At 43.5% G+C, this 119,447-nt stretch overlaps 3 protein-coding genes across 11 annotated transcripts; 1 reads left to right on the top strand and 2 right to left on the bottom strand.

Annotated features, from left to right (window-relative positions):
• Positions 1–3,492: 3,492 nt before the first annotated feature.
• Positions 3,493–75,499, top strand: pcsk5b (proprotein convertase subtilisin/kexin type 5b). Of its 6 annotated transcripts, XM_055919000.1 has the most exons (37): positions 3,493–4,036; positions 11,271–11,375; positions 23,743–23,889; positions 31,306–31,449; positions 31,586–31,662; positions 34,127–34,215; positions 34,319–34,491; positions 35,770–35,982; positions 40,148–40,248; positions 41,791–41,894; positions 42,854–42,971; positions 44,121–44,309; positions 44,649–44,785; positions 44,998–45,123; positions 50,697–50,799; positions 51,821–52,014; positions 52,305–52,389; positions 55,920–56,023; positions 56,141–56,279; positions 56,651–56,766; positions 61,758–61,860; positions 62,968–63,104; positions 65,665–65,865; positions 66,419–66,487; positions 69,378–69,420; positions 69,513–69,658; positions 69,769–69,972; positions 70,123–70,206; positions 70,479–70,674; positions 70,911–71,125; positions 71,345–71,587; positions 72,311–72,544; positions 72,742–72,919; positions 73,114–73,325; positions 73,727–73,833; positions 73,952–74,147; positions 74,424–75,499. In XM_055919000.1, the coding sequence occupies exons 1-37, from the start codon at positions 3,857–3,859 to the stop codon at positions 74,843–74,845; spliced, it is 5,634 nt and encodes a 1,877-aa protein (XP_055774975.1). In that variant the 5' UTR covers positions 3,493–3,856; the 3' UTR covers positions 74,846–75,499. The 6 variants fall into 6 exon arrangements, with proteins under 6 accessions (XP_055774975.1, XP_055774976.1, XP_055774981.1 ...); XM_055919001.1 differs by lacking the exon at positions 70,123–70,206 and having other exon boundaries at positions 3,494–4,036; XM_055919002.1 differs by lacking the exons at positions 3,493–4,036; positions 11,271–11,375; positions 23,743–23,889 and having other exon boundaries at positions 31,381–31,459.
• A 2,178-nt stretch (positions 75,500–77,677) lies between these two features.
• On the bottom strand, positions 77,678–89,080 carry rfk (riboflavin kinase). Of its 2 annotated transcripts, XR_008759103.1 has the most exons (5): positions 88,605–89,080; positions 83,353–83,504; positions 82,341–82,443; positions 80,310–80,657; positions 77,678–80,205 (listed from the first exon to the last, which is right to left on the bottom strand). XR_008759103.1 is itself a non-coding variant. In XM_055919007.1 (4 exons), the coding sequence occupies exons 1-4, from the start codon at positions 88,684–88,686 to the stop codon at positions 80,506–80,508; spliced, it is 489 nt and encodes a 162-aa protein (XP_055774982.1). In that variant the 5' UTR covers positions 88,687–89,080; the 3' UTR covers positions 77,678–80,505. The 2 variants fall into 2 exon arrangements, 1 of the variants encoding a protein (XP_055774982.1); XM_055919007.1 differs by having other exon boundaries at positions 77,678–80,657.
• A 21,787-nt stretch (positions 89,081–110,867) lies between these two features.
• LOC129853214 (protein prune homolog 2-like) lies at positions 110,868–116,126 on the bottom strand. Of its 3 annotated transcripts, XM_055918999.1 has the most exons (6): positions 113,960–116,126; positions 113,357–113,552; positions 113,029–113,160; positions 112,117–112,269; positions 111,603–111,696; positions 110,868–111,078 (listed from the first exon to the last, which is right to left on the bottom strand). In XM_055918999.1, the coding sequence occupies exons 2-5, from the start codon at positions 113,370–113,372 to the stop codon at positions 111,611–111,613; spliced, it is 387 nt and encodes a 128-aa protein (XP_055774974.1). In that variant the 5' UTR covers positions 113,373–113,552; positions 113,960–116,126; the 3' UTR covers positions 110,868–111,078; positions 111,603–111,610. The 3 variants fall into 3 exon arrangements, with proteins under 3 accessions (XP_055774974.1, XP_055774972.1, XP_055774973.1); XM_055918997.1 differs by having other exon boundaries at positions 113,357–116,126; XM_055918998.1 differs by having other exon boundaries at positions 110,868–111,064; positions 113,357–116,126.
• Between the last annotated feature and the right edge of the window lie 3,321 nt (positions 116,127–119,447).

Here is a 119,447-nt window from a genome sequence, read left to right as displayed (position 1 = left end):
TGTGGCAAAGAAATTAACTTTGTCTTGAATACAAAGTGTTATGTTTGGGGAAAATCCAACACAACACATCACTGAGTACCACTCTTCATATTTTCAAGCATTGTGGTGGCACCATCATGTTATGTGTGTGCTTGTCATTGGCAATGAGTAGGGAGTTTTTTTAAGATGACAAGAAATGGCTATGCACAGGCAAAATCCTAGAGGAAAACCTTGTTTAGTCTGCTTTCCAACAGACAAATTCACCTTTCAGCAGGACAATAACCTTATGTAATCAATATATTTTGGTTTATTTATTATTATGAATCTTTTTTTGTTCTTGCAAATGTTAGATTTTTTCTTCCAATGACATTACAGAGTATTTTGTGCAGATCGTTGACAAAAAAAATGACAATTAACTCCCAACTTGCATTGGAGAACCTCCCTGGTCTTTGTGGTTGAATCTATGTCTGAAATTCACTGCTCGACGCAGGGACCTTACAGATAATTCTATGTGTGGGGTACGAAGATGAGGTAGTTATAAAAAAAAACCCATGTTAGACACAATTATTCAGCGGCAGGTGGCCTAGTGGTTAGAGCGTTGGGCCAGTAACCAAAAGGTTGCTGGATCGAATCCCAGAGCTGACAAGGTAAAAATCTGTCGTTCTGCCCCTGAACAAGGCAGTTAACGTCTGTTCCTCAGTAGGCCGTCATTGTAAATAAGAATTTGTTCTTAACTGACTTGCCTGGTGAAATAAAATGTTATTTTTAATAATTGTATACAGAGTCCATGCAACTTACTATGTGACTTGTTAAGCACATTTTTACTCCTGAACTTATTTAGGTTTGCCTGACTCAAGACATTTCACCTTTTCATTATTTATTAATTTGTAGAAATGTCTAAAAACCTAATTCCACTTGGACATTTTGGGGTATTGTGTATAGACCAGTGACACAAAATCTGAATTTAATCCATTTTAAATTCGGGCTGTAAAACATGTGGAAAAAGTTAAGGGGTGTGAATACTTTCTGAAGGCACTGTGACTTGTATTTTTCGATTCGGTACATGGGAATTTAACTGCAAAAGTTTTCATGTGCACTGTGTCATCACGCACAGCCTTTTATCTGCAACAAGCCAATTTGATAGAAACACATCTCTGGTGTGAAAATCTGCATATTGTTTTTATAAAGATTTTAGAATATTCACATGAAAATCTGTTGCCAATTATATGGAAACCTAGCTACTGTTGCAATAATAATGGAAATAATTTGTAAGAAATGTAAATAAGCCTAGTTAGGCCTGTAAAGTAACAAAGTCTGTAACGTTGTTCCAAATCACACTAACCTCGTCTGACACTATTGTGTTATAAACACAATCTTAATAGATAACAATATAGTAGGCTTATTCAAACGGGCTAACACTATCTCTGTGAGAGATACAGTGCATTCGGAAACAATTCAGACCCTTGACTTTTTCCACATTTTGTTACGTTACAGCCTTATTAAAAAATTTATTAAATCGTTTTTTCCACTCATCAATCTAAACACAATACCCTATAATGACAAAACAATAACAGGTTTTAGAAATGTGTACACATTAAAATAAAATGCTTAAATATTAAATTTACATAAGTATTCAGACCCTTTACTCAGTACTTTGTTGAAGCACCTTTGGCAGCAATTACAGCCTCGAGTCTTAGGTATGACGCTACAAGCTTGGCACACCTGTATTTGAGGAGTTTCTCCCATTCTTCTCTGCCGATCCTATCAAGCTCTGTCAGGTTGGATGGGGAGCGTCGTTGCTATTTTTAGGTCTCTCCAGAGATGTTAGATCGGGTTCAAGTCCGGGCTCTGGCTGGGCTACTCAAGGACATTGAGACTTGTCCATAATTCACTCCTGCGCTGTCTTGGCTGTGTGCTTAGGGTCATTGTTGTGTTGGAAAGTGAACCTTCACCCCAGTCTGATGTCCTGAGTAGGTTTTCATCAAGGATCTCTCTGTACTTTGCTCCGTTCATCTTTCCCTCGATCCTGACTAGTCTCCCAGTCCCTGCTGCTGAAAAACATCCCCACAGCATTATGCTGCCACCCCCATCCTTCACCGTAGGGATGGTGTCAGGTTGTGTCCAGACGTGACGCTTGGCATTCAGGCCAAAGAGGTCAATCTTGGTTTCATCAGACCAGAGAATCTTGTTTCTCATGGTCTGAGAGTGCAAAAACCTACCTACTTGGAGTTAGCCTTTTGGCAAACTCCAAGCGGCTGTCTGTTTTACTGAGGAGTGTCTTCCGTCTGGCCACTCGACCATAAAGGCCTGATTGGTGGAGTGCTGCAGAGATGGTTGTCCTGGAAGATTCTCCCATCTCCACAGAGGAACTCTGGACCTCTGTCAGCGTGACCATCGGGTTCTTGGTCACCTCCCTGATCAAGGCCCTTCTCCCCCGATTTCTCAGTTTGGCCGGGCGGCCAGCTCTCGGAAGAGTCTTGGTGGTTCCAAACTTCTTCCATTTAAGAATGATGAGGCCACTGTGTTCTTGGGGTCCTTCAATGCTGCAGAAATGAAATCCTGTCTCGGAGCTCTACGGACAATTCCTTCAACCTCATGACTTGGTTTTTGCTCTGACATGCACTGTCAACTGTGGGACCTTATATAGACAGGTGTGTGCCTTTCCAAATCATGTCCAATCAATTTAATTTGGACTCTAATAAAGTTACAGAAACATCTCAAGGATGATCAATGGAAACAGGATGCACCTGAGCTCAATTTCGAGTTGCATACAAAGTGTCTGAACACTTATGAATACTTATGTAAATTAGGTATTATTATGATTTTTTTGTATGAATTTGCAGAAAATTCTAAAAACCTGTTTTCGCTTTGTCATTAGTGTGGGTAGATTGATGAGAAGAAAAAAACAGATTTTTAAAAATAAGGCTGTAACAAAATGTGTGAAAAGTCAAGGGCTCTGAATAGTTTCTGAATGCACTGTATTGGAGAGACCAGTTTGAGATCTTTCACGGTGTGGCTTTAAGACCCAGCGGAGTGCAGGCAGCCCAGCCGGGCGGATTATGCTGCATTGATAACCAACTGGGAAGGTGGTAATTATCATATACGACTGTGCACAATCTGTTTGAACGCCTATCCAGCTCGTAATTACTAGTGGGAAACTCGTCTATCATCCATGAGCTCCCACTTTTCCCACAGTCAGACCTCTGACGTCACCTGCAAAGGAAATTACCTCGATAACAGCATTTTCGGCAGTTAAATGTAGCAACAAAACTTTATTTATATAGATCTATTAACATGGTTTTTGAACACTATAGTTTGTTTAAACGCATGATAACGGCACTTTTAGTTCATGGTTGACGTATTTTGTTGGCCATTAGCCAATCGGCGTTTCTCAATGAGTTCTAAGCACGTTAATGCATCCAACTGGTATTTACAACTTCAAAACCGGTATTTACCACCTTCCCACTTGGTTATAAACGCACATCAGTTGTTTCTACTCCAAATTGTCGCTAGTTATTTGGTGGGAGGCGCTGTAGCCATTTCGCCACTTTAAAGAGAGAAGGGGAACCAACATCCGAGTTCTGGGGAAAATAAATTATCCCAAAGCACTGCATTCAGACAAACTACCCCCACCGCTGCGAAGGAGCACGACTGAACGCAAACTTCGAACTCTCCATGCAGAGCACGCGGAGGGCAGACCAGGACCATCTAACGGGCTTTTGAGATTTTTTTCGGTTTCCGTTTTTTCCTTTATTTGCGGTGGATGTTGATCGAACAGTTTATGAGAATCTTGCTTGCTCTGCGGTGAGAAGAGAAGTTTGGCTGTTTTCCTAAGTCGGAGGGAGACGCGGGAGGTTCGGGGAAAAAGTGGGGGAAGATGGTTTGGAACGCCGCTTTGAGAAGAGGCTTGTTGTGCGTTCTGGCGCTCTGGCTCGGTTTTACGTCTGCCCCGTGCAAAGCTCGGATTTACACTAACCATTGGGCTGTACGGATAAACGGGGGACCTGTGTTCGCTGATCGGATAGCAGACAAATATGGCTATAAGAATATGGGACAGGTATGTTTTAAATTGTTCCTCTCAGTTATCTTTTCGTTCCTTTTACATTTTTATTCGAAAGAGTTTCAAAGTCAAATCCTGCACAGCGTTGGTGTTTTTTCTTTGATATATTAAAACTTATTTTCCTTTTGAACGGTGGTGTTTTGTTGTCAGTCCGATTGAAGTTCACACGTCATAGTCACCGGGCCCACACTGGATAGTCCACATCCCGGGCCAGCCTGAACACGCTACCTCCACTCTAAATAATGTGCCTTGAACCCTGGCGTGTGTGTGGCGGGGATCAGCCTGGCACACACGGGACTGACTATGACATGAACAAAGCGAGAGGGGCAGGGGTGCAGTGATTAGGCTCCACACCGGTGGGACAACAGGTGCCCCACAGTTCCGCAGAACAGTTTTATTGGGCTGTTAGGCGTGGAGAATTTTACCAACAGTTTAATGTCTCGTATTTCATGGCTCAGACCAATATGGGCCTCTTAAACCTAGAATCCTTAGTTGCTGCATACATTTAAACCTAGAATCCTTAGTTGCTGCATACATTTAAACCTAGAATCCTTAGTTGCTGCATACATTTGGGGATTTATAAATTATTTACAGTACCAGTCAAGTTTGGACACCTACTCATTCAAGGGTTTTTATTTTCTACATTGTACAATAATAGTGAAGACAAACTATGAAATAACACATGGAATCATGTAGTAACCAAAAAAGAGTTAAACAAATTAAAAAATATATTAGAGCCTCTTTTTGCCTTGACAGCTTTGCACACTCTTGGCATTCTCCCAACCAGCTTCAACTGGAATGCTTTTCCAACAGTTTTGAAGGAGTTCCTACATATGTTGAGCATTTGTTGGTTGCTTTTCCTTCACTCTGCGGTCCAACTCATCCCAAACCATGTCAATTGGGTTGAGGTCGGGTGATTGTGGAGGCCAGGTCATCTGATGCAGCACTCCATCACTCTCCTTCTTGGTCAAATAGCCCATATACAGCCTGGAGGTGTGTTGGGTCATTGTCCTGTTGAAAAATAAATGATAGTCCCGCTAAGAGCAAACCAGATGGGATGATGTATCACTGCAGAATGCTGTGGTAGCCATGCTGGTTAAGTGTGCCTTGAATTCAAATAAATCACTGACAGTGTGACCAGCAAAGCACCCACACACCATCACACCTCCATGCTTCACTTTGGGAACCACACACGCGAAGATCATCCATTCACCTACTCTGCGTCTCAAAGACACAGCAGTTGGAACCAAAAATCTTGTCACAACACAACTGATTGGCTCGAACACATTAAGAAGGAAAGAAATTCCACAAATTAACTTTTTTTTGTTTTTTATTTCACCTTTATTTAACCAGGTAGGCTAGTTGAGAACAAGTTCCCATTTACAACTGCGACCTGGCCAAGATAAAGCAAAGCAGTGCGACAAAAACAACACAGTTACACATAAACAAACAGTCAATAACACAAAATAAAAATTGATAAATCTATGTACAGTGTGTGCAAATGTAGAGAGGTAGGCAATAAATAGGCCCTAGAGGCGAACATAATTACAATTTAGCATTATTACTGGAGTGATAGATGTGCAAGTAGAGATACTGGGGTGCAAGAGGGTAAGTAATATGTCGGGTGTACTATTTACAGATTGGCTGTGTACAGTGAAGTAAGCTGCTCTGACCACTGATGCTTAAAGTTAGAGGGAGTTATAAGGCTTCAGAGATTTTTGCAATTCGTTCCCGTCATTGGCAGCAGAGAACTGGAAGGAAAGGCGGCCAAAGGAAGTGTTTGCTTTGGGGATGACCAGTGCAGTATACCTGCTGGAGCGTGTGCTACGGGTGGGCATTGCTATGGTGACCAGTGAGCTGAGATAAGGTGGTGCTTTACCTAGCAAAGACTTCTAGATGACCTGGAGCCAGTGGGTTTGGTGACGGATATGCAGTGAGGGCCAGCCAACGAGAGCATACAGGTCGCAGTGGTGGGTAGTATATGGGGCTTTGGTGATAAAACGGATGACACTATGATAGACTGCATCCAGTTTGCCGAGTAGAGTGTTGGGGGGCTATTTTGTAAAGGACATCGCTGAAGTCAAGGATCGGTAGGAGGGTCAGTTTTACGAGGGTATGTTTGGCAGCATGAGTGAAGGATGCTTTGTTGCGATATAGGAAGCCGATTCTAGATTACATTTTGGATTGGAGATGTTTAATGTGAGTCTGGAAGGAGAGTTTACAGTCTAACCAGACACCTAGGTATTTTCAGTTGTCCACATATTCTAAGTCAGAACCGTCCAGAGTAGTGATGCTAGTCGGGCGGGAGGGTGCGGGCAGCAATCGGTTGAGGAGCATGCATTTAGTTTTCCTAGCATTTAAAAGCAGTTGGAGGCCACGAAGGAGTGTTGTCGTTGAAGCTCGTTTGGAGGTTTGTTAGCACAGTGTCCAAGGGCTAGATGTATACAGAATGGTGTCGTTTGCGTAGAGGTGGATCAGAGAATTACCAGCAGCAAGAGCGACATCATTTGATATATACAGAGAAAAGAGTCAGCCTGAGAATTGAACCCTGTGGTACCCCCATAGACTGCCTGAGGTCCAGACAACAGGCCCTCCGATTTAACACACTGAACTCTATCAGAAGTAGATGGTAAATCAGGCGAGGCAGTCATTTGAGAAGCCAAGGCTATTGAGTCTTTTAACAAAGCACACCTGTTAATTTAAATATATTCCAGGTGACTACCTCGTGAAGCTGGTTGAGAATACCAAGAGTGTGCAAGCTGTCATGGCAAAGGATGGCTACTTTGAAGAATCTTAAATATGAAACATATTTTGATTTAACGCTTCTTTGGTTACTACATGATTCCATATGTTTTACTTCATAGTTTTGATGTCTTCACTATTATTCTACAATGTAGAAAATACCCTTGAATGAGTAGGTGTTTCCAAACTTTTGACTGGTACATATAACACCTCATTCAAGGGTATTTTCTACATTGTAGAATAATAGTGAAGACATCAAAACTATGAAGTAAAACACATATTTTTATATATGCCTCATGAGTTTAGTTAAACTGTCGTACCACATCGGAACCCAACATATACATTGTTTTCCTCAAATGTTTGTAAACAACAAATGTAAACACATGGTGTAGCTTCAAAATATGGTTAAAACTATACATTTGATATCATGGATGGTCAGTCCTTGCATCCATAGCTCTGTCTGTGCATTTGAGTGGTTACATTTCTTCAGCCCAATCCTTAGCCTTTTAGCAAAACAGGGGCGGGGATAGCACTTTGTTTCAATTAAGGATTCTAGCTTTAATGCATACTTTAACCAAATAAGCTGCAAGATTAATATTTTAATAACCTTATAAAATTACAAGCGCCTGAGATTATAAGTGGCCACAGTAAAGGAAGGATGGAAAGCATGCATTGACGTTGCCAAGGGTTTGATGATGTGAATTGCTCTGAAAGTATCAATCCATTCTGCATATCTGTTATGGTGTGTGCCTGTTGATGTCATTCCTAAGGAACGTCTACTGTCACCACCAACCCTCCCCACTCCAATCCATAACTGCTGTCAGGTACAACACTGGAAACAAAATGCTTTAGCCAAGAGGAGATATGGGCACACTTGCTGGATTTAATTGTGATGTCATTTTGTTCAACAATTCTCCTTGTAATCAGAGAGGCCCATGCAAGTTCAGAGTAGGCAACATTTGGTTGCTTAGCGACACACACATTTAAGAGGGTGGTCTATATGGGAGAAATATCTAGCAACGACAAAACCAGGCAATCCAAAGCGCTCTCTCTCCACAGAGAAGGCAATACTACATATTCTGACAGGTGGAAAATTGCTGTTGTGGACTAAGATAATCACAGGGACATCCTGCCCTCACACCTCCCGCCCCTCTTTCTCCATAATTATATGGTGCCCATATACCAGCCACCCCTCCTTTATGGAACTGAGAGTCTTGTACCCCCCCCGCCCCCCCATTCCCTTTTAAAGCTTAAGCTTCCCAGTCGAAAGAGTTAGTGCATATTTTGTGACGTTTTTGTTAGTTTTAGGTGTTAGTCAGCGTTTGGTTGGAGTTTTTCGGCTGTTCGAGCGCACAACATTTTGTCTTGAGGCAAGAAGTTCGCCCTTTGACCAGTGATTGGTCACCAGTAGAGATTATTCAAGGAAGTGTTTGTGATTCAACAGCAGACATTGTTTTCATGCACATTTTTTTTCCACTTGAAATACTGCACCGAACATCTTAGATGTAATATTAAATGGTTCTTGATTAATTCAGACTCCTGGCTACGGTGTCTCAAGGTGGACAAACGGTACTATTGCAGCTATTTTGTTGTTTTTCAAGCGAAGGTCTTTTAAGTGCCAGCCGACCCGAAGTATGTTGATGCCTTAAAGCTCTGAAAGACACTCCCAGGCGGCAATATTGCACCAGTTTCCTAACCTGAACTTTGACACTAATGTCTTAAGTGCACTGTCACATACAGGCACACACTCTCTCGCTCTCTCACTCATGGGGACACCACACATTCAGATCTTGAGAACATTGAGGTACTACTGGCTCTGAATATTAAGATTACAAAAAAGGCATACATGTGTGGGTGTATGAAATAAAGTTATTGACACTCAATAAGTTCCCATGATTATAAATCTTTTCAGGATGAAAGTAGGTTGTTTTATTTAGGGACATTCATGCGATAATGAAGTTGAGGAAGACCTTTATTTACCCGGGTAAGACCCATTGAGGTTAAAAACCTATTTTCCGAGGGCGACTTGGCAAAACAGGGAAATGTACATAAATACTGTTGTGGACACATGCAAAGAGATTGTCAGAGAAAAACAAAACGGTAGGGGAGAGGGGGACGTGAACAGAGTGGGTGACTGAGAAGGACAGTGTCATTCAGTTGACAGGGATAGAGAGATGAGAACATACAATGATACAGAAACACACAGATGGATGGATAATTTCACTTGCAACGCTAGGTTTGTGGGTTTGATTCCCATGGAGTGTCTGCTTAATGACTCCAATGTAAAGGAATAGTTGGCTATTGGGAGAGCACCTCTATCAGGCATTCTGTATGGAACCAACCTATAATCCTCTTACTTATGGAGCCCCCTGTGCATTTCCCAGACTCCGGGCCAAGCACTGATCTGAGAGCAGTTTTAAAGACACAGGGCTATGGTTTGTACATGAAGTGTATTGCAAGAGAATGGTCCTTTAACGTCTGGTTTTGTCCATTGATCTAGATTCAGTTGAAGTCGGAACAACTCTTAAACCAATTATATTTTAGCTAGATGGTTAAAGCTAGCTAATAAGTGTGTTAGGGTTATTTCCATGTTAAAGGACCCATGAGCACCTACGTGAAGTTTGTAGGAGCACATCAAATTGGGTGTCAAATGACAGCCAAGAGTCTCTTTTTGGGAAATGAAGGCATAGATACATTTTTCAACCATTTTCCATCTTCAAAATTAGGCATAAGTAATGGATTTAATTTCTGGTCAAACAGATGGAAAGGGGAGTTTTGAAAACTTCTACCAGAAAGTCTTTAAAGGATATTAGAAATACACAATGTTGACTTAAAGACCCCTGCTAACGAATATCAATGCTTAAATTTCGTTTTGGGGAAATTATTTGCCTATTGTATGTTTAAGGAACATTGCCTTGTAAATCCGTTACCAAAAACCCACGTTTTCTAATGGAGGATAATTTTAAGTTCATGGAAGTAACAAGTAAAGGTAGACCTACCAATTAGTTCATGTTTTTACTGATATACATTTTTGTTTAAGAATTACTAAGTGATTTAAAACTCATTAACGGACTTACGACTCAGTACCGGACTTACTGCATTGGCTACAATACAAAATAATAGTAGTCACTAACCACAGTTGCTTCACCTGCTACTGTCCTCCCTTCCACTGGCATACAGTTATGTTCAACTCATAACTGTTTTCCGTTCTTTCTGTCTGGTGGTCAAAGCGAGTGTGAACTGTCTGGACAACCCCTCCCTCTCCTCTCCAGACAATGTTACCTCTCCCGGTACTTTCTGACACCTACCCATGAGCCCCCTCTTTCCACTTGCTGTAACCAGCATCTCCACTGACCGGACGTCAATGGACGTTGAAATTGGGTCAACTGGTTGTAGCTGAATCTCAAACCAGGCCCTCATCCCTACCAACTCACTCAGAGGCCCCTCCATTGTCAGACTTGTTGACGTAACTCAGAGGGTGACATGAAGCACGGCGAGGGGATCATCCCCGATCAACTTCGGGACATGCTTATGACTTGAGTGATCCAATTCATGTTAAAAAATGTAACGATAAAACGAGCATGAAATCCAAATGGAGATATTCCCTGTTTTATTTTAGAAGATAACCTATTAACAGTAAAACATCAATCGATGTGTCACGCCTCAATCAGACACAAAGGCACATGCCATATCATTAAGCACGGCTTTCGATTCTGTTTTATGAAATTGTGCAAACTCCTAAACATATTGCGGTGCATGTTGGGATACCAAACCATTGCAATGGGTTAAGCAAGGATCATAGAATTCCATCCAAGTTGGCAGGAAGTGTATTTATTTCCGACTTAGGAACTTGTACCTCCAATGTTCAGACGGCTTCTGAACGCACCATTTTATATCCTGCTGTGTGGGGGTTGAGACTAAAGATGTCAAATGTCTTGATTTGGAAATTTAACATGACAATTTTGGGATTCATGTCTTTGTAGTCCTGACGCTATTGAGTGTGATTATACCTGCTGTTGCCTTGTGGCTTTCACGTTCTGACAGTGACGTGATGAAAGCATGCCCCCTGGGTCTATAAAACTGAAAGAAATACCTGGACCTACCTGTCTGATAAGAAACTCTGTTTTCCTTTTCTGTTGTTTTGCTACAGTGTACCCTAATGAATACAACCCTGGTTTGGAGTGAAACATTGTTGTGAGTTGCCTGAAAGGATATAGGGGCTTGATATAGTCCCTTGGGTAGCTCCTCTAAAGCCCTGGGTCAATGGAAAGGGTATATGACACCTGGCAGCCATTGCGGTTTGATAATCTGCCTCTGAATTATTAAAGTTAATCACACTTCGCCTGCCTCATGTCTGTCTGTCTTTCTTATTTTGGAGGTTTGTGGTTCACTGGTTACGCTGTTTAATTCCTCTGTCTGACTTGGTTGACATTTGAATGCAACCAGTGTTTTTACTGTAGACTGATCGTGGTGTGTTTTTATTTGGTAGATTGGCGACCTGAAGGACCACTATCACTTCTTTCACAGCAGGACCATCAAAAGGTCAACTCTCTCCAGTCGCGGTGGCCACAGCTTCATCTCGATGGAGTCCAAGGTAAGCCTCGCCTCACCGTGCTGGCGGGCCACCCCACCAGGTCATCGACACACGCCTGCATTATTGATGAGTCACAGAACACCACCCTTGGTCTCGCCCTGATGATGCGTACATTACAGGGCACAACTGTAGTTCAGTACACCGATGGAAAGTCTACCAGCCATAGCACTGCTGAGCATAGTTGTCATTCAATGAGAGATCTTTGATGAATTATGTATTATATACTGTTGCTGGATATGTTGGCCCTTTTCAACTTTGACTCTGTTTATGACACAAGACTCCCCTTGGGGCAGGAGGCAGTTTTGCCATTGATATACCAGTGTTCTCCCCTTTCCTCTCTCTCCCTTTCTCCCTTCTTCCCCTCAAGTTTCTCTCCTGTGTGAAGGGTTGACAGGGAGGAGATGTTTAAATGTCAGCTGGATCTGCAGTCTGAGCTGGAAGTCTTTCTGCTTCCATCACTACTGTTCAGGGATCAGTGTCATATCATTACCATTCTGATGCCAGTATCGTTTCACTGCTGTTTTCGGGCTGCTCTCTTTCATGGATGCACTGGGGTCAGTCCATGTAGCCGGTTATAGAAATAATCACGTTGTTATGCTTAGTTGTCTAATGACAGTCATCTGTGTGTGTGTGAGTCAGATGGGTGTAGCGGACACACCTTGTGCGCTGTGCGATCTACCTGTTGGCACGCAGGTCTCCATGGTGACAAGGCAGTGATAATGGCTTTATGGCTTGCTGATGCGCCGCCTGGCGCATGTGGGACACAGTCAAAGGTCATGGCTGTCAGTAAGTTACCAGCTCAAGGTCGTCGGCTTGGAGAGTGGGTGTGTGACTGACCTCACCCGAGTGAAATTTGGCTCCATTTTCAAACACTCAAAGTACACTGAACAGAAATGTAAAAAAAAAATTTTTTCATGAGCTGAAATAAAACATCCCAGCAATTTGATTAAACTGACTAAACAGTATGATCATTACAAAGATGCACCTTGTGCAGGGGACAATAAAAAGCCACTCTCAAATGGGCAGTTTTGTCACACAACACAATGCCACACATGTCTCAAGTTTTTAGAGCATGCAATTGGCATGCTGACTGCTGGAATGTCCACCAGAGCTGTTGCCAGGTAATTTTATGTTAAATTCTTTACCATATGCTGCCTCCAACGTTTTAGACAATTTGGCACCATGTCCAAATGGCCTCACAACTGCAGACCACGTGTAACCACACCATCCCACGACCTCCACATCTGGCTTCTTCACCTGCGGAATTGTCTGAGACCAACCACCTGGACAGCTGATGAAACTGTGGGTTTGCACAACTGAATGATTTCTGCTCAAACTGTCAGAAACCGTCTCAGGGAAGCTTATCTGCATGCTCGTTGTCCTCACCAGAGTTTTGACCTGACTACAGTTAGGCGTCGTAACTGACTTCAGTGGGCAAATGCTCATCTTCGATGGCCACTGGCACATTGGAGAATTGTTTTTCATGGATGAATCCCAGTTTCAACTAGAGGTCGACCGTCTAATCGGCATGGCCAATTAATCAGGGCCGGTTTCAAGTTTTCATAACAATCGGTAATCTGCCTTTTTGGATGCCGATTATGGCCGATTACATTGCAATCCATGAGGAAACTACGTGGCAGGCTGACCACTTGTTACGCAAGTGCAGGGTCAAAAGGACCTTGTGGCTGCAATGAGTAAGTTGCTAGCTAGCATTAAACTGTTTTTTATAAAGATAAATCTTCACATAATCACTAGTTAACTACACATGGTTGATGATATTCCTAGGTTAACTAGCTTGTCCTGCGTTGCATATAATCAATGCGGTGCCTGTTAATTTATCATCGAATCACAGTCTAATTCAACTTCGCAAAACAGGTGATGATTTAACAAAAGTGCATTTGCAAAAAAAAAGCACATTCGTTGCACAAATGTACCTAACCATAAACATCAATGCCTTTCTTAAAATCAGTACACAGAAGTATGTATTTTTTTTTTTTACACCTGCATATTTAGTTAACCTGTCTAGGACTGGGGAGCAGCTAGCGGCACCCCCCCCCCCCCCCCCCCCCCCACCCCCACTGAAAAGGCAGAGCTGCAAAATTCCCCCAAATTTTTTTTTTAAATATTTAACTTTCACACATTAAAGTCCAATACAGCTAATGAAAGACACAGATCTTGTGAATCCAGCCAACATGTCCGATTTTTAAAATGTTTTACAGGGAAGACACAATATGTAAAGATGTAAATCTATTAGCTAAACACATTAGCATAATCCACCATCTTTTCTTTGTCCACCAACACCAGTAGCTATCACCAATTCGGCTAAACTAAGATATTGATAGCCACTAACCAAGAAAAAACCTCATCAGATGACAGTCTGATAACATATTTATGGTATAGGATAGGTTTTGTTAGAAAAATGTGCATATTTCAGGTAGATGTCATAGTTTACAATTGCACCCACCGTCACAAATGGACTAGAATAATTACATAGAGCAACGTGTTTACCTAATTACTAATCATCAAACATTTCGTAAAAATACACAGCATACACTAATCGAAATACACAGATCCTGTGAATACAGACAATATTTCAGATTTTCTAAGTGTCTTACAGCGAAAACACAATAAATCGTTATATTAGCATAGCACATATGCAAACGTTACCAGAGCATTGATTCTAGCCAAAGAGAGCGATAACGTAAACATCGCCAAAATATATAAATTTTTTCACTAACCTTCTCAGAATTCTTCCGATGACACTCCTGTAACATCATATTACACAATCCATATACAGTTTGTTCGAAAATGTGCATATTTAGCCACCAAAATCATGGTTAGACAATGACAAAAGTAGCTCAGCTGGTCAGAAAATGTCCTGCACCATATTAGACAGTGATCTAGTCTTATACATAAATACTCATAAACTTGACTAAAAAATACAGGGTGGACAGCGATTGATAGACAATTTAATTCTTAATACAATCGCGGAATTACATTTTTTAAATTATCCTTACTTTTCAATACAGTTTGCGCCAAGCGAAGCTACGTCAAACAAGATGGCGTCCTAAGCCATTAACATTTTTCGACAGAAACACGATTTATCATAATAAATTGTTCCTACTTTGAGCTGTTCTTCCATCAGAATCTTGGTCAAAGAATCCTTTCTTGGGTCTAATCGTCTTTTGCTCGAAAGCTGTCCTCTTGCCATGTGGAAATGCCCACTGCGTTCGGCATGAACTGGAAACCTGCCCGGCGCTTCAAAGTGTCTCAGAAATAAATGTCCCAAAATCGCACTAAACGGGTATAAATTGCTATAAAACGCTTTAAATTTACTACCTTTATGATGTTTTTAACTCCTATAACGAGTAGAAACATGACCGGAGAAATATTACTCCCTACACTAATGCTTGGAACAAGTGCGGGTCGGTGGCCACCGCGCGCCTGACGCAGCTGGAAAAGAGTTCCTACCTACAGGTTTTTTTGATTTATAGTGGCTGTGATTGGGCAATCGACACCATTCAAATCGTCATCACGTAAAGGCATCCAGGGGAAGACGTAAGCAGTGTCTGTATGCTCATAGCTTTAACAGTGGCTTTTAAACTGACTCCATATCAGGGGCCAAAATGTGTGAAATCTGACTCCATGTCAGGGAAATTGCTGTAGAATGAGTTCTGTTCCACTCAGAGACAAAATTCCAACGCCTATAGAAACTATAGACTGTTTTCTATCCAATAATAGTAATAATATGCATATTGTACGATCAAGAATTTAGTAGGAAGCCGTTTAAAAAAATGACACGATTTACATAAATAGTGACAACAGCACCCCCTAGCCTCAACAGGTTAAAAGAAATTCATGTTGGCAGGCAATATAACTAGGGAAATTGTTACTACTTTTGCGCTCAGTGCAAGCAGAGTCAGGGTATATGGAACAGTTTGGGCCGCCTGGCTCGCTGCGAACTGTGTTTCTTCCTAACAAAGACCGTCATTTATTTGACAGAATTTTACATAATTATGACATAACATTGAAGGTTGTGCAATGTAACAGCAATATTTAGACTGAGGGTTGCCACCCGTTCGACAAAATACGGAATGGTTCCGTATTTCACTGAAAGAATAATCGTTTTGTTTTCGAAATGATAGTTTCCGGATTTGACCATATTAATGACCCAAGGCTCGTATTTCTGTGTGTTTATTATATGATAAGTCTATGATTTGATACAGCAGTCTGACTGAGCGGTGGTAGGCAGCAGCAGGCTCGTAAGCATTTATTTAAACGGCACTACTGTGTTTCCGAGCAGCTCTTAGCAATGCTTGATGCACAGCACTGTTTGACTTCAAGCCTATCAACTCCCGAGATTAGGCTGGCAATACTAAAGTGCCTATAAGAACATCCAATAGTCAAAGGTTTATGAAATACAAATTATTTTTTTATTTCACCTTTATTTAAAACCAGGTAGGCAAGTTGAGAAGAAGTTCTCATTTACAACTGCGACCTGGCCAAGATAAAGCAAAGCAGTTAGATGTGTCAAACAACACAGAGTTACACATGGAGTAAAACAAACATACAGTCAATAGTACAGTAGAAAAATAAGTCTATATACAATGTGAACAAATGAGGTGAGATAAGGGAGGTAAAGGCAATAAATAGGCCATGGTGGCGAAGTATATACAATATAGCAATTAAAACACTGGAATGGTAGATTTGACAGTAGATGAGTGTGCAAAGTAGAAATACTGGGGAGCAAAATAAATAAATACAGTAGGGGGAGAGGTAGTTGTTTGGGCTAAATTATAGATGGGCTATGTACAGGTGCAGTGATCTGTGAGCTGCTCTGACAGCTGGTGCTTAAAGCTAGTGAGAGAGATGAGTGTTTCCAGTTTCAGAGATTTTTGTAGTTCGTTCCAGTCATTGGCAGCAGAGAACTGGAAGGAGAGGCGGCCAAGGGAGGAATTGGCTTTGGGGGTGACCAGTGAGATATACCTGCTGGAACGTGGGCTACGGGTGGGTGCTGCTATGGTGACCAGCGAGCTGAGATAAGGGGGGACTTTACCTAGCAGGGTCTTGTAGATGACCTGGAGCCAGTGGGTTTAGCGACGAGTATGAAGTGAGGGCCAGCCAACGAGAGCGTACAGGTCGCAGTGGTGGGTAGTAAATGGGGATTTGGTGACAAAACGGATGGCACTGTGATAGACTGCATCCAATTTGTTGAGTAGGGTGTTGGAGGCTATTTTGTAAATGACATCGTCGAGGATCGGTAAGATGGTCAGTTTTACGAGGGTATGTTTGGCAGCATGGGTGAAGAATGCTTTGTTGCGAAATAGGAAGCCGATTCTAGATTTAATTTTGGATTGGAGATGTTTAATGTGAGTCTGGAAGGAGAGTTTACAGTCTAACCAGACACCTAGGTATTTGTAGTTGTCCACATATTTTAAGTCAGAACCGTCCAGAGTAGTGATGCTGGACGGGCGGGCAGGTGCAGGCAGCGATCGGTTGAAGAGCATGCATTTAGTTTTACTTGTATTTAAGAGCAGTTGGAGGCCGCGGAAGGAGAGTTGTATGGCATTGAAGCTCGTCTGGAGGGTTGTTAACACAGTGTCCAAAGAAGGGCCAGATGTATACAGAATGGTGTCGTCTGCGTAGAGGTGGATCAGAGAGTCGCCAGCAGCAAGAGCGACATCATTGATTGTATACAGAGAAGAGAGTCGGTCCAAGAATTGAACCCTGTGGCACCCCCATAGCGACTGCCAGAGGCCCGGACAACAGGCCCTCAGATTTGACACACTGAACTCTATCAGAGAAGTAGTTGGTGAACCAGGCGAGGCAGTCATTTGAGAAACCAAGACTGTTGAGTCTGCCAATAAGAATGTGGTGATTGACAGAGTCGAAAGCCTTGGCCAGGTCAATGAATACGGCTGCACAGTATTGTTTCTTATCGATGGCGGTTAAGATTAGAGGTCGACCGATTTAATCGGAATGGCCGATTTAATTAGGGCCGATTTTCAAGTTTTCATAACAATCGGAAATCTGTATTTTTGGACACCGATTTGGCCAAATTATTATTATTTAAAATAAAATAAAAGTTTTACACCTTTATTTAATCTTTATTTATCTAGGCAAGTCAGTTAAGAACACATTCTTATTTTCAATGACGGCCTAGGACCGGTGGGTTAACTGCCTTGTTCAGGGGCAGAACGCCAGATTTTTACCATGTCAGCTTATAACCAGGTTAAATTGTGTCACTTCTCTTGCATTCATTGCACGCAGAGTCAGGGTATATGCAACAGTTTGGGGTGCCTAATTTGCCAGAATTTTTCGTAATTATGACATAACATTGAAGGTTGTGCAATGTAACAGGAATATGTAGACTTATGGATGCCACCCGTTAGATAAAATACTGAACGGTTCCGTATTTCACTGACAGAATAAACGTTTTGTTTTTGAGATGATAGTTTCCGGATTCGACCATAGTAATGACCTACGGCTCGTATTTCTGTGTGTTATTATGTTATAATTAAGTCTATGATTTGATAGAGCAGTCTGACTGAGCGATGGTAGGCACCAGCATGCTCGTAAGCATTCATTCAAACAGCACTTTCGTGCGTTTTGCCAGCAGCTCTTTGCTGTGCTTCAAGCATTGCGCTGTTTATGACTTCAAGCCCATCAACTCCCGAGATTAGGCTCGTGTAACCGATGTGAAATGGCTAGCTAGTTAGCGGGGTGCGCGCTAATAGCGTTTCAAACATCACTCGCTCTGAGACTTGGAGTAGTTATTCCCCTTGCTCTGCATGGGTAACGCTGCTTCGAGGGTGGCTGTTGTCGATGTGTTCCTGGTTCGATCCCAGTTAGGGGTGAGGAGAGGGAAAGAAGCTATACTGTTACACTGGCAATACTAAAGTGCCTATAAGAACATCCAATAGTCAAAAGTATATGAAATACAAATCGTATAGAGAGAAATAGTCCTGTAATCCCTATAATAACTACAACCTAAAACTTCTTACCTGGGAATATTGAAGACTCATGTTAAAAGGAACCACCAGCTTTAATATGTTCTGAGCAAGGAACTTAAACGTTAGCTTTCTTACATGGCACATATTGCACTTTTACTTTCTTCTCCAACACTTTGTTTTTGCATTATTTAAACCAAATTGAACATGTTTCATTATTTATTTGAGGCTAAATTGATTTTATTGATGTATTATTTTAAGTTAAAATAAGTGTTCATTCAGTATTGTTGTAATTGTCATTATTACAAATTCATTTGAAAAAAAACGTCCGATTAATCGGTATCGGCTTTTTTTGGTCCTCCAATAATCGGTATCGGCGTTGAAAAATCATAATCGGTCAACCTCTAAGATATCGTTTAGGACCTTGAGCGTGGCTGAGGTGCACCCATAACCAGCTCTGAAACCAGATTGCATAGCGGAGAAGGTACGGTGGGATTCGAAATGGTCGGTGATCTGTTTGTTAACTTTGCTTTCGAAGACCTTAGAAAGGCAGGGTAGGATAGATATAGGTCTGGAGCAGTTTGGGTCAAGAGTGTCCCCCCCTTTTGAAGAGGGGGATGATCGCAGCTGCTTTCCAATCTTTGGGAATCTCAGACGACACGAAAGAGAGGTTGAAAAGGCTAGTAATAGGGGTGGCAACAATTTCAGCAGATAGTTTTAGAAAGTGAGGGCCAGATTGTCTCGCCCGGCTGATTTGTGGGGGTCCAGATTTTGCAGCTTTTTCAGAAAGCATGAAAGCATTTTTGCAGCTTTTGCAAAGCATGACCAGCCGTAGAAAAATGTGTATTGAAATTCTCAACTATAGTGGATTTATCGGTGGTGACAGTGTTTCCTATCCTCAGTGCATTGGGCAGCTGGGAGGAGGTGCTCTTATTCTCCATGGACTTTACAATGTCCCAGAACTTTTTTGAGTTTGTTGCAGGAAGCAAATTTCTGCTTGAAAAAGCTAGCCTTGGCTTTTCTAACTGTCTGTGTATATTGGTTTCTAACTTCCCTGAAAAGTTGCATTTCACGGGGGTTGTTCGATGCTACTGCAGAACGCCACAGGATGTTTTTGTGTTGGTTAAGGGCAGTCAGGTCTGGAGAGAACCAAGGGCTGTATCTGTTCCTGGTTCTAAATTTCTTGAATGGTGCATGCTTATTTAAGATGGTGAGGAAGGCATTTTTTAACCAGGCATACTCTACTGACAGGATGAGGTCAGTATCCTTCCAGGATACCTGGGCCAGGTTGATTAGGAAGGCCTGCTCGCTGAAGTGTTTCAGGGAGCGTTTGATAGTGATTAGTGGAGGTCGTTTGACCGCTGACCCATTACGGATGCAGGCAATGAGGCAGTGATTGCTGAGATCTTGGTTGAAAACAGCAGAGGTGTATTTGGAGGGCAAGTTGGTTAGGATGATATCTATGAGGGTGCCCATGTTTATGGCTTTGGGGTTGTACCTGGTACATTCATTGATAATTTGTGTGAGATTGAGGGCATCAAGCTTAGATTGTAGGATGGTCGGGGTGTTATGCTTGTCACAGTTTAGGTCACCTAGCAGCACGAGCTCTGAAGATAGATGGGGGGGGAATCAGTTCACATATGGTATCCAGAGCACAGCTGGGGGCAGAGGGTGGTCTATAGCAGGCGGCAACGGTGAGAGACTTGTTTATAGAGAGGTGGATTTTTAAAAGTAGAAGTTCAAATTGTTTGGATACAGACCTGGATAGTAGGACAGAACTCTGCAGGCTATCTCTGCAGTAGATTGCAACACCACCCCCTTTGGCCTGTCTATCTTGTCTGAAAATATTGTAGTTAGGGATGGAGATTTCAGAGTTATTGGTGGTCTTCCTAAGCCAGGATTCAGACACGGCTAAGACATCCGGGTTGGCACATTGCGCTAAAGCAGTGAATGAAACAAACTTAGGGAGGAGGCTTCTAATGTTAATATGCATGAAACCAAGGCAATTACGGTTACAGAAGTCATCAAAAGAGAGTGCCTGGGGAATAGGAGTGGAGCTAGGCACTGCAGGGCCTGGATTCACCTCTACATCACCAGAGGAACAGAGGAGGAGTAGGATAAGGGTACGGCTAAAAGCTATGAGAATTGGACATCTAGGACGTCCGGAACAGAGTTAAAGGAGCACTTTTCTGGGGGCGATAAAATAGATTCAAGGTATAGTGTACAGACAAAGGTATGGTAGGATGTGAATACAGTGGCGGTAAACCTAGGCATTGAGTGATGATGAAAGAGATATTGTCTCTACAAACATCATTGAAACCAGGTGATGTCATCGCATGTGTGGGTGGTGGTACTGAAGGGTTGGATAAGGTATAATGAGCAGGGCTAGAGGCTCTACAGTGAAATAAGCCAATAAACACTAGCCAGAACAGCAATGGACAAGGCATATTGACATTACGGAGAGGCATGCTTAGCCAAGTGATCATAAGGGTCCAGTGAGTAGTGAAGGTTGGTTGGGGTCACGGCGATTCAGACAGCTAGCCGAGCCATGGGTAACAAGCTAGCAGAAGATGGAGGTCTGTTTTTAGCCACCCCGTGTGTTTCCGTCGGTAGATTAGTGGGGTTCCGTGTGGTAGAGGGGACCAATTCAATTGTCAAAATAGTTATTGTGTCCCAAGAAGATAGCAGCTGATATGCTCAAGACAGCTAACGATTAGCGGGCCGCAGTTAGCAGATGGGCGTTCAGGTTACGTCGCGATGGAGGGGCCAGTTGAATAACTCCCTCGGGCAGATAACGTCGGTATTCCAGTCGTGAAGGCCCGGTGGGGCTCCGCATCGGCAGTTAAACGGGTCCGGATAGGTGATTGTAGCCCAGGAGTGGCTGATGGAACTCTTCAGCTGGCTAGCTCCGGGATAATTGGTGTTTGCTCCGGAATTGACGTTAGCCTATAGTCACTCGGATAGCAGCTAGTTAGCTGCAAGATCCAGGTGTAAATGTCATAATTCCTATAATAACTACAACCTAAACTTCTTAACTGAGAATATGAACCACCAGCTTTCATATGTTCTGAGCAAGGAACTTAAACGTTAGCTTTTTACATGGCACATATTGCACTTGTACTTTCTTCTCCAACACTGTTTTTGCATTATTTAAACCAAATTTAACACGTTTCATTATTTACTTGAGACTAAATAGATTTTATTTATGTATTATATTAAGTTAAAATTAAAGGGGTCATTCGGTATTGTTGTAATTGTCAATATTACAAATATTGGTATCGGCTTTTTTTGGTCATCCAATAATCGGTATATCGGCGTTGAAAAAAATCATAATTGGTCGACCTCTAGTTTCAACTGTATCGGGCAGATGACAGAGTGATGTCAACGTTGTGAACAGACTGCCCCATGGTGGGGTTATGGTATGGGCAGGCATAAACTACAGACAATGAACACAATTGCTTTTTATCGATTGAAATTTGAATGCACAGAGATACCGTGACGATCCATTGTCGTGCCATTCAACCGTCGCCAGCATGTTTCAGCATGATAATGCACGGCCCCATGTTGCAAAGATCTGTACTCAATTCCTTCAAGCTGATAATGTTCCAGTTCTACCATGGCCGGCATACTCACCAGACATGTCACCCATTGAACATGTTCGGGATGCTATGGATCAACGTGTATGACAACGCGTTCCAGTTGCCGCCAATATCCAGCAACTTCGCACAGCCGTTGAAGAGGAGTGGGACAGCATTCCACAGGCCAAAATCAACAGCCTGATCAACTCTATGTGAAGTAGATGTATTGTGCTGCATGAGGCAAATGGTGGTCACACCAGATACTGACTGGTTTGATGAACCACACCCCTACCTTTTTGTTTGTTTTTAAAGGTATCTGTGACCAACAGATGCATGTCTGTATTTCCAGTCATGTGAAATCCATAGATTAGGGCCTAATTAGTTTATTTCAATTGACTAATTTCCTTATATGAATTAACTTAGTAAAATCTTTGAAATTGTTGCGTCTATTTTTGTTCAGTGTAATCACTGATTATAACAGATTTGGATAGGTATAGGCAAGGACCCCCATCACTTTGCTTCTATCTATACTTTCATGTCAGATCAGTGATCCCACCAAGGAAGGAAGCATTTCTAAAGTGCCATTTCAGCCGACGCTTCTACAGTATAGATGGATTTTTTTGGGATCCTGGTTGCCCTTGGTTACAGACCAAGTCAGCGGGAGATACTGCAAGAGAGAGCCACCTCCAAATCCTTAAGAAGGGGGAATGCAGAAGCAGTTGTATTTCAGGAGTCCAATTCACCATCTGGAGAGGGAGGATCCGTCTGTGGACTCTCAGGTCAGTGGTGGAACTAATGGAGGACTGGCTGCCGGCTGTCGGACTTCCTGTCTAGGTGACGGTCTGAGGACCGCCGCATTAGGCTTACCGCTTATCATCTGTTACACAAACACACATGGACATTGGGTGGGCAGACAGACAGGGAGCTCTAGACAGACACACACACACACACACACATATAATGATGTCTCTGCTGTTCTGAGCTTAATGAGGTGTGTAAATGGTTGCTTTGAAACTGATGACAGACTTGTTGAAATGAGCAGAGACTTGTGCCTGCTCTGTCTTCACATGATCATCGCCATCCATCACTGTTACAAATATTTTTTATTTTTTGACTTAGATTTCATAATCCAGAATGTTCCCCCCCCCTTTCTGCCTGTGTTTTTCTCATTCTATCCCCCCTTTTCTAACACCCTTTCCTCTCCTCTCTCTCAATCACACTCACTCTCTCTTTCTGCCAGTGTTTTTCTGTGTCCATCCCTCTTTTCCCTCCTCTGCTCTCTGTAGAAACTGACAGATTGTTTTAGTAGGTCATACTTCACTCCGATAGGATTCTTTCTTCCACTCCCACTTTCTTTTTAGCTTTGTATGAATGTTAAAGTCGATCACCTCCGTCTCTGGTTTGTTATTGTTTTACCTGAACGATTAGGCTACCTAGGGTAAAAGTGAAAGGCAGCAGTCGTTATAAAAATAATCCTACCCAACGCTTCCAAATTTCTGAGATGAGCTTGCCAAGGAATTCCTTGAAACGAACCCATTAGGTTTGAGAGCTTGATTGTGACCTGAGAAATTTGTATGCGTGTTCACATTTTTTTGTCAGCCAGTATTTTATTTTGTGTACTTATCCACAAACATCCCTCCATCTTCCATTGTCAAGTTAGTTTTGCATGACCTGGTGCCCCGGGTGGGTGGAGATTCCACCACCTATTTAAAACTAACTCGCCCATTGTCCACTCTGAACATGCTTGCCCAACAACCATGCGTATTCATGTTCAACCATTGGCTATGTTTTGATGCTTTTTTTCTTCTTCACTGTGCAATGGTGTGGCCTCTGCTATAGGTGGAGTGGATTCAGCAGCAGGTGGTAAAGAGGCGGATCAAGAGGGATTACAAGGCGGCCCCTCCCCCCCTCACCAGCCCCGCCCAGACCAGCTCCGCCCAGTCCATATTCTTCAATGACGCCAAGTGGAGCAGTATGTGGTACATAGTGAGTATGCGGACCACACCCTAGCTCTCAGGGTCAAGGGTCACCAGATCTACTTAATGGAGGTCTCCATAAGGGGGAGGGGGGAGTGTGTGCATGCACCTTGGTTGTAGTGTGCCTAAGAGTGTCGTGCCTCAAAGGCAAATGTCTAGATGACTTTTCAAACATTTTCCTGAGATTTCAAATGACATTCATAGGAATGTATATCGCAAAATGTATAGCGCATAGAATTTAAAAAGAAACCTGTCTAGGATCAGCGTGGCGCTAGCGGCACACCCCTCCCCCCCCCCACTGAAAAACCAGTGCCGCGAAATTCAAAAAAAATATATTTTTAAAATATTTAACTTTCACACATTAAAGTCCAATACAGCTAATGAAAGACACAGATCTTGTGAATCCAGTCAACTTGTCCGATTTTTAAAATGTTTTACAGGGAAGACACAATATGTAAAGATGTACATCTATTACCTAAAAACACATTAGCATAATCCACCATCTTTTATTTGTCCACCAACACCAGTAGCCATCACCAATTCGGCTAAACTAAGATATTTATAGCCCCTAACCAACAAAAAAACTCATCAGATGACTGTCTGATAACATATTTATGGTATGGGATAGGTTTTGTTAGAAAAAAGTGCATATTTCAGGTAGATGGCATAGGTTACAATTGCACCCACCGTCACAAATGGAATAGAAAAACTACTTAGAGCAACGTGTTTACCTACTTACTAATCATCAAACATTTCGTAAAAATACACAGCATACACGAATCGAAAGACACAGATCCTGTGAATACAGACAATATTTCAGATTTTCTAAGTGTCTTACAGCGAAAACACAATAAATCGTTATATTAGCATAGCACATAGCACATAGCAGCCCAGCATTGATTCTAGCCAAAGTGAGCGATAAAAGTCAACATCGCCAAAAGATATTAATTTTTTCACTAACCTCAGAATTCTTCCGATGACACTCCTGTAACATCATATTACACAATCCATATAGAGTTTGATCGCAAATGTTTATATTTAGCCACCAAAATCATGGTTAGACAATGTGAAATGTAGACAAGCTGGTCAGAAAAAGTCCTTGCGCCACTTAGACAGTGATCTACTCTTATACATAAATACTCATAAACGTGACTAAAAAATATAGGGTGGACAGGGATTGATAGACAATTTAATTCTTAATACAATTGCGGAATAACATTTTTTAATTTATTCTTACTTTTCAATACAGTTTGCGCCAAGCGAAGCTACGTCAAAAAACATGGCGTCCTAAGCCACTAAAATGTTTCGACAGAAACACGATTTATCATAATAAAAATGTCCTACCTTAAGCTGTTCTTCCATCAGTATCTTGGGCAAAGGATCCTTTCTTGGGAGCAATCGTCTTTTGGTGGAAAGCTGTCCTCTTGCCATGTGGAAATGCCAACTGCGTTCGGGATGAACTGAAAAGCGTGCCCAACTATTCACATCGTTGCAAAAATAAATGTCCCAAAATCGCACTAAACGGATATAAATTGCTATAAAACGCTTTAAATTAACTACCTTATGATGTTTTTAACTCCCATAACGAGTAGAAACATGACCCGAGTAATATTACCCCCTTCACTAATGCTTGGAACAGGTGCGGGCCGGTGTCCTCTAGGCGCATGACGCAGCTCCAAAAGAATGACTAGCCTCAGGGTTTTTTCATTTGTAGGGCCTGTGAACGCGCAATCGACCCCATTGGAATCGTCATCACGTAAAGGCATCCAGGGGAAGACGTAAGAAGTGTCCGTATAGTCATAGCAATATCAGTGCCCTTTTAACTGACTTCAGAACAGTGGCCAACATTTCTGAAATCTGAATCCATGTCAGGGAAATTGCTGTAGAATGGGCTCTGTTCCACTTAGAGACAAAATTTCAACTCCTATAGAAACTATAGACTGTTTTCTATCCAATAATAATAATAATATGCATATTGTACGATCAAGGATTTTGTGGGAAGCCGTTTCAAAAATTACCCAATTAGCATAAATAGTCTAAACAGCGCCCCCATCCCCAACAGGTTAAAAAGATATTGCTGGATATTATTCATTCTAATCAGAAAGCTTTTTTACATGGACGATACATTGGCGATAATATAAGACAAGTACTGGAAACAATAGAACACTATGAAAAATCTGGGAAACCAGGCCTGCTATTCATTGTTGGCTTTCAATGGGCTTTTGATAAAGTACGACTGAAGTTTTTATATATAAATGCCTGGAACATTTCAATTTTGGAGAATATCTTATAAAACAGGTTAAAGTTGTGTATAGTAACCCTAAGTGTAAAATAGTATATAATGGCTACTTCTCAAAGTATTAAACTGTCAAGAGGAGTAAAACAAGGTTGTCCACTATTGGCATATCTATTTATTATGGCGATCGAAATGTTAGCTATTCAAATCAGATCCAGCAATAATATCAACGGGTTAGAAATCCAGGGCTTAAAAACAAAGGTATTGTACGCTGATGATTACTGTTTTCTTTTTAAATCCACAATTTGGATCCCTCCACAGCCTCAGAGGATCTAGATACTTTTACTAACCTCTCTGGATTACAACCAAATTATGATAAGTGTATAATATTGGATCACTAAAAAATAAAACTTTTACATTACCATGTAGTTTACCATTAAAATGGTGTGATGTGGATATACTCGATATACATATCCAGAAATAAATAAATGCTCTCCAATAATGTTAATAAAATTACCAAAAATGGACAAGATTGTGTTACCATGGAAAGGAAAATACCTGTCTATTTGTGGAAAAAATCGCCCTGAATTAACTCTTTAGTCATATCCCAGTTTACCTATTTGCTTATGGACTTGCCTACAGTCTTGGCCAAAAGTTTTGAGTGACGCAAATATTAATTTCCACAAAGTTTGCTGCTTCAGTGTTTTTAGATATTTTTGTCAGATGTTACTATGGAATACTGAAGTATAATTACAAGCATTTCATAAGTGTCAAAGGCTTTTATTGACAATTACATGAAGTGGATGCAAAGAGTCAATATTTGCAGTGTTGATCCTTCTTTTTCAAGATCTCTGCAATCCGCCCTGGCATGCTGTCAATTAACTTCTGGGCCACATCCTGACTGATGGCAGCCCATTCTTGCATAATCAATGCTTGGAGTTTGAGTTTCTGTTTGTCTACCCACCTCTTGAGGATTGACCACAAGTTCCCAATGGGATTAAGGTCTGGGGAGTTTCCTGGCCATGGACTCAAAATATCAATGTTTTGTTCCCCGAGCCACTTAGTTATCACTTTTGTCTTATGGCAAGGTGCTCCATCATGCTGTAAAAGGCATTGTTCGTCACCAAACTCTTCCTGGATGGTTGGGGGCAGTTGCTCTCGGAGAACGTGTTGGTGCCATTCTTTATTCATGGCTGTGTTCTTAGGCAAAATTGTGAGTGAGCCCACTCCCTTGGCTGAGAAGCAACCCCACCACACGAATGGTCTCAGGATGCTTTACTGTTGGCATGACACAGGACTGATGGTAGCACTCACCTTGTCTTTTCCGGACAAGCTTTTTTCCGGATGCCCCAAATAATCCGAAAGGGGATTCAACTTTAGGAGGCGTTCCTGGCGCTTGCTGGACCTTCTTGGGTGCCCTGAAGCCTTCTTCACAACAATTGAACTGCTCTCCTTGAAGTTCTTGATGATCAGATAAATGGTTGATTTAGGTGCAATCTTACTGGCAGCAATATCCTTGCCTGTGAAGCCCTTTTTGTGCAAAGCAATGATGACGGCACGTGTTTCCTTGCAGGTAACCATGGTTGACAGAGGAAGAACAACGATTCCAAGTACCACCTCCCTTTTGAAGCTTCCAGTCTGTCATTCGAACTCAATCAGCATGACAGAGTGATCTCCAGCCTTGTCCTCGCCAACACTCACACCTGTGTTAACGAGAGAATCACTGACTGGTCCTTTTGTGGCAGGGCTGAATTGCAGTGGAAATGTTTTTTGGGGATTCAGTTCATTTGCATGACAAAGAGGGACTTCCCAATTAATTGCAATTCATCTGATCACTCTTCATAACATTCTGGAGTATATGCAAATTGCCATCATACAAACTGAGGCAGTAGACTTAGTGAAAATTAATATTTGTCATTCTCTCAACTTTTGGCCACGACTGTACACCTAGCTAACAGTTATTTAAATTTGAGAAGGAAAAACAAATCTATTTTATTTGGAACGGCAAGCCAGACAATATTTATATAATGAATTTGGAGGGCAGAAATTACTAAAGCATTAGACCGCTCACTAAAGGGCTCAGTCATACAAAAGTTATACTAAAATCTGAATTGGTTCTCTAGCAAATTAATAAGAATATCTCACCACATATTCAAGAATGGCCTTTTTCCCTTTATTCAGACTAAACCTCGCACTTTCAGTAATTTGAAAAGGAAATCATCTACCAAATATTGTTATTTTTAAACGAAGCATAGGAAGTTGGTTGCAATTTCGATAAAAAAAAATGAACAAATAATACAACAAATATTGTGGCTAATCTCAAATATACTAATAGTTAAAAAATATATATATTTAAAAAAAAAAAAAGGTATAATCTTTAAAGATGTCATAAATAGGACTGGAGTTGTCACACATGCAACTAACAAAAATATATGGTAATGTCTGCTCAACCCAAAATTACAAACAACTAATTGCAGCATTACCACAAAAAAAATTAAGAGGAAGGGGGGAAAAGGGAACTTGTCTGTTGGCCCTGCATTAAAAGACCATAATTGATTAAATATAAAAGTATACCAGTTTAGTTTAAGGACCAAAAAATTGACAGCTGTGCCATATAGATTGCAAAATAGTTGGTAAGAGATTTTCGACGTACCGATTCCATGGCACATGGTTCATGAACTGATACGCAAAATGACACTGGGTTAAAACTTTAAATTACTATACAAAGTTCTTGCAACCAATAGAATGTTTATACTACCGTTCAAAAGTTTGGAGTCACTTAGAAATTCTTGTTTTTGAAAGAAAAGCACTTTTTTTTTGTCCATTTTAAATTAACATAAAATGTATCATAAATATAGTGTAGATGTTGTAAATGACTATTGTAGCTGGAAACAGCAGATTAAAAAAAAAGTATAATAATGGAATATCTACATAGGTGTACAGAGGCCCATTATCAGCAACCATCACGCCTGTGTTCCAATGGCATGTTGTTAGCTAATCCAAGTTTATCATTTTAAAAGGCTAATTGATCATTAGAAATCCCTTTTTTGCGATTATGTTAGCACAGCTGAAAACTGTCCTGATTTTAAAGAAGCAATAAAACTGGCCTTCTTTAGACTAGTTGAGTATCTGGAGCATCAGCATTTGTGGGTTCGATTACAGGCTCAAAATGGCTAGAAATAAATAACTTTCTTCTGAAACTCGTCAGTCTATTCTTGTTCTGACAAATGAAGGCTGTACCATGTGAGAAATTGCCAAGAAACTGAAGAGCTCGTACAACGCTGTGTACTACTCCCTTCACAGACCAGCGCAAACTGTCTCTAACCAGAATATAAAGAGGAGTGGGAGGCCTGGTGCACAACTGAGCAAGAGGACAAGTACATTAGTGTCTAGTTTGAGAAACAGACGCCTCAAGTCCTCAACTGGCAGCTTCGCACGTAAAACACCAGTCTGAACATCAACACTGAAGAGGCGACTCCGGGATGCTGGCCTTCTAGGCAGAGTTGCAAAGAAAAAGCCATATCTCAGACTAGCCAATAAAATATTAAGATGGGCAAAAGAATACAGACACTGGACAGAGGAACTCTGCCTAGAAGGCCAGCATCCAGGAGTCGCCTCTTCACTGATGACGTTGAGACTGGAATTTTGCAGAGACTATTTAATGAAGCTGCCAGTTGAGGACTTGTAGGGTGTCTGTTTCTCAAACTAGACACTCTAATTTACTTGTCCTGTTGCTCAGTTGTGCGCCGGGGCCTCCCACTCCTCTTTCTATTCTGGTTAGTTTGCACAGTTCTGCAAAGGGAGTGGTACACAGGGTTGTATGAGATCTTCAGTTTTACTGGACAAAAATGTGCTTTTATTTCAAAAACAAGAATTTCTGGCCTCCCGGGTGGCGCAGTGGTCTAGGGCACTGCATCACAGCGCTAGCTGTGCCACCAGAGTCTCTGGGTTCGCGCCCAGGCTCTGTCGCAGCCGGCCGCGACCGGGAGGTCCGTGGGGCGACGCACAATTGGCCTAGCGTCGTCCGGGTTAGGGAGGGTTTGGCCGGTAGGGATATCCTTGTCTCATCGCGCTCCAGCGACTCCTGCGGCGGACCGGGCGCAGTGCGCGCTAACCAAGGGGGCCAGGTGCACGGTGTTTCCTCCGACACATTGGTGCGGCTGGCTTCCGGGTTGGAGGCGCGCTGTGTTAAGCAGTGCGGCTTGGTTGGGTTGTGCTTCGGAGGACGCATGGCTTTCAACCTTCGTCTCTCCCGAGCCCGTACGGGAGTTGTAGCGATGAGACAAGATAGTAATTACTAGCGATTGGATACCACGAAAATCGGGGAGAAAAGGGGGTTCGAAATTCCTTTTTTTTCTCTTTTTTTTAAGTGACCCCAAACTTTTGAACTGTAGTGTATATATGCAAAAAAAGAGTATCTGTAATATTAAAGCTGATCTGACGTTGAGAGGATTTTAAATGCCCACAGCAGTGTCAAATGACTCCGTTCAGACTGCACAAGATATGTAACTCTACACAGAAGGAATACTTCACTCGCTTGTGGCCGCTAGTCACATCCACGTACAAATCATTACTTCCCTTCCATTTTGTGTGTGAGTGCGCTATTTGTAAGCTCTCTGGTCTTTTGCTCTTCTTCTGGGTTCTGTCAATGGTTAACTTGGCAAAGATAACACCAATACTTTGACCTTAGTTCTTATCAGTCCAGTGTTTTTGGACAGAGGCTAGAGCTTGGACTTTGTCATAAATAATCAATCATGAGTGTTTACTGTTTGATTTTAGGCAGTACTTGTTTAGTACTCTTTGTCCATGTTCATGTCCATTGGCATTTAACCTGGGCATTAGCCTACAACTGACTTTCTCCTGCCATCTCTGGACCTGCTTGACAGCTGTTCAAATGCTTTGTTTCTTTTCTCATTGGACTATTCACTGATGATCTAGAATGATTTGATAGGTTAAAGCAAGAACCCCACTTCATATCTTTCACCAACCCAGACATGTCAGATCAGTGATTAATTCAAGGAACGGAGTGTGGAAATCTGCATTTCAAAAGTATTCAAGCAGGGCCTATATCTATGCGTTCACACTTTTGCCACAACACAGATGTCTCACTGTTCCAGAACTGTAATGACCACTTAAGTGGGTTGCTAGTTTTATTTCAGCACTATTCCTGTGTATGTGTGTGTGTGCCAGCACTGTAACGATGACATCCATAACTGCCAGTCGGACATGAACATAGTGGGGGCGTGGAAGAGGGGCTACACAGGGAAGGACGTGGTGATCACCATCCTAGACGACGGCATCGAGAGGAACCACCCCGATCTCATTCAGAACTACGTGAGTGTGGGTGCGTTTTGGAATGGGGTATGTGTGTTGTAGTAGGAGTGTGTGTGGTGTGTTCAGCCATTGGAGGATTTATGCTGCTCGGCCATAAGAAGACCATGATGGTGAAGGCTTTTCCCTCTGTTTCCAGGACAACCAGGCCAGTTATGATGTCAACGGGAACGACATGGACCCCATGCCCCGTTATGATGCCAGCAACGAGAATAAGTAAGATACCAGGTCACAGCATCACTCGTGTGTGTGTGTGTGTGTGTGTGTGTGTGTGTGGCTCTTCTCTGCCTGGGAGCCCTGTATCCTGTGCCAGTTTGGCTGTCAGTGGTTTTGGACGCTCTCGCCCAAATGCCTTGGCAAATGTTCAGCACTCTGTGGTAGTTTGTTTTCTTAAAGAGACAGGAGGTTAACTAGCCCACTGCTTTAGATGGATCATGGTGTGCTCTTTCCCTCGCTCGCTCACTTTGCCCTTCCCTCTCTTTTTCTCTCTCTCTCTTTCCACCTCTCCCTCTGAGTGGGGCTCGTTGACAAGTCTGTCACAATAATGGGTCTGTTCCAATGTCCATACTAGTATACTGCTTAGAATGCATGGCCCAACTCATTACTTTATTGTAGGTAGTATGCTGCTAGCGAGGCTATTGGAACATAGCCATTAGTGTGTTTTTGCTAGCTACCTAAAGCTTACACACTACACGCATTTTCAGACAGACTTGTGTCTTTCCATCGTCCCAACTTGTCTTGGAGAACGTATTCTAAGTGATCATATAAACATTGAGGGAACACCATTTATGAGCGGTTCTATGAAAGCTGCCCCACACTGTTCATACACTTGCTATGTCCCTATTCAATACGTTTGGTTAGAGACACGAGTGTGGTGGTGGTAGGGGATCCAATTTCTCTGCTCTAGCTTTATGACATGGTACTGATTTTAAGCGGGAGGACTTGCCACTTCTGATCCAGACCAAACAAAGACACCAGAATGGTTTGGTTACACTCCCCTCTACCGACTCAGTCCCTTTCTATAACCAGCAGTTTCTCAGATGTTCAAAGTAAACAGACAATAACCTTGCATCCACTGTGTTTTTGTTACCTATTCTGAGTGCGTGTGTTTCTAGAGGAGAACAAGCTGTTCTTTCTGCTTATGAGGAACACATCTGCTGGTGAATTTGGCCATTTCCATGTGGTAGAATCTCTGCTATAATGTAAAACTCCACTTCCGTGAGCTAAACAAAGGATTGACCTCCAGGATTGATCCAGACAGTGTGTTATTCACCTCGCCCTTTATTCATCGCACAGATGGTCTGGTTCAGACTGACTTGGAGCAGGCATGGCATGGAGATGGGCTGAGAGCAGACGACACAACACACACATATGTAGAGGAGACTCAGGAAGACTATGGCGCTGTGTGAAGCCAAACAGGACTGAAGGATTTTAATGTTGGCTCAACAAACTGTCCATACGGCTGCCATAAGTGTAGAGGTTCCAGCCAGGTGATGGAATACACTACAGTAGAACCTTTAGGCTAGCGAGGGCGTGTGTGTGTTTGAGCATGGGGTTGTGTGTGCGCACCCTGCCTGCCAATGGGTAGATGCTGGGTTGCCATGACAGCGGCCAGTGGTGACTCTTGGCCACTTGTTCCAGATGTTCTCGGCAGGAGGGCTGGTCGTGCAGAGCGAGAGTGTCTTTGCCTCTTCCTCCTCTCCTAAAACCCACTCTTGTTTGTTTGCGCTCGTCACTGAACCTGTCCGCTTGTTGACGCGGCTACAGTCTGGCAGAATGTTACCCTTGCTTGTTGAGTGCTCGGGAACATACAAATCATTGTCTCTTTCACATTGTGAAAATATTTGAGGGCTGTATGTATCCCAGTGCAGCTGCTGCTGCCTCTGAATCCAGGGTCACGTCATTGGGCACCAAAGGGAAGAAGACGTTTTAAATTGCGTGGCCTTATGAACAAGACCCAGCCCCTGCTACTGGCCATGTGGCGACCTGTTCCTTCAGCCCATAGCTTGAACTAAGTCTAACTCTACTCGCTTCTCCCCACTTCTTTTTCTCCATACGTCTCAAATATGCATGTTGTCAGATAGTATACTGACTGTTTGTGCATTCTTCAGTTTTTATTATTTGTTTTTATATGATTTTTTTTTTTACCCCTTTTTCCCCCCAATTTCATGGTATCCAATTGGTAGTTACAGTCTTGTCTCATCGCTGCAACTCCCGTACGGACTCGGGAGAGGCGAAGGTCGAGAGCCGTGCATCCTCAAACACAACCCAACCATGCCGCACTGCTTCCTGACACAACTCCCGCTTAACCCGGAAGCCAGCCGCATCAATGTGTTGGAGGAAACACTGTGCACCTGGCGACCGTGTCAGCGTGCACTGTGCCCGGTCTGCAACAGGAGTCTTTAGAGCGCGATGGGACAAAGGACATTCCTGCTGGCCAAACCCTCTCCTAACCCGGACAATGCTGGGCCAATTGTGTGCCGCCCCATGGGTTTCTTGGTCACGGCCGGCTGCAACACAGGATCTCTAGTGGCACAGCTAGTACTGCAATGCATGCGCACACACAATGTGCCTTTGACCACTGCGCCACTTGAGAGGTCCCAGTATATCTGTTTACATGTTTGTTAATGTGCGCGTGTGAGATTTTTAAATGTGTGTCTGTGTGTCCATCCCTCTTTAGGCATGGAACTCGCTGTGCTGGGGAAGTAGCTGCATCTGCTAACAACTCCCATTGCACTGTGGGAATCGCCTACAACGCACGGATAGGGGGTGAGTATGTGTGTTTCACGTTTCAAGGTTATTTTAAATCTCATTCAACAGTGGTGAGTATGTGAGGGCTTGGGTGTGTGTTCACTCTGTGTGTGTGTCTCAGGGGTGCGGATGCTGGACGGCGACGTGACGGACATGGTTGAGGCCAAGTCTCTGAGTCTGCAGCCGCAGCATATTGACATCTACAGTGCCAGCTGGGGTCCCGACGATGACGGAAAGACGGTGGACGGCCCCGCCTCTCTGGCCAGGCAAGCCTTCGAGAACGGCATCCGCATGGTGCGTCTCGCGCGCACACACTGTACGTTGTGTACACACACACTCACACCAGCGGCCAGTGTTATCAATGCTTCCTTCAAGGCATTTGGATTAAAGAGCTGTGTCTGATTAGCATATTCATGCATGGTATCCATATTCATAAGTATGTTGTGGAGATGGCTCAAAGAAGGAGCTTAGCCTAGGGTTAGGTGGAGGGGAGTGGCATTCACAAAGTCCACTTGCGGTGATGTCAGAGCACCCTCTCTCCTTGCTGAGTCAGAAATGCTGCTGACATTTTGATTGCGGAGAAAGTAAAACAATGGTTAGAGTTTGGTGGTGGGTTACGTACATCTCTGTTTGGCATCGAAGCTGCAGAGGTCTATTGGGCTATTATGAAGCGTGTGTGTGGACATATTTTCCTATACTTGTGAGTACCAGAAGTCCTCACAAGAATAGTAAGCCAAATAAAATTCAGAGAAGTAAGGACATTTTTGCCAGTCCTCACTTGTGAAAAGGCTATTTTAGGCTTAGAATTAGGGTTAGGCTTAGAATTAGGGTTAGGGAAAATATACTTGAATGGGAATCACTTGTTGGTCCCCAAAAAGTCCTCAAGTATAGTAAGACATAGCTGTGTGTGTGACTTGCTTTCTTGGGCAAATGTTCTATGTTTTTTTTTTGTCTATCTTTTCTGCCTCCCTCTTTCTTTAAGAAGTCACCTTCTCTCTTCCTGCGCTCTCTCCCTCGCCTCCCTTCATAGCTGGTCCAAGTTGTCCGTCAGCGTTTTCTCCCGTCTGATCCACTCTTCACTCAGAGGGGCTTCTCTCTCTTATCACTGGCTGACAGAGGCCTTTTGAAGTGCTACCCTCCACCTTTTATCCTCTCTGTGTGTGTGTTTGACTGATAGTCAGAGCTCAGAGCGATAGGCTTCCTCCCGTGTCCCTACCAATCACACAGAGATTTTGGCTTTTTTTTAGGATCCCCATTAGCTGTGGCGACAGCTTGTCTTACTTGGGTCCGACACGTAACGGGAAAGACGTTACAGACAAAATACGTTTTACATTGATTAACGTGTGTTCATTTATCAGTTACGCATACATGTCAATACATAGACACAACAAGTAGGTTACATAAGAGAAGCACTCACAGAAATAGAACAAAGCATTTTAGAATTCCCCCTCCACTGCTGCGTTCACTTGCTATTACCATTTCAGCATTCAGGTGGCGGGAGAACTTTCTTTGTTGCCGGGCGCAGGAAGTCCCGCCTATGATCTAATTTATATTGATTTGATTTCCTGCCAGGGAAGGAAGGGGCGCGGCTCCATCTTTGTGTGGGCGTCAGGGAACGGCGGGCGGAGCCGGGACCACTGCTCCTGTGATGGCTACACCAACAGCATCTACACCATCTCCATCTCCAGCACCGCTGAGAGCGGACGCAAGCCCTGGTACCTGGAGGAGTGCTCTTCCACCCTCACCACCACCTACAGCAGCGGAGAAAACTATGACCGGAAGATAGTAAGTCTGTCTCTGAGGGGGAGGGATAAAGGGTATGTGGATGTTCCTCCACTCTTACCACAACATGCAACAGCAGAGAGAGGACAGAACTAGTGTGTGTGTGAGCGAGAAAGTGTGCTAATACCGCTATGTGGTGTTATTTAGGCCGACTAGATGGCATACTAACATGTAACTAATTCCTGTGCGGGCAAAGCCAGACAAACAGGCTTTAGTTGTAAAGCCTGTGACCTTTGAACCCAAGGCTGGGTGAAAGAGGTCATCGTGTTGGGGTCAAGCTGTGTCCTGGGCTGACCCCCTGGCCCAGGGTGCATTGGGACAGACAGTCGGACAGACACAGTGACAGTTGGCCCTTTTGTCCTAGCTTGTCTGGCAGTATCTTGTCACATTCCCCATAGAGGGTCGGAAGACTAAGCAGGGGGAGACTAAGATCCAGCCAGGCCTACGCTGCCATATAGACTCACACAGAACCATGACCAGTACTCAGCACGTACAGTCACACGCATGCGCGCACACAACCAAAAACCACCAATTCAATCCAACCATACCAGGAGGCACCTCATGTCCCAGACCCACTCCAGGGCCAGTATTCATTAAGCATCTCAGAGTAGGAGTGCTGATCTAGGATCCGCTCCCCCCTGTGCATATACAGTGCCTTCATTATGTATCTATACCCCTTGACTTATTCCACTTTTTGGTTATGGTACAGCCTGAATTCAACATTGATTTAAATTGGTTATTACACACAATACTCCGTAATGATTTTTTGCTAATTTATTGAAAATGAAATACAGAAATATCTCATTTACAGTGGGGAGAACACGTATTTGATACTGCCAATTTTGCAGGTTTTCCTACTTACAAAGCATGTAGAGGTCTGTAATTTTTATCATAGGTACACTTCAACTGTGAGAGACGGAATCTAAAACGAAAATCACATTGTATGATTTTTAAGTAATTAATTTGCATTTTATTGCATGGCATAAGTATCTGATACATCAGAAAAGCAGAACTTAATATTTGGTACAGAAACCTTTGTTTGCAATTACAGAGATCATACGTTTCCTGTAGTTCTTGACCAGGTTTGCACACACTGCAGCAGGGATTTTGGCCCACTCCTCCATACAGACCTTCTCCAGATCCTTCAGGTTTCGGGGCTGTCGCTGGGCAATACGGACTTTCAGCTCCCTCCAAAGATTTTCTATTGGGTTCAGGTCTGGAGACTGGCTAGGCCACTCCAGGACCTTGAGATGCTTCTTACGGAGCCACTCCTTAGTTGCCCTGGCTGTGTGTTTCGGGTCGTTGTCATGCTGGAAGACCCAGCCACGACCCATCTTCAATGCTCTTACTGAGGGAAGGAGGTTGTTGGCCAAGATCTCGCGATACATGGGCCCCATCCATCCTCCCTTCAATACGGTGCAGTCCTCCTGTCCCCTTTGCAGAAAAGCATCCCCAAAGAATGATGTTTCCACCTCCATGCTTCACGGTTGGGATGGTATTCTTGGGGGTTGTACTCATCCTTCTTCTTCCTCCAAACACGGCGAGTGGAGTTTAGACCAAAAAGCTCTATTTTTGTCTCATCAGACCACATGACCTTCTCCCATTCCTCCTCTGGATCATCCAGATGGTCATTGGCAAACTTCAGACGGGCCTGGACATGCGCTGGCTTGAGCAGGGGACCTTGCGTGCGCTGCAGGATTTTAATCCATGACGGCGTAGTGTGTTACTAATGGTTTTCTTTGAGACTGTGGTCCCAGCTCTCTTCAGGTTATTGACCAGGTCCTGCCGTGTAGTTCTGGGCTGATCCCTCACCTTCCGCATGATCATTGATGCCCCACGAGGTGAGATCTTGCATGGAGCCCCAGACCGAGGGTGATTGACCCTCATCTTGAACTTCTTCCATTTTCTAATAATTGCGCCAACAGTTGTTGCCTTCTCACCAAGCTGCTTGCCTATTGTCCTGTAGCCCATCCCAGCCTTGTGCAGGTCTATAATTTTATCCCTGCTGTCCTTACACAGTTCCCTGGTCTTGGCCATTGTAGAGAGGTTGGAGTCTGTTTGATTGTGTGGACAGGTGTCTTTTATACAGGTAACGAGTTCAAACAGGTGCAGTTAATACAGGTAATGAGTGGAGAACAGGAGGGCTTCTTAAAGAAAAACTAACAGGTCTGTGAGAGCCGGAATTCTTACTGGTTGGTAGGTGATCAAATACTTATGTCATGCAATAAAATGCTAATTAATCATACAATGTGATTTTCTGGATTTTTGTTTTAGATTCCGTCTCTCACAGTTGAAGTGTACCTATGATATAAATTACAGACCTCTACATGCTTTGTAAGTAGGAAAATCGGCAGTGTATCAAATACTTGTTCTCCCCACTGTACATACAGTAAGTATTCACATCCCCGAGTCAATACTTTGTAGAAGCACCTTTGACAGCGACTACAGCTGTGAATCTTTCTGGATAACTCTAAGAGCTTTCCACACCTGGATTGTGCAACATTTACCCATTATTCTTTTCAAAATTAATCAAGCCCTGTCAAATTATTTGTTGATCATTGCTAGACAGCCATTTTCAGGTTTTGCCATATATTTTCAAGTAGATTTAAGTCAAAACTATAACTCGGCCACTTGGGAACATTCAATGTTTTCTTGGTAAGCAACTTCACTGTAGATTTGGCCTTGTGTTTTAGGATATTGACCTGCTGAAAGGGGAATTAATCTCCCAGTGTTTGGTGGAAAGCAGACTGAACCAGGTTTTCCTCTAGGGTTTTGCCTGAGCTCAGCGCCATTCCATAAAAATAAAACATTATCCTGAAAAGCTCTCCAGTCCTTAACGATTACAAGCATACCCATAACATGATGCAGCCACCACTATGCTTGAAAATATGGGGAGTCGCGTTGGCTTTGCCCCAAACATAACACTTTGTATTTAGAACATAAATTATCTTTATTTTGCCACATTTTAGAGTATTTGTATTCTGTACAGGCTTCCTCCTTTTCACTCTTGTCAATTAGGTTAGTATTGTGGAGTAACTACAATCTCAGTTTTCTATCATAGAGTTTAATGACTGTTAGTCACCGTTGGCCTCATGTTGAAATCCCTGAGTGGTTTCCTTCCTCTCCGGCAACTGAGTTAGGAAGGATGCCTGTGTCTTTAATGATTGGGTGTATTGATACACCATCCCAAGTTTAACTTCACCATAGTCAAAGGGATATTCAATATCTTATGTTTTATTTTTTTACCCATCTACCTGTAGGTTACATTTGCGAGGTCTTGGAAAACCTCCCCGCTCTTTGGTTGAATCTTTGTTTGAAATTCACTGCTCGACCTTAGATAATTGTATGTGTGGGGTACCGAGATGATGTAGTCATTCAAATATCATGTTAAAAACATTAAGTCCATGCAAATCATTATGACTTGATAAGCAGATGTTCACTCCTGAACTTATTTAGGCTTTCCATAACAAAGGGGTTGAATACTTATTGACTGAAAACATTTCAGCTTCTCATTTTTTACAGTTTTGAAAAACATAATTCCACTTTGACATTATGGGGTATTGTGTGTACTAGGCCAGTGACCAAAAAAATCTAAATGTAATCCATTTTGAATTCAGGCTGTAACACAACACAAAGTCGAGGGGTGTAAATACTTCCTGAAGACACTGTATACAACTAACTGCCAAAATAAAGGAAACACTTTATACGATACAACGTATATTGAAAGCAGGTGCTTCTACACCGGTGTTGTTCCTGAGTTAATTAAGCAATTATTATGTATAAAAATGCCCAGTTGCCCGCAATTGTGTCCTATCCAGCTCCACAGTGACCTTTCAGTCAGCCAGGGATCCCTTTTGGATGATGGCTTTTATTTTGACTGACTGGATTTGGCACACAACACCAAGCTTTTCTCTCCTGTCATTGAGGGACTGACTGAAGTCCTGCAATGGGAATATATATATATATATATCCTTCTTCCCAATCCCTTTGGTCCTCTTGGCTAGGAAATAATTTCCTGGGTACCTTTGGGAACAGCAGGTTTGTGTGTGCGTGTCATCTCTAGCAGGTTAGAGTATCAAAGCTGGAATGTATGCAGTCTCAGGTGTGCCTCCAACTCACCCTGATCCACAGGATTTAACCCCCCTCCTTTCCATCCCTCCCTCTGTAGATCACTACAGACCTGCGTCAGCGCTGCACCGACAGCCACACAGGGACCTCGGCCTCTGCTCCTATGGCAGCTGGGATCATCGCGCTGGCCCTGGAGGCTAAGTAAGCTCCTTAACCTTAATGCAGGGATTCACACGATTGCACTGCAGTCGGTTTACTCAGCCAGTCAATCACATCGCTTTCCTGCATTATCACAGTCACACTGTTCTCTCTCTCTCTCCTGACTGTTTGCCTTTCTTCACTTTCTCTTTCTGTCCTCTGCTGCACCCCCCCCCCCCCTGCCTTTTTACTTACACACACACACACAAACTTCTCTTTGAGCGCTGCTGATGGTATCAGTGGTTATCTGGTGAATGAAAGAGTGGAGTCGACTTTGATAAACATACCCGAGAGGAGCTGGAGCTGGGGCTGCCAGCAGGCCTGCTCTGTCATTTGAAATCCAGCTTATCTTTCCTCCCTCCGCCTCAGATTCCGCCTGTATGTTTTTACCATAATTACACTTCAGTCAGAACACCAGAGGAGACGCTCTGCTCACTGAGGAATTCAGCTGGGTTTGATGTCGGGTCTGTTGGGACCGAACGAGCTGTTGAAACAGTTTGTGTGCGTACTCTGGCAGCGTTCAAATGATGTTAGGAGGCCTGTGCCATGGCCTAGTTAGTGCACCATGGCAATGATGATGAAACATTTATAGAACTTGAATTATGGATGGAGTTGTGGAGTTAAACTATTGATTGGTTTTGTTTGTCAATTAATCTTTTTTTATGGATAGGTATTGGAGTTGGGACTCCCCTGTTTTCCCCCTCCAGAAGACCTCTCTCTGTACTTTGTAACTGGTGTGAAATGGCTAGCTAGTTAGTGGTGCACGCTGGTAGCGTTTCAATTGGTGATGTTACTCGCTCTGAGTAGTTGTATCCCTTGCTCTGCAAGGGCCAGGGCTTTTGTGGATCAATGGGGGATGAAGCTTCGAGGGTGACTGTTGACTATGTGTTTAGAGGGTCCCTGGTTGAAGCCCAGGTTGGGGCAAAGAGTGGGAAGGAAGCAACACTGTTACACCATTACTGGCGCCCAGGCTAACAACTTCTGGTTTTCACTTGAATTCGTAAAAAAAAAAAAAACTTTGAACAGAGTGAGAGTTGGACAGCGAGGGTAAGGGCAGACATCCAGACAGATGACTCCTGGGAAGGGAAACGCATCCACATACTGTCCCACTAGTGTTCAAGAGTTTGTTGGCATTGGGTAGCTGTGAAGGTTTTCCCCATTCCACAAAATATATATCCATGCGGAGTAGTACTTTTCTAGAATGTTCCCGGAATGCTGTGCCCAGAGGATGAAGGAGAGATGAGAGAAAAAAAAATTAAGCATCTGGTCGGCATATGAGGGGATTCCCGGGAAACTTGGTGACCCACACATTACATTTTTTTACAGTGTTTTTGCATCAAAGGACACATGGCTACCATCTTGTAATGGTTTTACGTGAGATCAGACAGGGGAGGGAGATGGATGGACATATCTGCTATATCTCGCGTTCTTTTTCTCACACACACATCCATTCACCTTTAAATGTGTGTACACACACACACTGTTAAGTCTGTGTATATTTGGTCACCAATGTGTGTCTGTGATGTTTTGTGATTTATCCCCCAGTCCTCTGTTGTCGTGGAGGGATGTTCAGCACATCATCGTCAAGACATCTCGAGCCGGCCACCTCAATGCCCCTGACTGGAAGACCAATGCCGCTGGATACAATGGTGCTTAACACTTGCCTCCTCTCCTCCCTTCACCTCAGCTACCCCCCCCCCCCCCCTCTTTCTTTCATACCCCTGACTGTCCCAGTCGCTCACCATAAAACATCCCACCGCCTGCCAACTACCTGTCAGGCATTCCATGTGGTGTACTTTGTTTCATACGTGTGTTTGTAGTGTGTGTGTATTCGAGAGAGAGAGAGAGTGTGTGTGTGTGTGTGTACACACATGCTTGAGAGAGTGTGTGCTTGAGGTTTGTGTGTGTTTGTAGTATGTGAATTGAGGGTCAGCCAGGCTGCAGTCCCAGTCTGTCTGGAGTTTTTCCAAGCGGCTGTTTCAAAGAGCAATGGGAAATTGAGAGTGAGAGAGAGAAGTGGGGGGGGGCATGTCACCCAGAAGGAAATGGAGAGGAGGTTGAGAGAAAGGGTGACAGCGTAATGAAAGAGCGGGTGAGGAAACAATATTTGATTGGCTGTGTTGATTGGGTTGACATTGATATGTAACTGTGATACTATTTTAATTGGTTGTTCAATGACATCAATAACTATAGACTCAGAGCCATGTACAGGGACCATAGAACCCATTCCCCTGCACAATTTTCACTTTTACATTTTTTCTTACGTTTCAAATGAGTTTAAAAAAAGTAAAAGTATCCACTCCTGTGTCAACTAGTATCCTGTACTCTTTATCCATTCCTCTGGTTGAAATTACTCAAGATCTGTCATAGGAAAGTCGGTGGATACATTTCAGGCTGTACATGTTAAAACTGTCTAGATTTTTTGGGGGTGGGATATGTTGTTTACATCTGAATTCAATAACAACCCAAGTTGTAAGGCAACACATTTGTGGTAATTGTGGTGGATCCTTCCTACAGACACTGTATAGATATGTGTATGGGTCGGTGTATGTATTGACTTGATGTTTTGAACGGTTCGGATTGCCTGATGAGTGGGCGTGTCTTGCAGTCAGCCACCTGTATGGCTTTGGTCTGATGGACGCGGAGGCTATGGTAAAGGAGGCGGAGCGATGGAAGCAGGTCCCCGCCCAGCACATCTGTGTGGAGAGTGCCGACCGCCAGATCAGGTACTACACAACCAACGCCTCCCTAGTTTTCCTGTCCTTACCCAATCAACCAACCAATCAAATTTGATCTGTTCAAAGCTATTGCCAAATACATTACAACACTATATTAAACAACAACCAAGGGTAGTGTTCATCAGGGCAAAAAGTTGTTTCACTCTGTTTTGGAGAATATTTTCCCATTTCGTGCCTACTGACTCTCTCCCGGGGGGTGTGTTTTTGTCCAGAGGTTTTCATGCACCTACATGTATGGGATTGTGCAAGCTCCTGCACTGAGGGGAGCCAGCCAAGCATTCGTTCTGGAGGGTCTAACGCGCACGCACATGCACACACACACACACACACACACGCACACACATGCACACACATCCCAGATGACTTACAGGCCCTTTCAATTTGATCTGCTTGTTTTTTTTCTTCTGCGCAGCTGGATGCTTAATGGGGCCCTTGTTGAACACATCGACGAGCCAATCACAGTTTAGTTTACTGGCTTTGAATGGAAACAATTAGCCTCATGCTAGTTCCCTAGTCGATCTCCCTATCTATCAGCTCCATGATGGCTGGACGATAGGAATCTTATGGGAAGCATATCATGTTTGTGTGTTTTGAGGGACTGTTTGTAGTATGTGAAGTGAGGCAGCACCGGGTGTGTTTTGGCAACACTGTGTTTTTGCTCTGGAGCTGTCCTCCGGGCGTCATCTTCCAGCCGCTGGGCTCTGCACTGAGACACCCCTTGGCTGGCCTCTCCATTGCATTTGGTAACGTCTGGGCCTTCTCATCCTTGGAGTATTGGAGAGAACCATGAGATCTGTAGACTGCCAGGGAAGTCGTAGTCTGGGTTTGTCTCGTCCTCCCGTCCCCCCCCCCGTCCCAAGCACACCTAAATGCAGATCTACACCTCAAACCACACACTTGCTAGCGTGGATTCTGGCATAGTGTTTGGGAGCCAAGCTGCGATATCACTCATCCTGTCCCCTCTGCTCTCAAAAAAACACGGTTCAGATTCATCAATAATCCATGATAGCTGGGTAGCACATGGCTCGCCTACTCTGTGTCTGTGGGTTTTAATTCCTCTCACACGTCAGATTTAGATTGTGATTGGGTGACTGCTCTGACACTGACACCTGATTGGTTGCTTCCCTCTGCCTGCAGGACGATCCGCCCGGAGCATGTGGTGCGCTCTGTGTACAAGGCCACCGGCTGCATTGACAACTCCAACCACCATGTCATCTACCTGGAGCATGTGGTCGTACGCATCACCATCACACACCCGCGCCGCGGTGACCTGTCAATCAACCTCACGTCCCCCTCGGGAACCAAGTCCCAGCTGCTTGGCAACAGGTGAACTTCCCCTTCAATTCTACTGTACTACTCTCGCTCTTACACTACGCACCAGGGTTTCTTCACTCCTGGCAGGAAGGCTTGTGTTCCATCCCAGCATTAACACACTTGTTTTGACGAATCATTAAGCCGTTAAATAGTTTAACCAGATGTGTTGGTACTGGACCGGAATAAGAAGAACCTGCACATCCCTGTGGCTCCCCAGGACCAGGATTGAAGAGCACTGGTCAACATGTTTCTACTACTGAGTCTCTCCAGTTTGTGGTCTGAATGTGGTTGAACCGTGTGGTTTCTCCCTTGTAGGAAATAGAAGTGTGGTTGACTTGTGGTCTCCTCTAGGTTGTTTGACCACTCCATGGAGGGCTTTAAGAACTGGGAGTTCATGACCACACACTGCTGGGGGGAGAAAGCGGCCGGGGACTGGATCCTGGAGATCCATGACTCTCCCTCGCAGCTCCGCAGTCAGAAAGTCCCAGGTACAGTAGACTCGAGAAGCCCTGTCTAAAGAAGCGACTGCACCAGTGGAAAATATGCTGAAAAAAGTGACCTATCCCCTTAAGGATACTCAACAACCAAAGTTATATTGTGTAGCAGTAAACCAATGATGTGTCCTTTACCAATGATGTGTAATTTTTCACCTTTTCTCTTGTCTGTCTTTGCTGATGCTATGCTGGGCGGCATAACCCAGGTAAGCTGAAGGAGTGGTCCCTGGTGCTATATGGCAGCTCCGTGCACCCGTACTCCTCCCTGCGCAGTGACAAGCCCCGTTCGGCCGAGCCCCCTGCAGACGAAGAATTCACTGAGGAGTACAGTGGTGAGTGGGGAATATGACGGAGGGACTAAAGAAAGAGGTGGAGGACAGAATACAGGAGTTCTCTCTCCCTACCACTTTCTGTTCCTTACCTATCTCTGTTTGCTACCTTGTTACATTGCATTTGGAAAGTATTCAGACGCCTTGACTTTATCCACATTTTGTTAATTTACAGCCTTGTTCTAAAATTGATTAAAGTTTTTTTTTCCTCATCAATCTACACACAATACCCCATAATGACAAGCAAAAACATGTTTTTAGGAATGTTTATAAAAAATGTAAACTATCACATTTACATAAGTATTAACCTGTCTAGGATCAGCGTGGCGCTAGCGGCACCCCCCCCCCCCCCCCCCCCACTGAAAAACCAGTGCCGCGAAATTCAAAAAAAATATTTTTTTAAAATATTTAACTTTCACACATTAAAGTCCAATACAGCTAATGAAAGACACAGATCTTATGAATCCAGTCAACATTTCCGATTTTTAAAATGTTTTACAGGGAAGACACAATATGTAAAGATGTACATCTATTACCTAAAAACACATTAGCATAATCCACCATCTTTTATTTGTCCACCAACACCAGTAGCCATCACCAATTCGGCTAAACTAAGATATTTATAGCCCCTAACCAACAAAAAAACTCATTAGATGACAGTCTGATAACATATTTATGGTATGGGATAGGTTTTGTTAGAAAAAAGTGCATATTTCAGGTATATGGCATAGTTTACAATTGCACCCACCATCACAAATGGACTAGAATAATTACAATGAGCAACGTGTTTACCTAACTACTAATCATCAAACATTTCGTAAAAATACACAGCATACACGAATCGAAAGACACAGATCCTGTGAATACAGACAATATTTCAGATTTTCTAAGTGTCTTACAGCGAAAACACAATAAATCGTTATATTAGCTTAGCACATAGCAATTAGCAGCCCAGCATTGATTCTAGCCAAAGTGAGCGATAAAAGTCAACATCGCCAAAAGATATTAATTTTTTCACTAACCTTCTCAGAATTCTTCCGATGACACTCCTGTAACATCACATTACAACATGCATATACAGTTTGATCGAAAATGTTTATATTTAGCCACCAAAATCATGGTTAGACAATGTGAAATGTAACTCAGCTGGTCAGAATTTGTCCTTGCGCCACTTAGACAGTGATCTACTCTTATACATAAATACTCATAAACGTGACTAAAAAATATAGGGTGGACAGGGATTGATAGACAATTTAATTCTTAATACAATTGCGTTATTACATTTTTTAATTTATCCTTACTTTTCAATACAGTTTGCGCCAAGCGAAGCTACGTCAAAAAACATGGCGTCCTAAGCCACTAAAATGTTTCGACAGAAACACGATTTATCATAATAAAAATGTCCTACCTTGAGCTGTTCTTCCATCAGTATCTTGGGCAAAGGATCCTTTCTTGGGAGAAATCGTCTTTTGGTGGAAAGCTGTCCTCTTGCCATGTGGAAATGTCAACTACGTTCGGGATGAAATGAAAAGCGTGCCCAACTTTTCACATCGTTGCAAAAATAAATGTCCCATAATCGCACTAAACGGATATAAATTGCTATAAAACGCTTTAAATTAAGTACTTTGTGATGTTTGTAACTCCAATTAAGAGTGAAAAGATGACCGGAGAAATATAACAGGCTAAACTAACGCTTGGAACAGGAGAGGGTCGGTGTCTTCCACGCGCGTTACGCAGCTCCCAAAGAATGACTAGCTTCAGAGTTTTTTCATTTGTAGGGCCTGTGAACGCGCAATCGAGCCCGTTGGAATCGTCATCACGTAAAGGTAAAGGCATCCAGGGGAAGACGTAAGAAGTGTCCGTATAGTCATAGCAACGACAGTGCCCTTTTAACTGACTTCAGAAAAGTGGCCAACATTTCTCAAATCTGACTCCATGTCAGGGAAATTGCTGTAGAATGGGCTCTGTTCCACTTAGAGACAAAATTTCAACTCCTATAGAAACTATAGACTGTTTTCCATCCAATAATAATAATAATATGCATATTGTACGATCAAGGATTTTGTGGGAAGCCGTTTAAAAAATTAGCCACATTAGCATAAATAGTCTAAACAGCGCCCCCATCCCCAACAGGTTAATACCCTTTACTCAGTACTTTGTTGAAGCACCTTTGGCAGCAATTACAGACTCAAGTTGTCTTGGGTATGGTGCTACAATCTTGGCACACCTGTATTTGGGGAGTTCCTCCCATTTTTCTCTGCAGATCCTCTCAAGCTCTGTCATGTTGAATGGGGAGCGTCGCTGCACAGCTATTTTCAGGTCTTTCCAGAGATGTTCGATCGGGTTCAAGTCCGGGCTCTGGCTGGGACACTCGAACATTCAGAGACTTGTCCCGATGCCACTCCTGCGTTGTCTTGGCTGTGTGCTTAGGGTCATTGTCCTGTTGGAAGGTGAACCTTCGCCCCAGTCTGAAGTCCTGAGCGCTCTGAAGCAGGTTTTCATCAAGGATCGCTCTGTACTTTGTTCTGTTCATCTTTGCCTCAATCCTGACTAGTCTCCCAGTCCCTGCTGCTGAAAAACTTTAGGTGCCTTTTGGCAAACTCCAAGCGGGCTGTCATGTGCCTTTTACTGAGGAGTGGCTTTGGTCTGGCCACTCGACCATAAAGGCCTGATTGGTGGAGTGCTGCAGTGATGGTTGTCCTTCTGGAAGGTTATCCCATCTCCACTGAGGAGCTCTGTCAGAGTGACCATCGGGTTCTTGGTCACCTCCCTGACCAAGGCCCTTCTCCCCCGATTGCTCAGTTTGGCCGGGCGGCCAGCTCTAGGAAGAGTCTGTATTCTAGTCAATGCCATCCTATTAAACTATTGCTGTACTGTGTATGTACTATTCTATCCTATGTATTCTACAGATATACAAAATATTCTATCCACATACTTTCCAAAATGTCTATACATCCCATCACATAGATACAGTTGAAGTCAGAAGTTTACATACACCTTAGCCAAATATATTTAAACCGTTTTTCACAATTCCTGACATTTAATCCTAGTAAAAATTCCCTGTTTTAGGTCAGTTAGGATCACCACTTTATTTTAAGACTGTGAAATGTCAGAATAATAGAGAGAATTATGCATTTCAGCTTTTATTTATTTCATCACATTCCCAGACGGTCAGAAGTTTACATGCACTCAATTAGTGTTTGGTAGCATTGCCTCTAAATTGTTTAACGTGGGTCAAACGTTTCGGGTAGCCTTCCACAAGCTTCCCACAATAAGTTGGGTGAATTTTGGCCCATTCCTCCTGACAGAGCTGGTGTAACTGAGTCAGGTTTGTAGGCCTCCTTGCTTGCACATGCTTTTTCAGTTCTGCCCACAAATTTTCTATGGGATTTGTTGTCAGGGCTTTGTGATGGCCACTCCAATACCTTGACTTTGTTGTCATTAAGCCATTTTGCCACAACTTTGGAAGTATGCTTGGGGTCATTGTCCATTTGGAAGACCCATTTACGACCAAGCTTTAACTTCCTGACTGATGTCTTGAGATGTTGCTTCAATATATCCACATAATTTTCCTCCCTCATGATGCCATCTATTTTGTGAAGTGCACCAGTCCCTCCTGCAGCAAAGCATCCCCACAACATGATGCTGCCACCCCCGTGCTTCACGGTTGGGATGGTGTTCTTCGGCTTGCAAGCCTCCCCCTTCTTCCTCCAAACATAACGATGGTCATTATGGCCATACAGTTCTATTTTTGTTTCATCAGACCAGAGGACATTTCTCCAAAAAGTACGATCTTTGTCCCCATGTGCAGTTGCAAACCATAGTCTGGCTTTTTTATGGCGGTTTTGGAGCAGTGGCTTCTTTCTTGCTGAGCGGCCTTTCAGGTTATGTCGCTACAGAACTCGTTTTACTGTGGATATATATATTTTTGTACCCGTTTCCTCCAGCGTCTTCACATGGTTCTTTGTTGTTGTTCTGGGATTGATTTGCACTTTTCGCATCAAAGTACGTTCATCTCTAGGAGACCGAATGCGTGTCCTTCCTGAGCGCTATGACGACAGTGTGGTCCTATGGTGTTTATACTTGCATACTATTGTTTGTACAGATGAACATGGTACCTTCAGGCATTTGGAAATTGCTCCCAAGGATGAACCAGGCTTGTAGAGGTCTACAATTTCTTTTCTGAGGTCTTGGCTGATTTCTTTTGAATTTCCCATGATGTCAAGCAAATAGGGACTAAGTTTGAAGGTAGGTCTTGAAATGCATCTAGAGGTACACCTCCAATTGACTCAAATCATGTCAATTAGCCTATCAGTAGCTTCTAAAGCCATGATGACATTTTCTGGAATTTTCCAAGCTGATAAAAGGCACAGTCAACTTAGTGTATATAAACTTCTGACCTATGGGATTTGTTATACAGTGAAATAATCTGTTTGTAAACAATTGTTGGAAAAATTACTTGTCATGCACAAAGAAGATGACCTAACTGGCTTGCCAAAACTATAGTTTGTTGACAAGACATTTGTGTAGTGGTTGAAAACACTTAGGTTGGAGTCATTAAAACTCGTATGTAAACTTCCAACTTCAACTGTAGACCGATATCTCAAACTTCTTCCATTTAAGAATGATGGATGCCAATGTTCTTGGGGACCTTCAATGCTGCATATTATTTTATTTTTTTACCCTTCCCCAGATCAGTTTCCTTACACAATTGCGTAACCTATAGAGGTGTTGCGCAATATGAGCTCATGGGTTCTCATGATGTGTTTGATTAGATTTTCGAATTACATTTGCATTGATGTCAGAGTGATTAGAGGGACAATAGAGTCTGGAGTACCAGGCAGTTAGCAAGTTTGGTAGGCTACTAACGACCATTAGCAGCATCAGAGCTTGGAGAAGCCTAATTGCCGTGACTAAATGTTTGTAACAGGGACTGAATACTTTCCGAGTGCACTGTTCCTCCTATGGTTCCTATCTCGCACTACCTTGAACCACTTTCCTTTTATAGCTCTAGCTCTCTCCGTAACTTCTTTATCAGCAAAGTCCGTGCTAGTAGGAAAAGAGAAGTATACATTTTTTCTCTTTCTTTTCTCCCCCTTTCTCTACCTCTGTGGGTTTCTCCTGCAGGGTTACAGTGAGCAGGCAGCTGATAGTCATTAGCCAGTGTGATCAGCCACAGCCATGATAGCAGAACATAAACACCCCCAACATTTTTATGCTCATTAGACACAACACACTCCTGCCTTCTGCACAACAGGAACACCTTTCACACTCACTCACTCACTCACTCACTCAAACAGACCTAGCAATGGGAGAATATTACACAAGACACTGAAGACTTTCTACTTCTCTAACGGTAATGTGATTCGCTGTAGTACACATCAGACACTGCACCCTAACATCACACTACATGGTTGTTTCTTCAAAACTTAGAATTATTGGTTGGCATGCCAGTCACCTCCCTTTAGTCGCACCCAGTTTTGTCTCATTCATAAAGTCAACTAACCTCCTCACTTCCTGTAGCATGGTGTATTACAGTACCCATAATGCTCTGTATAACACATCCTCTTCACCAGGGCTCTGTAACAGTGAGTGCAACGAGAATGGCTGTGAAGGCCCCGGACCTCACCAGTGCATCAACTGCCTCCACTACTTCCTCAAGTTCAAGAACAACACCAGGTTAGAATGTCAGTGTTCTGGCTGTCAAGTCATAGGCTGTGTTTACACAGGCAGCCCAATTCTGATCTTTTCCACAGTTATTGGCAGAAGATCTTAATGGTCAAAAGACTGCAGTGTCAGGGACATTGCACCTCTCTTGTTTCACTCGTTTGCTTTGATTGAAGTCGGTGGTGACCCGACTATTGCCACACGGTGAGAACCATTCTTACAAGGCCATGATCCGTAGAGTAAGGCGTACCATAAACAAATCGTTTCCAAAACGAATGTGTGTGTGAGAGGGGGAGGTTGACCTGTGTGAATGTGTGCAGTGGAGATCTTAGTCCACTGTAATTGCCTATGTCTGGAGCACATTACACAGTACACTAATAAACAAGAGGGGTGTGCAGGTGCCTCTGTCTTGTAAAACCTTATCATTAGCCATCTTAAGAATACAATGTTTTTCCACTACTTCCAACCCCTGAGTGCTTAATGTAGCTGGAGTGGGGTTTGGAAGGGGGAGGGGGGTACTGATGCTAATGCTCATAATTACATCACTATGTTTCTCTTTGATGACCTCGCCTAACAGGTGGGGATGTGAGTGTGGTTGGCGGGGGAGGGGGCTCTGACGTGGGAGAAGTTCTGGAGCACACGGTTTTACATTTATTTAAAAACAGGCGGTTTATGAAGTTATCTAACAGATGTGCTTTAAAGGAAGGCACCTGTTCACCGTACAGAAACGCACATACAGAAACGCACAAACATTCCCACGCTTATGCAGTCACAAATCTGATACGCACGGAAACATATGCTGTGTATAATTTCGGACCATGAACTTTGTTCGCTCCCATGGGGGGAAGAGGGATTGTTATTCTAGAATCTAGTGGATTTTGGTTTATCACCTTGTTCAAACAGAGTCAGCGGTCAGAGTGCAAAAATCTAGCCTAGCATTCCGTTTCTTTCCTTTAGCCTGTTCCTGTATGCCGATAACATATTTCTCCTCTCTCTGTCCCATCCTTCTCCCTCTTTCTCCACTCCGCTGCAGGACGTGCGTGTCGGAGTGCCCATCCGGGTTTTTCCGCGACGACAGGAAGCGCTGTAAGAAGTGTTCATCTCTGTGTGAGACGTGTGTTGGTAGCCGTAGCGACCAGTGCTCCACCTGCAGACCGGGCTTCCACCTTAACGAGGGCTCCAATAACTGTGTGGCCAGCTGTGTGGACGGCTTCTATCTGGACCACGGCAAGTCCCACACACACACAGAATATTCTAATATGGGCCTTGACGTGCCTTGAAGGCAATTGGTTGGTTGGTTGATTGATTGGCTAGAAAAACAACCAATGACCTGGTGTCCCAGGTATGAAACCTTGAGGCACAGATTTGAACCCACCCTCGCCCTTCCCCTCCACCTTCCTCAAACTCCACCTCTTCTCCCTTACCCACCGCTGACCCCGACTCCGACACCAACCCCCCTAACACTTCCAATGCCTCTTTGGCCCCTATGTGACTAGACGTCTTCTTTCATGTTACAGATTCCAACATGTGCAGGAGATGCAACGAGAACTGCAAGAAGTGCACCACGTCTAATATCTGCACCGAATGCAAACCAGGGATGAGGTAAGCCAAACACACTCCCTCTGAACCCTTCACCTCTAGCCCCCCTACACACAAACACACTCCCTCTGAACCCTTCACCTCTAGCCCCCCTACACACAAACACACTCCCTCTGAACCCGTCACCTATCGCCCCCCTACACACAAACACACTGCCTCTGAACCCGTCACCTATCGCCCCCCTACACACAAACACACTCCCTCTGAACCCGTCACCTATCGCCCCCCTACACACAAACACACTGCCTCTGAACCCGTCACCTATCGCCCCCCTACACACAAACACACTGCCTCTGAACCCGTCACCTATCGCCCCCCTACACACAAACACACTGCCTCTGAACCCGTCACCTATCGCCCCCCTACACACAAACACACTGCCTCTGAACCCGTCACCTATCGCCCCCCTACACACAAACCCACTCCCTCTGAACCCGTCACCTATCGCCCCCCTACACACAAACACACTCCCTCTGAACCCGTCACCTATCGCCCCCCTACACACAAACACACTGCCTCTGAACCCGTCACCTATCGCCCCCCTACACACAAACACACTGCCTCTGAACCCGTCACCTATCGCCCCCCTACACACAAACACACTGCCTCTGAACCCGTCACCTATCGCCCCCCTACACACAAACACACTGCCTCTGAACCCGTCACCTATCGCCCCCCTACACACAAACACACTCCCTCTGAACCCGTCACCTATCGCCCCCCTACACACAAACACACTGCCTCTGAACCCGTCACCTCTAGCCCCCCTACACACAAACACACTCCCTCAGAACCCGTCACCTATCGCCCCCCTACACACAAACACACTGCCTCTGAACCCGTCACCTATCGCCCCCCTACACACAAACACACTGCCTCTGAACCCGTCACCTATCGCCCCCCTACACACAAACACACTGCCTCTGAACCCGTCACCTATCGCCCCCCTACACACAAACACACTGCCTCTGAACCCGCCACCTATCGCCCCCCTACACACAAACACACTGCCTCTGAACCCGTCACCTCTATCCCCCCTACACACAAACACACTCCCTCTGAACCCGTCACCTATCGCCCCCCTACACACAAACACACTCCCTCTGAACCCGTCACCTCTATCCCCCCTACACACAAACACACTGCCTCTGAACCCGTCACCTATCGCCCCCCTACACACAAACACACTCCCTCTGAACCCGTCACCTATCGCCCCCCTACACACAAACACACTCCCTCTGAACCCGTCACCTCTAGCCCCCCTACACACAAACACACTGCCTCTGAACCCGTCACCTATCGCCCCCCTACACACAAACACACTCCCTCTGAACCCGTCACCTATCGCCCCCCCTACACACAAACACACTCCCTCTGAACCCGTCACCTCTAGCCCCCCTACACACAAACACACTGCCTCTGAACCCGTCACCTATCGCCCCCCTACACACAAACACACTCCCTCTGAACCCGTCACCTATCGCCCCCCTACACACAAACACACTGCCTCTGAACCCGTCACCTCTAGCCCCCCTACACACAAACACACTCCCTCTGAACCCGTCACCTATCGCCCCCCTACACACAAACACACTCCCTCTGAACCCGTCACCTATCGCCCCCCTACACACAAACACACTGCTGGTCTGTAGTTTTTGATTATCACCGCCACAACACTTGCCCTCAGACAGAGGGGCAATTCCAAAGCGCTTCAGTTAATATGAGAACCAAACACTTTGAAGTGTTTTCAAAACATTGGTCTTGAATCCAGGCTGACTTACTCCTGCTAGTTTTCAGTGCTGTCTGAGACAGCGGTGGTAACACGTGCAGTAATCCTTCCGAACGCCTGCGAGACCACAGACAGTCGCTCTTGTTCACCCTTCACAGGAGAGGGAGGACAAAACCCAACTCCTTTATGGAAAACAGAGATAATATAACCCAGGCCAGTTGTTTTTCAGCTCTGCTCACCACAGAAACCTGTCTTCGCAGGAACTTCTCAGATCCTAAAATTGAGATCCAAACCTAAGTGCCACAACTAAGTGCCACCTAAGATCCAAACCTACGATCCCGCAGGTGAAGAAGCCGGATGTGGCGGATACTGCTACATTTTCTAAAATAACGTTGGACGCGGCTTATGGTAGAGAAATGAACATTCAATTATCTTGGAAAGACTCTGGTGGACATTCCTGCAGTCATCATGCCAATTGCACATTCAACTTGAGACATCTGTGGCTTTGTGTTGTGACACAACTGCACATTTTGTGGCCTTTTATTGTCCCGGCACAAGGTGCACCTGTGTGATATGTCACACCTGTCAGGTAGATGGATTATCTTGACAAAGGACACAATTCTCACTAACAGGAATGTAAAACAAATTTGTGCACATAATTTGAGAGAAGCTTTGTGTGTGTGTGGAACATTTCTTGGATCTTTTATTTCAGCTCATGAAACATGGGACCAGCACTTTACATGTTGCGTTTATATTTTTGTTCAGTGTATTTTGCTTGAGCACGCATAGAAGTACCTGGCCTGTGCACAGATGTAGGCCTATTAAAGTTCCCATTTGTGGATGTCTGATATAATTTCTGATTGTATTAACTCACCACCACTTATGAGCTGCGGGGCACCACACACAGAGTATTTTACATCCAATGCGAGTATTTCTTATTGCATTTGAAAAAAAAATCCAACACTCTCCTTCTCAATACAGTTAAGTAACCTCCTTGCCTCGGTGTGACATAGCAACATGTTGCTGATCCCATATCACCAGTGGAAACGTCATAAAATAGGCTGTCTGTTCCGAGCTCATTGGCACGGGAAACCACGAGGGCCCAATTGAAACAATGTTGCAAGTTCGCTATAGCAAGAGATGAAGCCAGCGAAGGTGAGAGGCAGACAGGTGGAGGAGAGATTAATGCTTTAGACTGAACAAACTGCCATGCGTAGCATGTCATTTATAGGGGTGATTTTTTTTTTTGTATTTTCATCAGGATATTTTCTTCTAATATAATTTTGGATATGGTCGGTATTTCAGATATTTTCACCGATTCGAGGTCAGTGTCCACCGAGCGTGAGCCGACCTGGGATCCAAGGGTCAATTATAGAATTTTGGATCCGACCTGTTCGGATACCGGGTTGGATCTCTGGTAATCGGGTTAGGATATATCCGTGAAGACCTCCTAGTTTAGAACCTTTAGTGCTGTTCTTAAACATATATATTTTTTCACACCTCTCCTCTGGGATCCCCAGCTGTTCCAAGTATTTGAACTATTCCTCAGCTAGCACACCTGATTCGACTTGTTCACTAATCATCAAGCTCTTGAATAGGTGAATCAAGGTGAGCTAGTTCAGGGTTACAAAAAAAATGGGAAATGTCTTGGGACATCCGAGGAGAGGTTTGAAAGCCACTGGACTAATGTATAGTTTATGATTTTAATTTGATGTATGAGACAAATGTATGAAAAAAGGGACCGGTTGCTAGTGAAGTGTGTTGTGTACTAATGCTTTGTAATTCAGTGTATTGCTCTCTCCAGTCTTCAGGGGAATAAATGTCAGATGACCTGTGACTCCGGGACCTACTATAATGGCCACAGGAGAACCTGTGAACTGTGCCATCGAGCGTGTGCCACCTGTGCAGGTAAAGCTCCCTTCATAAAGTGAAGATGGTCCCTCCCAGTCAGTTGGCCAAAGTAAAAATCGATATTTTGCCCAAAGTGAAGTTTTTGCACTGCTCACAGTCTCCCCCTGTCTGCAGGCACAGGGATGGAGGCGTGTAACAAGTGTGCAGAGGGCTACTTCTTGGAGGAGTGGCGCTGTGTGTCCACCTGCAGTGTGGGATACTACATGTCTGAGCAGACCTCTGACAACGGAGACATCAACAAGTCCTGCAGGAAGTGAGTCTGCTGGACGCGTACAAACTCCACACCTTACACTTCCTCCTCTCTTCTACACCTCCTCCCTACAACCTGGCATGTTTATCCTGTCAAACTGCCTCAAAGCGGGCTATAATCTTCAAAAGGGTTCCAACATCTGTCATATACCTATGGTCCCTTAAACCTGCCTTTTCCTCCTGTTTAATCTAACGCTACTCGCTATGTGGTCTGGAGGATATCTGCACGTTAGCCCTCCTGTCTGTTGTACCAAAATCATAAAGCTGGAAAAAGGGACCAACACGCTTTGTGGAAAGTGCTCCCTCTATCCAACTATGACCTAAACTATAGCTTTAACCCCCCCCCCCCCCCCCCCCCCCCTCCCCCAACCCCAGGTGTGACCACAGCTGCTATGCCTGCACAGGGCCTGGTGAGACGAACTGCAGCACCTGTGTGAATGGCTATAACCTGGAGGCAGGAGTGTGTGTGGTCAGCACCATCTGCAAAGATGGTGAGTACTAGAAACCCTATTATATTTATATGTATTATAGACTCTTTAAGGACCTCATTCTAGAAGTGTCTGCTCAGTCACTGCACAGGTAACAGCGGTTTTAAACTTTCTCAGTGCTCTCTTTCTCTTTTTGTCACGATCTTTGCTCATGTATTCACCCCTAACTAATCTATACCAATCTCCCTTTACATCTTGTCTAAATTGCGCATGTTTAAAATTAGGCAACTTTTTGTCTGATTCTGCAATGCCTTCCCCATATCTCACACTAGATGGAAGGTTGGTCTTGTGGCCTCATACTGTAACCTAGGATAGAAAATATCCATGCTCTTGTTGGTATTCCATTGATATGGCTAAACTTTTCAGCCCTATCCTATAGGGCCCATTTGTCTGTGAGATATGATGAAGGTTTTCGATGATCTGATTTGTCTTCAGATTGTCATCCCCAGTCTGTCCATGACCCACTGAGACCAATGGTGTTTTATTGAATACAAAACAAATTAATTACTTTTGCTTGTAGAAAACGGACTCTTAGTTTTAGAGTGCACTGCAAGTAAAAAAAAAAAAACATTTCAAATTGAGGTTATGACAGACTGGCGATCCACTTTTTCTGTGCAAAGTCATCGCTGATGAAAAATGACTTCATGTTTTGACTTTTGAAATTGACCCTCTTTGAAATTGATTGACGTTTTTTCTCTTCTTCCCCAAATTTCTGTTTTACTTTCCAACATGGATCCAATCATTCCTGCTGGACTACAATCTTTCCCCTCCGATGAACATCACACCTCTGATGGATCAAAACCAAACTCTTTCTGTCACCTGACCCCTCATGACCAATCACTTGGCTCTGTCTGTCTGCCTGTCCTGACCAATCCCATGGCTATGCCTGTTGTCTCCCCCCCCACTCATCTCTTCTTCCTGGTATGTGGAAAGCAAATGAAGAATCTTGGGCGGAAGGCAGTTTCTGTGTGCTTGTAAAAAAGAACAATTTGTGCCAGAGAAAAGTGCTGCAGCAACTGTGCTGCAGAACATGCTCGCTAAAAGGGTGACGGGAGGTCCCGCAGGGAGCCGGGGGGGGCACCCCTCTACCCAAGCCCACTCACTCAGTCACATAATTTATAAGAAAATCTGTGCCTCTTAAGGGACTGCGTCAGAGGTGTGAGGACAGAACTACAACAAACCTACCTTTTTTCTGTACTGGGACATGTGGTCAGGGGAACAGTAGCAACTGGGACTTACTAAAATAACAAAAACAAATAATGTGTCGGTATTTTGTGACCAAAGCATCGATGCCAAAATAATTGTACCATTTTCCAGTATAGGATGTGTAGCTTGCAGGAGGGACCTGCCAATCTGTGTTTACTTCAGTTTTTTGCTCCTCAAGAGTAACGATGCGAAGGTGAAAGCTGATGAACGTACCAACCCCCGGCTGTGTGTTTGTAAATAAACGTTAAAGCTCACTCAATAATGTGAAAACTGTCTGGGTTGCGTTTGCTATCTGCCAAGTGAGGATGCACGCATGCACACACACACACACAGCAGGATTGTGCAAACACTTGAATTGATAGGTGGGAAAATCATGTCCCCATTCTAAATGCCGCAGGGAATCCATTGTGTACCACAGGGAATCCTGACTGCTAAACTGTCATCTATTTTTCAGGTTTTGTGTGCGAGAGAAAGTATTACAGGTGCCCTTGACTCACTCATCATTCCACAGGCACTAAGATCAGATCTGTTTTATCAAAGACCACATTAGATAAATCAGGGTCGTATTTATTAGGCACAAAACAAACAGGGATGACGACCTCGTCTCGCCCAATAAGAAACACTTATTTTCATTACAAAATGCTTTAAGTTTTCGTTGCGTGCCCTAATGAACAAGACTCATCATACTGCTACAGGAGACCATGGGGCCATCGCACTGACAAACAGCAGCACGAGCAGGACTTTATTCCACAACATTGCACGGTTATGTCATTGCATTCGAGCAGAGGTGGTACTGTATCTTCTTGATCATCAAACAATTTTGATATGGTCAATGTTTTTGGTGAACTTCTTTTAAATGTTATTCTATCCTTGCTAGCTGCCACACATTCAAGACATGTCCATGACACTATAGCAAAGGGCGTGCATTTCATTAAGATTGTGTTCATTTGGCTCCTCAATGGAAGAGAAGACTGTTACTTATTAATGTATTAAAACATCAGAGAGACTGAGAATCCAAGACAATGGTTGGTGCTGCAAAATTGGACCACAGTCTGTCTCTCTGTAACACGCAGGCTATGGGAGTCAACTTTGTAATGGTTGAAAACCCTTTTCGTGAAACCCATTATAGAATGAGTACTGAGGTGAATACGACACTGTATTCCAATAAAGAATGTGTCAAATTTAATTCTCAATGTGGGTTTATACCTTTTGAACAATTACAGTATTACTGTAGTCGTGTTGTGCTGTTGATTGTGGTTTAATTGAAATAAAGATTGATTGATCCTTTTGGTTAACAGAAACCTATTCTTGGTCATTGTTGAAGATGACTTAGATTTGATTAGTGTCAGTAGTATGTTGATTTATATCATGCCTTGTTCAGACCCCCCCCCCCCCCCCCACACACACACATTTATATTGTAAGCCAGTGTCAATGTTATACATATCAATGTTATTACTAATTGAAATGGTTAATCTGTTCATCTTTTTGGGGGTTTTCTGCTAAGCTCTGTTGGTCATTGTGAACATGCTCAATGTCCCACACTGTTTATTTGGGTTGTGTTCATTAGGCTGAACATGGAAAATAACGGATTGAAACAGGGAGAGACTTCCTGGACTTTTTCAATAAGAAATTATAATTTTAGTTTTCCATTGCAAAAAGTTATGAAATGTTTTCTGTTGCGAGCCCTAATGAACACAACCCTGGTTACATGATAAACCTCCCAGTCTATTCCTCACCCAACATTGTTCCTGCAAGAATTTACAGAATGTATGTAATCTAATAATAGTATTTGGTCATTTAGCAGATGTTTTTATCCAAAGGGACTTACAGTTTGTAGTCTCACATGTAGTTGTCACATGTAGCATGTATGTGCACAACAGGTCTGTGGCATCTTAATTGGGGAGGATGAGCTCGTGGTAATATCTGGAGTGGAATTAGTGGAATGGTATCAAATATTAAACACATGGTTTCCATCTGTTTGATGCCATTCCATTTACTCCATTACAGCCATTATGCGCTGTCCTCCCCTCAGCAGCCTCCACTGATGTATGCACGCATACAGTCAAAGTTTGATATCAGCAAATGAAGGTTGGGAGAGAGAAGGGAGCAAATTTTCAGAATGGTACCAGATGGTATCCCCATTCACTACCACTGCTATCTCCATGAAGATTGCCAGTTTCTTCCACCACAACTACTAATCATTTTACTGTTATTATTACTACTGTTAGATTTGGTGATTGTAAGAAATGCAGTACAACTGGTCTTAATGAATGCAGCAATGTACAGTATACTTGTAGTGATTATGCATTGGGAACAAATACCATTGTAGCCCCAGTCAATATCCAGCAAGTCTGGGTCTTGTTCAGTAGGGCACACAAGCAAAACGTTGTTGCAACAGATATCATTTTGTAAATAAAAAATGTCTTTCTTATTGGACAAATGTAAGTAGTACTTGCTGGTTTTCAAGACATTTCCTCCATACTGGACTCGACCCTGTGTACAAACAGTTTGTTTTCTTTCAAAAAACTTTGAGATTTGAATGGGCCTGGTTGACATGCCAGATGGACAGGGTTGGTTCTGTTGCGCAAGGCAAGCTCAATCAAGCACTACTGTGGTATTTGAAAGAAAATGGATACTATTTGAACCCAGGGTAATGTTCTTTAGGCACCAAATGGAACAAAATGAACTGAAACGGGGAGAGAATACTTGACTACCAGAAACGCTCATTTTTGTTTTCTATTGCAAAACGTTTTGATAATGCATGCACTAATGCAGTATTTCCCAACTCCGGTCCTCGATTACCCCCCAAAATACACATTTTTATTGTAGCCCCGGACAAGCACACCTGATTCAACTTGTCAACTGATCATCAAGCCCTCAAGCTGAATCAGGTACGTATTGTCAGGGGATACAACAAAAAAATGTATACCGTTGGGAAACACTGCACTAATGAATACGAACCAGGTCTGGTATCCAGGGTCCATATCTGGCAGTGCAAAATGCTTTTCCTGCTGTCAGTTTGCCCTCAAGGTCAGCCAACTCCATCACTGCAACAACTCAGGCTCTCTCCAAGTGACACATTCTTTCCTCACTCTATTCTTTGAGCTGTTCTATTCAGAAGTTGTTTGTCTTTTGTTGAGTTTAGTTTCTCTCCCTGCGTTCTGTGTTTTGGGGAGAGGGGGGCTATTTGAATGGCTGCAGCCCAGGTTCGTCTGAATGGGAGCATCTGCCCGTTGTGTTGATAGCACAAAGAGATGCTTTTGTTTTGCCCGCGAAAACAATTTGGCTTTTCACAGAAAGCCAGAGCCCACAGTCAGCGACCTCGCACTGCTACCCTCGGAGGGCTGTGACACCCCCACCCTCTGTCAGTCATGTCCTAGTCATGTAGGTGGGGTGGAGGGTGTTGATAGAAATAAAGGTGGTGGAGGGGGTAGGTGATGTTAATTCCTCAAATCTCTTTTCAATGCTGAAAAAAAACTCACCAGCAGAATCGTTACAGTTAAAAAAAAATCTGCATTAGAAGTGAAGTAGTAGTAGTAGTACTAGTAGTGTTGACCTCACCTGACCAAAAGAATGGTATCATTTGACATGTTGTCCTGGTGCCTATGTTGAAGGTGGCTTCAACTATGGTGGATGCATAACCAGGCCAGCGCAGTGCGGCTCGGCTCTGCTCAGCTCAGTAGTATAAAAAGGACATTTGTCAGGCCACTGATGTGGAGTATGTGTCAGTTGTGTGAGACCTGAGTCCTAGTAGGGTTGTGTAAGGATATTCTCCCTCTGTTTTCAGGTGAGTACCTGAGCAGGCATGGGAAATGCCACCTATGTTACGCCACCTGCTATAAGTGCGTAGGTCCTGAGAAGGAGGACTGCATAAGCTGCCCATCCAGAAGGTAAGACAGACATACAAGTGTATTAGAATGGGTTGTATTCATTAGTGCACATCGTCACAAAATGGCAACTAAAACAGAAAAAGGGTATTGTATTGGACAAGTTTAGACGGTCCCTTTCCGTTTCAGTTTTCTTCTGTTACGTGACTAATGAATATGACCCTGGAGCATCGTTTGATCCACTGAATGTCAGTGAGTTGATATTTATCATCACAATGTTCTTTGATTAAACTTTGCTTTGGATGTTCAGCCATGACTAATCTCTCGTGGACAGATTCGCGTGTAAATGGGAAGTGACAATTTTCGCTATTATTTTACTTCTGGGTAACCGAGATTAAGCCATGACAAAACTAAATGAAATAAACATATTAATGAATGATGATCATGCCTTGTAGATACAAAATACTTTCCATGTCAATATTATTGAAATTCTATTCAAGGTAACCATTTACGTTAACTGTGTATATTATTTTAATCCAAAAATCTGATTTTATTTGTCAACATGCTTCATAAACAAGAGGTGTGGACTACTAGTGAAATTCTTAGTTACGGGCACTTCCCAGCAATCCAGAGAAAGAAAATGGCTAAATAATAGAAAAGTAAAACATAATAATAGATACACAAAATGAGTAAGAATAACTATTATGCAGCATACATCACACATCTATAACCTCATCATAAACGTTATAGCTACATGGAGTGTTATTACAACCAGAATTATTCAAGCTTATTATGAATGAATGAAGAGATCGGATCACAGCTGTTAGAAAAGCTAACTGGATGTATAACCTGGGCTGACTTTATGCCATTGCCTTATCAAGTCCAACTAACTCCAACCACTCTGCTTCTCCTTCAATCAAAACACTCCAAGTATTTATGGAACACCTTCATACTATGTATTACAATGAATACATTCATTAACCCTTTATAATGCTGTATGTAGCAATAATGCCCTGTTTGCAATGTTCTCATAGTGTGTATATTGTCTATAGTGTACATTAATTATACATGAAATGTTAATTGTTAACATGTATTATGTTATATACTGATGTAATAAAGTCATGAAAACCAGTGCATTAGCGATGTGTGTTCTCAACCATAATGCCCCAGGTATTTTGAAGATGGGCAGTGTGTAATCCAGTGCCAGGGAGGGCGCTATGCCATGGAGAGGCAGTGCCACCTGTGCCACCACACCTGCCAGGAGTGTGACGATGGAGGACCTGACAACTGCACAAGCTGTGACAAAGGTACAATCATCAGTTCTTAGTCATAATAAAGCACCCAACATCAATGGAGAACATGATATCGATAGTAATAGCTTTGTTTTTATAGTGTGTGACAGAAAGTATTATCTCTATCAACACTGTAATACTGACTCAGGCCACAAAAGGGCTTACTGAAAGACACATGCCAGACTGCATAGAGAGCAGATGAACACCAGATTTCTATGCAGCTGGCACCCTATCAATACGTGCACACAGACACATTCAATTAGTTAGAAATGTGGTTCTGTTTAAAACCAGTCTGTCTGGAATTTGAGGAGACAAAACAATAACTCCACGGCCCAGTGTCTCTTTCATGTGCTTTCCAAAGATGTTCTCTTATATTCATAGTACCTCAGAACAGGGGTTCCCAAACTTTTTCACTCTGTGCGGGGAGGGCCTTCCAGCATTGGGGAACATCCTGCGCCCCCTCTGCGCACGCGCCACAACTGTTTCTACAGGCACAAGCACTGTTCATGACACAAACTGTTCACACCCCTCTTGTTGGTAGAGAGAATTTAGTAGATTTAGAGCATATTTTCTGCAATTCTACACGTTGTCATTGGGTGCAAAGAAAATGTTCCAGTTTTAAAGGCAATTTTCTTGCAGTTCTATAAATCTTGCCACATCTAATGTGTCTTCATGTGATATTTGAGTGACAAAAAAAATTACAGCAATATCTATGGGCTAGTTGATCTGGACATTTACAAGTAAGTTATAAATAGCTTTCCAAGGCATGCATTGACTAACATGACAAGAGGAACTGATGATGCACTACCCAATTTCAAAATTGCACCTTGTGAATTCTACTATTACAACTTTCAAGAGTAAGTCTAAAGCCGGACCCCTGTGCCCCCACGTTGACCGCTCGCGCGCCCCACAGTTTGGGAACCACTGCCTCAGAATACTGACATGATCTCACTCCTGATGGAGTAATGAACGTTTTCAATGAGATATCACATAATTGACTAATATAGGCTGGAGTTTGATATGATTGCTCTCCGAGAAAGAAGTAAAAGTGTCGTGAGACTCGGGTAGAGATGTAAAGAAAGGAAGGGGAGAAAGGAGGGGAATAGGGGGTGAAGAGTGCAGAAAGGAAATGGGATAAATCTTAGAAAGAGAAATGCTGAAGTAATTGAGAAAGATCTTTACTTTTCGACCTCCTGTTGTTACTGTTGATTGGAATATATTAAGATCACTGTATTGGTCAATTGCACACAAGGTCCAACCAGAATTTGACTGTCGCTTTTAACCCTACCTGTCCCGAGACCCCAGCAAAAATGAATTGATATGAATGCTGTAAGTACAGAAATAGTTTGCTCACTGGGAAATATATATCTAACTAGTCAGTGACAACAGTGTGGAGTTTGTAAAAGCAACTATGTGAGTTTAAAAAAAAATTATTAAGTGTTATATATACAGTACCAGTCAAAAGTTCGGACACACCTACTCAACCCTTGAAAAAGTAGGTGTTTCCAAACTTTTGACTGGTACTGTATATATTTTGTTACCCTCTTTTTCTCCCCAATTTTGATCTTGTTTCATCGCTGCAACTCCCCAACAGGCTCGGGAGACGAAGGTCGAGTCATGTGTCCTACGAAACATGACCCGCCAAACCGTGCTTCTTAACAACCGCCCACTTAACATGGAAGCCAGCCGCACCAATGTGCCGGGGGAAATAAGTAAAGTCCCCAGGCCAAACCCTCCCCTAACCCGACAACGCTGGGCCAATTGTGTGCCGCCCCATGGGACTCCCGATCAAGGCTGGTTGTGATATAGCCCGGGACCGAACCCGGGTCTGTAGTGACGCCTCTAGCACTGCGATGCAGTGCCCTAAACTGCTGTGCCACTCGGTAGGCCTATGTGAATTTATTACAGTGTTACATACACTATGTCCAGGGATTTACTATGATCTTCCATGTAGAAGAACAGCTTACATTATAATGACTGTTGTGTAGATTGTGAGTGTCATAGAGAAAAACATGTCACATGAGCGTCTTCGTGAGAGTCTCAGCTTTAATAGAATGCTTTTAATAGTTTGTAACTCGAACCATTAGGACTCTAGAGATATTTTTGTTAAAAGACCGGGCCCGTGCTCCTTCAGGATTCGCCCTTGTTTCACAAACACCGCTCTAGTTCAGCCCCCGTTCATCATACACAGACTAATGGTTGGTTTCTACGGATGCAGAATATATAGACAAATTCAATGGTACAACCCAGGAGTCTGTAGCTCACAATGTTTAAAAGGGATTAGAAGTCCAAAACGTGCCGGCGTTACAAAAGACACATACAGTATACAGATTTTAGAGAGTTGCAAGGGGCTGCCACACTAGGCGCCCAGGGAGCTGTTGTAGGATGTACTGCTATGAAGCTCTGTATTCCTGTCTGAATCGTTTGAAGATAAAGGAAATGACAAAGTTCAATGCAGCAACATTACGACCTTAGTTGGTCTTTGTCTGTTTGATCCACTGACTCACTGTCTGTGTGTTTGTACTGGTGTTTTTGCCAATGAAACTGACTGTGTCTGTCTCTCTGCCTGGCCTAGACAAGTTCCAGACAGACAGGTACCACTATAGAGGGGAGTGTCGTGACGTGTGTCCAGAGGGCTTCTTCCATTCCTGGCGGAAGCGGTGTGAGGCATGCTCCGTCAACTGCACTGTGTGCACCGACTTCGACCGCTGCCTCCACTGTAGCCCCTCCCACTACCTCCGAGACGGACTCTGTGTCCCGCTGGAGTGTGGCGAAGGTGAGACACCCCACAAAGCACACACAATTTGTTCTCTTCTCTCTCTCCCCCCCCCACTTTTCATCTAATGTTGTCCTCTGTGCTCTACCACTCTACTGTTTTAAACATTTTATTTAAAAGATTGAGTCTGAGACAGAGAATGTTTGAGAGTGAGACATGATTGAAAACTGCTAAAACAAGAGAAAGGGAGAGGGGGGATGAAAAGAAAGTCTTATCATATGTGTCAGACATGTCCAAACTGATCCCCTGCACGGCCCTGCAGCCTGCCACAGCTCACGCCTCAGAACACTTTGCATTTAACACCTTCCCCTCTCAGTGCTGCTGTAAAGCCGCCACACCCCAATTTCACCTCTGTCTGCCATCCAGCGATGCTTATAGATAGCATTGGTATGAATGTAACTATGCGTCTGATAGTCCAATGACTGTGTATGACTCCAATATCCACACTAGCTGAGTTTAAAGCAATGTATTGAATGGCTGCGGTGGTCCCAGTGTTGATAGATCCATTAGTCTTTGATGTGTGTGATGTATGTATGATGTACCTATCCTACAGGTGAGGTGGAGGACCCAGAGTATGAGGATTGTCTGCCCTGTGAGGAGGGCTGTAAGAAATGTCTGCAGAGTAAGTATATACTTGTCACGAAAGTCCAAGACAATCTACTTTCGAACCCCACTACAGACTCCACTAGACTGCCTCAGATCCCCCCCAAGACCTTAGACTAATACTTAGAAGTTTTACAATAATACTGATCATCTTAGATCCTTTCAGAACTGCAAAACCTTCTTATGGGAACCTGCAGTTCATGTTCATTTCCTGTACCCTAACTGAACACCAGGTATGCATCATCAGCATTATTCTGTTTTATTCAGTCAAATCTTAAACAGGCCCACGCAAGATGTTATTAATCGTGGGCGGAATGTCTTTCCTCACCATCCCCCCTGCCCGCCTCCCCACTTCTGGCAATTATAATCCTCAGAATTAAAAGACAAGCAGCAGACTTTGAGATTATTGTTCCTGGAACGCGATGCCATCGGCTAAAATGTTGGAGATTAAGTGAGCAATCAGTGTGGCGCTAAAAAACAAGTTCATATAGACCCCTTCAAGACCCCTTACAGCCTGACTGAGCATGATAAGATCCCTTACAGCCTGACTGAGCATGATAAGACCCCTTACAGCCTGACTGAGCATGAGAAGACCCCTTACAGCCTGACTGAGCATGAGAAGACCCCTTACAGCCTGACTGAGCATGATAAGATCCCTTACAGCCTGACTGAGCATGAGAAGACCCCTTACAGCCTGACTGAGCATGAGAAGACCCCTTACAGCCTGACTGAGCATGATAAGACCCCTTACAGCCTGACTGAGCATGAGAAGACCCCTTACAGCCTGACTGAGCATGAGAAGACCCCTTACAGCCTGACTGAGCATGAGAAGACCCCTTACAGCCTGACTGAGCATGAGAAGACCCCTTACAGCCTGACTGAGCATGATAAGACCCCTTACAACCTGACTGAGCATGATAAGATCCCTTACAACCTGACTGAGCATGATAAGACCCCTTACAACCTGACTTAGCATGATAAGATCCCTTACAACCTGACTGAGCATGATAAGACCCCTTACAACCTGACTTAGCATGATAAGATCCCTTACAACCTGACTTAGCATGATAAGATCCCTTACAACCTGACTGAGCATGATAAGACCCCTTACAGCCTGACTGAGCATGATAAGACCCCTTACAGCCTGACTGAGCATGATAAGACCCCTTACAGCCTGACTGAGCATGATAAGACCCCTTACAGCCTGACTGAGCATGATAAGACCCCTTACAGCCTGACTGAGCATGATAAGACCCCTTACAGCCTGACTGAGCATGATAAGACCCCCTACAGCCTGACTGAGCATGATAAGACCCCCTACAGCCTGACTGAGCATGATAAGACTCCTTACAGCCTGACTGAGCATGATAAGACCCCCTACAGCATTTCTCAATTGGAACAAACTTCCCCAAACTGTACGGACGCCGAGAGTAGGAGGGGGAGTAAAAGATCACCTCTCTCTCTCTCTGTACTTAAATCTCCACACAATTTCTCTCCAGGATGTCTGTCACTAACTCCTTCCCTCAGGCCACAGTTGTCTTCATGACTTAAAAAACACTCCATACACCTCGTAGAGCAGAGCGCACTGTACTGTAGTCTATTTCTGTAGTCTATTCCCAGCCCGCTCTGCACGGGGCGATAGCACCTGAACCCGGGAGTCACATAATGAAGTCTTTTGGGTCTCTTGTAAACTTCATCTCCCTTGTTCCCCAGAGGGATCGACTAACCAACCCCACAGAGACTTTGAATTTGCAGCTTGTGTTTCTGTGACTTACTGAATGTGCCATATCACGTGTGTGTGTGGATGCGTGTGTGTGTAATGTTTTGAAAAGCTGTGGAAGTTTTCCTCTTGGCATGCTCCCTGGACATTTATATGAGGTGTTTTCTTCCCTGATGTGAAATAGACAGGGCCTGGAGGCCTGATTTCCGGCTCTTTGCTCTCCTGTCTTTCTCTCTCTGTCTCTCCCCTCCGCTCTCTCTCTTAGTAATTGTTCTCGCAGGTAGAGGCTTGTGGGTGCTGGGAGGCCTGGGCTGGGCTAGCCTAGCCGTGTAGCTGCGTGGTGCTGCGCTGGGGGAAGAATCTCCCAGGAATGCCCCATGGGGCACAGCTGAAGAATGAGCTTTTGTTGCTCCTGTCTTTCCTCCTGGGATGTTTTGGCTGCTGAGAGCTGAGGGGATGACAGGGATTGGCGTTTCCTGGACAACTCTGATGGTTGGGAGGGGAATTAGGTTGGATGGTTTTGGTTAGTGGTTATCATTAAAAGTCTTGGTTAGGGTCAGTAAATATGACTGTACGCCCTGTTCTTACATGTCCCCATCTAGTTACACACCTTTTAATTGCAACAGTCCTGAGACAGATGAACTCATTAAGGGGTCTCTGCTTTTATTGTGTTATCTGTGGGCTGAGCTGGTTGTGATTAGTTTGAACTTGGTGAACTCCGCATATGAAATGTGGAAAGAATAGTTTGGATTGGATTAGGCTGCATTGATATGTTCAAGTGGATCCCATTCATCCCCACAGTGGGCACACAGGTGTAGGAGTGGTGACTGCCTGGTCTGTTGTGATGCTAGGCTGCCATCTGCTGGCATGAAAAGGGAACCTTTCAAATGATAGCTGTTGGTTACGTCTTAATAGTGTAGTGACTTCCTCTCCTCGTCTTCTTGCCTTCACATTCACTGATGTGAAAAACTGGACAGGTGGGAGCAAATTCACAGGAAGTTTCTTATCCACCATATTGCCTTCACCTGGCCTAATGTTTTCGGCTCAGTGCAGATTATCAAGCGAAGACTGATAGTGGAATCCACCACATGATTGAGATGCCCCCAGTAACTGACAGGGTGAGGAATGAGATGGACAGTGAAACTGACTTTTGGATGAATGATTGACACCAATCCTTTCCTCCATACAGAAAACCCCAAGCAATGTGTCACCTGTGCAAAGGAGTACTACCAGTAAGTTCATTCTTGTTGAATCATCTTTCTTACAGTTCCAGTGCAGCCTGTAAAGATATTGTGCTGTGGCTCACCTCTCTGTCTTTGTGGAGGTTCGGGCCTGATTGCCACACGAGCTGCCCAGACAGGACCTACAGTGTTATTGATACCATGACATGTGCCAAGTGTGAAGACAGCCACTGTGCCAACTGTGATCAGTCCCAGTGCTACTGGTGTGAGGAGGGCTTCTATGTTTCAGGTAGGACCTTTCATTCAGTTGATATTTCAACTCTGGGTTGTGCCACTGAGTCAGTTGGTAAAACACACACTTTATGTCGTTGATTTTTAAACGAGTGTGTGTGTCTCTAGACGGAGAGTGTGTGGAGCAGTGTAAGGAGGGGTTCTTTGTCGACGAGGAGAGTCAGGAATGCGAACCGTGTCATCGTATGTGTCGGACGTGCGGCGGGCCCAACTATGACGACTGTGACTCATGTGAGGATGACTTCACTCTGAAGGACGGAGAGTGTGTGGACAACCACTCCGCTTCCTGCCCTGACAAACATTTCCTCAACAGTAAGGCCTCATCTGACCTTCATACTTACTTAACTAACATTTCATATAAGTTCAGGGGTCTGCAACTGGTGGGCCCACGGGCCAAATCTGGCCCCTGCCCATGTTGTCCAGTGCAATATAGTCTCACTATTTGAATAAATATTTGCTCAGGTCAGGGGGAATGTGAGCAGTGCTACTCCAGCTGTAAAACATGCGCTGGCTCTGGGAGGGAACAGTGTAACACCTGTGACACAGGTAAGAGTTGAATGCATGGTATTTAGTATCTGAGTACTGTGTTCTCCTCTATCCTCGGTAGGGGGTAGTTGCCAGACTTTGCTTGTGTAATGTATCTGCTTTCACCTGTTTTAGTCATTCTTAAGTCATCTTTACTGTAGTTTGATGGTGTGCTTCCATTGTGAAGGTGATGGTGAAGCGTGACACTTTCCATTTAGAAAATACTAGACTTTATTGAAGAATAATCTTAATGTGGCGTACGGTGACACCTGCATGCTTGTCTGGCTCTGTAGAGCGCTTTCTGACGGCCCGCCAGGCGTGTGTGGCAAAGTGCCCGTCTGGTACTTTCGTCAATGCCACGTCGGGCCACTGTGACGACTGTCTGCCAGGCTGTGTTCTGTGCCAGGATGCCCATCGGTGCCAGAGGTGCCGGACTGGACACACACACCTCTACCTGCAGGGCGACCAGTGTGTTCCCGAGTGCCAGAGGTCAGATCTATTCATCAATCTTTCCCCATTTTTCCATCCCTTCCCCCTGAAACTGATCTGTGACTTTCACATATGCATATACACACACAGTACACTCTTACACACACGCTCCAACTAGAATGCTGTAGGTGTCTTTTTTGTTGTTGTATCATGTCATTAGAATAGTTCTCCCCACTTGCAGTCAAGTTCAGTTCCGTAAAACTCCCTTCACCTCTCCCCTCCTGTCCTCTGTGCAGGGGTTACCCTAAGGGGGGCGAGTGCCAGCCCTGTGCCCCAGAGTGTGCCTCCTGCCTGGGGAACGCCACCCACTGCCTGAGCTGTGAGACCCAGTACTTGCTCCTGGAGCACTCTTGCAGAGGGCACTGTCCCGACGGGCACTACCCCAATGAGCGAGAGTGTCTACGTTGCCCACCCGACTGCATAGAGTGTAGCCAGGACGGCCTGTGTAAGGGTAAGGCTGCTGCACGGGGAGCAGAGGTGGAGGGGTCAGGGTAAAAGGGGGTGGCGGGGACGTCAGCCACAGTACGAAAATATCCACTTTCTTTCTAATCTCCTCTATTCAGCCATAAAAAAGAATGACATTCAATATGGCGGCCATATTAAGTGTACCAATAGGAGTCATTTTATATCTGTATTTAGCGTTCTCTCTCTCCCTGTTTCTCTGCACCAGAGTGTGAGGAGTACTACTTCCTACATAAGGACCAGTGTGTAGATGACTGCCCAGAGGGCTTCTTCCCCAGCGAGGAGCAGAAGGAGTGTGTGCGTTGTCACACCGACTGTGCATCGTGTGACGGGCCTGACTCAGACGACTGTGATATGTGCAGGCACCCCGCGGCTGTGCGCTACAACGGGGAGTGCCTGTCCCAGTGTCCCTCAGACACTTACCACAACGTAGCCACCTCCGAGTGCCAGGGTACTGGGATTATACACACAACTCATTTTACCATAATTGGATCGTCGCATGACCTACCATAGGAGGCATTTATTTTGTGAAGCGATAGTGCTGTGTCTAACGGATAGGCTGTGTCTAACGGATAGTGCTGTGTCTAACGGATAGTGCTGTGTCTAACGGATAGTGCTGTGTCTAACGGATAGTGCTGTGTCTAACGGATAGTGCTGTGTCTAACGGATAGTGCTGTGTCTAACGGATAGTGCTGTGTCTAACGGATAGTGCTGTGTCTAACGGATAGTGCTGTGTCTAACGGATAGTGCTGTGTCTCACGGATAGTGCTGTGTCTCACGGATAGTGCTGTGTCTCACGGATAGTGCTGTGTCTAACGGATAGTGCTGTGTCTCACGGATAGTGCTGTGTCTCACGGATAGTGCTGTGTCTCACGGATAGTGCTGTGTCTCACGGATAGTGCTGTGTCTAACGGATAGTGCTGTGTCTCACGGATAGTGCTGTGTCTCACGGATAGTGCTGTGTCTCACGGATAGTGCTGTGTCTCACGGATAGTGCTGTGTCTCACGGATAGTGCTGTGTCTCACGGATAGTGCTGTGTCTCACGGATAGTGCTGTGTCTCACGGATAGTGCTGTGTCTCACGGATAGTGCTGTGTCTCACGGATAGTGCTGTGTCTCACGGATAGTGCTGTGTCTCACGGATAGTGCTGTGTCTAACAGATGTGTCTCTCAGATTGCGACAGGTCGTGTCACACCTGCTCAGGTCCCGAGCCCTCGTCCTGCCTCAGCTGTGGGCCCAACATGCGAAAGGACTCCAGGGGTCACTGTGTCTTCTACAGCCAGTGTTCCCTGCGCTCCTACAAAGATGAGGAGGGCGACTGCCAGACCTGCCACCCCCTCTGCCACCGCTGCTCAGGGCCCACCAAGGAGCACTGTCTCAGCTGCAACCCGCAGACCTTCCTGCTCAGTGAGTCACCCGTCAGCACTGACTTACAATTAATGAAAATGTGCGTTTCTTATTGGACCAAGTCCAAGTAGTCTCTCCCTGTTTCTGTCTGTTTTCTTATGGTTTAGTTCGTAATGAACATGACCCAGTTGTTCTGTGGTTAGATGATATGATGTGTGTTCTTCATCTAACCGTGTTGGTTTTTCTGTGCTTGTCAGACAACACCTGTGTGAATGAGTGTCCGGTGGGTTTCTATGGTGATGGGGACGAGCGTGTGTGCGAGCGATGTCACTTCAGCTGTGTGTCGTGTGTGGGACGCCACAGTGTCCAGTGTGCAGCGTGTAAACCCAGCATGTTCAAACAGGGACGCAGCTGTGTCGAGACCTGTGGTGACAGGTAGGGGACGCACACACATCAGTGAAGTCTGAAGAGCCAATCATCACTTATAAGTTACAGACAAGTTTAACCCTGGGTGCCAGTCTGTTTCTGCTTTTTTGTGGGAAAAGGAGTTGGCAGGTGAGCAGAAACAGGCATCTTCACCGTTTGTGATGAACCGTTACAAGTTCTTTACTTCTCTCCCTTTCTGTAAGTCACTTCGGTAATACCATCACCTGGACGTGCGACCGGTGTGACCCGTCGTGTAGCAGGTGCAGGGGAAGGGGCAGTGGAGACTGCCTGAACTGCCGTGATGGGTACCTGAAGCAGTCGGGCCAATGCCTCCAGACGTGCCCCACAAACTACTTCCCTGACACCAGAGCCAAAATCTGCCGCAAGTGCCACCCCACCTGCAAGACCTGCGAAGGTAAAGGCCAAATGGAACTCGCGCTCAACCTGCAATAGGGGAGAGACACAACCTAGAGACACAAGTAGCAAAGATCAACTCACTCTACCTGCATCACCTGAATAGCAATGTCAACTGCTGCACTGGTTTGCATGGATATCACTGAAATCTAGTATAAGCTCAGACTTGAAAGTTACTAGGATGTAGTGATGGTAATATGAGCTGAGCAGCATTGACTTTGTTGAGTAGGAAGGTCATTTGATCGTCCACAAAAGGTGGTGAGCATGTTGAATTTGTGGCACAGAATTCCTGTTTTTCACAAAATGTGGCATTACAAACGGTGTGCCATATTGAATGCTGTACTACTGACTTCTTAGTAAGTATGACAATGTCGAGTTCCTCCCACTGTTCTCTGTTTGCAGATGAGGGAGCCCTGTTCTGTAAGTCGTGCTTCGAGGGCTTCAGGTTTTTTGGAGGGATATGTGACTCTCCTTGTCTCGTTGGACTTTACGCTGCTTCAGCTATTTGGGTAACTCCCTCTACGGCCTCCTTCTCCAGTTCTGGTGCTAAAAATCAGGAATTATCCCAATAACTGGGAATATTCAACATCCCAGTCTGATCATCTATGCATGTATGTGTGTTCCCAGGGCTTGGATCCACAGTGTGAGAAGTGTGACCCATCCTGTCTGGACTGTAAGGGTCCTGGTCAGTGGAACTGCACCGTGTGCCCAGCCAGCCAGCTCCTAGCTGACGACGGCCGCTGTCTGTCCTGTTGCGGCAACGAGACCAGACACGACGGCAGCCCCCTCCCCCGGGAGTGTTGTGACTGCCGGGCATCACAAAGTAAGCGAAGCTCCCCCCTCCCCCCACACTTTCCCATGGTTTATTTGACCATGGGAAAGCGAGCTACTGGTTAAATACCACAATGCAGGTTTGATTGAATTGGACTCTAGGTCTAAGCCATGCTGTATTGTGGGGTTGTATATTGCATTCAAATGTGCTCTTGGCAACAAAATGTATATTGCAAGTTACAACATAAATATCAAAGCACTATACTTTCTGTGGTGACTTCACTGACCCCTAACCTTGACCCTTTACCTCCCACTGTGTCGTCCCCAGTGGAGTGCGTCTTTGGGGTGAACTTTGTGTTACTGGGCATCGAGGAGCTGCCAGAGGGACATCTCAAGGTCTTCATCCTGGCCATCGTGCTCCTGGTGTCGGCCCTGGGTGCCGCTGTCTTCCTGTTCCTCCACTTGCGCTCCAAAGCGGGTGCCGGTTTACCCCAGACGAAGGCCAATGGCTATAAGAACCTGGGCGCCAATGGGGGCTGGGCTGGGTCAGACTTAGACCCCGCTTCCTCCTTAGGCGACTACAGTGACCTCGTCGTTGAGGATGACGAGGAGGAAGAGGATAACGATGATGAAGATATTGTGTATATGGGTCCGGATGGTACAGTGTATCGGAAGTTTAAGTATGGACTCCTGGAGGAAGACGAGGACATTGAGATGGATTATGACGACGAGAGCTATTCCTTCAGATGAAAAGGAATGTAAACACAAACAGAAACCCTCAGGCTGGCCCACTACTTTTATACAATATTTATTACCTTCTGTAGTAGTGATGTATCCCAAGATGTTTACACACAAACACCTCTAAAATGTTTACTGACCTCGATAGTGAAGATCTAAATATTTGGCACAGTAGTAGGGCTTAATATGAGGGTCTTTGAGGGAATTTCTTAAATAATACATTGTGATTTTTGTCAGTCATTAAATTTGCGTCTATGAATCACAGCATTTCCATGTTTATTTTAGACATGCAGGCTGGTTTGACATTTTAGAGTTTTTATTTGGACTTCTAAGGGTTAGTTTGTCATTTTAGTTCACTATTGAAGTCCAAGCACTTTGTAATCAATATTGCGAGACGAATGAGACAGAGGCTGATCGCATCACTAAGAGATTCATCCAGTTTCACTCATGCATTGCTAAAGGGACAGTAAGATAGATGTGAAAATATTTTTATGCAACTTATTTTGATTATAGAATTAGAGCTCATAAAAATACTTTATTTCCCTGCGTTTTTGTATCCCATGCATGTGAAAGAGTAGTGTTGATTTATAATAATCAGAAAGATAATTTTCTCTTTGTTGAGGTGAAACAATGTTTACTTGAATAAAGTTGGAGTTACTGTAAGAATGTTTTCTGGAATTCTGTCATTGTCATGAATGATTAACACACACAAAATGTACTGAGGGATTTCAGTTGGGTCACTTCAACATAACACATGGGGCTGTGGCTGAAAACTTTACTAGCTGTTAAAACCTTGCTTCATCCTTACATGTTTCCTCAATTCTTCCCATAGGGCCCAATTCCCGACTTACTGTAGGAAATTACGCCTTTCTTTGGCACACCTTTCCTACACACTTCTCAATAGCTGGTATTCAGACTTACCTTACAGGTAGGTATAACAGGCTTGGTTGCGTGTTGTATAAATGTTATTCAACCACTGAAAACCCTCCCACTTGCTGGCCAACGGATTTTCCTGTGAAGTTATTCAATAGGGTTTTCAATACATTTATCTTAAACCATCCCTTTTAAATACGGTGTACCTTAAATTAGAATTTTGTCCACAGACTAGAATCAATCAAGAAAGGGTTCAGTAAGAGAATGGGTTCAATAAAATAAACACATTTTAACACCAACTGGTAGATTTAAAAAACTATCTGATTTTGTAGATTATTTAAGCAAATTTTAGGGTTAGGAAAGTATGTATGAATCATAAAAAAACTAGTTTGGAGAGTCTTTCCATATGAAACATATTGATGAATTCTGAAAATTGCCACATTCAGTTCTTTAACACATTGTAATGTTGGAAGATTAGTGTACATAGAATTATAATAGGGAGAATAGTGTACATTAGTAGGCTATACCCTTGTCTGTTACCTGCAATAACTATGGAACTGGGTGATGACACACCCAAGCATTGTGCCATGTGTCAAGTTCAAACTGTTACGCCTTGGTCTGAGCTCCTCCGCTCCATAACCTCTTTTTTTATATTATCAACTGTTGCTAATGATCCTCAGCAACAACATAGTTGCTGTGACAGCGTTTACAGAGGAAGCAAATTAAGGTAAACGAAACAATGTAATTAAATGGAATGATAATGTAGGCTATTCCATTGTTGTCTATTTGTTTACTCCCATTAGGGAAGGGGTGGTAGGGTTAGGGGAAAATAATAAAATATAAAAATGTAGCCTATATACCAACTGAAGGGAACTTACAGTAAATTGGCAGTTGAATATGTTATTTGGCCTACTAACGGTAAATACTGATTGGGGTATTTAACATGATAGAAATAGGAAACAGAGAAAGTCGGGGTTACCTATAATTAACCCATGCCTGCAAGTTAAAAGGCAGTACAATTTTTATTCTGCATAATGGCACAGCATATAAACTTCAATGTGTGAAAGTTATGGGAAAGTTGATTGGCTTTAATTGGTTGTCATATGACTGGTTTCACGTCTCCAGCGATTATAAGGTAAAATATATCTAAAACAAGTGTCATTAATATTTACAATTCCTTTATCCAAACGGATTACTCATTTATCTAGCTCTTATCAATAGCGCCTATCAATTTGTAAATTACAGTGCATGGAGAATGCTGTTATTTATATCTAAAAAAATTAAGTAGATGCTTTTTCCACTTGGAACCGGTAGGTTCACTAGACCTTTTTCATGGTTTCCTCAAGGAATTGGTGGAATTAAGTCAAAGTCAGACAGAATACAGCGTAGCTGTAACACACCGCCATGTGTTCAATCTCCACCCACAACAATAAGCAGGTGAATAGCATGATTTTCTCATGCTTAAGTTCAAGGTCAGAATACACAGAGAGAAAAGTGCATAAAAGGGATTAACATTCCATTTATGCACACTTAACTCGGGTTGGAATCGGGCCAAAGTGCATTGGATGAGAAAATTCAGCCTCTCCCTCAGACCTCCTCCAAAAGAGCTTTCAGAGGAATTGAGGAAACAAGGACTAAGAAAACAAGGATTTGATGGCTAATAACATTTTCAGACACAGCTTTGATACTTCTTGTCCCTTGTTATCGACAGAGTAGGCTATCCCAAACATACAGTGTGCTGTCTCATGGCCCTCCTTCGAGGCTACATATGTAACCAGACATTTACTTGTGTTGTGATATTTTATGCATGTGAAGGAACAATATTCAATAACAATGGAGGTAGTGTAATTCCTGGAAAGAAACTACTTGTAACAACCCAATTTCCAATGAAGCAGAAATGTCCTACCCCACCATAAAATCTACAATAGCACTGAAAGCTGATCGAGTTTGAGCAACGAGAGGGAGAGAATGAGACATGCATCTTTGTACGTTTAATAAGAAAAAGGGCTCTATTCCAGCCGCATCGCTCAGCTTTATAGCTTGAATAGAGCCATAAAACTTCAAGCAGGATCATACAGCAGGGTTCTGAAAACGATGAGCCCAACACACACAATGGGTCCCTGAACACAGACCCATGGTTAACTGTGATGACAAAATTACACAGTTACGCTTTCTCATATTTTTTTTAAATTCAAAACTATATCTCAGGACATGTTAGTTCGTCAACAATTACAGTATTGCATGGTCTGATTTTGTTACATACAAAAGAACTGTCAAATCTGTATGCCTTCACAGTGGAAATAACAAAGAATAGTTTGTACCGGAGGTCTGGAAAATCCAAGTGTCACTTGGAAAGAATTTGAATGATTTACGAGGCCTATCCAGCTAAAACACATTTTGGGAACAATTAACAGTCTGCCATCACACACTTTATAAAGGAACAAACAAAAGCAGAATACAAATGGAAGAACAAAAGTGGAGAAGAATCAGGTGACACTGGTTCATGACATTGTCTGATTCTACTAAGCACAGTCTCAACTGAGCTAGATGTTTTCCTTGTTTAGCGATGAGATCATATGTTGGCTGAGGGTGGTGGTTCGGTGCCAAACTGGAGAGCAACCCTACAACACTATCACTACCAGATGCCTTCGAGTACAGTTACCTAATCCAACACTAATGCATAGGCTACTTGATCATAAATATGAGTCATGTTTATGGATAGTTCAATGAGAGCTTCTAGCTACACTGATTTGTAGAACATCTCTGACCAGTATGTATATAAAGGGCACAACGATCAAAACACAAGCTACAAAACGAGCTGCTTCGTGGTCTGGGGAGGTTTGTATTGTTTATACAATTACCACAGAGTACACTGACCTCATTAACCAGATCTTGGCATTCAGAGTAATGCCATTAGACTGAAAACTGGAGCTGGGAAAACAGAGAAAAACAAAATGTCCCTTCTTGAGTTGTGTTTGCTTACTGTATGTTTTACTACAGTAGTATGGTGATAGCTAGCGTTACAAGATAAAAGTATACTGGTTTAATGGAATAACTGCGTATAATATCTTTATATGGTTGGATGCTAAGATAATACATGTAGTAGCAGCCATGTTTTACCAATCCTCTTCCCTGGTGCTTGTACACAACAAACTGATGATAGGGAGTCAGATTAGTCACAGACAATGGGGTGCCCCGGGTTTCAATTAGCACAGATTCTGCTGTGTTTGTTTGTGAGAAAATGTATGTATATGTTGGGCTGTGGCAATATGTGTGTGAATGTGTCCCTCTATGGTATTAAGGCACAGTACTGCCAACCAGTCAGGCGTATAGGTCAGGGGCACAAAATAATTATCCCCTCTTCTACAACTGGTGCTCTGAGTCACTATTCTAACCAGAAACCTTCCCTAAGGACTTTTAGGTGCTAGCGACTAGATGCTTATCTCAGTAATTTGCATAGCGTTCAATATGACATTGTATCGATTTACATTTGCATCTATCAACTGCTTACTACATACAGTACATTTTCTGCATGGTATGGATGAAGAGGAATTTAAGTTCAGCTGCAATAAAAAGGCCAGGAGAGGAATATAGTCTCTTATTTCCAGATTCGGTCTACGAAACAGTAATATATTATGAATAGACATATTTTTTCCTCTGCCAATATTAGAGACTCTTAAATACAGTACATCTCAAATCACATGAACTCACAATTCATTTTGAACAACTAGGCTATTTACAGGCGCTATAAAGCACTACATATGTATGTTCCTCGACACTCTGTCCTCTGAGAAAACGACAAAAAAAAACATGCCCACCGCATCTATCGGTAGAGAATCAGAGGCCTGGACTTACTCCTCTTGTACCATATCATTGCTCATCTCAGTGGAATTAGGGTCCAAACATGGTTAAGCCAGTAAAAACTACATTTTTGAAACTTTCAGACACATAAGTGAGGTCATTTGGTACCTCACAAAACTTAAATAAAATGTCCCTCATTTCTGGGGAGGTAAAATGCTGGATTCGACCAATGAGGAACTATACAAATGAAGGACAGCAGAAAGCTGAAGCTGCATTGACATTTTCTCCAACCATGTAGCTCAAAATCTGAGGGGGTAGGGACAGGGAATAGATACTCTCATTCACAGATTTGTCTACGAAAACAGTAATATATTATAAAAACTAGCCCTACTGTACATCAAATAAAATAAAGCACATGAATTCAGCAAAGTGTATAATGCAATTATTTAGCCTAGATTACATGCAATATACGTTGAGGACTTCTCTGCTTCAAGGCAGACATTTTTAATACATCTGAATATGAAAAGGATGAATAAACTTTGACGGTAAAGCTGAGACTAAACTCCAATACAAAACGACCATTCATTTCTATTAGCAGTGGTTTGATGGTACAGGGCTTGTGACGAGACACAATTTGTTCCCCCTCAACACACAAAGATCACATTCACTTCCTGGAGTTGCACATTATCTTGCATTAACTTGGTCGTGTTCATTAGGCACCAAACTAATCCGACAAAGAAACTCGTTCTCCATTGGAAAACTTTTGTAACGGTTTTTGGTATTGTGCCCGAATGAACACGACCATGGTCTAAATGTAGCTTCAGGTCAGATACGAAGATTTGATCCTCAAAACAAAATTTCTACAGAGGACTGAATAAGTGGCATATTGGCCATTGGTGTGGTAGTGATTACAGAGAGATATACAGAGCAGAGGATAACATACAGGAGAGCCCAATAGCTGTCGAACAACAGACAGGGTTGTGTGATGTGCTCAGAGGTCAGTGGCCGTTCATGATCTTGTTGGATGTTGTCATGGACGTGCTGGCGGTGGCTCTAAAGAAGTTGTCCTCTTTGAGTTTGAGGTGTTCAGGGAGCTCCAGGTTTCTCTTGGCCTCCTCAATGTCATTGTTGATTGCTGCTATGAGGGCGTCTGCAAAAACAGAGACAGGTGTGAGAATGTCTTGCCTGAGGATTGCAGTGTGTGTACAAGGATGGGGGAAAGTGTGTGTGTGTGTGATATAGATTTATACAGTACCAACCAAAAGTTTGGACACCTACTCATTCAAGGGTTTTTCTTTATTTTGACTATTTTCTACATTGTAAAATAATAGTGAAGACATCAAAACTATGAAATAACACATGAAGTCATGTAGTAACCAAAAAGTGTTAAACAAATCAGAATATATTTTATATTTGAGATTCTTCAAACTAGCGACCCTTTGCATTGATGACAGCTTTGCACACTCTTGGCATTCTCTCAACCAGCTTCATGAGCACCTGGAATGCTTTTCCAACAGTCTTGAAGGAGTTCCCACATATGCTGAGCTCTTGTTGGCTACATTTTCTTCACTCTGCGGTCGAACTCATCCCAAACCATCTCAATTGGGTTGAGGTCGGGTGATTGTGGAGGCCAGGTCATCTGATGCAGTACTCCAACACTCTCCTTGGTCAAATAGCACTTACACAGCCTGGAGGTGTGTTGGGTTATTGTCCTGTTGAAAAACAAACGAGTCCCACTAAGCACAAACCAGATGGGATGGTGTATCGCTGCAGAATGCTGTGGTAGCCTAAGTGTGCCTTGAATTCTAAATAAATCACTGATGGTGTCATCAGCAAAGCACCATCACACCTCCACGCTTCACAGTGGGAACCACACCGCAGAGATAATCCATTCACCTACTCTGTGTCTCACAAAGACACTGCGGTTGGAACCAAAAATCAAAACTTTGGTCTCATCAAATGAAAGGACAGATTTCCACCAGTCTAATGTCCATTGCTCTTGTTTCTTGGCCCAAGCAGTCCTTTCTTATTTGTGTCCTTTTAGTAGTGGTTTCTTTGCAGCAATTTGACCATGAAGGCCTGATTCACGCAGTCTCCTCTGAATAGTTGATGTTGAGATGTCTGTTACTTGAACTCTGTGAAGCATTTATTTGGGCTGCAATTTGAGGTTGGTACCTCTGCCGCAGAGGATAAGTTCATTAGAGTTAACTCTGGGTCTTCCTTTCCTGTGGCGGTCCTCATGAGAGCCACTTTCATCATAGTGCTTTTATTTAACCTTTACTTAACTAGGCAAGTCAGTGCTTGATGGTTTTTGCAACTGCACTTGAAGAAACTTTCAAAGTTCTTGAAATTTTCCACATTGACTGACCATCTTAAAGTAACGATGGACTGTCGTTTCTCTTTGCTTATTTGAGCAGTTCTTGCCATAATATGGACTTGGTCTTTTACCAAATAGGGGTATACCAACCCTACCACAACACAACTGATTGGCTCAAACACATTAAGGAAAGAAATTGCTCAAATGAACTTTTAGACGGCACACCTGTTTAATTGAAATGCGTTCCAGGTGACTACCTCATGAAGCTGGTTGAGAGAATGCCAAGAGTGTGCAAAGCTGTCATCAAGGCAAAGGGTGGCTACCTTGAAGAATCTCAAATAACACATTTTTGGTTACTACATGATTTAATGTGTTATTTCATAGATTTGATGTCTTCACTATTACTCTACAATGTAGAAAACAGTAAAAATAAAGAAAAACCCTTGAATGAGGTGGTGTGTCCAAACTTTTGACTGGTACTGTATCTCTCACACATACACCAGTACTCACTCTTACCAAGCGAGTCATAGCTCCTCTCTGGACGGATGTAGCCCACCATGACTACACTGAGGATCTGTCCATAGAAATCTTCTTTAAACGTGTGTATCACATGAGTCTCCTGCAATACACATCAATCAATAAACATCTGAATCAATAACCATCAGCACGTGACCACTACAAGTCCCAATAAACATACATACTAAGGAAAACAAAGCAGTCAACACTACCACCAAGTCTGATTCTCTTCAGAAATCACAGTCTTCATATCCACCACAAAACACACTAACAATACAAGTCAAATAAGCATGTTTACACTTGGGTTGGGCAGGTATACAATCATTTTGAAATAACGGAGGTATGATAATAAATGTCAATGTTTGCACTTTTTAAAACAAATACCTGCAATCAATGTGTGCACTGGTTGAAAGACAAAGCTACTTTTTATTCCCCAACGCAGTGAGTGTCATCTTATGTCAATGTCCACAAACCTATGTATTGACATAGGTCTTTGACAAGCCATAGTCACGGCACTACTTCCGCTAAAATGTCTATGGCAGGGTCATCACCAGTTAACAAAGCCACAGTCATAATTATGGCTAAACCCCGCTCATTTCTACAATATCTCTTGAAAATGTATTTTAAACCTAACTAACACCACACTGTTAACCCTATGTCTAAACCCTAACCTTAAATGATGTCTAAAATGCGAGCCAATTTTGACTTTGTGGCTGTGTTAACTAGTGATGACCCTATGGCAATGTGTGTGGAGATGGGTATAACGTATACCAGGATAATACCATATAAGGTAGTATGACATCATACCGGGATAATACCGTATAAGGTAGTATGACAATCTGAATAGCGTCCAACACTTTGTAGAGTCCATGCCAAAACTAATTGAGGCTGTTCTGAGGGCAAAAGGGGGTGAAACTCATATTAGGAAGGTGTTCCTAATGTTTGGTATACCCAGTGTATATAAGCTTAAATACTTTTATATAGACTATATGGGTGGGCGAGCTGGACTTGCCATGGATTTCTTGGTGTTTTTGTAGTAGGGGTTCCAGCCGATGCTCATCACCATCTTGTGAATGTCTCCGCTGCCCACGCATGCCCAGCCATAGTAGATCCCTGTGCTGATGTCGCCAGGGAGGTGCTCCACCACTGAGTCTGGGAAGTTGGCTGATCAGAAGAGACATTAAAAGGACATTTAAAGTCAATCAATCCGATGTGTCTGCAGTGAGTGTCCATTTGATCACTAACCCACTCAATAAAAAGGACAACAAAGGTATTTCCATGTTTGTCTGAAAAGGGTAAGGTTGACTTCACCGGCAATAGTCTTAACTTGACAGTATTCTTATTGACCAAGTAGTCGCATTCCATCAAATGCATTTCTGCCCGACCTAGTAAGGACGCTTTTATCATCTTTCATGTTGGAAGCAGAATCCTTTTAGGCTTCCATGAATGACATTGAAAACAAAGCAATGTGTTCAGCCAAAACCAAACAGCTGTACTGGCTAAGGTCACAAGAGAAACGGGTTAGCCTACCATCAGTAGCCAAAAAGAGCCCAGAAAACAGACTTTGAGGGAAGAGGTCGCTTATATTCTAATACCTGAAAAATGTTGGCCAATATGCAAAATGATTATTTGTGATTTCCGTTTGAAGGCTTTCCCCATCTGTGTGGGCCTACTGATGCAACAGAGTTTTGACCATAGGCGCAACTTTCACTGGGGACATGACGACCCCCCCCCCCCCCCCCCCCCCCGCCCCACACATTCTGAAATTGCATTTTTTGTCCCCAGTGAAAGTTGTGGTAATTTAATGGTAATTCCAATTATTGAACCATCGATTCTATTCTTGGATGATATAATGTATAAATGTACACCAAGGTAATTCTTTGTCATGCCTCATCTGAGCAGCATCAGATGGTGACAGGGGTCTCAGCAGGGTCAGGCAACCAGGGAAGACAAGTCTGACAGCGTTGAGGTGAACTTTTGCATATACAATACTTTATTCTCTCTGTGCAGCAAACACTGGACAAGCCAGAAGCATCACAGATGGAAACTATTTTAAGGCAGTCTGACAAACCTCTAAAGCTGATTTGCCAAACTGTATCAAGGGTTGAGAGGCTTTTCCAGATTACACAAAACATGTCAAACAAAAATGTGAGAAAGACCTGGAAGACACTGATGATGAATGGATACAGATATGTTTGAAAGCCCAGTCATGTTCATATAATCTCAGACAGTTGAAGTCGGAAGTTTACATACACTTAGGTGGAGTCATTAAAACTTGTTTTTCAACCACTCCACAAATTTCTTGTTAACAAACTATAGTTTTGGCAAGTCGGTTAGGACGTCTACTTTGTGCATGACAAGTAATATTTTCAACAATTGTTTACAGACAGATTATTTCACCTATAATTCACTCTTTCACAATTCCAGTGTGTCAGAATTTACATACACTAAGTTGACTGTGCCTTTAAACAGCTTGGGAAATTCCAGAAAATGATGTCATGGCTTTAGAAGCTTCTGATAAAGGATGTTAATTAGCCTGAGTCAATTGGAGGTGTACCTGTGGATGTATTTCAAGGCCTACCTTCAAACTCAGTGCCTCTTTGCTTGACATCATGGGAAAATCAAAACAAATCAGCCAAGACCTCAGAAAATAAAAATTGTAGAACTCCACAAGTCTGGTTCATCCTTGGGAGCAATTTCCAAATGCCTGAAGGTACCACGTTTATCTGTACAAACAATAGTACGCAAGTATAAACACCATGGGACCACGCAGCTGTTATACCGCTCAGGAAGGACACACGTTCTGTCTCCTAGAGATAAATGTACTTTGGTGCAAAAAGTGCAAATCAATCCCAGAACAACAGCAAAGGACAAGGATTAAATGTCAGGAATTGTGAAAAACTGAGTTTAAATATATTTGGCTAAGGTGTATGTTAACTTCTGACTTCAACTGTAAATTACTGCAGTTTAAGACCATCCATAGAACACACATATGCCAGTGAAACTGAATATCATGCACTCAGAAATATAATTCCTCTGCCGGAGGTGGTGAACATAGGGGACATATTTGCATGTTATGATCTTGTGAAGGCTGGCTGAATTCTGGCAAAGAGTATGTTATTTTATCTCTGCATGTCTAGATTCTCCCTTCTCCATGTTTTTGTTTGATTGGAAATGTTGATACTGGAGACTTATCAGAAGATACTGTGTAACCTAGCATTTATAGCGGCTAAGAAATGCGTTGCAATTAATTGGAAGGTTGGTTATCCTCCCACAATGCATGGCAGAAATGTCAAATTATGAATCACTAGATTTGATTTATTACAAGATTAAGGGTATACTGTGAAACTTTCATAAGGTCTGGGTGCCTTGTATGGAATACTGTATGCCTAAAGGGGTCTATATTGAAAACAGTAAATCTTTTTAGGTTGTGCAGTCACAAATAGATTATTTTCATGGCACACGAGACACCAGTCTGATTTGTGCACGTCTCAGTGGATTAATCCATTGAGGAGGCCGGGGGATACCACGGTCCAAGAATATGGGGATTGTGACTCAGATGCACAAGGCACGTCTCTAACTAAAATGCGCTGTCTCCTGCCATTTCGTTGGTATCTCATTGTGTGCATTGTTAGCTGTGTCTATCAATTAACCATTACATACATCACCAGTGGTAGACTTCATTTACAATTAATTCCCATTATTTCTCATCTGTAATGTTTGGTTATGGTAATTCATGTTAATGCATTGACTATATCATTATTACGGTCATTTACCGTTCTCATTGTCGGAGTGGACATGTGACTTGCAGAACTCAATCTATGCTACACTTGTGAGAAACAAGTTTTTGTTTATTTATTTGTCAATTTATATTCTGTGTATTTTGTTTTTAACGCTCCTGTCGACTTAGTTCACTCTGTCCGTAACAGATTGTAGTTTTGGTAACAGAAAACTGTAATGAGATGTTTCATCTTTGAGTAAATTATCTCGTTCCATCTTCTCCCACTGCTGGCCACTAGGCTTCTGCTAACTACCATATTTGGTACTGAGTGGAAAAGCCAACTGAATGCTTCACATTTATACATCCAGTGAAATATATCTCTCATTGTTCCATCTGTGGTATAACGGAGTGGATTAAGGTTTGTAGACTTTACCCTTTGCTAAAGTTTTTTTTTAAAGGCATTGTTTAGGAGTGCAAAGGCAAATTGAGTTATAGCACACACGCACTTCACACAGTTGGCGTTCCATAACATGTGGTCCACACGGCTCGTGTGGCAAAATACATTTACACATGTGTTATTCAATCATTGCACCCACACGGCTCACGAGCGTCTGCGTTCTACTTGTGAAGCTCAACGCGCTGCAAGACCTGCCTCTCAAATCTCCTCATTGGTTTTTAGGAGCATATACCCACGTGGATGATTGAAAGATGAAATGAGGTCCACACTCCAGTCGGTTGTAGTAATGTTATAAAGTTGGTTGCCAAACGCCATATAAAAGTCCAAAGATGAAAAAGAAGCGTAAAGTTAGGAGGAGATGAGGCAAATTTGGTTTACCATTTTATCTGTGGATTAATTGTCAGAGTAGAGAACCTTGTGCATTTCAGGTAAAATAACAACCCAATGTTTATATCCCAGGACAAATTAGCTAGCAACAGCAAGCTAGCTAGCTAGCTAAATTGCCATAAATGTTTAATGCTTTTTGACCTGTCCCCAAATAAATATAATTGGTTCAGAGTTTGTTTTGATATTTCGACATTCGTGTCCTGGGCGCATCTGGTGTGGGTGAACAAAATCAATTTGTGCGCGCGGTCTGATCAGCATGTAACTTAAATATCCAAATATGTGCTACAACATGCCAATAGGATATCGCTAGCTCGTGTTTGGTCTGTCCACCTCCTTGCTTGTTCTGCCAACTATGACGAATTTGTTTCTATCTGAAACGACGGGTTGCGGTCCATCTTGGTTTAGTTAAAAAAAAATCTTTGGTGTAACTATGGGTCAATCAACACAGCTTCAGTAGTTAGCGTTTGTGGCTACAGTAAATAACGTTAGCTAGCAAATGTGAGTTGTACATATAACATGTCAAATATCTTTCGGGCAAGTCCACCACTAGCTAGTAAAACAACAACGTTATAACTTAGCTAGGTAGGTAACTCGAGCATGGACTTGGGTTTCATTGTTTCAGCGAGACATCCCACTCAATGTTTTTCTGGTTTATATACAGTCAATGAACTAACATGCTGACCAAACCGGGCCATTGCACGCACATTGATTTTGTTCACCCACACTAGCTATCAGGACACGCAGGTTGAAATATCAAAACAAACTCTGAACCAACTACATTAATTTGGGGACAGGTCGAAAAGCATTAAACATTTATGGCAATTTATTTGCTATCGCTAGCTAATTTGTCCTGGGATATAAACATTGGGTTGTTACCTGAAATGTACAAGGTCCTCTACTCCGACAATTAATCCACAGATAAAACGGTAAAACGAATTAGTTTCTCGTCATCTCTCCTCATTCCTCAGGTATCTTTTTAAAAACCGTTTTGGACTTTATACAGCGCATTACTACAACCGACTGGAGTGTGGATGTCAGTTCATCTTTCTATCACCCATGTATATGCGCCTAAACACTAATGAGGAGATGGCACGTGGGTATATGCTCCTAAAAACCAATGAGGAGATGGGAGAGGCCTGACTTGCACCGTGTTAAGCTTCACACATAACTTTTTTATATTTTAGCGACTGGCCACGCACACGAGCAGTGTGGTTGCAATGATTGAATAACATGTATGTGTACATTTATCGCTTTGCGAGCAGTAAGCAGTGGTAAGAATGGCAGGCTAACTAACATTAGTTAACTAGTTATGTAACCGGTAGCTTGCGACACAGACATTGCAGACAGCTAGCGTTAGCCTGGCTGTCTAGCAAACGTTACCTACTGTTGGGAATCCTACTTCAGTCAAATCAAAGGGAGCTAGAATACTAAATTAGCTAGATACCTAGCTAAAAGTACTAACGTTAAATAGTACGTGATACAACGCAAACCAATGTTGGCTAACGCGTATGTTGCTAACAGCAGTAGGTAAGCAGTTAACTATCAAAACAGTGTTAACGCTATGCCGGTGAAGCTTAACGTTAACACACAATCATAAACAAAACATTTTGTTAACGACATGCCATCGAAGCATACCGTTAAGACAAACATCTTGGGTGATAGCTATCCTTGTTAATGTGGACGTTAGTTACGTCGTTACCTGTGGGAATCCCTAGTTCTTTGCTTCCTCGTCCGAATCCTCGAACGACTTCCCCCCGGGAGAAATACGGAAGACAATTCATGTCTCCTTTCCAACTGGGGACGGCTTTCAGTTAACGTTAGTTAGCTAAAAGTTTGGCGGGCTACCTAGTCAAGCCTATACAGTGTCTCAAAAAAATATTTCTGTACCGTTAGCTAACAATACGCACTGCCTAGAATGACCTCGAAAGACAGCTAGCTAGCTAGCTAGCTAACCACTGATAACTAGCAACAGAGATGATTCCTACTCAGCGCAAGGACCACAGTTCGCCCTTTAATGCTGAACGCCGAAAATGACAGAACAGCTATTTGCTATGCTAAGTTAGCTTGATATACTTATCTTTACTCCCGTTGCGCTTTGGCCAAGTACCTAGCTAGCATATTTGAAGTTGTGAATGTGATTGTGGCCGATTCTTCTTCTGGGGATTTTATATATAGATTTTATATATGCACCTTAAAGTTATATAACTTTACGGTGCATTACCGCCACCAACTGGACTGGAGTGTGGACATGGAAACCAAGACTGTTCTCAGAGCAGGTCTGTGGGTTTTTACTAGTAAATGTTATTTTTAGTAGCAGGTGAGGAGAATTAACGTGGTAGGTTAAGATAATTAGGTTAAGAAAAGGGTTAGCTAAAATGCTACAATTGTCCTCGACGTGACTCAAACATACAGTATCTAGCTACAACCAGGTCTGCCCTTAGAATCAATCAAATTGAGTTATAAAGCCCTTTTTACATCAGCCAATGTCAAAGTGCTATACAGAAGCACAGCCTAAAACCCCAAACAGCAAGCAATGCAGATGTAGAAGCAAGGTTTTTACTAATGCCATACTGCTAAAAACGCAGTAGGAATAAAAGAAATGGAACAGATTTGGAAGGTCGGGGGGAGTTTGTGATACTCTTTGTTTGCTGTGACGCAGACAGGGTAGCGTGACTGCTGAAACAGAAGAGTAGTCGGCCGTTCTTTTTAGTTTTTTTATTAATATTTAAAACATACAATCTACCTACAGTAAAGCCGCTCGACATTTACATTACATTCACTCTTCTAACTGACTCCCTCCAAGGGTGACCCACAGAAGCATCCAGGGTCAACGTCCTGCCCAAGGGCACGTCGACAAATCTCCCAACAAGTCGAAACAGGGACCCGAACCAGCGACCTATCGGCCACTGGCCCAAGCTCCCAACTGCCAGGCCACCAATCTGCCAAGATCGCCTCACAGGACAACAAATATCAAAACAGCAAGGCCAACTGTGTACGTTTGAGCAGGGGTGCAATTTTGGTTTTAGAAGTGGGGGGGTCATTATTTGTATATTTTTTTAATCCAGTCGGTTAAACACTCCAAACAGCCTACCCAACCTCTCGGAGGCATCCACATGGTCCTAAAGCACACCGTTGCATCGTTTTGTATCATGTTCCAATGATAAAACTGGGGGAGACGTGTGTGTGTGTGTGTGTGTGTGTGTGTGTGTGTGTGTGTGTGCACGTGTGCTTTTGAATGCGAGGGTGTGTATATGCATGTGTATGTAACTGGTGCAAAATGGCTTGCTAGTTAGTGGGGTGTGCGCTAATAGGGTTTCAATCAGTGACGTCACTCGCTCTGAGACCTCGAAGTAGTTGTTTCCCTTGGTTCGAGGGAAGGGTCCCTGGTTCGACCCCAGGTTGGGGTGAAGAGATGGACAGAAGAAACACTGTTACATTGATGCTGTTGACCCGGATCACTAGTTGCTGTGGAAAAGGAGGCGGGCAAAGGGGGTGAGTGTAACCGGTGTGAAATGGTTAGCGGGGTGTGCGCTAATAGCGTTTCAATCAGTCACGTCACTCGCTCTGAGACCTTGAAGTAGTTGTTTCCCTTGCTCTGCGAGTGCCACGGCTTTTGTGGAGCGATAGGTAATGATGCTTCGTGGGATGCAGTTGTATTCAGAGGGTCCCTGGTTCGAGCCCAGGTTGGGGTAAGGAGAGGGACGAAGCAACACTGTTACATGTACACGCGTACAAGCACCTGTGCGGCATCAGCCTCGGGCAAACAGGCATTGGATGTAACAGCATTGCCCTCAGTGTCATTCAAACATACTTTTTTGTTTTGTTTATTTTGACTTTATTTTTTACTTTTATCTTTAACCGTCATTCTATGCCTCGCCCAGCAACTCCACTCTCACTTGACTCGAGTTCCACATCCCAAACCTCAGCCCACCCCACCTATCTCTGTTGGCCACCCTCTTTGGATTTCTACACGCCATATCTTTCAACTATGCTGTGATGTTAAACATATAGAACCAGTCAAAAGTTTGGACACACCTACTCATTTAAAGGTTTTTCTTTATTTGACTATTTTCTACATTGTAGGATAATAGTGAAGACATCAAAACTATGAAATAACACATATGGAATCATGTTGTAGCAAAAAAAGTGTTAAACAAATCAACATATATTTGACAATCTTCAAAGTAGTCACCCTTTACCTTGATGACAGCTTTGCACATTCCCTGGCATTCTCTCAACCAGCTTTACCTGGAATGCTTTTCCAACAGTCTTGAAGGAGTTCCCACATATGCTGAGCACTTGTTGGCTGCTTTTCCTTCACTCTGCGGTCCAACTCATCCCAAACCATCTCAATTGGGTTGAGGTCGGATGATTGTGGAGGACAGGTAATCTGATGCAGCACTCAAACACTCTCCTTGGTCAAATAGCCTGGAGGTGTGTTGGGTCATTGTCCTGTTGAAAATCAAATGATAGTCCCTCTAAGCGCAAACCAGATGGGATGGCGTATCGCTGCAGAATGATGTGGTAGTGTGCCTTGAATTCCAAATAAATCACAGACAGTGCCAGCAAAGCACCCCCACACCCCCATCTCCATGCTTCACGGTGTGAACCACCTACTCTGCGTCTCACAAAGACAACGGTTGGAACCAAAAATATCAAATTTGGACTCATCAGACCAAAGGACAGATTTCCACTGGTCTAATGTCCATTGCTCGTGTTTCTTGGCCCAAGCAAGTCTCTTCTTCTTATGGGTGTCCTTTAGTAGTGGTTTCTTTGCAGCAATTTGACCACGAAGGCCTGATAGTCTCCTATGAACAGTTGATGTTGAGATGTGTTTGTTACTTGAACTCTGTGAAGTATTTATTTGGGTTGCAATCTGAGATGCAGTTAACTCTAAGGAACTTATCCTCTGCAGCAGAGGTAAGTCTGGGTCTTCCTTTCCTGTGGCAGTCCTCATGAGAGCCAGTTTCATCATAGCGCTTTATGGTTTTTGCGACTGTACTTGAAAAAGTGTCAAAGTTCTTGACCTTTTCCAGATTGACTGACCTTCATGCCTTAAAGTAATGATGGACTGTCATTTCTCTCTGTTTATTTGTGCTGTTCTTGCCATAATATGGACTTGGTCTTTTACCAAATAGGGCTATCTTCTATATATCACCCCTAGCTTGTCACAACACAACTGATTGGCTCAAACGCATTGAGGAAAGAAATTCCACAAATTAACTTTTATTACACGGCACACCTGTTAATTGAAATGCGTTCCAGGTGACTACCTCATGAAGCTGGTTGAGAGAATGCCAAGAGTGTGCAAAGCTGTCATCAAGGCAAAGAGTGGCTACTTTGAAGAATCTAAAATCTAAATATATATTTTTATTTGTTTAACACTTTTTTGGTTACTTCCTGATTCCATGTGTTATTTCATACGTTTGATGTCTTCACTATTAGTCTACAACGTACAAAATCGTAAATATAAAGAAAAACCCTGAAGTTAATAGGTGTGTCCAAACCTTTGACTGGTACTGTAGGTACCATGACTTCCATGGGATTTGTGCCACAAATGCTAAAACGTTAGTATTTGGAAATAGTGCCATTGAAACTAAACCAAAGCATGTATTGAGGTTATACCTTGTTCATACACTGCTTACAGGGTAAGGAAACAAATGTGTAATTTGGGTGAGCTATCCCTTTAATATTCATAAATTCTTTATCTAAACCTTTTTGTGCCACTTAAAAAACTCCACTTAAACAAGATATAAAAACTTTTTGGTCCCCGGTCAAATTGTTTGTATCGAGTCAAAAGTGTTTTTAAAGAATGTCTTTGTCTATTTTGATGAGAGACGACGCTGTCAGGGCACAGAGAGGGGTAAAGAGACATTTGATGATTTATCGTTTGGAAATTAACTGTTTGCTCTTAACACATCCAACATTCCAAGATTATGGTAATTCTCTGACAGCTCCATTGATTGATGGAGAGAAAGTTGCATTAATTAATGGATTTGTTTGTCAAGGGAGCTTGTTTTTTTCCATCTAGATTATTTCTCTCTTCAATGATTAACAATGATGTTGTGGCATCCCTAATTTGCAAGACAATGTTCATGAAAAAAGTGTGTAAGTGTTACATTTTAAAACAAATAGCGAAATGAATCACTACGTTTGTTGTATGATGGTTGTTTGTTTTTTCAATGGCCCACAAGTTAACATACTTGTATGCTTTTAAATAACACCCTTCATTTTTTAAAGAAACCTATATGTCATTATAACTTAGAATAATACAGGGAAATTGTCAACACATTAAAACACAACTTTATATCAAATATAAACAAAAAGATAACATGAAATGAATAGACTTAGAAAATTAACAAATCTTGTTTAAATAAGTACTGTGTGTACAAGTACATTGTAATTGCATGAAAGATATGGGTAAAGAAACTTCTCCCAGTCTCCTCCCCTGGCGTTTCCAGATCAATAAAGGAAAATTATGGCATTAAGACTGGTATAATGTGTCCTGGGACAGGAAGCAGTTTATGAGCTATTGTAACGAAGTATAGGAAGTGAATAGCTACTGCACATGTGCAGAGGCAACAGTGGATATCTATAAGAGGTTGACATACTATGTCTCAGGAATTTTCAATCACTCCTGTCTCTTTGCATCTCTGCAACCTTGTTTTACACCATTCCAGGCTATATGCCATGTGCTATGTCTGTGTAGGTGCGTACGACACACCTGAGTATGTGTGCGTGTGTATGCGGAGTGCATTGTGAGTTGTGTGATCCGTGCCTGTGTGGTGTGTGAAGGTCCAGTAGAAGGGATAAGGGATGGATGGATGTTGTAGAGCATGTTGTTGCCTAGGCTGAGTTCATATTAACCTACGTGGATGAGGGCCGCACGGCTTCTCGCTCAACTCTCCTCCTGCACAATATGGCTGCTGTCAGGGAGAGCCCCATCAATCTGCTCACACACAACTGTCACCCCGGCGACACAGTCACTTTTCACCAGCGATATCCTGATGAGTGCTATGAGGCCTCTAAAGCCTTGTTAAAAACACACATATTCACACAATGTATATAATATGTCGACTCATGAATACAATTATACAAACAGTGATGTGCACAAACCTTGACCCCCCCACGCACGCACACACAAGCTGGAAAACACAGAGAAAGTAAAGCGCAAATAAGATGACACGCAGAGCCACAGTGTCTGCCATTTGTTTGTAATGCGAGTAAATTACAAGCCACATCCCCCCATCCTCACCCCCCAACATCCCCAAATCATCAGCTACAATTTAATTTACTAACCTCATGATACCAACCATGGCCTCTCTTTCACATTGCCTAAAAGCACAGAACCCATCTTCTAAACTTTAACATTTACATTTACATTTAAGTCATTTAGCAGACGCTCTTATCCAGAGCGACTTACAAATTGGTGCATTCACCTTATGGCATCCGGTGGAACAGCCACTTTACAATAGTGCATCAGATCTTTTAAAGGGGGGGGGGGGGGGGGCAGAAGGATTGCTTTATCCTAGGTATTCCTTGAAGAGGTGGGGTTTCAGGTGTCTCCGGAAGGTGGTGATTGACTCCGCTGTCCTGGCGTCGTGAGGGAGTTTGTTCCACCATTGGGGGGCCAGAGCAGCGAACAGTTTTGACTGGGCTGAGCGGGAACTGTACTTCCTCAGTGGTAGGGAGGCGAGCAGGCCAGAGGTGGATGAACGCAGTGCCCTTGTTTGGGTGTAGGGCCTGATCAGAGCCTGAAGGTACTGAGGTGCCGTTCCCCTCACAGCTCCGTAGGCAAGCACCATGGTCTTGTAGCGGATGCGAGCTTCAACTGGAAGCCAGTGGAGAGAGCGGAGGAGCGGGGTGACGTGAGAGAACTTGGGAAGGTTGAACACCAGACGGGCTGCGGCGTTCTGGATGAGTTGTAGGGGTTTAATGGCACAGGCAGGGAGCCCAGCCAGCAGCGAGTTGCAGTAATCCAGACGGGAGATGACGAGTGCCTGGATTAGGACCTGCGCCGCTTCCTGTGTGAGGCAGGGTCGTACTCTGCGGATGTTGTAGAGCATGAACCTACAGGAACGGGCCACCGCCTTGATGTTGGTGGAGAACGACAGGGTGTTGTCCAGGATCACGCCAAGGTTCTTAGCGCTCTGGGAGGAGGACACAATGGAGTTGTCAACCGTGATGGCGAGATCATGGAACGGACAGTCCTTCCCCGGGAGGAAGAGCAGCTCCGTCTTGCCGAGGTTCAGCTTGAGGTGGTGATCCGTCATCCACACTGATATGTCTGCCAGACATGCAGAGATGCGATTCGCCACCTGATCATCAGAAGGGGGAAAGGAGAAGATTAATTGTGTGTCGTCTGCATAGCAATGATAGGAGAGACCATGTGAGGTTATGACAGAGCCAAGTGACTTGGTGTATAGCGAGAATAGGAGAGGGCCTAGAACAGAGCCCTGGGGGACACCAGTGGTGAGAGCGCGTGGTGAGGAGACAGATTCTCGCCACGCCACCTGGTAGGAGCGACCTGTCAGGTAGGACGCAATCCAAGCGTGGGCCGCGCCGGAGATGCCCAACTCGGAGAGGGTGGAGAGGAGGATCTGATGGTTCACAGTATCGAAGGCAGCCGATAGGTCTAGAAGGATGAGAGCAGAGGAGAGAGAGTTAGCTTTAGCAGTGCGGAGCGCCTCCGTGATACAGAGAAGAGCAGTCTCAGTTGAGTGACTAGTCTTGAAACCTGACTGATTTGGATCAAGAAGGTCATTCTGAGAGAGATAGCAGGAGAGCTGGCCAAGGACGGCACGTTCAAGAGTTTTGGAGAGAAAAGAAAGAAGGGATACTGGTCTGTAGTTGTTGACATCGGAGGGATCGAGTGTAGGTTTTTTCAGAAGGGGTGCAACTCTCGCTCTCTTGAAGACGGAAGGGACGTAGCCAGCGGTCAAGGATGAGTTGATGAGCGAGGTGAGGTAAGGTAGAAGGTCTCCGGAAATGGTCTGGAGAAGAGAGGAGGGGATAGGGTCAAGCGGGCAGGTTGTTGGGCGGCCGGCCGTCACAAGACGCGAGATTTCATCTGGAGAGAGAGGGGAGAAAGAGGTCAAAGCACAGGGTTGGGCAGTGTGAGCAGAACCAGCGGTGTCGTTTGACTTAGCGAACGAGGATCGGATGTCGTCGACCTTCTTTTCAAAATGGTTGACGAAGTCGTCTGCAGAGAGGGAGGAGGGGGGGGGGAGGGGGAGGAGGATTCAGGAGGGAGGAGAAGGTGGCAAAGAGCTTCCTAGGGTTAGAGGCAGATGCTTGGAATTTAGAGTGGTAGAAAGTGGCTTTAGCAGCAGAGACAGAAGAGGAAAATGTAGAGAGGAGGGAGTGAAAGGATGCCAGGTCCGCAGGGAGGCGAGTTTTCCTCCATTTCCGCTCGGCTGCCCGGAGCCCTGTTCTGTGAGCTCGCAATGAGTCGTCGAGCCACGGAGCGGGAGGGGAGGACCGAGCCGGCCTGGAGGATAGGGGACATAGAGAGTCAAAGGATGCAGAAAGGGAGGAGAGGAGGGTTGAGGAGGCAGAATCAGGAGATAGGTTGGAGAAGGTTTGGGCAGAGGGAAGAGATGATAGGATGGAAGAGGAGAGAGTAGCGGGGGAGAGAGAGCGGAGGTTGGGACGGCGCGATACCATCCGAGTAGGGGCAGTGTGGGAAGTGTTGGATGAGAGCGAGAGGGAGAAGGATACAAGGTAGTGGTCGGAGACTTGGAGGGGAGTTGCAATGAGGTTAGTGGAAGAACAGCATCTAGTAAAGATGAGGTCAAGCGTATTGCCAGCCTTGTGAGTAGGGGGGGAAGGTGAGAGGGTGAGGTCAAAAGAGGAGAGGAGTGGAAAGAAGGAGGCAGAGAGGAATGAGTCAAAGGTAGACATGGGGAGGTTAAAGTCACCCAGAACTGTGAGAGGTGAGCCGTCCTCAGGAAAGGAGCTTATCAAGGCATCAAGCTCATTGATGAACTCTCCAAGGGAACCTGGAGGGCGATAAATGATAAGGATGTTAAGCTTGAAAGGGCTGGTAACTGTGACAGCATGGAATTCAAAGGAGGCGATAGACAGATGGGTAAGGGGAGAAAGAGAGAATGACCACTTGGGAGAGATGAGGATCCCGGTGCCACCACCCCGCTGACCAGAAGGTCTCGGGGTGTGCGAGAACACGTGGGCAGACGAAGAGAGAGCAGTAGGAGTAGCAGTGTTATCTGTGGTGAGCCATGTTTCCGTCAGTGCCAGGAAGTCGAGGGACTGGAGGGACGCATAGGCTGAGATGAGCTCTGCCTTGTTGGCCGCAGATCGGCAGTTCCAGAGGCTACCGGAGACCTGGAACTCCACGTGGGTCGTGCGGGCTGGGACCACCAGGTTAGGGTGGGCGCGGCCACGCGGTGTGAAGCGTTTGTATGGTCTGTGCAGAGAGGAGAGAACAGGGATAGACAGACACATGGTTGACAGGCTACAGAAGAGGCTACGCTAATGCAAAGGAGATTAGAATGACAAGTGGGCTACACGTCTCGAATGTTCAGAAAGTTAAGCTTACGTTGCAAAAAAATAAGAATAAAATACAAGATCTTATTGACTAAAATGATATAGTACTGCTGGCTGGTGAAGTAGCCTGGCTAGCAGTGGCTACGTTGTTGAAAGTGAAGCTGGCTAGGTAACCTCGACAATTTCACTAAATTTCTCTAAACTACACAATTATCATGGATACAAGGACAGGAAAGACAACTAGCTAACACTACGCTAATCAAGTCGTTCCGTTGTAATGTAAGTTTCTACAGTGCTGCTATTCGGTAGAAGTTGGCTAGCTAGCAGTGTTGGCTAGGTAGGAGGACGGCAGCGCGGCAGGCGAAAAATAGCTGGCTAGCTAACCGATAATTACTCAAAGCTACACAATTATCTTAGATAAGAAGATAGCAAAGAAAACTATGTAGCTAGCTAACACTACACAAGTCAAGTCGTTCCGTTGTAATGTAATCGTTTCTACAGTGCTGCTAATCGGTGGCTAGCTGGCTAGCTAGCAGGGTTGACTACGTTACGTTAGGGCGAGAATACCTGGCTAGCGAACCTCAGCGAACCTTGATAACTACACAATTATCACCGATACAAAGACGGCTATGTAGCCAGCTAAGTAGCTAGCTAAGATCGAACAAATACAAGTCAAAGATAGCAAAGACAACTGTGTAGTCAGCCAACACTACACTGATCAAGTCGTTCCGTTGTAATGCACTCGTTTCTACAATGCTGCTATTCGGTGGCAAGCTGGCTAGCTAGCAGTGTTTGGCTACGTTGCGTTACGTTAGGGCGAAAATAGCTGGCTGGCGAACCTCAATAACTACACAATTATGTTTGATGCAAAGACGGCTATGTAGCTAGCTAAGATCAAACAAATCAAACCGTTGTACTGTAGTGAAAATGAAAATCAGACCGTTGTACTATAATGAAATGTAATGAAAAGTTTATACTACTATTCGGTAGACGGTGGACGTTTGCTAGCTGCTGGGCAGATAGCAGTGTGGACTACGATAGACGACGGAATACGATAATTACGCAATTATCTTTTATACACAGACGGCTAAGTAGCTAGCTAAGAAGAAATTGCTAAGGTTAGACAAATTAAACCGTTGTACTATAATGAAATGTAATGAAAATGAAATGAAAATTTATACTACCTGCAGAGCGAATGCAAATGCGACCGCTCGCTCCAAACCGGATGTAAGCTTTAAAACACTCTATCTACGTCGGAGTTATTTCTAAAGAGTTTTTCCTCCACGAAGATCCACTCCCCCCTCCCCAGTCATTCCACCCATTCAAACTGAGCCTGTCACGTTCCTCTCCTTAAGCCACCCCATGGTTTTGTATCTCTCATGTAGAGAATCTAACAATGTAAGTCTATACAAACGCACTGGAATAAGATATAAATCTATGTAAGTCTTTACAAATGTACTGGAATACTGTAAAGGTTGCTGGCTCGAATCCCTGAGCTGACAAGGTAAAATTTGTTGTTGTGCCCCTGAGCAAGGCAGTTAACCCACTGTTCCCTGGGCGCCGAAGACGTGGATGTCGATTATGGCAGCCCCCCACACGTCTCTGATTCAGAGGTGTCGGGTTAAATGCGGAAGATGCATTTCAGTTGAACGCATTCAGTTGTACAACTGACTAGGTATCCCAAATCAAATCAAATTGTATTGGTCACATACACATGGTTAGCAGATGTTAATGTCAGTGTAGCGAAATGCTTGTGCTTCTAGTTCCGACAACGCAGTAATAAATAACAAGTAATCTAACAAATTCACAACAACTACCTTATACACACAAATGTAAAGGGATGAATGAGAAGATGTACATATAAATATATGGATGAGCGATAGCAATGCGGCATAGGCAAGATGCAGTAAATGGTATAGAATACAGTATGAGTAATGTAGGATATGTAAACATTATTAAAGTGGCATTATTTAAAGTGACTAGTGATACCTTTATTAAGTCCATTTATTAAAGTGGCCAGAGATTTGAGTCTGTATGTTGGCAGCAGCCTCTCTATGTTAGTGATGGCTGATTAACAGTCTGATGGCCTTGAGATAGAAGCTGTTTTTCAGTCTCTCGGTCCCAGCTTTGATGCACCTGTACTGACATCACCTTCTGAATGATAGCGGGGTGAACAGGCAGTGGCTCGGGTGGTTGTTGTCCTTGATGATCTTTTTGGCCTTCCTGTGACATTGGGTGCTGTAGGTGTCCTGGAGGGCAGGTAGTTTGCCCCCGGTGATGCGTTGTGCAGACCGCACCACCCTCTGGAGAGCCTTGCAGTTGAGGGCTATGCAGTTGCCGTACCAGGCGGTGATACAGCCCAACAGGATGCTCTCGATTGTTCTTCTGTAAAAGTTTGTGAGTATTTTAGGTGACAGGCCAAATTTCTTCAGCCTCCTGAGGTTGAAGATGCGCTGTTGCGCCTTCTTCACCACTCCGTCTGTGTGGGTGGACCATTTCAGTTTGTCCGTGATGTGTAGGCCAAGGAACGTACACATCAGTTTCATAATAAATGACTGGAAATAATATACATTTTGGTCAATATAACTAGATTAATGAGATGAACATGGGAGGTAAAGCCATACACAGGTGATGCCTTTCTTTCTCTCTCGATACTTTGTTGCTTCATGTTTTACTCGCTCCCTTCCTCTATTAATCTCAGTCTGCCTGTCTCTATGCTTCTGTCTATCTATGCTCTATTCCACATATGTCAGAGTCAAGGCCCGCGGGCCACATCCGGCCCGCGAGAAGGTTTTTTACGGCCCCTGGGATGATCTTGATTTATTATTAGAACCGGCCCGCAGACCGCAGCAAGCCGGCAGCCCGCAGATCTTTTACACGCACCAATACTACATTTCCCACAATGCAACGGTGACGCACCGAGCAGTAGGCTGCTTCATTTCAATATTTATTGGCACAGCAGTCGTCAGCATCACAGTAAAATTAACTTTCAGATACCCATCAAAAATGGCAAAACGGAAGGTGGACACTGAGAACCGGGGGTTTCAAACAAGGTGGGAGTCGGAGTATATGTTCACGGAGGTAGCTGGAAAACATGTGTGTCTTCTGTGTGGAGAAAGTGTGGCGGGACTGAAAGAGTATAATCTGAGACGACATTATGAAACGAAACACGCGGACAAAAACAAGAATATGGACATGGAACAAAGGCTACAAAAGGCAGAGGAATTAAAACGAGGCCTCAAATCTCGACAGGCTCTGTTCAAAAAAGCCAAATCACAAGGCCAGGCTGCTGTCAAGGCCAGTTTTATTTTGGCAGAAGAGATCGCTAAATCAGCCTGGCCATTTACGGAGGGGGATTTCATCAAAAACTGCATGATTAAAGTTTGTGACGAAGTTTGCCCAGAAAAAAGGCAACTCTTTTTAAATGTGAGTCTGAGCAGAAACACCATTGCCGAGAGAGTAGACCAGTTGTCCATCAATCTAAAAGAGCAGCTTGTGAAAAAGGGAAAAGATTTCATTGCATATTCCTTGGCTGTGGATGAGAGCACCGACATTTCTGACATTGCCCAGTTGTCAATTTTCATCCGCGGAGTGGACTCCAGCCTAAGCGTGACAGAGGAGTTTTTGGCTTTACGTCCTATGCATGGCACAACTACGGGGCATGATTTGTATGAAGAGGTGTCAAGATGTGTAAATGAGATGGAGCTGCCTTGGGAAAAACTCGTGGGTTTGACAACCGACGGAGCACCTGCGATGTGTGGACACAGGAGCGGACTGGTGGCGAAGATACGGGAAAAGATGCAAGAGGAAAACGCGACAGGTGAGCTGACAGCTTATCATTGTATCATACACCAGGAAGCGTTGTGCGGTAAAGCCTTGAAAATGGAGCATGTAATGAGCATCATCACGCGCACAGTTAACTTTATCAGAGCCAAAGGTTTGAATCACCGCCAGTTCAAGGCATTTCTGACGGAGTTAGAAACGGAGCATGGTGATTTGCCTTATCACACAGAGGTGCGATGGCTAAGCCAGGGAAAGGTGCTTCAAAGATGTTTCGAGCTTCGTGAGGAGATTTGTCTGTTCTTGGACAGCAAAGGGAAAGACACAACACAACTCCGAGACGAAATGTTTCTGTGTGAAATGGCTTTTCTGTGTGACATTACGAGTCATCTGAATGCAATGAACTTGCAGCTGCAGGGTCGGGATCATGTCATCTCTGATATGTACAGTACAGTGAAGGCATTTAAAACCAAACTGACTCTGTGGGAGACGCAGATGCGGAAAGAAAATTTGAGCCACTTTCCCAGCTGCCAGACCATGAAAGAGAAGCTCTCTACCAGTGCGTTCCCGAGCGCACAGTTGGCTGATAAAATAGGTATGCTTGCCGCTGACTTTCGACGCCGATTTGCTGACTTTGAAGCACAAAAAAGCAGGTTGGAACTGCTCGGTAACCCATTTGCTGTTGACGTGGAAAGCTCACCACCAAACCTCCAAATGGAGTTGATTGACCTCCAATGCAATGATGCACTGAGGGCAAAATATGCGGCAGTGGGTGCTGCGGAGTTCGCCCGTTTCCTCCCCGACACAATGCCCCAGCTGCGCATCCAGGCTGCTCAAACGTTGTCTATGTTTGGCAGCACATACCTGTGTGAACAACTGTTTTCTTTGATGAACCTGAACAAAACATCACACAGAAGTCGACTTACTGCTGAACACCTCCACTCAATTCTGAGGATTTCCTCAGCTCAGAGCCTTACCCCGAACATTGATGAACTTGTGGAAAAGATGGGACACCACCAAGTATCACCCTCAACCTCAAACAAGTGAACATTACTGTGCAATCACATATTTAGAGTTTTTACTCAGTTCAAGTTTAAAAGTTAAAGTTTAATATTTGTTTTCACTGCATGTTACTTCTCCTTAAACAAAGTGTTGTTTTTGATTAATAGATTTTTGCACTTTATTTTATTGTATTTCAATCCAATTATATTTTAAAAATATTTCAGTTGAGTGGATGATAGAAAATTGCTATTATTGTTTAGCCCACTTTTAGTAAATTTAGCCCACTTTTGCTAAAATAGAAAATATAGGCTACTGATGGTGCCTTGAATACCGGTTTCTTTCATTTAATGTTCATGTTATGGGGATTTTTATATAAAGGAAATTTGTCTTTTGTGTCTGTTGAAAATTAAAGATTACTGACAGAGCCATAAGAAAATATTGCTTTATTTATCTGATCATATTGGAATATATTTGTTAGGTTTTCAGTAGGTTCAATTAGGTTCACTAGACTATATGCGTCATTTAAAATTTTTTCAATGAACATTCGAACAGTCCGGCCCTCGGCTTGTAGCTAAATTTTTTATTTGGCCCTCCGTCCATTTGACTTTGACACCCCTGCTCTATTCTATTTATCCCCCTTCTCACTCTTCCTTTTTTCACTCTCCCTCCCCTCTCTCCCTTCTTTCTTCTTCCTCTCTCCCTTCCCTTCTCTCTCTCTCTCTCTCTCTCTCGCTCTCCTTCCTCTCTCTCTCCCCTCCCCTTCTTCCCCCCCTCCCCCTAGTTGTGTTTGCTCCACAGGTAGTGAGTCTTTAGTGTCTCCTCCAACCTGCCGTCATTATGCAGAATAATAGCCTTAGGTATAAACTGGTGCTCCATAACTCACACCCGCGCGCAAATTCCCATGCAAACACAGTCAAAGCAAAAACACATTTCCTGCTGTCGACAACATCTCAGGCAAAGAATTAATCAACCATTCATCCATTTAGGCTCTTTGCATACCCTTTCTGTCAAAAACACGATGCTCAGAGAGCTCCGGCGCTCTTCTGAGGCGATCGTTTCGGCGCCCTGATGAATCCATCAAGCTAGGTTTGATTTATACCTCTGTCTGTGATCACAGCAGTACAGCTACTGCAAATGGAGTGGCAAGGAGCGAGCTGACCATCCGCTCCGTGCACAACTCTGTGGAACTTTGGGAGACAGACTGGATGGGGGTAAGGGGCGGTAAGGGGAGGAGGTGGAGGAGGTAAAAGTTTGTCACACAACATACGCACAAATGTAATTTGGATATTCTGCCCATGTGCTTGATTCACCCAACAACATGGTAAGAGATTTGGGGCTAGAATCTATCAATGCATTGTTTTTTTGCTTACTTACCTACCATTGATCTTTTTGCCCAAACCAACTCAAAGGGAGGGATATGTCCCAAACAATGACAGGATGAGTCCAGTGAGCAACATGGAAACATACAAAAACTAAAAGTATAGCCATTGGCCATATCAAATCTCTAAAGAAGCCATGGGATGCTTACGAAATTCACCACACTTCTTTGGTCTTTTCAAAGATGGATATGACTGGTGTCCTGGTCAGGCTTCATGTAATCTCTCGTGACAGACTGTCAAGCAGTAGTTAGCTACCACGAGATTTGATTATGGGTTCCGACATTAGGGGGGAGCCCCACTCTTTAATCTTAGTCCCTGGGAGGGCCGCCCTGCACCTGCTATCCGTCTCAACAGTCTCAACAGAAAAGCATTTGGAGCGCTGTGACTGCAGGCCCATAATTAGCACAGATCATTATTTGCAAGGGGTGCTGGGTAAAACTGTCCTGGCACAAATAAATAAAAAGGAAGGCTCAGAGACGAATAAACAAAATGAACATACCCTCTAACACAGACAAACACAATGATGAGACACAAACACACTTGCATGCTCAGACACACAAACATTGTAAACAGTCTTTGCATCTAGCTAAAATGGCAGGTAAAACAACGACAAAAGAAAAACAGGCATAAAAACATCTCTAACTCTGGCACACACAGACATAGAACCCCCGCCCCCCCCCCCCCCCCCCCCCCCCCCCCACCACCCACCTCACACAAACTCACGCTCATGAATATGGTAACGTCTCTATGCACGTGGCTCCAGGCTTCTATGTCTCCTACAGTTCATCAACTCCTCAGCACGCCGACACCAACCAACACTTCAACGAAATGCTAATTACCAGGCATGCCGTTAGCTTAGCAGAAAACACCAAGACCCTGCATCTCCTAACATTTGACAGCATTCCATTCATTCTGTTTGGGAATATTCTTTTACAATTTTAACCCAATGAAATATAAATACGTTATTGACAATGAAAAACTATGTGGCTCCTCTTGGAGATAAGATAATTATTAAGATTGGGTTAAAATGTCCCCCCAAAAATCTTTTTAAGTATTACTTGTAGGATGCTGGAAGATACTTTTTGGTGGTATTTGTGTAAAGAAGGAAAGTGTAGGCACTTTCTACTGTACGAAACTTGGAACGGAGATGTTGAATGGGGTTTGAGGTAGGTTTCTAAACCGAAATGTAATTTGTACAAGTAACTTCATTACTGCAGAGATAAAGAGAAAAGAGAGAGAGAGTGCTCCAGATGGCTCAATCACTTTGATGAGTTGAAGAAATCGCTTTGTTTTACCAACAAGTAAATTTGCTAAATAATAAATAAATGCTCCCATTTTGGAAAATGTGTTTTTGTGAAAGTTAGATGCACTTACGGCTGTTTATCTCGCTTTGCTTAAACCGAGTCAGAGGAGCACAGATACTACATGCACAGAGACAAACATCTAGTCACAGCAACACAGACACACACACTAACACTTTATTTGGATAGTCCCAAATAGATGGTTTGTAGAAGTTCTGCAGATGTTCAACTAACTGTCAACAACATTTCCACTAACTATACACTAACCCCATACATACAGTGCCTTCATAAAGTATTCATACCCCTTACTATTCCAAATGTTGACGTGTTACAGCCTGAATTCAAAATGGATTAAAAATATATATATATGTGCCCCCATCTACACACAATACCATATAATAACAAAGCAAAGACATGTTTTTAGAATGTTTTGCCAATTGACTGAAAATGAATACAGAAATATCTAATTTACACACCCTCGTGTCAATACTTTGTAGAAGCACCTTTGGCAGTGGTTACAGCTGTGAGTCTTTCTGGGTAAGTCTCTAAAAGCTTTCCACACCTGGATTGTGCAACATTTGTACATTACTCTTTTCAAAAGTCTTCAAGTTCTGTCAAATTTGTGTTAAATCATTCCTAGACAAATATTTTCAGGTCTTGCCAAAGATTTTCAAGTAGATTATAGTCTAAACTGTAACTCGGCCACTCAGGAACACTCACTGTCTTCTTGGTAAGCAACTACAGTGTAGATTTGGCCTTGTGTTTTATGTTATTGTCCTGCTGAAAGGTTAATTAATCCCCCAGTGTTTGTTGGAAAGCAGACTGAACCAGGTTTTCCTGGTTGCATATCAATAGAGTTGCCGTTGATCATTTTTTATAGTTTAGCATCAGATTATATGGAAATATCCTGATACAGTGTGGCCTACTGATCCACTGGTACAGTTCTACAGACAGAAACAGTGACAGGTGTACAGATGTCTGAATCATGGAAATAATTGATTCATAATGTTGATCCACCAGACAGTGACGTTGGATTGTAACGGTCTTCCTTATGGATTGATATCAGTCTTTCTAGTCCCTCCTCCTCACTCTCTTCTATCCATACTGCATCAGTACAGGCAGACTGATGTATATTTGTCCAGACTGATGTATCTATCCACATAAGTACTTACACCCAACACACTCAGGGGCTTATTCTTGTGCTAACAAGACAATCAGTGCTACAAATCGCTTCTACAGCACGAGTAAAAATCTCCAATTCCTCTCTCTTTACCCACCACACCCACAAAGATAAATCACACACACACACACACACACACACTAGAGAACACGCACGCACACACGCACTCCATTACGGGCTAATTGAATCTAATTTTTTTTTTTTTTGAAAAGCATTTAAGGCAAACCTAAATGATGTGCTTAGCGTTTTGTTCTTCTCAAACACAATTAAAAAATAATATATAAATATATACATACTGCATATAACGGATTCATTTGGAGCCCCCGCAGATCATTAGTAACTCACCATGATGCTGCTGAGTCGCGCGTCCACTGACGCCCCTGGCCATTTATTCTATATTAAGTCCCTAATGGGCCCTCTCCTTGGGCTGGTAAAATATGCACAGAAGTCCAGCGCACAAAGCCATTCAAATGAATAGTTATTTATTCGTTAAACGAGGATCTGATGTTTAATGTTCCTTGGACGTAGGTAGTTCCGGGGGAGCCAGAGCTACCCTACAGCTATAGACATCATTTATTTTACACATACCCTAATATCTCACGCCAGGCGGCAGGGGAGAAAAATTACTTGGGAAAAGCAAAAGATATAAAAAAAAATAAAAAAAATGAATTGGATAAACACATTAGAAGTTGCAGCAGAGAGAGCAGGGAGGGATACAAAAGCACAAGCACGCAGGTGTCTGGAAGCACCCTCTGTGTGTGTGTGTGTGTGTGTGTGTGTGTGTGTGTGTGTGTGTGTGTGTGTGTGTGTGTCTCGAAGCCTTGCTCCCTTGTGGCTCTCAGTCAGGCCAGGTAGATGTTTAATGCAGAGCCCAGGGTGGACAGGTAGAGGTTTATAATGCAGAGCCCAGGGTGGACAGGTAGGGGTTTATAATGCAGAGCCCAGGGTGGACAGGTAGGGGTTTATAATGCAGAGCCCAGGGTGGACAGGTAGAGGTTTATAATGCAAAGCCCAGGGTGGACAGGTAGGGGTTTATAATGCAGAGCCCAGGGTGGACAGGTAGAGGTTTATAATTCAGAGCCCAGGGTGGACAGGTAGAGGTTTATAATGCAGAGCCCATGGTGAACAGGTAGAGGTTTATAATGCAGAGCCCAGGGTGGACAGGTAGATGTTTATAATGCAGAGCCCATGGTGAACAGGTAGAGGTTTATAATGCAGAAACCAGGGTGGACAGGTAGGGGTTTATAATGCAGAGCCCAGGGTGGACAGGTAGAGGTTTATAATGCAGAGCCCAGGGTGGACAGGTAGAGGTTTATAATGCAGAGCCCAGGGTGGACAGGTAGAGGTTTATAATGCAGAGCCCAGGGTGGACAGGTAGGGGTTTATAATGCAGAACCCAGGGTGGACAGGTAGGGGTTTATAATGCCGAGCCCAGGGTGGACAGGTAGAGGTTTATAATGCAGAGCCCAGGGTGGACAGGTAGAGGTTTATAATGCAGAGCCCAGGGTGGACAGGTAGAGGTTTATAATGCAGAGCCCAGGGTGAACAGGTAGAGGTTTATAATTCAGAGCCCATGGTGGACAGGTAGGGGTTTATAATGCAGAGTCCATAGTGAACAGGTAGGGGTTTATAATTCAGAGCCCATGGTGGACAGGTAGGGGTTTATAATGCAGAGCCCAGGGTGGTGCACCTGTCTGTGACATACATTACAAGACCAAAAGTATGTGGACAACTGCTCGTTGAACATCTCATTCTAAAATCATGGGCATTAATATGGAGGTGGTCCCGCCTTTGCTGCTATAACAGCCTTCACTTTTCTGGGAAGGCTTTCTGCTGGAACATTAACCGATCTCGACAAACCATTGTTGTATGGACCTCGCTTTGTGCACAGGGGCATTGTCATGCTGAAACAGGAAAGGGACTTCCCCAAATGGTTGCCACAAGGTTGGAAGCACAGAATCATCTAGAATCTCATTGTATGCATTAAGATTTTCCTACACTGGAACTAAGGGGCCTCGCCCGAACCATGAAAAACAGCCCCAGACCCTTATTCCTCCTCCACCAAACTTTACAGTTGGCACTCTGCATTGGGGCAGGTAGCGTTCTCCTGCGATCCGCCAAACCCAGATTAGTCCATCGGACTGCAAGATGGTGAAGAGTGATTTCCACTGCTCCAGAGTCCAATGGGGGCGAGCTTTACACCACTCCAGCTGACGCTTGGCATTGCGCATGGTGATCTTAGGCTTGTGTGCGGTTGCTCGGCCATGGAAACCTATTTCATGAAGCTCTTGACTGACAGTTCTTGTGCTGACGATGCTTCCAGAGGCAGTTTGGAACTCGGTGGTGAGTGTTGCAACCGAGGACAGACGATGTTTACGCGCTACGTGTTTCAGCATTCGGCGGTCCAGTTCTGTGAGCTTATGTGGCCTACCACTTCACAGCTGAGCCGTTATTGCCACTTCACAATAACAGCATTTACAGTTGACCGGGGCATCTCTAGTAGGGCTGAAATTTTAATGAACTGACTTGTTGCAAACGTGGCATCCTATGAGGGTACCACTTTGAAAGTCACTGAGCTCTTCAGTAAGGCCATTCTACTGCCAAACTTTTTCTACGGAGATTGCATGTCTGTGTGCTCGATTTCATACACCTGTCTGCAATGGGTGTGGCTGAATTAGCCGAATCCACTAATTTGAAAGGATGTCCACATACGTTTGTATATATAGTGTATGTATTTAGGTTCCTATTTCCATAAGATCTCAATGCAAAAGAACACAGAGGGCCCCATAAAAACACAGGCAAAAGTCTGTCATTAAAAGTTGTCATAAAAAGTTTAAGACTAAGTCAATGGGGAAGAAATGCTTTAAATTTGCTACCTGACACCGAATGAAGGTTTTGACTTCTCTGGTGTGTCATCAGTTCTGTTTTAAAGCACTATAGCAATTTTGTCTTAGGATTCCTTTAATTTGCCAGTCAAGTTGGATAAGAGCATTGTTCGCATTAAATGTATCCGAATATCCATTCTTGTGCCCTAAATTAGAGGCCGTTTGAAAGTTTTATAGTATATGAAATTTCGAACATGTTGTATACTTTAAATGCCCGGATGTCATACTCATTTCAGCATTTCATCTAGTAGAATTCGCTGCACACTACTGAGGAAGAGAATAGTTTTCACATCCATGTGTGTTTGACAACAGTTGATAATCAGAATAGGGGACACACTACAAAAATCAACGAATGGTGGGGAACAAGCCCGATTGCCCATTTGATGATGCCTTCTCAGTATGGATGAGTAGTATGTTGATATTTGTTGCATATTCCATACATCTGTACTGAACAGTACGTTATAAATAGTATGTAGTACGATTCGTTCACAGTATGCAGAAAGTAGTAGGCAAGTCAGATTTCGGACACGGCCCATGACTGACCAATTATATATATATTAATGTTGTAAATGACTATTGTAGCTGGAAACGGCAGATTTTTTATGGAATATCTACATAGGCGTACAGAGGCCCATTATCAGCAACCATCACTCCTGTGTTCCAATGGCATGTTGTGTTAGCTAATCCAAGTTTATCATTTTAAAAAGGCTAAGTGATCATTAGAAAACCCTTTTACAATTATGTTAGCACAGCTGAAAACTGTTGTTCTGATTAAAGTAGCAATAAAACTGGCCTTCTTTAGACTAGTTGAGTATCTTGAGCATCAGCATTTGTGAGTTCGATTACAGGCTCAAAATGGCCAGAAACAAATAACTTTCTTTTGAAACTCGTCAGTCTATTCTTGTTCTGAGAAATGAAGGCTATTCCATGCGAGAAATTGTCAAGAAATTGAAGTTCTCGTACAACGCTGTGTACTACTCCCTTCACAGAACAGTGCAAACTGGCACTAACAAGAATAGAAAGAGGAGTGGGAGGCCCCAGTGCACAACTGAGCAAGAGGACAAGTACATTAGAGTGTCTAGTTTGAGAAACAGACGCCTCGCAAGTCCTCAACTGGCAGTCAAAAATAGCGATATAATAAATGCCTTACCTTTGGTGATCTTCTTCTGTTGGCACTCCAAAAGGTCCAAAAGGTCCCAGATACATCACAAATTGTCCTTTTGTTTGATAATGTCCTTCTTTATATCCATAAAAACTCAGTTTAGCTGGCACACTTCAGTCAATAATCCACCCAGTTTCCCTCCATCAAAATGCATACAAAATGAATCCCAAACTGTTACGCACGCCTCTGAGAAGAGGGAACGCAACTCCCTGCTACAACTCAACTCTCTGAAGTGCAAGAGGTATGGACTGTAGGATTTATTTTCTTACACGGTAATATGGGGAAAAGGGGCTGGACGGAACCAAAGCAAAGAAAGTAAATATCAAAGTTCCCCCCTCTCCTATCTAACCTGCCTACCCACTTAATTTACCTAACTTAGCACCACCTGGTGCCCTAACCAAAATACAGGGGGCGGTCCGCCCAGGTCTTACCTAGTGTGCCTAGACAGTAAATATACTACGGGTATATGTATGCCCGCGGGCCTCTTGCCTAAGCACTCCCAAAGTGCCTTCTCCTTCCCCCCTGGGAACAAATGAAACAGAATAATTATTAACAATTTCACAACCACTCACAAACACAGGACAAAGCAAAGCTGCTACCAACAACAACTAATATAGTACATACCAACACTTTGATACACAACCAACACTATCCAAAATATTCAATTCTATCTCTGATCTCCAAATCTCTACTATTTCTCTCCTCTCTCTCCTCTCTCTCCTCTCTCTCCTCTCTCTCTCTCTCTCCTCTCTCTCCTCTCTCTCCTCTCTCTCCTCTCTCTCCTCTCTCTCCTCTCTCTCCTCTCTCTCCTCTCTCTCTTGGGGCAGAACACTGGCTTTTATCTTCAGGTGGCAATGGTGATTAGTCAGCTGCTTCTTGACGAGGGGGCGGGGTCAGCTCCAATCACCAATTAGTCTGGGGTCGACCAATCAGCTGGTTGGGGAGTATTTCAGGAAGCCATCTCCTGAAACACACACACTAAAATACAAAACAGAACACAGAAACTGGGGAACGTAACACAAACGTTACTAATAAACTTTTCCAAACAAGTCAAACAACGTTTATAATCAAACCTTAGCTACCCTAATACGTAAATAAACAATCAAATTTAAGACGAGAATCGTTATTGTCTTTACCAGAGAAAAATACCAAAGAACGCTCTCTCTTCCACACGCTTGGAAATACTACAACCAAAATGGGAGCCACCTAGAAAAACTACAATTTCTGACTCATTTTTCCAAAAACCAGCATGAAACTCTTTCTAAAGACTACACTGTATTTCTATTCAATTTCATTTTATTTTAAATGGACAATTTTTTTGTTGCTTTTCTTTAAAAAAACAAGGAAATGTCTAAGTGACCCCAAACCTTTGAACTGTAGTGTATATTTTTTACACAATTTAATGTAAACACAAAATAACACTATCAGGGTAACCAAAAGGGAAAATTATGGGAGTTTATTTCCATTTCTAGTTTTGTTTTGCTGATGACCTTCGACCTTACCTTCAGATCTACATCATAGTGGTGAACGATATGGTCAGCTCCCCATCAGAGAACTCCTTCAGCTCCTTCAGAAACATGTGCTCTATATCCATACCTGTAAAACACACACCCCATTCACCAGGAGTACATGTTTGGAGTAAGCCAGCTAATATCAATTAGAACTATACTGTACGTTTAATGTCATTGTTTAGGCACAGGAAATCTGGCTATAATGTAGACACAAATATATAAATACAAATATGAAATTATTAAAATGTATATACCAACTACATATCGTTCAATAAAAGTTGTAAATATCTCAATTCTAATTCCATTCCAAACAAATGTTTTATAATTCCAATTTAAACTGTCTAGTCTAATTCCAATTCCATGTAAATTCTCCAGATCATGAGTTACACTGCCTTCAGACAGACAGACAGACAGACAGACAGACAGACAGACAGACAGACAGACAGACAGACATTACACTACACAAATAACCACATCTTTAACCTTGCCAGCTATAAACACACACCTTGAAGCTGGGCCTCGCCAGCGTTAGGACTGGTTGTGTCATGATAGGGTGAGAAGCCGCTCCTCTCCTGCAACACCCTCAGCAGCTCCTCTAGGTCCACTGAGCGACGACCATCTTTGATCCACAGCCCCTCTGACTGCAGCCTCAGGGCCTCTGAGAAAACACACAGCGGCTACATCAAAAACAAACCGATATTCAGTTATTGGTGTAATATTAGCTATACATGCTATTATGTTTGTATGTGGCACTGAAATGAAGGAAAATATACTGACTGCAAAAATCTCAGGGACTTTGCATCAAGACTATCATATCATACAGAGGTTAACAAATTGATGTCAGTGACATCAGTTAAATTCATTACACTTAGGAGCTGTTGGGTGGTACTGTGCTCTGTAAGCACAGCACACATACACACATAAGCATGCGCGCACACCCTAGCCGGTACATCACAGCTAAAACAATAGATATAAGCAGGATACGCAATGGAGAACAAAAATCTGTCATTTCTGTCATTTCCTGATAACCTCCAGAGCTACTTAACCTCTCTAACAAGATTGCAGGCTTGTTTGACTGATTTATTGGCAGGGGAAGAACACACACACATGCAGTCAACAGTCACACACCATGTATGAGGCAGTGAGTCATAATGATGTATTTGATAAACACAACAAACCCAGTATACAGAGGGTATGAAAGAAACACACATGGACAGATGCACAGACACACATACACACACTTACACACTCTGACCCTCTTGTATTCTCTCACTGCCTAGATGTCATGTTTTGTTACTCTGCAGTACGGTCCCTCCTAACTGCACACTCCTAACTGTTATAACCGAGTCATATCAGGGGCTTAGTGTGTGTCCTGCATCAGCCCATTACCCCCAGCGGGGGCACCATTGGTCCTCACCTCCTAGCAGCTCCCCCAACGGCACGGAGATCTGCTCCACTGCCTCTTGAAGAATCTCCCTGGTGACCACCCCTTCCCCTCCTGCCCGTTGCTCGTGGTGATGGACCACTCGGAGGATGCTGGACTTCAGAGCTTCATAGTCGGAGCAAGAACAGACAGGGGGAAGGGCATATTACACTAAATCTTCACAAAGCCCTCAGGACCTGTCTGAAATCCTAAACATACACTTTCATACTATACCACCTAATACACTCGTCTGAGCAATACCAACACGCAAATGTACACACACACACAATATCAACTACATGATTTGTGTGTGTGTGTGTACCTGTTGAGTACATCATCCCTCATCAGAGTGAGGGAGAGTTTTCCTCTGTGGTGGAGCTGTAGTAGGTTGATGTCGTCTTTCCACAACAGAGCAGACTCACACACCCTCACAAGGTACCGCACTGTCTCCCTGGCAAGCCTACATCACATCGCTGACCACACAGGACCGGGACACTCACACAGCCTGAGCTCTCCTTCTGAGACACACACACACACACACAGAAAGTACAAATACAAGACACGCAGATACATATACAGTACCAGTCAAAATTCTGGACACACCCACTCATTCCAGGGTTTTTCTTTATTTTTACTATTTTCTACATTGTAGAATAATAGTGAAGACATCAAATATATTTTGGTTTGTTTAACACTTTTTTTGGTTACTACATGATTCCATATGTGTTATTTCATAGTTTGATGTCTTCACTATATAGTAAAATAAATGGTCAAAATAAACACAAAACCTTGAATGAGTAGGTGTGTCCAAACTTTTGACTGGTACTGTAAGCTCAACCTCAAACAAGTACTCAAAGGCTGTAATACATACACACAAACACACACATAAATACCATGAACACGTGAACATGTCCCCACACATTACCTGGCTGAGGAAGTACTCAGTGTTGAAGCCACAGAATCTACATCTGGCTCCACCACTCCTAGAACAGCATGGACTTTAGGACCCTCAGGTCCTGACGCCCGGAACAAACAAACATACTAACAAACAGGTTCAAAAGACCACACAAGATCCAATGTATTACATCAATAACATTTACATTTCGGTTTGTTTTTCCACAATTGATGAACCTACATCTGTGGAATAGCAAGTATTTCAATGGGATGGGCCCGACTTTGAAAAAGTAATTTCAAACTTCTTCTGCCACTGCAGCCTGTGACATGAAAGAAAGCTAAGTTGTGAGAAGGGGTGAAATCAGAGTGTAGGTAGAGATAGCTGAGATCATCTCATCTCCAGAGCGGTACAGGACAAGTATGACTACGCTGGAATGCAGCACTCAGAAATCCATGCATAATGCAAAATATGATTTAATATGCATGAAAGAGATGACTAAGATTCATGTACCCTGTGGTGGCCATGATGGTAGATCAGTGGTGTGTGTATTCGTATTTATTAAGGATCCCCAATAGCTGCTGCAAAGGCAGTAGCTACTCTTCCTGGGGTCCAGCAACATTAAGGCAGTTATATACAATTTAAAATATTACATGACATTACATTTCATAACACTTTCCACAACACATTAAGTGTGTTCCCTCAGGCCACTACTCTACTATCACATATCTACAATACTAGATCCATGTGTAGGTGTGTATAGAGTGTGTGTTTTATCATGTGTATGTGTGTCTCTTCACAGTCTCCGCTGTTCCATAATTTTTTAAAATCTGATTCTACTTCTTGCACCAGTTACCTGATGTGGAATAGAGTTCCAAGTAGTCATGGCTCTGTGTAGTACTGTGCGCCACCCATAGTCTGTTCTTGACTTGGGGATTGTGAAGAGACCTCTGGTAGCATGTCTTGTGGGGTATGCATGGGTGTCCGAGCTGTGTGCTACCGTAGTAGTTTAAAATAGACACCTCAGTGCATTCAGCATGTCAACACTTCTTACAAAAACAAGTAGTGATGAAGTCAATCTCTCCTCCACTTTCAGCCATGAGAGATTTAAATGCATATTATTAATGGTAGCTCTCAGTCAGTGTTGGCTCCTTAGAGGAGGAAGGGGGGACCATCCTCCTCAGTGAATTTCATTAAAATAAAAATGGTAAAACATTTAAAAAGTTGTACTTTTTAGATAAAACTATAATAAATATATTCATGTGACCAAATAATTTATTAAAATATACTGTTTTGCAATGAAGGTCTACAGTAGCCCCAACAACCCTTTGTAGGGTAGCACCATGGAGTAGCCGGAGGACAGATAGCTTCTGTCCTCCTCTTGGTACATACTTCAATACAAACCTTGGAGGCTCTTGGTTCTCACCCGCTGCCATAGACTTACACAGTAATTATGACAACTTCCGGAGGACATACTCCAACCTATCAGAGCTCTCTTGCAGCTTGAACTGACATGTTGTCCACCCAATCAAAGGATCAGAAAATGAATCTAGTACTGAAAGCATAAGCTACACGAGCTAGCACTGCAGTGCATAAAATGTGGTGAGTTGTTGACTCAAAGAGAGAGAAAGAGTTTTCAAAAATGAATTTCTTCACAAATTAAGGAGAGTCTTTCTTTTTCACTTTCATTTTCACGTACTTAGCTAGCAAATGTAGATGGATAGTTTAGCCTACACAATGACCTGGCTCAAACAGAGGGATGCTATGCTAGCTAGCTGACTCTTCCAAGTCAAGGTTAGCTTTTGGTTTTATAATTTTTTTGCCACTGGGGCCTGCCGGTGTAAATGTTAAACTGCTTACTGACTATACACTGTAACGTTACTGCATGATTGTAGTGGGTTTACCAACACAGTTCTATTAGCTATGTTGACTAGGATGCTAATGTTACTTTAGCTAACAAGGGAACAACGATGTAGGCTGTGTGTAGTGGTTATGACATGGTTTGGCTTGGAAATCATTTTTCGCCTGGTCACATACAGTGGGGCAAAAAAAGTATTTAGTAAGCCACCAATTGTGCAAGTTCTCCCACTTAAAAAGATGAGAGAGGCCTATCATTTTCATCATAGGTACACTTCAACTATGACAGACAAAATGAGAAAAAAAAATCCAGAAAATCACATTGTTGGATTTTTAATGAATTTATTTGCAAATTATGGTGGAAAATAAGTATTTGGTCAATAACAAACGTTCATCTCAATACTTTTTTATATACCCTTTGTTGGCAATGACAGAGGTCAAACGTTTTCTTTAAGTCTTCACAAGGTTTTCACACACTGTTGCTGGTATTTTGGCCCATTCCTCCCTGCAGATCTCCTCTAGAGCAGTGATGTTTTGGGGCTGTTGCTGGGCAACACGGACTTTCAACACAGACTTTCAACGCCACTCCTTCGTTGCCCGGGCGGTGTGTTTGGGATCATTGTCATGCTGAAAGACCCAGCCACGTTTCATCTTCAATGCCCTTGCTGATGGAAGGAGGTTTTCACTCAAAATCTCACGATACATGGCCTCATTCATTCTTTCCTTTACACGGATCAGTCGTCCTGGTCCCTTTGCAGAAAAACAACCCCAAAGCATGATGTTTCCACCCCCATGCTTCACAGTAGGTATGGTGTTCTTTGGATGCAACTCAGCATTCTTTGTCCTCCAAACACGACGAGTTGAGTTTTTACCAAAAAAATCTATTTTGGTTTCATCTGACCATATGACATTCTCCCAATCTTCTTCTGGATCATCCAAATGCTCTCTAGCAAACTTCAGACGGGCCTGGACATGTACTGGCTTAAGCAGGGGGACACGTCTGGCACTGCAGGATTTGAGTCCCTGGCGGCGTAGTGTGTTACTGATGGTAGGCTTTGTTACTTTGGTCCCAGCTCTCTGCAGGTCATTCACTAGGTCCCCCCGTGTGGTTCTGGGATTTTTGCTAACCGGTCTTGTGATCATTTTGACCCCACGGGGTGAGATCTTGCGTGGGGCCCCAGATCGAGGGAGATTATCAGTGGTCTTGTATGTCTTCCATTTCCTAATAATTGCTCCCACAGGTGATTTCTTCAAACCAAGCTGCTTACCTATTGCAGATTCAGTCTTCCCAGCCTGGTGCAGGTCTACAATTTTGTTTCTGGTGTCCTTTGACAGCTCTTTGGTCTGGCCATAGTGGAGTTTGGAGTGTGACTGTTTGAGGTTGTGGACAGGTGTCTTTTATACTGATAACAAGTTCAAACAGGTGCCATTAATACAGGTAACGAGTGGAGGACAGAGGAGCCTCTTAAAGAAGAAGTTACAGGTCTGTGAGAGCCAGAAATCTTGCTTGTTTGTAGGTGACCAAATACTTATTTTCCACCATAATTTGCAAATAAATTCATTAAAAATCCTACAATGTGATTTTCTGGATTTTTCTTTCTCATTTTGTCTGTCATGGCTCCCAATCAGAGACAACGACTGACACCTGCCTCTGATTGAGAACCATACTAGGCCAAACACATAGAAATAGAACAACAGAACAAAACATAGAAAAACAACATAGAATGCCCACCCCAACTCACGCCCTGACCAAACTAAAATAAAGACATAACAAAGGAACTAAGGTCAGAACGTGACATGAACTGTGTTTACGCGTGATCAAAGGTGTATTCATTCCGTCAATTCTGTTGAAAAACGTTTCTTAAACGAAAGCAAACTAAAAGGGGATAAAAATACCTGAATTTGTCTAATAAAAACGTTTGATTGCAACTGTTGGACTAATGACTACACATGATTACCTAGATAAGCTAGATGCAGGCAAGAGTGTGGAAGGCGGTATTGAATGTGTCACTGTCCGTCCATGTGTCACCTCAAATTTCTCTCTCGACCTGTGTGCACCTACGTTGTAAACTTTCATTCATTGGCTAGGTTGTATCAACCTCATGATGGGTATAAGGAACATTTGAGTAGGATGCAGTATCATAAACCTATTGATGTTGCATTGAACTGGGTGAATGGAATATGACTGACAGTCATCCAATATGCTGTAATGGAAATAAGGCCATGCTCATCAAAAAACAAAATTGTCCTCTCTCACCATAAATGGCACTGCTCTCCATGTACATTTAAGGGCCAGTCGTGCTGCCCTGTTCTGGGACAATTGTAATTTTCCGAGGTCCCTCTGTGTATGTGTTTGTGTATCCTAGTTACTACTACCAGTACTAGTACTACACCAATAAAAACAATGTGGCTGCCATCTGCTAGTACGAAGAGTACTATGTTGTACATAGTTGTAAGCAGGTGGGAAGTAAGTATCTGTGATGGTAGTTACGTTGCGCTAGTCAGCATTGGGTAAACACAAACTACAGAATACGGTGCCACACTGGCCTGCTGCAATCTCTCCTGGACACAACCATAGAACAAATAAGAAAATGTGCAATGAATACCACTCCATATCTCAGTCTGATGTTACAATGAATATCCCTCCATATCTCAGTCCCATATTACAATGAATATCCCTCCATATCTCAGTCCCATTTTACAATGAATATCCCTCCATATCTCAGTCTGATGTTACAATGAATATCCCTCCATATCTCAGTCTGATGTTACAATGAATATCCCTCCATATCTCAGTCTGATGTTACAATGAATATCCCTCCATATCCCAGTCTCATATTACTGTGCAGGTCCATGATTAGAGCTGATGCGTAGCGGAGCGGGGTTGCAGTGGGCAATCAGTGACATATCTGTTTGAGATGCTAATATCTGGTTTCTGTCGAGCAGGCATCACTCATGTTTGAGGGGATGGAGGGGGAGGGGGGCAGCGGGTTGGTCGATACTCGGATGGCTACGGCAGTAAGAGACACATTAGAAATGAAAGGGCACTCACTGGCTGTTCCACAGCAGCAACACCAGCAGCAGAACACACAGACAACAGAATACACAGCCGGTACCGCTCTCTCATCTCCATTTCACTGTGTGCTCCTCATCTAAAATTCACCCCATTCATCTCAAGGAGGCTCGGGGTGAACGGACGCACTGCTGCTTTTCTGTTTCTCTGCATGCCTTCCTTAGCTCTCTATCTTGCTCTCTCTCTTTCCCTCCATTATCTCATTCCTTTCATCATCCCCTCTTTCACCACCGTCTTCTATTATCAGTACCCCCTATTCCCCCCTCCTCAATGGGTCATTGGTAATATTGTGATTCCTTCTCCAGTGACGTGGCTAATTTACCAGGTCTGCCTGCACATAAAGCCTTCATTACTAAAGACTCCACTGACTAACAGCTGACTAACTGCTGCCTGGGAATCAGTGATTTACAGCGTTCTGATTCAGAAGAAAGCTCTTTATACAAATGTATACAGTCGTGGCCAAAAGTTTTGAGAATGACACAAATATTAATTTCCACAAGGTTTGCTACTTCAGTGTCTTTAGATATTTTTGTCAGATGTTACTATGGAAAACTGAAGCATAATTACAAGCATTTCATAAGTGTCAACGGC

Source organism: Salvelinus fontinalis, chromosome 4, assembly GCF_029448725.1.
Source record: "Salvelinus fontinalis isolate EN_2023a chromosome 4, ASM2944872v1, whole genome shotgun sequence".
Taxonomy (NCBI): Eukaryota; Metazoa; Chordata; class Actinopteri; order Salmoniformes; family Salmonidae; genus Salvelinus; species Salvelinus fontinalis.
This window is presented reverse-complemented; position numbering and strand designations above follow the sequence as displayed.

Excerpts from the sequence above, each read along its gene's own strand:
- pcsk5b (XM_055919000.1), top strand. The coding sequence starts at position 3,857 with ATGGTTTGGAACGCCGCTTTGAGAAGAGGCTTGTTGTGCGTTCTGGCG. Across the intron at positions 35,983-40,147 it reads AAAACTATGACCGGAAGATA|ATCACTACAGACCTGCGTCA; the intron begins GTAAGTCTGTCT and ends CTCCCTCTGTAG. Across the intron at positions 44,310-44,648 it reads TCCCAGCTGCTTGGCAACAG|GTTGTTTGACCACTCCATGG; the intron begins GTGAACTTCCCC and ends GGTCTCCTCTAG.
- rfk (XM_055919007.1), bottom strand. The coding sequence starts at position 88,686 with ATGAATTGTCTTCCGTATTTCTCCCGGGGGGAAGTCGTTCGAGGATTC. Across the intron at positions 82,444-83,352 it reads AAAACACCAAGAAATCCATG|GAGACTCATGTGATACACAC; the intron begins GCAAGTCCAGCT and ends TGTGTATTGCAG. Across the intron at positions 80,658-82,340 it reads GAGGAGCTATGACTCGCTTG|ACGCCCTCATAGCAGCAATC; the intron begins GTAAGAGTGAGT and ends CTGTTTTTGCAG.
- LOC129853214 (XM_055918997.1), bottom strand. Across the intron at positions 112,270-113,028 it reads GTTGGGGGAGCTGCTAGGAG|AGGCCCTGAGGCTGCAGTCA; the intron begins GTGAGGACCAAT and ends GTGTTTTCTCAG. Across the intron at positions 111,697-112,116 it reads TGGCGAGGCCCAGCTTCAAG|GTATGGATATAGAGCACATG; the intron begins GTGTGTGTTTAT and ends TGTGTTTTACAG.